The following is a 107,974-nucleotide window of genomic DNA, read 5'->3' on the forward strand; positions in this document are numbered from 1 at the left end:
GCATTACGCTTGACATCACCTGAAAATTGTGAAAAATTGTGTCTAGATATCTTTTAAAAAATACAGTAACAAAAATGTTATACCAAGTTGAATCTTCGTAACATATCTGTGCAGATCAATTCCAGCCAACTTAGATTCACAACCAGTTGCCGATCAGCAGTTTTACTTATCCTATACACGCGGCCCAAGAGGAATTTTATTCAAATTTACATCTGTCTCTCCTCTATTTACCTATGAAGAAATATTATTTGAAATTCCTACACCAATTATTTAGAATTAAGGTTTATATAATTACTACCCATGATTTTATATCATTATCAACTGAGGAATAAGTAGAAATGAGACTAATTTATTCATTTTATAAAGGGATTGACTAAATTATAAATTAAATATGTTTAAGCTCGGGTCATCAACTATTTCCAAGCCAAATTTCATCAAAATCCTCCCTGATTTCCCTTTCCCTTTTCCTAAGGTAGTAGACCTAGGGTTAGTACGAAATGTGTGGTTTACCACCGACGACCAGCCTATAATGGACACGCCTTGAGCTAAACTTAGCCCGCACATTGTTTTCACGGCGCAAAAAGTGCTTAGGTCCTGATTATTTATCCTGCTTTCTGACATCATTTAGCTATATTTATATAACTATTTATCGCTGTTTACATTTAATATAAAAATAGTACATATATGTCGAAAATTATTTGACGTTTTTGACCAGTGAAAGATATAGATTGAAAGCATTTTGTTTTTTATAAAATCATAGGCAAAAATCATACAAGTACCTAAGTACTTGAATAATTCAAGTATTTAGGTACTTGTATGATTTTTGCCTATGATTTTATGAACAGTTAGTCATAGAATTAGTAGGTACTCTGACGAAGTACTTACTAAATCCATGCAGTTAGTAAATAAATTAAAATTGTTACAATAAACAAAAGTTTCCTGAAAACAAATTCGTGATGAATCACTATTATAACGGGCCATGCGAAATTAAATACTTCTTGTACTTTTAAAAAAATCCACATTTTATTGTTATTACATTATTATATTATACAGTTAGGGTTAATTTGCTTTCAAGTATGCAGGTCAACAGAGTTGCTGGAAGTTTTCATTATTTTTAAGCTTTACAGCGATACCTGTTAAGTTAGAATACAAATTTTAATTCAACTTTTGCAAACAGTTTTTACCTCCCGTATTAGCGTACTACTCACTGGAAAATGTCGTATTGTGTCCGCAACTTCGTTTGCATAACCACCACTTTGAGTGTCGGAATTAAAGGCTTCCTGAAAGTTATATAATGTTATTAAATTACTTATGGAAATACTTATTTTGGTTCAAAATTTGTATTTGTGTAGGGAAGAATGAATGACTTTTTTCTCAAACGTAACATTGTGAGACTAAACACATATTTGTAAGCGGTTTATTTGAAAAGGAAGTGCTCTGAAAAGGGTATTTGGCTAACTTTTCCAAAACTCACCGAGAGGAAGTGACCCAAATGGGTCAGTCATAATTCTTCCCGCGGTCCTAAACCCGTCCGGCGAACAGAGCGGGCGAGACGAAGAATTGTGAGATTTCTCTTTGAACGTACAAGGAAAACATACTTTTCATTTGTTTTATTGAATCACCTTCCCATTTCACTTGCTTTTGGATCCAGACGTCGTCGCCGGACGCTCCGCCTACTTTCAACAGTTCGTGGCGACTTTGCTTTATAAAATGGTTTCTATTCAGACAATAATTACTCATGTACCAAGGTAATGTTCAAATTTTGCAACATTATTTTTTTTGTTGAAAATATTTTGCCGGTGCCCGGTCAGCCTTGATGTTTATTTACTTCATAGTGTTTGACGTATAATTTAATTGCATTTATAGGTGTGGATAAATAAATAAAACAATAAAGATTTCAAATTGTCCCACAGGATCAAGTAGCCAAGCTACAATCACATCGCAAAACAGTCCCTTTTACAATCTGAAATTATTCCCTGTTGTACATTGGACACTAGGTACGATCCCAGGAGCTATAAATAAACAAGGTTCCTGATGTGAATGGGTGGTTGAGTGTGTGATTGTGAGTTATAGGGGACGATGGTCCCATTTTGGGGTTCATTCATGATGGAACAATTGGAAACAACTTTCAGACTTCACATGTACGGAATAAAATTCGCAATTTTAATGATAAGTTTTTGTTTTACTGTCATAACCGTATGGTTTTTAAAATTAATAGCACATTGAGGTACGTAATTAAAAAGGTACTTAATTAATTGAAAAACCTCTGACATAGCCCAGAACAGAAATTACAATTTTTCATTGTTTTAATCAAATCTGTTTTGTCTGCTGCTAAATAAATACATTCCAAATGTAACATAAGGTAACATATTTTTTAAATATAAAAAAATGCCTTTTTGCTTTTATTCAGTTTGTTAACTCAATCGAACTTCGATTGTTAGGAATTTTTTACCAAGCTTTCTTAACGATAGAAGGGATTTCTCGAAGGCTTTTGTTGAGGGTTGAGGTATTCCGTCTCGGAATTTCATTTGAATATCCGTACAACGATACATTTGTACATCATTCAAAAAATATCTACTTCACTGGAATTTCAATTTATTTCACACTTAATATTAATTTTTTTAATTCATTAAACTAGCTGCGTCCCGGGGCTTCGCTCCCGTGGGAATTTTGGAATAAAAGTACCCAATGTGGATACATGTGTACCTACCAAATCTCATAACAATCCGTCCGTAAAAAATAATACATACATCCTCACAAACTTTCGCATTTGTAATATTAGTAGGATGTTTATTGGGCTAAACTACTTGTCTGCAATGTATTAAAAATAGTCCACACACAACGACTTTATGTCATGGTTTTACTATAGGCCTTCTCCATTTCACACATTAGTTGATAACCTTTTAAACACGTATTTCTTAATGTGTTTCTTAAAAATCTCCAGAGTGTAAACAAAAGCTACAACTGCATTTTATAGAAACAATGGAAAGAGCTCCTTTTCAAATGGAAATCAGTATTGCTCTAATCAATTTAGATCCATTGTACAATATTTTTATAACACATAATACTATTTTTACAAGCAGTAACTTTTCCTTTTTTACCATATTATATGTCTTGACTGTTGTGGATTATAAGTTTATCTGAATCCTATACTAATGATGAATGTGAAAACATTTTGATGGACGACTGTTCGTTACTCTCTCATTGCGACGAGATTTTAATTTTGGTTGAATAATAGATAATATTCTCTTATATCATAGTGTCCATAATACACCTATTTGAAACATTATGATAAAACAAAAACGTAGTAAAAAAAAAATAGTCACGTTTTTTTTCATTGATAAATAAGACTACACCTTTACTGTAACCCATATCTCGTAGTTGTTCAAAAGGAAACACAATAAGAAACTTTCCGAAACCTTTTATATTTGTTTAGGCGAGTTGCGCATTATCAGGCGACTCACGTTTGTCATTCGAGCGATCCGTCGCAGAATTTCACACTCTATAAATTTCCACCGATACTGGATAAGGAATCCGAAGGGCTTACTCCCAATTCCACAGGGATTTTGTCCTGAACGCGCTAAGCTATCCCTGTAAATAAATCTTACAGTTTGATTTATTATTTAAGGGATTTTTGAGGTTATGTTTTTCATAAAATATTCTACAACTATGTATTTTTTTGTTTGTTTTTACTAGCGTTGGGAAAATTGACTAAAGTTTCTCAACATAATTTTAACTAAATTTAAACAATTTTAAAAATATGTGTTCTAACTATTACGTACTATGTATTACCTAGGCATCTTAGATATTTAAGTTCAGGTTTCGTAAAAAACTAAAAGTTACACAATTTTAGTTTTTTTTTTTGTAATTTGTATATTATTCATGGCAGCCTGTTTTAACAACATACAGCTACTTAACATAATCAAGCATGTTTCAGCTTTGAGTTTTTCTGTCATTTACGTAGCTCGGAACAAAGCTAATATAATCAAAAGACGGAAATTTCCAATAACATAGTAAGTGCACCTCGATACACGGTAATTTGATAAGTCTGCAAGATAAATAAAATTATGAAAGGAAATATACTATGAAAAGACATTAGTACCACAACCTAACCCCATTATTCATAAAAAAAACAAGAATACTTTTAAGCTAAAGTACTTATGTTTTGTCACTATCGCACTTTAAAAAACTTGGTATTGACAGAAAGAGCACAAACATACTTTTTAGCTTGAAGTATGATTTATCTTTTTTATCTTATGACAAACAGGGCAAGCATATATGGGTATTTAATCTATTTTATAAGGGCTTCAAACAAAACACTGACTTTTTAAAAATATTCCACCGTAATGCAATGATAAATCTCTACTGACTGTCAGTAAAGCCGCAAGTATTTTCAGAGAAAAAATCCTCTCTAACTGGCCGAAAAGTGCCACTAACTGGCGCTGCTTGCTACGTTTACATAATCCTGAAAATGCAACACTGTGCAAAATGTTGAAAGCCCTCATGCGTCGCGCTTTACTTATTCCTATGTTAGAAATAGGGTATAGGTACATTTTAATAATAATAATAATTTAATAATAATAATTTATTTTCAAAAACTAGTTTACATAATAACTCTTTTTTGATTGATGCCTCCTTTTAAGCATTACGCCTGTGCCAGGAGACATCGCTCTTCCACAACACAATTTATATGTATTTATAAGTATATATGTAGATATAAGTATAAGTATAATTCCATAGTAAGCCATAATGTACCAAGATTTAAACAAGCCTGAAATTTATTTAACATAAACATAATTTATTATACAAGACTAAAATTTTAACAACTTAAGACAAACTTAACTAAAGTATTAAGTACTTTAAAATAATGTTAACCTCTTTTTCACCTAATTCAATAAATTTTCAATTTCCTCATAACTAAGCAGTTTCACCCATTCAACTATCCTATCCCTGCATTGATGATATGATAATGGATATATATTTAACTGTTTATTTATTTTATTATATAATACAGATGAGCGTTTCTCGTATTGTACTCTGGCAAAATATGAATTGGTAACCGGGACCTTTGCCACTATGTTTTTCCGTCTCTTAATTTGAAAATGTATATTGTAAGGTATAGACTTATGTTTTTTTAATATCAAATTAAGCAAATATAATTGTCTAACAGTCAATAAACCTGTGGTTTTATACAGTTGTTCTGTAGAGTACCTTCTTTTTTTAAAGTTAGCAACTTTTAGTAATGCTCGCTGTGCGCGTTCCACCGACAAGAATTTTGTTTTTAGAGCACCACCCCAAACGGGGATGCAGTAAATTAGTACAGATTGTACTAAAGAAATATATATTTTCGAAAGAAAATTTTTTGTTTCCAAATTACTGTCTTTCTCTGGTTTAGTAATGAGATGTCGCAGAGTTTTGAATATCCAGATTAATTTTCGTACTCTATCTGATAGTTGTTCCAAGTGCGGATACCACGATAACCTTTGGTCCACTACAACTCCAAGATATTTAGTGCACGAAACTTTATCTATTTTAGTACAGTTGCAACTATCTTCAGTTGAATCGCAGGTATGTATTTTTATTTCGAAATCATTTGTCGGTTGCGTACGGTTATTTATTGTAAAACAAATAAAATTAGTTTTAGCTATATTCAAAGTCAGTGAATTAGCATCTAGCCATTTAGTAACTCGAGACATGCCTTGCTCAGCCGTTTTTTTAATATTCAACCAAGATTCACCAGTAAAGACGATGGCAGTATCATCAGCGTATGAGAAAATGTTAGCTTGTTTTATTTTCATATTACAGAGGTCATTTAAATATATAAGGAACAATGTAGGACCCAATACGCTGCCTTGGGGTACACCGTATGACACCTCCGCGTCTTCACTGGTGATATCATCCAGCTTAACTTTTTGCTTTCTTCCAGAAAGATAATCCCTCAACAATGACAGTGCCACTCCTCTAATACCAACTTTTTCTAGTTTTTCTATAAGTATGGGGATGGAAACCGTGTCAAACGCTTTTTTGAGGTCAAGGAAAATACATAGGCACTTGTTTCCCTTATCAAGCTCGTTTGTTACTAGAGAAGTTAAGGCCATCACAGCATCTTGAGTTGATTTCCCCTGCCTGAATCCAAATTGGGAAGGCGACAGAATGCCGAACTTATTTAAGTAACTTATCAGTCTGCTGTTTAATAATTTCTCTATAATTTTTGAAATTGCAGTCAAAACAGATATTGGACGATAATTACTGGGATCGTATCTGTCCCCTCCCTTGTGTACAGGCGTAATTATGGAGCGTTTTAGTAGATCAGGAAAGATACCGTGTTTAAAACATAAGTTAGCTAAATGTGCGATAATAGGAATAATCTCATTTTTAACATGTTTTAGATATTTGGTAGTTATATTATCCCAGCCTGGGGCACTATCAGATTTCAGGCTCATTAAAATGGTATTTACTTCTTCTAGGTCGGTTTCCAGTAGAACGAATGACTGAGGTTGAGATGGTATTTCATTTATAAATGACGTTGTATAATCATTAGTGTGTAATGTGATCTTTTGGGCAAGGTCTTTCCCAATGTTAACAAAGTAATTATTAATTGCATTAGCCGCTTCTGTAGGTGTAGGTTTAATATTTAATAATTCTGTATTTCTTTGTTTATTTTTATTTGTGTACGTTATGTTTTTTATATTATTCCATAGTAGTTTATTGTTATTGGCAGATTTAGCAATTAATTCCCGTTCATAATTCCTTTTTATTTTTTTTAATAAATTATTGCAATGATTGCGATATCTTACGTAAATAATTTTATTTGTTTCATTATGTGGGTCTTTTTTATGCTCTTTTTGTAACTTATTGCGATTTTTAATACATCTTAAGATGCCAGGGGTAATCCATGGCTTCAATATTCGTTTGCTTTTTGGGATATGTTTAATGTTGGTGTTAATTTTTATGGAATTACTTAAACTTTCGATCAAAACTTGGGTCACTAGAGCTGGGTCATCACAGAAAAGTAATTCAGACAAATGTTGTTCCCGTAAGTAGTTTAGAGCCTGATCGAAATCAGTATGTGTACTGGATTTCAACACAGGTTCAGCGTGATGTTGTTTGGATAAAGTCAAGAATACTGACAGATGGTCAGTGATAGTACTATGTAAGATAGCAATGGTTGCCGAGATTCTTTTTTTATTTAGCTTTAACATTAAGTGATCCAAACAACTTGTTTCCCTAGTTGGCAACGTGTGTCCTGGTAATATGCCTAACATTGCTAACATATTAAGATATTTTATTCTGTTATTGTATTCGTGAGTTTTTTCTCTATCCTTAGCTATTAAGTTAATATTTATATCTCCCGTAACAATGATACTTTTTTGTGTTTTTAAAGACTCTAGGTGTAAATTTAGAGAATTAATAAAATTTTCAGCACATTTATTTGACGGTGAGCGATATATACATAGAACAATATTGTTTAGGATTTCTACCTGTAGACAAGATGCACCAGAGAGTTTAATTTCTCTGACTTTAGCTCCGAGTGTATTTTTCACGTATACCACAACCCCGTCGTTTTGATTTAACTGATATGTTGTTACATAAGAATGGTAGTTAGTAAGTTGAGGTACAGGCTTTTCTGGTGAAAGTCGACACTCGGTAAGAATAATAAGATCGGTAGTAAAGGGGAGAAAACTTAGGTTGGCTATGAAATCATCGAAATTGCAATATATGCTTCTTATATTTTGGGTTATTAATGTAAAATCACTTTTGTTTACGCGTATATTTTTTTCTAGATCGCAATAGTTACATTCTATATTCCTTGCTACAGTTATATTGTCTAAGTCATCTAGGGTTCGTGTCATATCATCCATTGTCTAAAGTATAAGTATAGATGCAGGGTAAAAACGCAGTTGTTATGTGAGGTAAATCGCTATTTTTTAAGGTGATTATATGGCTTGTTATATAGGATATTTTAATTATGAATGAAATTGAATATATCATTTGGTCATTGTATTCTAGAGGAAAACATATGCAGTTTAACATGTAATTACGTACTACAATTTTTTTTATATAAGAGTGAGATACAAAATCTATAAAATGACGATTGAAAAAATAACAAAAATAAAGGAAGGAGCAGAGACTAATAGTGTCTTTACGCAACTTGACGCACACTAAAACTTGACGCAACAATGTAAATAATGTAAACAAGAATAGTCATTTGTTATTCCTTAAGTCTTGAATAGCTGTTTCATTTTTTATTTGAATAATAGGCGAATTTTCATTTTTCCTGACGTAGACCTTTCCATATGCCGTCCAACAGAATTTAAACGAGTTGCTCTTGACGAGGTCCCGTGCAAGGAAGAACATGCGGGCCGCTTTCGCCGTTAGCTGCTCAGTAACAAATACCGGAGTGTCCTCGTGAGTCTTCAGACCAAGATGTTTGGCACATAATTTTGTCTTTTGCCTCACATTGAAAGCTTTGCATAACTTAAGTACATCATTTTTTATTAAAGTTGACGAGGTCTCTATGATTATGGGTGGATTTTGTATCCCTTCCTTTTTAACTCGTACTCTGAAGACGTCCTTAATGTCTTCCTTTTTGATTTGGGATCCAACAGTACGCGAGAGATTAAGGACCATATCCACCAGGTCTTCTTTTGACTCATTGGGTTTTTTTGGCACGTTTTTGATTTCCAGATTGGTCTTCCTTACATCCATCTGCATGTTTTCTATTTTGTCTTCAAGCATAGCGATGTGTTTTTTGTCTTCCTTTCTTTCTTCCTGAAGCTGTGTAATTGTTTTCTTTAACTCTTCATTTTGGGCAGTCAAGAAGGCCACAGAGTTCTCTATGTTGCTGCTTGACCGCTGAATCTCCTTAAGAGTAACTGTGTTTTTTTCAAGCTGTTTCTGCTGTGCAGACATAAGTGATTTAAAAAAGTCCTTCATTTCTTCTTTAAATTCGTCTAGGTTAGACTGCGACTCTTCATGCCTTTTCCTTTTGTTACGCAGTGAAACATAGTGTTCCCCCCCTGTTGATAAGTTTGGATCCGATTGGAATTGCGTAGCACTTAAAAGATTCGTTGCTGACGCCAATGGTGATTTCGGCGGAGTGCGCTGCATGCTTGTTTATTTATTTTACTAATCAACCAAATTGATGCGCACAGTATATCGGCCGGGGTTCTCATTCACTGGTCGTCGATCAATGGTTCTCGTAAGCTTATGCTTTCCGTCCAGTATACGTTGATCTCCAACGTACGGACAATCAAGCGGGGGTCTCGTTAACTGGACGTAGATCGATGCGTCCCATAAGCTTATGCTTTCCGTCCAGTGTAAGTGGAACCAGTTATACTTACACAGTTATCAGCTTTGCGGCGACGCACACGCACTTTGGATTTGTCACAAAGACAGAGATGAAAAATGCGGCGGTTTGCTTTCGCGGGGGTGGGCGCGGGTGGGTGCGCGGGTTGTGTCCGCTTCGATGTTCCGTGACCGCACAAAATATTTAACTAATTGAATTTTAAATAATTCAAGATGATGGAATATTGGCACTTGACTTAATAGACTTATCGCTGTTAATCGCTAGCACTTTTTTACACTTTTTAGAAAAACTTTCGGCACGTCTGCACTCTAGCAAGTTCACGGACGAAGAGGGATATATAGAAGAGGATATACGAAGAGGGACATATAGATTGCAATATAATTTTTTTTTACTAGATTTAAATTTTAGTATTCTGACACTTGACTCCGTAGTTATAATTTGGTTTTGCAATGAACCACCTTGGGAATGCCAATATTGCCTATCAGGTGCCTAGGCTGTGTCCCTTAAACACCTCGTACGACATCCACGGGAGGATATAAAGTGGTCCTATTCTAAGACGAAACAAACACGCCATCGTTTTGTTTTGTTCAGTAGCGAATCTATAAACCGCATTGGCCAGTACCGTACCAGTACCGTTGTTACCGGTACAGTAATCCGCGCCGGCTGAATGCGTCCCAATGGCTCCGAATCGACTTCCGAGCTTTTTCAATCCCTTTTGCTTTTTTCCGTAAATCCATCAACCACAGTCTATTTATCAGTATGTTTTATTTTTTATACTATTTCATAGGATTTAGCTAATTTCCACTAACGTCCTTTAAGCGTACCTGAAAAAAAGGGTCTCAAAAGACGGATAACCTTTAAGATTAACCTTGTTCCGGAACTGCGCAGGTCCTAGTGAAAGTGATCTAGCCTGTTACAGTTGGCCCGTGGCATTTTACAATGTCACCCGAATCACAAATTATATACCTAATACTTCCAGCACTCGAGAGTGTTACGCCAATATGCCAGACTAAGGGAATATTACATTAGTTGTGGTCAGGTTGACTCCACAGTTACAATACTATACATTAATAAGATGTTGCAAGCGGATTACTTAGTTGGATTGCAACATTGCAACGTAGTGTGTAGGTACCTCATTCTGTTTCTGGTGGTTCTCAAAGGTGGTTCTCGCGCTGTCTAGATATACTTAAAACTTAAATTTTCTTCATACATACACTCAACTGACAACATGTTACGACATTATTAAGGGGTTCAAAGATGTTTATTTTTTAATTACCGTAGTAATGAATTATCAATAAAATCAATGAAAATAATCCATTTGGGAATAAATATGGTCTTAAGTGTGCTATGACCTGTCAACTGCTTTAATTGTAATTGTTATTTATCTATGTATATGTATAGTATATAGGTTGTTCCCTCTAAGCACCATCGACAGTTGAGCGAATAAATTCAAAAAACCGTTTGCATGTCGCAGCGGGTTGAGGTGACGGTTTGTAAGAAATCCTTACCTACACAATTCAGCTGGCTAATCCTTTGAGAGAAATTAACACGAATGTGTTCACAAAATGGAGATTTATAAAAGTAGATATTTTTATCTGTGATAGGTACGATGCCTATCACAGATTATCTACTATTACCTATTATTTTTCTATTTTCCAACTAGTCAAATAAGATACTTAATTATATTATCAAAAACAAAAAATAAATTGTTCTTGTGTGACAGTGATGCGCTATGACGTCATGATTTTTGGAGTAAAAATGCGTTCATAACATAGGTACTGATAGTAACGTAATTAATATAAGTGATCAAGATATTTTTTGCTTTTGTCAAAACAAAAATGGTTGCTAAGGTGTTGTGTTGTGTTGTCACAATTTTGAGGTCAAAATGCATTCAAGTGTCATTTAATTATATTTAAAATCAAATATGTAATCAATTCATAAAGAAAATATTTTAAACGATTTATGAACATTTTTATTTAAATCATGAAGTAAAGTTCACATGCAACGAAACAAAGGTACCTACTTAAAAACACTTCTGTTAAACGATAAAAATATACATCACTCTGTACCTATGTACAATTAATTCTAGTACACATCAAAATGTAGTACCTAATGTCAATTCACCACAAATGAAATCTTTTATTTTTTAATGATGCTTACCTACCATTTGTGTGCTGGCCTAGTTCGTTAGTTGTTCATTAAGGTGACAAGAGAATTCTCGATTTTGTGCTTCAACAGCACTCGCCTTTTTCAGACCTGACATTTCCTAAGTTAATTTAAAAGTTGTTTATGTAATAATAATAATGTTGTTTTGTGTAACTGCAAAGCATAATTTTTCATTACGAATCAGTAACTACCACGAAACTAATTTCGTGACTTAAGTTTCATCAACAATTTCACGTGGTAGACGTATTATTGTCAAATTTTGACATGTGTGGTTTATATTCCTCGCCATGGAATTAGGAACATGGAATTAGTGTACCTACCTACTGATTCCATGTTCTTTGCATGCAAACAAAACTTGATTTCTGTAAACTTGATATCTGCATGTCAACCTACGAGATTTTATCGTCACATAATTATGAAAACTAATACTTAGAACCACATACAGAAAAAACATTACCCGGTTTCTTATCGCAAGACAAGCTTTAGGTACGTAGGTATTATACAAATTGAAATCGTACTATTTCCTAAATTAAATAAAACTAGTCTACAAATCAATAAAAATCTAGAAGATAAAATTATACACGTGTTATTTTCAATATAGATATAAGTATATGGAACCAAAGAGTATAAAACTATTTCACAAAACCATTTCTCAAAGTCTACGCACTAAATAATTGGCGCACATAATATAGGTTGGCGCAGTTTAATTAGCGCTGCAAGTTGGACGTGAACCCACAATAGCTATATTTCACTGCTTCGCTCGGAGCCCTAGGGAGCTCCAGCGATCTAACGATCCTTCGACCGAGATCACTGTTAATCACTTCGAAATTTACAATCACTTTATGGTACTGCTACACCACTGATAGCGTAATTAAACCTCTCTGATATCGCGCAAGTAATAAGGTATGTAACAAAATACATAATAAAAAAACTTACTTTAATTTTAGAAAGAAAAAAATATGTAAATACGTAATATTCGGAATCACGAGAGAAAGTGATCTTATTAACTATTCCATGTCATATTCTACCAGTGTCCAATGAGTAGATTTTGAGTGAATGAGTAACACACCAGGAGCTTGGTATTTCTATAAATAAATGAATTTGTTACCTCTAAGTATATGGTAATAAACTCATTTATTTATCTCATTTATTTATACAACAGTAATATCATAATCGTCCTTACAAATTAGTAGCATGTGTACTAACATGCTACAAATTATTGGTCATTATTTATGTTCTAAATACAAACTAGAAAATTTTATTGGGTTTTAAATTTTTTTTTCAACCAATCATGACGGTTCTTCTAAATTCAAAAGCAGCCAGCAAATAAAAACTATATGACAGTAATATCTCTTGCATATTTCACAAACTGCACATTTGAATTCAGGGCAGGAGTAATAGGGTCCTGAAATGAACATAAAAATATTCTTATGCACTGCTAGGCGCCCAACACGCACGATGAGAAACAAAGGAAATAGAATCTTATTTGTATAAGCTTTAAAATCCAATTTGGTTTGCCTGTACATGGTGGTTTATCAAATCTCTTTAGGTTTCAGGGCTGCAAAGGGAAAGAGATCCTTGGTTTGCCGCGATATTAGGGTTGCCAATCCCTGTAACTATGTAAATTTAAAATCATGTAAAACAATTTCTTAGGCTAACTATAAATAATTTGTTTTCAATTCGTCTAGCTGACTTGTTTTGAAAGTGTGTTTTAGTAAATACTAACTACTATATTTTTTCCAAGTGATAACCCTAAAAAGGCGTATGTTTAAAATTCTTTGCAGCGCCCCGCATGGGTCTACGGAACCCTGAATTTTTAATGTCGTATACATCTTCAAGATTGTAATAAGTTGAGAATAAGCCGCAGATGTTGACTAGTGTGACAAATGTAGTCCAATGCTATGCATAGTTTAGTTCAATTTCCAAAAATATCCATTGGCTTGGATTTTATTGGATCCAAATCAAATAATTTATTCAACAATGAGACACGGAAAGCCAAAGAGCTGACTGGCTAATGCTGATGTAGGTATGTATGTTTGTTGTAATCTCTGAATTATATAAAACATATTTTAAGTAAATATATTATTTTGTGTCAATATCCGACGTTTCCAAAGCCAGTAAGTCTCGCAGCATAATTCCAGAGAGATGGAACCAGAATGCAATTACACAGGATGAAGTTTTCATATCAAGTATAAAGCCGCGGTCTTGGTAGAAGATGACGCGAGCGCGGGAAGACGTATCCATACTTCCATACTAATATTATATGAATATTATAAATACGAAAGTCTGTCTATATGTCTTTTCCGTTTTCACGACTAGACCGCTAGACCGATTTTGATGAAATTTGGTATGTATGTAATTAAAAACCCCCGTTCAAACATACGACGACCCCCAAATAACTATAATGGGGGTGAAAGTTTGTATGAAAATCATATCTGCTTTCGCAGAGCCAGAAGACAAAAACTAATATTTTCTAATTTACATTTAAAACATAGTCGTTTTAAATGTAGTTTCTGAAACAAACTCGTCCACGACAAAACTCTTACATAACACAGACCATGCGAATTGATGAATGTGTGTGTCTCTTCTATCCAAAATCTACTAGACGGATTTTGATGATGAAATTTGGTACACGGGTAGAATGTTCTAGGTTACATTCTACATATGATACTTTTTATACCGATGTTCCGCTTTACGGCTGGGAACTACTTAAGAGAACTACTTAAGCTTCAGTGTCCACAACCTTAGGTGCCGTTTTTAAGCGACGAGTGACGAGCGAGTATTACTTTGCGACTGTTTTGTTTGCAACTTCATTACAGCAGCAGATAACCTTCGTTATACATTTTAATTATAAATCTTGAACACAGCCGCTTTAACCCTAAGGAACGGCTTTTAGAATACTCTGCTAGTTGAACTAATGGAAGTTTGCAAACGATTTTATAATTACTTTATTTTGCTCAAATAAATTGATTCATAAAATTATACTTGGGATATAGTGAAAATATAGTTGATAACTAGGCCGTTAATATATATGTATAGGCCGTTAATATATGTGTATTTAATATATATGTAAGCCATTTATATATACAATAAATTAAATAATATCATATAAAAAGACAATAATATTCATTTACAACGTTAGGTCTCGACTGCTCGAATGTCCGAAACGAACTGAGCGAGCGAGGCAATGGCGACATCTCCATTTTCAGAAAAGGGTGGGGATGGCTGCCCGTTTAATAATTCAAAAGAAAACTAACTTATATCCATTTTACTATTACAAATTATAATTGTATTTTAAACTATGTTTGCAACCAAGTACCAGTTTAATAAGAAATCTCAAGATAACCGGATATAACATTGGTGACAGAAGATATAGAAACCACCTAAAATTACACCTAAACTTAGGTACACTTTTATTTAGTCATAATTTTTGTTTTTAAATAAGTTATTTGTTGCTTGAATTTTATTTCAAATCAATTTCAAATCGTTAACCACATTGAATCGAAGTTTCCAACTGTTTTACCATAACGATGTATATATTAATTTGCAAATAACAATGGGTTTTAATTACATTATTAAAACACGTGCATGTAGGTACAGTGAGCCCGCAAATTGAAACTAAATATTTGCGGTTTCGATGCAAGTGAGTCCATGCATGTCAGCATTGTGATTGGAAATTCATTTTGCTTTATACTTACATATGTACTTTACTTTCATATCTGTTAATCAATAGTCCGTGTTAAATACCGCAACAAATATAAATGTATCCCTGTTCTCTGACACAACTTCAATCCATCTACAACATTTATTTAAGTAGGTACAATATTTTATTATTATTGCTGTTCTTATTGTCCTTGCCCTTTTAAATTCACACAGTAAGTACTTGGTAAGTATTTACAGAATATCTTGACAATGTAAGATTATCAAGATATTCTCATTGTGATGATTAGGATATGGTAGTAATCGCGATATATAAAATCTCATCGGGGCGTAAAATCATTTTCTGAAAGATTGAATCTTGTAACTAAAATTTTGACCTAATTCAAAAAGGGAAGTTTTGGGTAACATATAGTATTTATGTGGGTACTGATTACCTATGTCTTTCCGTTTAGATGAAATTCCGATTGCACAATAGACATTACCAACAATGGCTTATTCGGGCTTCGACCAGCGGTCAAATGCCCAAAATGCTTTTATCCACTTCCAACCCTTTACAAAGTCCCGTCCAGATTCTTATTGGAAAACTTTGACCGCTACGGCTATATTGAATTTTATTTGTTTTACCATGTTGTTCATATAAAGGTTTGTTCAATTCAATTACATGCTAGATTAGCAGCAGAGATACAGATTATTTTTACAAATATTAGTTCTTTTACTTATACTTCAAGGTTTTAGTTTTTTTTTATATGTGTCAATAATAGGTGAAATTCTTATTTAATGGCTATTTGATGGTTGCGACGATATAACACTGGTGTGCGTAATAGTTGCCATATTGCTAGTACCTATAGCATTAATATTTAGATTTAGTGCAATAGTGCATATAAGTCAAAGATTTACAAGCCATTTGGCTTTAATATTGCATCTGCGAAACAATACTAGACACGATTCCTTTTGCCAAATGAAAGCTACAAAAATTTAATTTGAATTCCTTTAAACTATGCGAAACAAAACATAAATCATTGCCAGTTGCTGCCAATAAATTGAAAACGGCAATAGAATAAATTGTTGTAGGTAATTCCTTTTCGATGTTGAGCATAACTGATTCTGGAGCGGCTAGTGGACAGAGTGGAAAATATTCCTTTTTTCTCCTCGTCTGCTGGCTGCTAACTTGGGGCTTTTTTGCACTAAACAGTGTTCGCTTACAGCCACTGAAAAGGGTTATACTCTAGATTTTATGAAGGCTTTTTTACTGTCGGACGAGTTGATGGTAATATATCTGAATTTACGAAGTCTATTTTTGGTAGAACAGTTGATGATTATCTTATTTATATTGACCTAACAGCGTCAGTGGGTAAGATTGAAACCATATTAATATTTTAAGTATACTTAATAGGATTTTATTTCTTTTCTATTAACATTACATAAAATACACTTTTTTTATATTTAGTGAATTATTTTCAGAATGATAATAAATTAAATATTAAATCATATATATGGTGTACTTGTACGTAGCAATGTCATGTCACCCATTTGTAAAATTTAAATTACAATACATGAAACAGTAAATAATGGAGCTTGTATAACAGTGCTACCTTGGGGCGTCAGAATTTTGGAGGATGTTTTAAATTTTTTTCTTAGACTTTTACAACATGATGATCAGTGTGAGCGCCACCTTATATAAGGACGCGCCAAATACCAAATGCACAAATCGCTGTAGCTCGGACGTGTTTCCGAGTACTGTTTCTGCATTCAATTGCCCTGATTCTACATCACAAAACATAAATAAGTACACGCTTCCTTGCTTGACTTTGAAAGCTTGTCTTAAATGTAACCTACGTATTAATTATATACTCAAAAACATATTCTCATACTAGGAATGTAGTGTAATTATGATGTAATTTTGTACAATCACTATCCTTCAAGGATGATAGAGAAAACGTGGAGTGGAACGTCGTATTCTAGGACACACCATAAAATACAGCTTTTCTATCAGGGATGTGAAAGAATTTTTGTCGTGTGAAATATCTCCGACCACACGCAATATCTACTCTATCGAGGATATGGACGTATTTTTCAGTGGCTTTACAAGTGTGATCGCCTTTACAGGCACTCCTCACGCAAATCCCGCACAAATCTCGCGCGCTCCACCGCTTTTCTGTTCAACACTGTGTCAGCACCATAAGCTACTAGCTCGGGCTGTAGATTTTCGATTGTCAAATAAATAAATACATGCCTTCATTCTGGCTACATTCTTTCCGTCGTTTACAGCTACTCCAATGAGAACTAGATTTTTACGATATTTCCTTATTAGCACGGAAGACACGGCACTTAGGTAAACGTTTTCTTTTTTACATAGTCGAATGTTATGTCAGTTGCCTTTAGGCGACTTGAATAAAACCTTACACCCGTATTAGCAATAACACTCGAGAAGAAAGAATAAATTGGTTGGTACATTTATATTTTGAACAAAACCTAACAATTACAAATCTCCGTTTCGCTTCTAACCAAAATACTTACGAGGTGACTTTTTGTACATTATGGTTTTCTTTTTTCTACATGCAGTCCATGATAACGCCGAAATCGTGAAGATCCTTACGTTCCATACAAATTCAAATATTCTGGCAAATATATTGATTTGGTTGGCTGGGATTGCTCCCATACGAAAAGTTGAAATCAAAATCAAATCATTTATTCAGAAATTAGGCCTTCACAGGCACTTTTTCACGTCATATTCTAAATTAAATTATGTTTACCAAAGCTACAAACTACTAGCATTTCGGAACGACCACTGGTGAGAAGAAATGCCGAAAGAAACTCATTCAAACAGTGTTGGTCCCTATTATGCCAGAAGGGCTTACCATTTTTTAAATATAAATTGATGTATAATTTTTTATCAGTAATATAACAATGTAAGTACACAATAAAGTACATGGTCAAAAGGTATACTGAAACATATTATAATTGAGATCAAGTGCTGATGAAAGGAAAATATACATATCATGAATTAACATATACCTAGACAAAAGAATTAAAATGCGAAAAAATAAAATGCGAATGTAGCACAAATATGCTATTTTATAAGTGCCTTCAGTGCCACGTTTCCCCAAAAGTGTGCCTTTCACCCCGTAAGTCGCATAGAATACCTAGTGCTGTACGTGAACCAATCAGTCTATTTCCATTATTCACTGCAAATGCATTTCTCAATTCCGATGTTTCTTTGTTACAGAATTTCCTTAGTTCTTTTTAACGGTTAGTAAATTTGAAGCAACTCGTTGAAAAAACTATTTTCGAGCTGAAATACTGAATCGAGACGCACGGGCTATGAATTCTAATTGCACAGTCAATGCAATGCACCTCGACAATGGAATCGTAACAGGACTATTGAAAACTATTTTTCTGTGGTTTTTCTAGTGGCATTGTTTTTATGATGGAAAATTTAGTGCAGTTCCCGCTGCAATTTTGGTACAGTTTGGTATATAAAGTATCTTTTAAATTCGTATTAGGTTAGTATTATTTTCCGAACTTAAAGTATAATTTAACTTTTTATGAATATGAGGGTTTATTATTAGTATAGAAATGTAGCTACTGAAGCATACTCTCGTAAATCTTCGTACGTAGCATGATATTTATCAGCCTTTAATTTTAGCATTCTTTTAAAATAAATATAATTGAAGACACAGTAAGAAAAATATAAATCCGAGTGGCCGGCAAGTTGCCAAGCGAGTTATCAGTTGATTCAAGTTGTAGTTTCGATCGAAACCAATTTGCGAGTTGGCGGGTTTTTACAGAGCCCATCGGTTGCGAGTTGCGAACTTCTTGGCGGATTCATTTAATTTACCTTCCGGGTTTTAATTACCATAGTAACTACGAGTATTGACTTTAACCTACACACCGCCAACGATTAGACAATGTGACGTACTTTGCGTTTTTCTGCGTAGGTTGACAGGTGCAACCCAATCATAACCATAAAGAAGTTAAAGCATACTTTAAGCTACAGTAAGATTTGTCTCGTTCTGTCAATGTTAAACTATTGGATAATGACAAAACATAGTTTAACTTAAAATATGCTTTAACTTTTTATAAATACCTGATGAGAAGAGAAACCAGCCCGAGGACCCGGATTCGCTTGGGTAAAATCATAATAATTTATACTCGTAAACCTTCCTCAGGTATCACACTATCTATTGGAGAAACCCACATGAAAATCCGTGCAGAAGATTTTAAGTTTATCGCGAACAGACAGACGCGGCAGAGGGCTTTGTTTTATAATATGTAAGGATAAGTCACTTGCGACTACATAAATAAAACATAATTTTTAGGGCAAAACTATCCCAATGAGTGGAAAACACCCCAACTCGCAGCGGCTAAACCGGCTTAACACCACGTAAGGCTTTGAGGGTAGGTGTGGTCACCCGATCTCGAGGCTGTGAACGTGACAAGGGATGAATTTTAGGTACATACCTAATCTACTTAAGTATCTGAAATTAAATCTACTCATTATTGGTGTTATACCATTGCATGAAAAATTTGCATGAAAAGATGGATTTTAACTTCACTTTTAATCTCCCCTCGATTTCGAAATCGCAATACCTACTTGTTTGCTTGTTATCATTATAGACGCCTATAATAATTTATCAGATGCTATCCTATATTGGTACTTATAAATATTTTACACTTTATATGATAAAACTTATAAGCCTATGTAAAATAACGACAATATTTTTCGTTCGTTCGTTGATATGACTTGAAAATGTATAAGATATACATTTTTCAAATGAAATTGCTATTGGAAATTGTTTTATTGCATGTAAAAATGTGTTTTTGCAATAAAACAATCAAAACTACCTTGTATATATTAGGTACCTACTCAAATTATAAAAATATTTTTTAATATTTAAGACATAATACAATTTATCCTTATTATTCTACAATTTAATAATAATAATATAAAACTGTGTCAAGGACTGTGCGCTCGCACGTGCAATAATGGACGCGTAATATAATCGCAAGCAAACCTCTCTGTATACAACTCCAACATTATGGAGTTCATAATGCTTGGACTGTATAGTCACGCATAAAATTAAATATACTAAGTATAAAGGCAGATTGAAGAATTTTATTAATAATATAACTATTACATACCTACGATTATTAACAACAATCGTTTCATAATAATAATTTAGATTAATTTCATATAAATACCTAGTTATTATTTAATACTATGATACCCATTTTATATTTCCTCAGCAGTCAAAGCTATTTAATAAATAAGTATTCGTTGATGACACAAATATACATATATTAATAGGTCATTGCAATTTTCCTTGACGGATTGTACATCGGTATGTACCTATACATACCGATACAAAAACTGTATTAGTATTTGCCTGCAAATTGGAATCATAGGGCGTGTGAGCACGCACTGATCGCCAACTACATAATCGACTTCAAACAAGCACACCATACAACAGGACTCACCATTATTGTCGCAACAATATCCTGCACATTTTATGTAATACTGACCCACTGTGCAGACGACAATATGCTTGCCAAAACATTAATTCTGATTCTAACATCAAAATTAATAATAGCACAGATCAATGGAGAATTCTGGTGGTTAAGTGACAATTTACCGCATGTGAAACATGTTGAAGCACCGAAAATTGAAGATATTAGTGAATTCGACACGGACGAATCAGCCAAAATCATATTTAGAGACGACGATCATGAAGCCAATACGAAAATAAGCTCAATAACTGTGGGAGATAAAACAAATCATCAAAATGAAAAATGGAAAATCGATACTCATTTCAATGAAGATAAGAGAATCATATATCCAGATGATAAAATTAATCCCAATATAGAACGTACTATATCTAAAATCAAAACTGATGAACGTCAAAAAATAGAAAACGTTGAAAAGACGAAAAATACTAAAGCAGAGAATCAAGACGAGTTTAAGTTCTATTTTCCCGAGGATTATTTATTATCGAAGAATAAAGGACCAGATAATATTAATAAAATTCCAATGCCTAATAAAAATTTACAACCCATTAAAGATAAAATGGAGTTTACAAATAAAGTGGGAACAATGACATCCGAAAATATTTGCAGTTACATGAAGAAACAGGAGTGTTATCGAAAGAACGGCGTTGTATACAAGCAAACTAACAGGTAGGTAATTTAAATTAATATTGTAATAATTTTCATAATTTTTTTTCTTACAATAAACTGAAAATAATTCAAATATTTTTAATGCTTCAAATATTTATAGAATTGATTCAGCGACGCATTTGGATGGCCAATTTATTTGTTGCATATTTCCATTGATAGAAGAAGAGTCCTCAAAATTAGTATTTCCTAGTAATAAAAGACAGAAAAGATCAAAACAAAGCGATAGCACAAACAAGCAAAGGGAAGTATTAGTGAAAAGGCGATATGGCATTTCAGCAGATAATAAAAAGGATACTACTCCCAGAATAGTTTCTCCTGATGATGGTGATGAAGACTATAATACAGACCCGTATTGGAATATAAAAAATGCCAAGATAAAGTCGACTGGACATAGTACTACAATCACAAAACATGATTGTTATGAAGATGAAGATTATGTTGTAGAATTGCCAAAACCAGGTCTTTTAGGAGTTTACTCTGATCATAGCCGGCCAGGGTGGCCAGTTAATGACAATAGGGGCCAATATGGCGGAAATTCATACGATGATGTTTACGACGATGATCTTCCTGGTTATTCTACAATAGATCCGAGAAGAGGTAGTTCAATTATCATTGAGTACTTGCCGTATAATTAAAAAATACCTAAGTAGAAAAATTACAATAATGTAAAAGTCAAGTTTTTCGATGCATGCATTAACTATCGTGAAAAACCGGGAGTAATCCCATCTACGTACGAAACTTCGGAAAGAAAGTAAGACCGCGTCAAAGTCGTGCCTCTGGATTCATAATAATAATATTTTCATCAAATTAGTAGTAACTTGCGTGGAAAAATAAAATTATGATATCAAAAGTAGGTCAAGTCTAATAACAAATTGAATTGATTTCAGACACCACTACTTCCAAATTTCCCAAACGCGGAAAGCCCTTGAAACTTTCTACTATCAGTGAGGAAAATTACGCCCCTGAAAGCCACACAATCAGCTACCAATCAAATCCGGATTTCCAAGTGCTCCAAGGCTTCAAACTCATAAATTTGTCAAGAACCAAGAACAAATTTTATTCAAATTCAAAGAGAATTAGTACTGAAAGCGTGTTCGAGGAAAACAGTAAAGAATCAGTATTCGCTGATACGAGTACGGAAAATCGCAATAAAGACTTTGTTTCAAGTAATAAACAAATTTTCAGAAATTGTGGAAAAGTTACCGGAAATTTTGTTTCAAGAAATGGTGAGCAATTTTCACTTAATTTGTTCCTTTGATCTCATCTATTTGATTCAATTATTACCAATGTAACTTTTTAAAGATTTTTCAACTATTTTATATGTATTGTATAGGCAAGCAATTAGGCAATTCTGACAACGGTTCGCATCCGTGGCTAGGTTTGGTGGTGTTATCAAAGAGAAGACAGTTCATTCTTTGCTATGCAACTATCTTGCACCCCCGCGCTGCGCTGACTGCAGCTGACTGTGTTTATGGGTAACTAACTTGAGCTTTATCAATCTTCATTTATTTTGTCATAGAATCTTCATACAATTAGTTATTTCAATAATGTAAGACATTTACTTACACTAAATAAAGTTAAAATAAAAAATCTAAACAATAATTATGTACTTCTTAATGTAATATTACGAGTACATATGAACTATTATTCAAAGGAGGCCAAGTGGAGAACTGACTTTGGTGGCTGGTCTACGAGATTTGAGGGATAGATCCAGTGCCCAATACAGAATCACAGGCATTCTTCTACACCCTCAGTACAAGCCTAACGAATTGGCACACGATTTGGCGATACTGGTAAATAACAGTTAAGGTACCTAACAGTGGAAATAGCTGTTCGGAGGCGTTTGGTTCCCGCCCTAGAACCCACTTCAAATCTTCCCGTAAATATCGTATGAGGCTACATGGATATAGTCTTGACAGTTTATAGGAAACAACAGCAGTCCCAAAGATTGTTAATGTCAGACAGGCGGCCGGTCATAAAATCGGAGCCGAATCTTCCAAATCTTCAAAAGGTTTGTTTTATAAAACAGCCGTGAATGCAATCTGATAATGTGAATTAAAGAGGTTTGGAGTGGAAATCCACGACACTTGTCTAAAAAGTATTATATATTCTGTGCCTATAGGATATCAAAAAACATAAGGTTTAGGTATGTTTTGTAATATACTTAGTTAATTTTTGTATTGTAATCAGCACTGGAACGTTCCCCTGAAGCTAACCACTAACGTGCAGCCAGCTTGTCTTGGAGAGCCGAAGGCGAACAGCGATTGCTTTATATACGGGTGGGGCGGATATGACCAAGGTACAATTTTATTTCTAATCGTAAAATAGGTACTAAAAGTTTTGACACTTGCTATTTATTGCAACATTTAAAGAAATAACTAGGTATTCTAACACCGTATTTTAACGATGAGAAACAGTTAACGTACCTACACTTAAAAAAATTGCACCTAATTGTACCAGGAAAATCCAAAATTAGTTTTTTAAATTTTCATTTGGAAAAAGTTGAAAAATTAGTCAAATCTAATACATTTTCTTATCAACAATAGAAGGAAGTAAAGGGAGGGAGTATGGGATCTATTAGGAAACGGCCGATGAAGACTATTTCATCTGTTATTTCGCCTCTATAAGCTTAATAAACATACTCCCAGTACTTACTAATGTCGAAGAATGAACTTAAAACTCTTACAATCAGCCATCAGATACCGTTCTCGCTGGCAACGAGCTACCGTACTGACACCGCAACAGTGCCAAGCTCGACTTGTCAACCAATCTACCGGCCAGCGACTGCCGAGCGGAGCCTTCTGTGCTGAGGTGCAAGCTAGAGGAACTGTGGTAAGCAGGGTTATTTAATCGAAAAGACCCGCCAAAACAGTTTGATCGATTACTTTCATTGGAAATCTTTCGATGATAGCTTGTCTGCTGTATGCTGCCACCCAAGACAATAACAATTATTGGCTACTTGACAGTTCTATGTAATGTGTTTTAAAATACGCAAAATGTGTTATTTTAGCTTACTATCATAAAAATTATAAATATTTTCCTAGTGATGAAATTTTCGTGCAAAAATCACAAAATCACGTGACAATATTCTGCGCGTGCATCTATGTAGGTCATAGACAATAGACTGTGACAATAGAGCAAGTTTGCAACCGATTTAAAAAACGGAATTTTGACAACCTACCTAGTGATTTCACAAGTACGTCTGAGCGTGTCCGTTTTTCGACCGTGGCCCATGTACGAAACACGAAGTCAAGAAATCTAATACTGCCGAATTAAATAGTTAATTCACATTATGTTGTCGTAATATCCTGTACAGACCGGCGTGGGCGGCGCCCTGATGTGCGGGCAGACGGCGGCGGGCGTGGCGGTGTGGCGCCACGCGGTGCTCGTGTTGCTGCCAGTGCAGGGCTGGCCTGCACAAGCGCTGGACACTCTTCTCGGGACCAGGTGATAGTCGTGTTAGCATCTATTGGGCTTATAAACTATCGGGAAACAACCTCTACATTAACTCAATGTAAGATTCAATGTTAGCTTTCGTGTTTGCTTTAGGAATAAATGTGTAGCGTACAAAATAAAAACATTTTACATTTTTACAAGTATAATTTATTCTCATATTTTATAATTTCGTATGCACGTTCCTGTTTTATAACGATAATTAATTTAAAAAATAATACGTAATGACTTTTATGTTAAGCAGTCGAATGACGCGGAACTAAACATGTTACCTATAGGAACTAATTCTTAAAAATACTTCTCACAAATACAATGGGAATGTAGAGATCTACAACACGAAATATGAAGTTTCCGACTTAAGATTTAGTAAATAATTGTACTTATGCAAATTATTATCTTTGGCGTCGAAACCCAACGATGAGATAGTTATGGTCATTATTTACTTATAACGAGTGAGCAAGCGAAATAAAGTAAAAAACATAACATTATAACAAGTCTTACGATTTACAGCCAGTTGGCCCTGTGTTCCACTCCCCACAATTTTTCGCCCGCGTCTTATACACTATTTACTTTTAAAAAAATATTACATTTGACAAATTAGAAAAACAATCGAAAACAGAAATATTTTGAAGCAAAAGTCATTATTTTTTTGAAAAGACTAAAATTCGTTAAGAAATTATATTTTTATGTGTATGCTACCATGTAAGCAAATAAATTGATTAGAGAAAAAAAAACACAGGAAATTACTATATAATCTATACACATACTTTTTAACGTAATAATACTGTGGGCATAGTACATGCCTACATTTCTCTTGAACGAATAAATTTATTTCTCGTTGTATTATTAAAAAAAATAACATATCATTTAACTGAGTGTTTCTATAATAACCCTTAAAAAATGTATTTCTGTAACGCATAAATGGAACTAAGATGAGATCCGACTAAAATATATGAGGGTAATGATTTTTATAATGATAATTAACCAGGGTATTTCATCTTCATATCATGTTAATAAAAATTATACCTCATTACCCTACGCGATATCGACTGACATTTTTGGCTTTTAGTTTTCGATACTTTCCATTTTAACAAAATCAAATTTATATCACGTGTAATAATGTGAAAACACTACCAAATACAACGATAAAATAAAAAGCCACAATGACAAGATCACGTTAAATTCATAAATATTTACACAGACGTAATAGGATGTACAAACTGCATAAAATAAACAGGTACCGAAGACTTGAATCGTAACGTCATTACTTTTTTTAAACATAGTTTAATTATAATCAGCCAGTGAATCCTGCACTGTCATTTAAACGATATAAAAAAAAGTAAAAATAAAAAGATTTACCTGACAAAGAAAACTTACAATGAGATTTATTTTATTTTTCTTGAACGTTCCTAATATATTAAAGAACCATTTATGAAGTTTGCATATCTTGTAGACGCCAGTGATAGAGATTTATGATAAATCACATTGTTTCAGCTCAGGCGATGACCAGCGGCTCGTCGTCTGAGAAACCTTGAATCGGCGGCACGTCGTCGTCGTCTGCAAAACAATATTTTATAATTTAGCTTTTAATATCAGAAATTGTTGAATTATATTTAGTTTCTAATAGTATTAGTAAATAATAAATTTCATTTGATCGGTATATTTTGATTTTTAGCGTGAGCTCTGTGGCGACATTAACTTTTCTAACCATAAAATGTACCAAACTATCTGTTGAATTTTCAAGCCACTAGATCAATTTTGATCAATATTTGGACAAAAATATTTACAATCTGAGAAAAATAAAAAACTATTTTTTTTCTAACTCCCCAATAATTCAGGATCAGATGTAATCCGTACTGATATAAAAAATACGGAAGTCTGTCTTTTTGTCTGTACGTCCACCCCACTACTGACCGTGGTCGGGTATGGTGGCCTGCCCCCGGCGACTGTCGTAGCGCGTGGTGTGCAGCAGCAGCGTGCGGCGCCGACGCCTGCAATACAACGCCGCGCACGCGCCCGCCGCCGTCGCCACACACACCCCGCTCACCCACCACGCCGTGGCGCTGCTGCTCGTGGGCTCTTGATCCGCGAAGTCTGACGCTAAAATTATATAACGATAATGTGTAATTATTGTATTACGGTATATAAGTAAAATGCAAAGGTGAGATCTACCTACGCATAGCCTAAACTACTCAATCGGTCAGGGTGAAATTTTCCATACATATAGCTACTACTCTGCTGTAGGCATCTGCAAAAAATCTGAAATTTCTACTTAGTAAATATAAAAATTAATTTATTACAAAAATTGAAAATATAGAAAATTCTACCCCTACCCTAATGAAGCAAATAGGGGGTGGAAGTTTGTATGAAACTTCGTCATATTTGAAATGAGGCACATACAATTTTGAATTTACGTCTATGATTAGTAGAAAATATAAATGTATTTGACTTTTGAAAATCGCACCATTAAAAGTGAAAATTATGTGACAAATATTGTATGAAACTTCTTTATATTTTAATTGAGACACCTGACATTTTAGGTTTACGTTTGTGTTTAGTAAAAACATACATATATTGGACTTTGAAAATTGTACCCCTAGGGCGAAAAATTAGTTACATTAAACTTTTTCGAATTACAGTTGTGTTTATAAGCATTTATTCGATTTTAGCAATAGCACCTCTCGAGGCAAATATAGGGGATGAAAGTTTGTATGAAACTTCCTCAAATTTAAAGTGAGAAATTTTAGGTTAACTAGGTTTCCATTTTTCATGAAGTACAACCTACCCGCTATTATCGCCGCGAAAGTTAAGATAATTACAAGTAAAATCTAAATACTTAGTAACTAATTAAAATATATTTGTAATTCAATATTTTAAACATGTATATTTACATAAGTGCCAGTCCCCGGGGCAAAGTGAACACATTTGAAAAATGTTTTAGTTACTTTGAATAAAGTAAAGAAATAAACACACGAGTTACTGATGAAAATACAACACAACACCAAAATTAAAAATGAACAGCGTGCGTTGCAGCTGTTCAAAGAAGTCATGACTTCGTTTACTCATAGTGAATAAGCTAAACACAAATTTCTGCCACAACGCAACAGACAATCAACGAATAACAATGCAAATTTTTTATTAAACCCAAAAGTACAGTACAAAACTAACCTTGCATAGGTATGGCGTGTACTTCAGTAATGTCGCTGTAGTACCCCTCAGGCGATACAGCACGCATACCCACATACAGGGGCCCGTCAATGTCGTCGGGCACGGGGACCAGCACCGGCGAGGTGTCCGACGTTATCACCGTCATATCTTCGTTCGTGTGCACCAGGTCGTCTGGGATCTCCTTTCTGGACACTATCACTTGGTATTTGAATCTGGAAATCAAGTGCAAGTATTTATTTGTGTCCTATAAAAGTGAAAGAAAATTTAAAAGATTGCTGGCTCATTTTTAGAGTTCATGAACAGAATGACAAATAATGGTTCCATTGTTCGGCACTAACTTGTTCTGGTCGGGGAGGGGAGTCCAGGCCACCACCACGTGGCCGGAGGACGGATGGAAGGCCAGCAGGCTGCGCGGCGCCGGGATGCGGACGCTGCGGGAGCTCACACATGACTTAGATGAATCTGCTACCTCCGTCTGGAATTGCACAAAATACTTTATATCTCGGCCTACATGGAACCTTTCCTATGTATAATCACAATGCCAAAACCGCCAAAAATTACTTTCGTGGTGATATAACTTAAACAATAATACTTTCGAATAAAATTATTTATCTAGTGTGGTATATGTCAAGATCATTATTTATCACTAGCTAAGAAATAAAATAAATTTATAAAAATTTGGCACTAATGTTCTACTAGAAGGGCCTCAAAACTAGCCTCATTATTAATAAAAAATATAAGCTAAAATATGTTTTGTCACTATCGCACTTTATAATATTAGCCATTGACAAAAAGAGACAAAACATACTTTAGCTTAGACAAAGCATAGTCTATTTTAAGAACAAGAACAAGAAGCTACTTACGCTAACACAGATATTATAACGTCCTCCAGGCGGCAAGTTGACGATGGTGTGTTGAAGCGAAACGTTTGAACTGGGCTGCAGCTCGTAGCGGCTCGTCTTGTGGCGCGTCTCTTCTGTTATCTCCAACTATGATGATAAAATATCTCGTCTTACTAATGGTGTATTTCAACATTTTTCTAGACTAGTATCTATAGTAGACTGAATCTATAACTTTTCTGTCAATAAATCAGACGTGAATGGCCCGTTTATTGATTAATAATACATATTAATTTTAAATATATATCCTATTATTACAAATGCGAAAGCTTGTTACACTTTCACGTAAAATCCACTGGACCGATTGTTATGAAATCTGATTAACGGGTAGAATATAACCTGGAATAACACATAGGGTACTCTTTATCCTGAAATTCCCACGGGAGCGAAGCCCCGGGGCGCATTATAATCAATATTGAAATGGGTGTGGGGTGTCATTATAGGGAATGAGTTTTGTGGAGCAATTCCAATGTCTACCGAAGTTGGTTTCAAATTATTAAAATTCCAAAAATTAAACAAACTTGTTTTGTAAATGCCAGCAACCTCGCAGAATTAAAAGGCGGACGTAAAAGCGTGTGTTCTATAAGTTTTACAAACACAGACCTTGTAAGTAATAGGTTCACGTAGCACGTCGCAGTTAGCGTCCCAGTAAATGTCCAATCTTGACTGTTCCTCGGTGAATTGTGCGCGCAGTTTCTTCACAGGAGCTCTGGAAATAAGAAACAATCTCAATGTTATTATCAAGGCTTATTATCCCTTAGTTGCCTCGTACGACATCCATCTTGTTCTGGACGCCAGACGCAAGCCGCATTATTTAATTAAACTATATTTTGCAAATTTTGCAATCGAACATGCAATAATGAGAAAGAGAAAGTCTGGCAATATCGTGAAATAAATAAATGAGGGCGCTATGTCCAAGTGGCTGGCAATACTGGGTGTTTATCAACCAATCTTGACCTTGATTTGGTATTGCAATGGGAAAAACGTAGTTTGTTAAAAATGTTCCTCTTTATTAATAGATCAATCGACTTACTTGGGGTTTTCTCTGGTGACCATCTCCACAAATTTGGACAGCGGCCCGCCGAGGATTCCCACAGCGAACACGTAGTTCTCGCACGCATTGAGCCCCTCCACTGTGGCGTTCGTCAGATTGGTTATTATTTTCTTATCTGAAAGAAATTAAGAGATTTTAGATTAGGTAGTGTATATAGAAATTACATGTCGGTATTATGTTACATAGTTTACATCAATATAGTAAATTTTAAACTACATTTAATTTACACAATTGTAGCTTATAAAGGTTATAAACTTAAATAAAATCGAATAAATCTACACTAGTAATATGAAGAGAAAGTAAGTCCGCCTTTTCATAGATAGATTTTACTCCTAGTATTTTCTCAATTTCTTCCCAAAAAGTCGGATGCCAAACCAAACTTACTTGCGTGTTTGTGCCCAACTGTTTGAGAAGAATGATAAAAAAACTTTTTTACATTTTTGTGATAAACTTAAATAAATACCAAATAAAACTTACCATTAACCAGTTCACCAGGTTTCATAGCGTTAGTGTAATGCAGTTCATACTGCAGCGTCCTATTCTTGTACCTATCCGCAGTGGGCGGTTTCCACTGCAAGTGCACAGACGTGCCTTTCTCCTTGAGCAGTATCGCGGTCAAGTTGAGTTGTTCGTCCGGAATGCCCGGCTTGCGCAGCGGGATCGTGAATGGCTCGCCGTATATCTTGTCTTTGAAGGCGCGGATGTCGATCGCCATGTCCACGCCCAGAGGAAGGTTGCTCACTGAATGCAATTAATTTTTTAACTTGTTGCAACAATATAATGACGTGAAGTACTAATTGAAATAATGTGACAAAATGGTATGACACTGTAAAGTCGTAATTTCCACCGCCTGCTTGATGTCAAGACTCTTTTTATGGATGTTGTTGTTGCCTTTTTGCTGTCAAAGTTTCATATCCTTTAGTCGCCTAGTACGAAATTCACAGGAGGATATTGAGTCGAATATCGGACAGGAACAATCGTCATATGCCTCGACTACGGCGTCTACGGCGCGACCAACATTTGACTCGAAAGAAATAAATCAAAACCAATGATCAACTTCAAATGATATTATATTATACAAAACTTACGTGTGATATTATTATATTTCGTTGTAATCTCCTCTCTCTTCGCATAGAGTAACGGCAAACGAACTTGCACAGAGTACCCCTCGACCCCCCTGATCTTGTGCCACTCCAAATAGACCGAAGATTCGTTGACGTGCGACATACTGACGTTGACCAAGTCGTCGACGTCACCGCCGTCGTCGAACGTCAGGTAGGCCACTTCGGACGATTTGGATGTGTACACGTGATTGGTCGCCGTTACCTGAAACAAACCAGCCGGACGGAAAAGTCTGATTATAATAACGTAAATTACAAGCTATTATAATATTTAGAAATTAAATACCGTTGAACCCCTAAAATTGACTCTTGACCGTAGATAATGCAACTTTAATGTACTTTCGAAACAACAGTTTGACCGATTGATTCATTGTTAATTAAATTTAAGACACATAAGTTCATAATGTATCGTTTATTATGTAAATGTTCTTCAGAATAAAAAATTAAGAAAATAAAATATATTATTTACTTTACTCACTTGTGAATGGTATTCCCGTATATATTGCTGACATTAGTTTTAATCGAATAACATAAATAATCATAAAACTTACCCAGAAAGAGTACTTCCTATCCGGCTTGAAGAATCCCCTGAGCGTCTGCGTGATGGTGTCACTATTATTAGCCATTATAATAGTTGATATCGGCGGCAGAGGCGGCGCGAAGTACAGCGTGTAGGATTGTATGATGCCGTTGGGTTCTGTCGGCTTGTCGAAGATTACTAGGACTCGACTGCCCACCAACTGGCGGACTGTTAGGTGGACCGGGGGGGAGGGCACTGAAATAAATAGTACATTGAGATATTGTAAAAAATATCAGGATTCAATATCATCAGATTTTGTTGTATTTACATGTAGGATTGAGTTTTCTTTTGACACCTTGTAAATAATATAAATGTCAAGTTTTTGAAAATAAATTGTCTTTGAAACATTTGGATATTCATCAAATTCGGAGTTAGTTCTGATGATAAAACGACAGGTGGAAAACAAAACGATGCTACGGTTACGTTTTAAGAATTTGTTTGTAAAAGTCATCAAATCAAGTTCTACCCGAGCATAAACCTCTATTTTTATACGCCATCTATCCCTGTCGTTTGCGACTTTGGTTATTTCGTCGGCCCACCTCATCGCAGGTCGTCTAAGAATTTCTTAGAAAAAATATTTTGAAAAATTTCTAAGAAGCTCAAGATTCACCAACACATTCAGTTGTTATTATATATATAGCCATAATATTTGATGTACATAAACTACATTATGATTGACTTTGAGGAAGGAAAAATGGATATATTATATCTTCTTACCTCCTTCACCAGTGGTCGTGTTGACATACTTGTTAGACGGGTAAGTGCGGTTGGACTTGCTGTCTTGTATGTAGAATGTCACGTTATAGTTTGTGTACGGCTCCAAACCCGTAAACCTGAAAAGATCAAACCACTAAATAAAATAAACTCGAAAGTGTTATATTATTCTAAGAAGATAAAGCTAGATTATATTTTTATTTTTGGTGTATCAATTATCAAATCATCGTGTACTACTCTCAATTTTTATTTTAAATAGCAGGACTCTTAATATCATAATAATAATCATCATCAATAATAATTAATATTATTAAGTCGAAAGTAAGTTTATATGTTTATTTATTTGTTTTTAGTTACCGCTTCACCTCTTATCTACTCAAACAATTTACTTGAAATTTTACATACATGTACTCTTAAATACCTTTCATCCCGGAATAATGGACGGAGCCAAGAAAAGCCCTACCTGTAGACGCTGTCGTGGGTCCAGGTCATGTTGGTCCACACGCCGTCGGAGACCTTCGCGATGGAAGGCAGGAAGCTGTACAGCACCATCTTCTGCTGCGCCATCCAGCACGAGATCAGGAAACTGGTGGCGTTGATCGATGATTGGTCCACGCCGATGCTTAGGAACTGGACACAAATTTAATTTTTAAATTATACTGAATTTTATTTTAAATATTAGAAACACAGTTGCATGTGCAACGTGCAGCACAATAAAAAGCCTTATGTCTTGTCATTTCTGAGATTTTTTAAGATGTAAATACGATATTACAAATTTCAATTCATAACCTAGCACCCAGTGTGGATATTATTAATTAACCGTAACAATGATTACTATTTCATCAATCAAATTACTAAATTATTTTTAAATGAATAATGTACTATCCTGCCTTCCATAGCAGAAATACGCGCAATACATTGCGTGTTTTCATTAAAAGACAATTTTATTGCGACTGTTTGCCTAGAGCGCTAAACCATAGCATTTATCAACTACCTCTGTATCTATATTTCTAACTCACCTGATAGGCGTGCGTAGGGTCAGTGACCGAGCTAGTACAGTTGACCTCATCAGTGCCGTCGTAACAATCCTCCCTGCCATTACAGACGTACGCACGAGCTATACATTGCGTGCCTTCATCGCATGAGAACTGGTCGTCAGCGCATTCGGTGGGAGTATGCTGTTGACAATAAATTAAGAGATTGACCATTATATATTTTGCTAAGATTTCTACATATCTATAATTTAAATGTCTATTTGTATTTCCAGGGACCTGATTGTGGGATTATTTTGGCATCATCATATCCTATTGTATGGCGTGGCGAGATCGCGCACGCAGTCTATAGTTTCTGTCGTCCTATATTCCGACGCAGCCGCGGCTATACTCACATGTACAGGCGTGCAGTGAGCCTCGTCGCTGCCGTCGGCGCAGTGCGGCACGCCGTCGCACAGCTGGTGGTCGCGCACGCAGCCGCGGCCGTCGGCGCAGGGCGCGGCGTCGGCGGCGCAGACGGCGGGCCGCGGGCGAGGCCGGCGCCGCGCGCAGCTGCTCTCGTCGCCGCCGTCCGCGCAGTCGGACATGCTGTCGCACACCCACTGCAGCGGGATGCACGTACCTGACGAATGTTGTTGACATTTTTATGTTTCGCCAGTTTTCTACATTAAATAAATTCGTTGTTGGAATTTGTATTATATAGACATTTGTGTACGAGTGGACGTTGTGAGACACCGTCGTATTTCTTTGTATTTTCATATCACTTGTATAAAACAAAGTCCTCTGCTGCGTCTGTTTGTCTGTACACGATAAACGAAAAAACTACTGCACGGATTTTCGTGCAGACTCATGAGAAAGGTTTAAGTGATTATGTAAAGTAGCTTTGGTAATATCCGACACCAGTGTTAACAATAACAACCTCGATTAAAAGAAATAGGTCGTTTCTATAAAAATAAATATTGCCTTTATGCTTAGTTTACCAATTATATATTTTATATGTACACTATTATGTTGAGTGTTAATTAGGAAATAATCCACCTTACTAGTAGATATATCCTTTAAAACAAAATAATCAAATCTGCATAATATTAGTGAATTAAAAAAACAGAATTATAAAGAAAACAATATAAAAAATAAAAACGAACCATCAGAACAAGTGAACTGACTCCGGCCACACTTCCCAGGCGCTGGTTTAGGCGCCGGTGTACTCGTAGTGGGGGTAACAAAGTCACATCCAATTTCATCCGAATGGTCGCTACAATCGCCCACCCCATCACACCGCCACCAATACGGCAGGCAGTTCCCATTGGCGCATTTGAACATCCAATCAAGACACGTTCCATTGTTCAAATGGAAGTCTAGCTTCTCTGTGGTCGGGTGCGGAAGGAGTTTCGAGTTGTTGTTTGTGCCGTTGCAACCTTTTTCGTCGGACGCCTCCGCGTCGCCGCAGTCGTTCTCGTCGTCGCATACCTAAGGAAGATTAAGTTATATGACTGTTAAGTCTTTAATTCTCTTTCTCTCATCCTGCCGTGTTCTCAGGTGCATCAGTGACCGTGACGTCTCAAATTCCGGGGTACTCATAAACAACGAAGTCTTTATTATTTTTAAGAATTGGTTGTTTTTTGACCGACTACTTGATTCTATTCGCTGTCAAGATTTTTTATGACTTAATAGTGTCGTACCAAAACCACGAGTATCGACATTGAGTGGTCCTAATGTGGGTCTGAAACCACATGAGGCTATTTATCCACTTATAATTTTATTTGTAACACTGATTACAATATTATTATGATTATTAGTCAGAGCTTCATTCCTAGGCGAGTAATTACTATATCTCACCCAAGACTTGAAGATGCACTTCCCACTAGGACATCTGAACATATACGGCGCACACGTAGAATGCTTGCATTTATCATCGACCTCGTCTTCTCCATCAGTGCAATCTCTTTCTCCATCACAAACCCAGGAGTTAGGTATGCAGATGTTGCCGCAACGGAATGTATCCGCCATGCAGTTTACACTGCCAGTGTTGAACGGTTTTGTTTCAATTGCCTGGAGACAAAGATTATTAGTTTTATACGAATTTTAATGAGAAATTGTGTATTATATATTATAGTTATTGATATGGTTTATCACGTACAGCTTCTACTCCATGCCGTGCGGAATATGCAATAGAGAGAATACATGAAACTATTCTGATGTAACCTTTTGTAGTGTATTCTGGCAAATAAACATTTCTAATTCTGAATTCGGATATAAGTTTTCTTATTTATTTCAATAGGAACATACGTACGAGGAAATGTGAGAATAAAATTAGCTTTCAAATAACTTGAGAAATAATAAAGATAATACGTTTAAAATTAGAAGTAGACAAACGAGTAGCTATCATTCACATACAAAATATACCATATTAGACCGAAAGCAGAGATTAGCTCGTTCCAAAGAAACTGCTCTGCTTTATTGATTTTCCAAGCAAAATATAGATACTCACACTGCAGTTACGTTCGTCGGAGCCATCTTTGCAATCGTTGTCGCCGTCACACATCCATTTCTTCTCGATACACTGACCGTTGTCGCATTGGAACTGATTCGCGGTGCAGTTGTGTTGAAGGCAATCTGTTAAATAATACATATGTACACAGTAAATATGATAAAAAAGTTGTTACTTCGGATAATTGTAATAAGAAAAGTCACAAAAGTATATAATATACTTTTACTTATAATTTAATCTGAATATACCTTTCTCATCGCTCATATCTTTACAGTCATAATCGCCGTCGCACTTCCAATGCGGGAAGTAACACTGGGCATCGTCACAGGCGATCATGGGAGGCGAGCAGAAGCAGCCGAGTTCATCGGACATGTCCCCACAGTCGTTGTTGCCGTCACAGCGCCACATAGATACGATGCATTGGCCGGTCTTGCACGCAAACTCATTCTGCGAAATTGCAAATTTGATTTCTTAAAGTGCTCCCATCTAGATTTTATTTGTAGATTTCAGTACAAAACTAGGAATACAAAATGGTTTCGGTTCTTAGAGATTTTTAAATCATAAGTTTTTTTACTTTGCTTACTATAAAGAAAATTGACATTCCCAATGTTACACAAATCTATTTTGGTTTTAACGAACATTCGAATATAAAAACTTTTGGTTCAATTATCGATTTCTTTTTTGTTTATTTATTTATTAACACAAATACAATTTAACTTAATTAATTGGTCCTACATTATATTTAGTATTTTAAACCATTGATATGTTTGTAAAATTTTGTGGAAAATAAATTTAGCAAAACGCAATTAAATGCTAATATTATATCAAATACAAAAAATCTTACCGGTCCACACTTATCTCCTGGTTGTTTTGGACACGTCATGTTCGCCGAAGGTTCCTCACCGAATGGACACATGCACTTTCCATTTGTCATCGTAAAGCCATCTGGGCATAGACAACTGAAAGTCCCCTTCGGACCGCCCAGGCATAGAGAATCGCAGTGATGGTCGTTACCGCTGCAAGGGTTACTACCTTGTTGCACAAAGTGAGCGAACACTTTCATATCCATCAGACCAGTGAAAGAATTGTTGATCGTATAAACATCCAAACCAACGTTTTTATCCGCACTGAAAATAGACCTCGCTTTCCAGTCGTCCCAGTACATTTTATCTTTCAGAACAGCTACAGCGAATGGATGGGAAACCCTTTCGTCGTTCCACAGAATTCTCTTGAAGTGCTGACCATCAATGTCCGCGCTGGCTATGTAGTCCTCCATCGCATCGACCCAGTAAATTCTTTCAGACATCTGATCAATGGTGATCCCATTAGGCCATTGCACTATAGGCTTAGTAAATAGTTTCTTTACATTTTTGCCGTCCAAGTTTGATCTAGATACCGAAGGATTACTTCTGTCCCAGTCGGTCCAAAACAGATAACCAGCCTTAGGGTGGACTGCTATGCCCCTCGGTTTCGACAAAGCTTTCTGATCTAAAATCGTAACTCGCATCCTACCCTCGTTAATGAGATCTGTTCTAATCGCCTCAATTTTCTTTCTCGTGCCGTCTACAAAGAACAACACATTTGATATCCAGTCTAGGGCCATTCCTTCGATGCTTGCTAAGTCCGTATCGACAATAACCTCCAAGGCAGATCCGTTGTTGAAACATTGACGGCAGATTCTATCTAAATCTATATCAGCCCAATATAAACAGTTGTTTTTCATGTCAAATTCTATGGCGACAATATTTTTTTGGTCCGTTACTGGAATGACAGTGGAATTATCCATCAAATCTATACGAGCCACTTTGTCTCTCAAAGCGACGATAAGGAATTCAGTGGGCTCAGCCATAGGGCACGGGACGTTGTCGGGAGCGTACGGAACGTAAGGAGTAGCGTAGCAAGTGTCGCCATCTATTTTTCTGTAACCTTTAGTAAGCTTGTAAGTTTTTCCGGGACGGCAATCAGCAGGGATGGCATAAGGATCAAAGTTCGAAGACTTGTTAAAGACGCATTCGACACCAGAACGCTTGAATCCGAAATCGCATTCGTAATCGCGTCTACTGCATTCGCAGACTTCCTTGCTGACCGGGCGGTTGTTATCGATCCCGTTGTAGCAATTCGAATGGACGATACGACGTTGGAACGTTTCTCTAACACCTAGTACACATGACACCGATGAATTCGCTGATGGCGTCCAGAATTTGTAATCGTCCGCGGTACAGTTACGCTCAAAAGTGTTTCTCAAGTCTATTGTTATGATTATCCACTGGTGCTGGTCGTTGGCCGATCCGAACATAGTGAATGTCGTAGTATTCTCTCCGGGCTCGGTCATCAGCCCGTATATCCGAAGGTCATCGGCGTTGAACCTACAAACAATTGCAGTCATTTGAAACACTATCAAACAGGCGATAAATTAATTATATAGGAATAATGACTCACTGATAAGAGTTCCATTCAATGCCTTCATTAGTCGAATAAAGGATTCTTCTTGTTTCGCCTCTAGATTTAAAGTATTTGACGGCCACTAATACACCGCCGTGGTCTCCGTAGTTGAAGAAATAGTAGTCTTTAAGGATCTTCTTCCAGGTAAGGCCAGCGTCCCTACTGAGGTACACCCCGGGAATCCCTTTAAGGGATTTGCCCATGACACCTGTCGCCATTATTATACCTGGCGCGGACTTTGAACTCATAATGCTGGCAGATCTGAAAAGAACAGAAGTACCTATTCTATAATTTCGGGTTCATCTATTTATATTTGATAAACATAAGTAAAGCAGATGGTTTATTAACTAAGGAAATATAGGGAAATAAATAAAACAGGGATGTCAAACACGAGTAAAATAAAGTAACTACAAAATAAAATTCAGCGAATATGTTCACCAAATTCACCTTGCCAGCAATCATTCATTATTGCCTGCATCAAGATCACACCCCTTATTTAGGTATAAACGAAACATACTATGTTTTTTTTACAAAGGCTTCACATAAAAAATATAAACATCTGCGTAAATATACCAAAACATAAGTAACTGTACGAAACTATATACGATTTTTTAGTCAATAGGTCACCTAAACATAACCTCCACCAATGATGATACACAATGTATATTGATTACATGTACTTGTTGTGTCAACACATGGATGGAGGCAATTGCATGTAGTGGCACAAATTAACAAAAATAAAATGTAAAAAAATATCACTACACTCCATGCAGAAAATAGTGCGCGATATCTGTTAGCTACAAGTTCATACATTGATACACATCGGCTATACCACGCTATATGCTAGCTACACATTATAAGAGTGTGCTTTGTGTCTTGTTACAATATTTAACACATGTTATTCGATGGCAGGACAAAAAATATACAAAAACCCAAGGTTTGGCGTGCGAACTCCGCGTTGAAATAAAAATAATTATCTACACAATAAATAAACTAAATATTTAATATACGTATATGAGAATTTCGAAATTGATGAGGCTAAAATACAAACATTTCAGATTACGACGTAGAAGGCAAGATAAATCTTTATCCAAATATAGTCAAAAGACTAATGTTTATACCGAAAGATTACATACTACATTTTCTCCATTAATCAATCAAAATTTCAATAACCTTCCTGCCCCCAAGGACAAGGAACCTTTGCCCTTGAACAGTTCTGACAAAATCTGTGTCTCTCTCCTAAACATTCTCATGTTATGTGACGACGGGAAGACCAGTCAGCATCAAATAAACTTGAAATTTTGAGTTGGCTTACACCCGGCCGCACGACGTCAACCCTTCTTGGGAATACAAACACAACACACAAAATCTTATAATGTGTAGGCGTTATAAGCAGGCATAGCGTGTTCGCGCCTAGTCTACCTCATACCTTACACCATCCGCTATCACTGTTCCAGGACTGCTGCAACAATTTACACCGTGAGCGTCACATACTACTGCATACTACTGCACTAATATAATAGAGGTAAAATCCATGGGAGAGGACACATGAAAATGGAGGCAGCTCCACAGGCTAAAAGACGTTCTTAAATGATTGATGATGTTGGGTAAATACGCGTAATAAAGCTATATAAAAAGTATTATAGATGAGGGTGATCGATGCCGTTTTGAAGGACAAATACATTTAGCTACAATTTGTCTAAGTAATTAGTACAATTAAATCAAAATTATCATTTTTATCATCCAACATCATAAGGCCAGCATTATAGAGAATAATAATATGTTTGATATATATTTTACCAATATAAAATCTCGAGTTATTTCGAAACAATAATTTTCGTTGCAGATAATAGAGAAATATGATTGATGACACAAGTAACATGAAACTTATTTTTACATTGGAATATAGATATTTAGGTCGAAATGTAAAACCGATGTAACTCTTAAAACATATAACACATGTAGCGTAAATTGATATGTTTTCTGTATTAGGCACAATGTAAACACTAGGTATGAGGAATCACATAATACAAGAGTAAATAATATCGCGTCAATTACTGAAATTCAATGAGTATGTATGTATAATTTTTACATTAGTTATGTAGCGGTTCGACCTTAGGTAGGCCGCACATGCATTTGTATAACCGTGCGTAAACCTCAACAATAAATCTATGAGCTAATATTAAAATTATTTCTGGCACTAAATAGAGCGTGAAGACGTAAAAATTTATATATATAATAAGATAATATTTTATTGTATATTTAGCCATTGTTGTATATAATTATACGATCCCATGTAAATAAATTACTTTTCCTTAAATATTGGTTGCAGGACGCATAGATTCCTGCCACCAACATAAGGAAAATATTCGTGTAGGTAAATGTCAATTTATTGTGTGAGTGCAATTAAATTTGCTGTTTTAAAAGGTGCACATCTACTGGGTAACACATTACCAAACTACAGTCAACAGTACATCAAGCTATGTAAAATCATTGCAAATCCGCCGCTATTGCCATTACATAAAGTTCTACGCAGAGGATATAGAGGTGCGGTTGACATACTATCTGTCTCGTTAATGTGAATGTTAATGTAAACGTTAATAATGAGGAAACTCAAACATTAATTTGTATTTACTTACTACACAATAGTTACCCCATACATATGTTAATTCCATTTATAGACAATAGCATAGCTTATGACAATACGTGTATAATCGATGCATAATATATCTCATATCGCTCAAAGTACAACAGCTGTATCACAATTTCGATTACAATCTTGTTCTGTAAACCATAGTAATAACGTTTGTAACATTTACGATACCATTTAAATCTGCAGGCATTATAGCCTTGCATATTTTATACTAGCGGCCCGTCCCGCCTTCGTTCGGGTAAAAACATAATAAATTATACCTAAACCTTCCTCAGGAACCACACGATCAATTGATAAAGATGTAAGGATAAAGATGTAAGGATAAAGATGTAATGATAAAGATGTAAGGATGAAGATGTAATGATAAAGATGTAAGGATGAAGATGTAATGATAAAGATGTAAGGATAAAGATGTAAGGATAAAGATGTAAGGATGAAGATGTAATGATAAAGATGTAAGGATAAAGATGTAAGGATAAAGATGTAAGGATAAAGATGTAAGGATGAAGATGTAAGGATAAAGATGTAATGATAAAGATGTAAGGATAAAGATGTAAGGATAAAGATGTAAGGATAAAGATGTAAGGATGAAGATGTAAGGATAAAGATGTAAGGATAAAGATGTAAGGATGAAGATGTATGGATAAAGATGTAAGGATAAAGATGTAAGGATGAAGATGTAATGATAAAGATGTAAGGATAAAGATGTAAGGATAAAGATGTAAGGATAAAGATGTAAGGATAAAGATGTAAGGATGAAGATGTAAGGATGAAGATGTAAGGATAAAGATGTAAGGATAAAGATGTAAGGATGAAGATGTAAGGATGAAGATGTAAGGATGAAGATGTAAGGATAAAGATGTAAGGATGAAGATGTAAGGATAAAGATGTAAGGATAAAGATGTAAGGATGAAGATGTAAGGATAAAGATGTAAGGATGAAGATGTAAGGATAAAGATGTAAGGATAAAGATGTAAGGATAAAGATGTAAGGATGAAGATGTAAGGAAGGATTTATAAATTATTTTTCCGGCGCATATAAATATTTAAAAATAGCAAAATATTAATTTTAAAATAGCCATTAATAGCGTTTCTTATCGAATTCTAGTATATCGCGATGACGATTCAACCCATATAGGTGCATTTTTTAAATAAGTACAATATTTTTAGAATTGTTGTCATGACGATGTGAGATCAGCAGGCACGCCATTTATTTCTTATCAAGTATGTTGCAACAACAACCAACTCATAGCTGCTATTGTTTCTAAACTGCCAGTTATATAAGTCGCACACCTATAGGTAATTGAACTTAGCAAACTAAAGCTACAAAACCTTGTCTTTAACTTTGTTAAATCAGTCTTATTCATTTCTTCACAATCATTTTACATCATCTAAGTATTACTCATTAAAGCAAGGCAAATCAGATATGTTACTGATTAAAGCCCTATGCCCACTGCGATATTTCACCGCGCGGAAAAAAACGAAGCACTGCATTGCATCTATCGTTATATTTCATAGCGTGGTCAGCGTTGCTCATAGTTCAATTTGCATCAAACCCTGGATATTTGCCCGCGCGATTTTTTATTCATCATTATTCCAATGCAGTGTTGTCCATTCTCGATTATTTAACAACATGACACATCAGGTCATTGTCAGATTCAAATAATAATGTTGAACCATCTCACAGTTGGCTGGACATTTGCACTAATTTTCCATTAGCGCTATCAGGTGTATAAAATCGCGCTAAAAATCGCAGTGCGGACAGGACCTAATACTTTACGTATAATCCTCACCTTGTTACTGGATACAGTTGACTGAACTTCTGGCACAAGTGTAAGCTGCATTGGTAGTTTACGTCGCAGTTCAGAGGTTTTCCTAGAAGCAAAGTTTAGTATCAGCACAGTATAAGTAGTACTAACATAAAGTACGGCCACTCTCTGGTCCCACTCTAAAATTCAGTTAACGTACGACTAAAAAAAAACATGTTTCAGATTTTTCAAGTTTGTATGGGTCATTTACCCAAAGCAAAAGTGAAACGTAATATCTTTTTATGCATCGGTAAAAACATAAACAATATTTGTCATTATCAATATTACCTTCATCTGTTGTTAAATTCTCATATAAATAATCATAACTATTTATTGTTAACTTCACGCGATAAACAAGGAATAAACAGCGGCCCCTTATTATATAGAATCGGAGTAATAATGATAAACACTTCTGTGATAATGAAGGTATTCAAAACATATTCAAAGTTATTTTAGATTGATGTTTTCCTGGGTTTGATAGGTACATATAATGCTGCACATTATTTTGCAGATAAGTACACAATTTTTTAGTAGCAGTGCGAAACGTCATCTGCGCTCTCGAGGCTTATTTAGAGATTTATAAAATAAAGTACCATATATTTTTTACAAAAGATTCTATATATAGCGCTCTCTCATTTCGGAGACCAAGATCCACTTTGAAGTCATTGAGCCAGCGGAGTAAAGTAATAGTATATATTTTCGCTTGTAGCTAAATTATCAAAACCTTGCTAATAGTTTGTGCGTTAAAAATCGACATATAGGTACCTAATTGAAAGGTCTGATCTACGCTAATCTCTAAAAAAGTCTTTGCCTACCATTTTCATCCTCAGTAGGCGGATTGATAGGTGACCACGTGACACCATGGTCAAAAGTGATCACGGAAACCAGGTGTTCAGGTCCGATGGTTCGCTCCACGTCTTTAGGGCCCACCTTGGAGGCGATGTAGATGCCTTTCAGCCCTTCCACTCGGTACAGATCGGTGAATGGATCTTCAGTGACATCTCTAAAAGGAAATCATTAGAAACTTAAGTATAATTGAAATAAAAAACTTCTTATTAAAAGTATTTTTCATCCTTGGTTTTCCGAAATAATTCAAAATTCTACATGAGCAATGAATAAACAAAGTATACGTTAACGACGATAATTAATTGTAGTGTATTTTCTTTGTCACATTTTGGAATTGTAAATTGTAGAATTCATACAGCATTTTTAAATTCTTTATTTTGATACATTATTCTAACATAGAATCCATACAGCATTTTTAAATTCTTTAAATTCCAGAATTTGGTCTATTTGTATGTATGATAAAACAAGCAACATTAACAAAGCAACATATTTTTATATGACTTGACATGACAGACACGAGACTATGACACATCCTGGCCATTTATAACTACATTAAATATTCGTAAAAAATAAAACTTACTCCAACCAGCTGTTTTTCCAATTTCCTTCTGGGAAGTAGCACAAAATCTTTTCCAAACTCAACACAAAGTTGTACTGTGTGAAATCGTTGTTTATCTCGGACACATACAGATGTGCCAGCGTGTCTGTGTGCATAACAGAGATGAATATACGTTTGTCTGTCACGTCTGCTATGTGGAACTTCCTCAGGTGGAGTTCTGTCTGGAACTCCGCTTTGTAGAATGGCCCACGCTGGTGAGATATGTACAAGTGCAGTGTATTCCGCTGTAACAAAAACTGACACTGAAATAAATGCAATATATCTTTCAATTAAGTATTTATAGAATTTACTTTACTCATTTGACAAATATTAATTAGTTCAAATTTTGAGTTCAAAATTTAAACTAATTAATATCTGTCAAATGCAAAATTGTTTATATATATATAGATAAAACAGGTACCTACATCATTTATTGACGTGAAACAACGACTTAAAACTAGTGTGTGAAAAAAAAACTTCCACCACACAACACTTTTGTTTACTTACTTGAGAATGCTGTCAACAATCAAGCTTACCAATATACACTAACTCATATCCTAAACCAGCAGAGTTCATAATTCTAAAGCTACAAGCTAATTCCTGAGTAACATAAATTAATACATTTCTCTTTTCGAATTGTTTCTCCTACATTTTCTTTGTAGTCTGACATTTGAGTGGAGAGGCCGAGTTCAATGACAAAATATATGCTTTAAAATTAGCACTTCAGATTCTAGACTTCACTTTGACCTTGCAAAAGAAATATTTTTAGATATTCGATTAGTCTCGCTAGAATGTAACTAAACTTGCTTTAGGTATATATTATCATTTTAAACATTTTTAGAATTGACAGTTGTCCAAAATTATTATTTCTACTCAAAAATTCCTTCCATTACCTATTCAAAATGCGGTTGCATAGGTTCCTGTAAAAACGACGTGAACAAGTCTGCTTAAAAAAAATAAACCGTAAATGATAAGGATGTAATTTTCTCTTCGGACATGAATACGATGTTGACAGACATTTTATCCCTTAGTCATCTCGTACAACAAATAACTAAACATTATATTAAAACATTGTACAAGCACTGACAAATTTATATATATATATATATATATATATATATATATATATATATATATATATACAAATTTATCAAAAACATGTTTGGTACAAAATAATGGATGATCAAATACTGAGTCATTAAATTTGACGCCTGACATAGTACACGACCTCTAGATAGTAACAAAACAATAGAATCTGTTACAGTGCGGCATATGTTTCATTCTCCATATCGAATTATTTAAAAAGAATTGCACTTTCGAATTTTTCCACAAGTGTATTGACCCTATTATCATATTCTACTTATCGATTGCAATTAATTCTCAGCATATAAATGAAATAATGTACATGACCAATATATGACGCATAGAAATCAACACAGCAGTTTCCAACGGAGAACAAGCAATATTATAATATATTTGTCAATATTACCTACCCGTCTATACATATTAATGTTATGCAAAGTGAATCAATGTGGAGTCTGTAAACATTTCCGACAAATAGGTACATTATCATACTGAATTCTAAGAATTGTATACCTACAGACAAGATGTGCGACACATGTGCAATTGGACAATGGTTCTTATGTACTGTACGTACATACATAACAACCATTCTAGAACTACAGTAGCTTTTAGTGTTATTAGAGAAATTTATGATCTACCAACTGTCCAAATCTGACCTCGGGTCATTAATTAAGGACCATACATATTTAAAAATTTACCAATTAAAGTGACATTTGATTATCTTGTTTCATTATGTGAATGAATTTGTACATTTTATTTTTTACACAGACAATTCCCTATCATGCAGAAAGGTTCTTTATAAGTGAACTGAGAGTTTAGAAAATAATATAAATAATTAATTAATAAATAAGAAAATAAATATTTTTTTTATAAATATATTTCTGAAATAAAATTATTGTTGTTGTTATTTTACTCCCGAGAAGCTGAAAAAGCATGTTGCTTATAGCTACCAAAATAATCATATTGTGTTAAGAATTCGATATTACCTAGTAATCATTCGGCTAAAATTACATGCTCGTGTCTAAAGGCCAAACAAAAACTGTTACAAGTTGCTGTTTAACTGTAACTGAGACCTTACCCTTCATCACCAATGAATGAACAACGGCACTTATTTCCTTCGTATAACAATAAGTAACTCATTAGTCTATATTCTGGTTGTGTTAAGTGTCTTTTATTGTATTTTTTGTTTTGTTATACTTCTTATAATTTCAACGACATTTACTCTTGTCTGAATGTTTATATATTTTTTCTACATATCGTTATTATGTTATTTACTTATTATATGTATATTGTTTTTCCCCTCTGATTAATTAATTTAATGCTATTAAGTTTATTGCACCCTCTTAGTTTCCTTCTTTCTCTTTCCACTTAAGGTTGACTGAAGGAATTGCATTTGCGAAAAGTCCGCCTTTGCGCTCATTTATGTTTGAAAACCTTGGCTCCTTTGTAAATGGTCTATTAAAGAATTCATCTATCTATCTGATATCGTATCTGTAGTTGGTCATAATACTCTCAATAATCTAACACTAAAATTATTTTCTGGAAACTACTAAACTTTAAATAGACAGTAACTTGTAATTCAAATTCATAAGCATAAACTATTATATAGTATGTAAATTCTTATTACACTGCTATGACAATAATTTCGGCTATGTACCGAAACTATTTTTGAAAATTTATATGTGTGTAAAAATGTAGTTTGTCAAGTGCATAAATAAGATAACTGAACCTTTGTTTGAAATAGTAGTTCAGAGACCTCTTATAAAGAGATAAAATCAATCACTGTCATTCAATATGACTATTGACACTGAGTCTGTCTGTCAATTAAACATATGTTATTTCAAGATATTGACATGAATGATACTGTGATAAAAAAAATCAAAACTAAGCCAAACCAGAAATCCAAAGGATTTAATTCTTATGAATCATTTTGATCACAGTTTATATACAAGCTGATCTGAACTAATCTGTGAATTTAAGTGGATGTCAGTCTGCCGTCTGCGTTTTTCATACTACTGCAACTCTTGAACATGTATCACACCACTTGCATAAATTGAATAAGTGCGAGTTGACACGAGGTCAGTAAAAGTGTCAGGTTCTTAGAAGTTAAATGTCAACAACTACCTACTTATCTTAAAGTTCAATATGTGTAATTACATAAAAAAATACCAATAAGAGCGGGGAGGATATAATATTATAACAATTATACGTAATAATTACGTAAAAAATTTTTCTTTAAGAATAATAAAATTAAAATGGCCGTCAAATGTAAAAAGTCTATAAAATAAAGATACCTATATACCTATATTATATTTATAAAAGGAGTAAAAAATACGAAAATCTGTATCACAACTTATAATTTACATGTGAAACTTACAAATAAAAAAGCGAAATAAAACATAATCGTCATGGGACATAGTATAAACTGATTCAATTATAACATTATTCATACTTAGTCACTATGACACGGATCATTCGTTGCGTGGCGGTGAGTAAGCGGGTTCGATTACCGCCCCAATGTGATCCAATTCAAACCACAATACTATTTAATTCATTGTTATTGTGTTATACATTGTTTGGATAACTCCGCATTCGAGAAAATATAGTCTTTAATAATGACGAATTCTAGTATTACAAGTATTATTTAAATGCAACATTTGATGCGAATGTTCATCGTTCTTTTTTTATGGATAGTAGGTATATAGTGGACTGGACTGAAATGGATTAAATTTGATACACAACAGAGCAAAACGAGTCAAGTCATTAAAATGCAAAACTCCAAACTAAGATGAATCATATTTTTTGCAATAGGCTAAATTATAACACTGAAAAAAGTCATTACTTAATGCTTTAAGTATTTATTTACCCCTGCTTACAAATGCTGTAATAAGAGCAAGTCGAACCACATATCCGCAATTAACAGGCGTGTTACATAAATTAAACGTGATATATTATGTAGGTCAGTCTGTAGCTAGATGAAAGTAATCTTATTACATTTATTAGCCATTAAATAAATAGCTAAGAAAAAATATTATGCTTACAGTGCTGATTTTAATTAATAGATATATGACATGACTCAGTACTGTACCGAGAAAATGGAATGTATTACAGGTATCATTTCAGTATCATATAACAACATCCAGAAATGCTAGGCTAAGCATATTAACTTGTAATGCTACACTTAGGTACCAACTAAATAATATTATTGGCAAATATAAAGAGTATTCATTACATTTTTAAATATCCATATGAGTAAGTTACTGCGCTGTGTAAATGATATCATAAATTATTTAAATTACCTATTGTGAAAACCATATCAATACTGATATAATTATTCGTAAATATTTGATTTGAGTTGCAATGATCCAAAATATGATAAGAGAAATACTTAATAATAGTAATTAAATGGGAGTTGAGGAAAACCTCAGTGTAAATCATTTGAAATCGCCCATAGTTGTAAAACATACAAATGCAATGAGAGGACGACTGAGCCTCACAATTTGTCTTGTTATTCACTTGAGAAACTTCCTTGCTGCGATTGTTATTCTCCTTCTGACAAATGGATGCTTATTGTGTTGGTATGTTTCTTTATTTCACCACAACATCTCCACTTAGAAGATTTTAAAACTCATAGACTAAATATTTGTTACATTAATGAAGTCGAATAGTTTTTTTATCTTTGTTGCTCATTTACGAAACCAGTCGCGGTAGATTACTAGCATTATTTTTTTTTCATAAATTCACAATTTAATAAGTAAAGAGAGCAATATACCTAATGTCCTTAAGTATATCTGATCGAATACATTTAGATAAGACATACTTATGTACTTATTGTCCAAAAGAACTTATCAGTAAGATACAGTACACGAACATACAGTCTTTGTTTGTATTAGATGCCAGACTTTAGGAATATAAACAAGAATATAATCAATAACCCTACGTGACTCACGTACCTATTATCATAATTTGATTTGCCACGTCACTATTTCGCAATGATAAAAATAAATTTATCTTTTTAATATTTGACATTGTGTTCATTTTGTAACGAGATGAAAGAGCTATGATTTACAATGTTATACATATACATTATGTAAAGCAATAAACAAAAAATAAATCTGATTTGCCATTTCACAGCACTCAATTATCAACTATTTTTACGTAATAGTGTTCACCTACTTTCTAGCTTAAACAATAAAGTTTAATTGTGTTATTAATTGACTACATCATCATTCTTGAGTTTTTTTTTCCAAAATAGAATCCTCATCATGTAAATGTAAGTAATTTTCTTCAGGTTACTAATTTTACAAGTAACATGACGCAAAATTCAGCGTAGATGGCAGTAATACAAAACATAACAAAACATTCGTTGCCATGGCACGCAAGTCAATATCATCTTTGGAATACTGTCTTTGTTGATAACAAATTACGCTGTTTACTTTATATTTTATTTTAGTGCTGCTCTCTGACATTATGACATCTATAGATTGTTCCCTATTATTTTTCACTAGCTTTGGACCCGCATTCACGGCCGCATAAAAAGTAGCCTTTCCTTTTCCAAGAAGTAATAACAAACAAATAAACAAACTTAATTACGCATGTATAATATTAGTTGGGTTTGAGATTGATATTAATTTTGGAGCAGATAATATCAACCTCACGTGAATTATAAAATGGCATTATTATAATATAAAAATGGGTAAATTTTACTGGTGCTGTTTTAAGACTCCCGCGTTGTTTTAATCATGTCTGTCATCGTCATAGTTTTTATTAAGTAGTATACTTTAGGTACTTATACATCACGTTCTAATACAAAAAACTGAAACTGACTGATAGATTTCATAATTTATGCAAATAATTGTTTATATACTAGCTTTTGCCGGCGGCTACGCCCGCGTGAATTACTCTACGAAAGCGGCACAGACACAATTTTCATACAAACTTTCACCCCCTTTCATTATAGTTATTTGGGGGTAAATTTTTGAAAAAAGCTAAATTTCATCGAAATCGGTACAGCGGTTTAGCCGTGAAAGCGGAACAGACAGACATTCGCATTTCAGTATAGATTTTTTTTTTAAATCAAACACACCTAAAAACAGTTTCATATGAGTAAGATAAACTAGGTTACATATGTGTCATGTTGTGTATCTTGCTGGTAACAACATAATCTATCAGCTTTTATTTTTTTCCAGTATGCTACACCTACAACCATAACATTGAATATGCGTGTACACCATTCAGGATAATTAACTATTCAAATTGCCCGTTTTGATAAAAATAAACTAATCGCGGAATTTCACAGCAGCGGTAATTTATTTAACAACAAATTATTTTTATTAGCTTTGATTATTTTTAATGCATATAGCAAAAGATGGCCCTCTGATCTGATGAAAATCTGGTGGCCTGATTGGACTCAGTTTTTTATACATACTAATATTTTAAATGCGAAAATCTGTCTGTCACGTTTTCCCGGCTAAATTGTATTAAATAAAATTTGGAATAATCAATAACCTGAGTTCAAACACCTGCTAACACAGGCATAGCCATAGGCAACAGCTTGTTGCCTAAATATAAGTTATCTACGGATAGTACATAACTGTCTGTAGCCAGGTCGCAAGTCTAAAATTTAACTAAAATAAAAGTTAAACAAAAGATTTCCTGAAAATTGCAACAAAAACTTACCTCTTTAGACTCCTTAGTGGCGAACATGAAATCTCCTTTGATTTGGAAATCCTTAGCTTCCTCGAAGAGCACATTGGCATTGCCCAAGTCAGCGGGGTCATTAGCCCGGAACACGGTGCTGGTGCCATCTGGCTTCCACCTCTCCACATAGAACACCTTCGAGAACCCTGGTCCTGATGACCAGGAGAACGACTTGACGTAGTTTTGGATCATCTTGAACGATTTCCCGCCGTCCAGCGTGAGATATAGCTACAAAAAATAGATTAAGTAAAGTGAGAAATACACATGAGAACACACAATCGTTAATCGCTAAGTTCATTGTCCACCCAACCAAGGTGGGCAACCAAGGCGTTAGTTGATTGATGATCGCACCATGGTGCGCGAGGTCGATTGAACATTAAGACATTTGGCCCAGGCATGACAGGGCCGCTAGTAAAAAGTAATCTTCAAAGTAATCAAGGAATCTGTGAAAAATACTCTCAACTGATGTAGTCAGATTACAATAATATTCTTTTTTTTTTCAAGATTTTGTGTAATCTGTAATCCTTTCCGGAGATTACAAAATTTAATTGCAATCGTTAATCTAATGTCTTTACTTACCATCCTGTTAGGGCCAACTTTATCCAGGATAACATATCGGTCTGGCAACTCCTCGTCAAAAGCCAGCTCGTTCGGGTGGAATGTTAGGTCAGTCCGATGGATGTTGCGCCCATTGTCGCTAGTGTAGTACAGCTTCTTATTCGTTGAGTCGACAAACACACACTATGAGGGAAAAATAAAAAGTTGTGATTTATTGACTACTAACTAAAGGCAAGATAAAAAGACTTGAATAAAGACAAACAGACACTTGTATTGGTTGAAGTGTGTAAAAAGATGCGTATTAAAAAAAACTTGACATCACCATAAGGAAAATAACAAGATCAAGGTAAAAAAAACTACAAACCAGAGATGTTTGTTTTTAAGGTGTTAATTTTTTATTTTAATCAAGTATTTTTAGATCTCAACTCAAAATAGAAGTCAGGTCAAGGTAAAATAAAAATTTAGATTGCAAAAACATTTATACATATAGAACTCAATGTTCCTTATTGTATTCATCACAACATGAAATTTTATGACTTTGATAGTTGGGCCATATCAGGGGGCATGCAGTGCCCTCAAGTAAAACAAAGAAAAAGCTATGGCCAAGTTGATCTATTTATTTAAAAGTAAAAGATTTTTAATGTTGATATGATAATAACTTAAGACTAAGGTCCCTTAAGTAGGGACTAAATAAATTAATCAACTTGGTAACATGGATCTTACAACTTTGGAAAAACTGAGCTGCGAGACTTGGGTTTTTTACAGCATGTTTTTGATGGCATTATGTTTTACTTGTGTTCAAAGATTTGTTACTTACAAACTCAGGATACTTGGGGTGATTGAAGAACTTATCCAGCTGGGCATATCCACTGTCAGGACTGTCTCCCAGTCGGAAGCTTTCTGTTTTGTTGGTGAAATTCTTGCCATAATCATAAGATATGAAGAGTGCTGATGGTGAGATTCCTCCCTTTGGCCTGGGCACAGAATCCCGGGCAAGACAAATGATGACATTTGACCCTTCTCCTACCCAGTGGACCATGAGCTGCTGGTGACTGTCATTAAGGTGGGTTGTCTGTTTAAAAAAAAGAATCTATTATTAATGGCATTTATTAACTTTGTAAATATTTTCTTTCTTAATGTATTCTCTTGTGTAATCAAAACTAGTTCATAACTATGTAAATAAAATTTTCATACATAGCTATGGTCAAAATTTATCTGTATAGTGTTAGCATACTTATCAAGCTAACACTAGTGTCATATGTTATTCACGTCACCTAAAAACAAAGATGTGAAATCTACTTTACAAATATAAACTTTAAAATATGTTTCTGATCTTTTAAAATGTTCAAAGACAAAATAATAATTGTCACTCCTAAATGCAGACTAGTATAAATCTCTCTCAATCATTGAAAAGCTTTTTCTGCCAGGTTTCAGAGAAACAATCATCGATGTTGATTTGCTAGGTAATTAATACCAAGGGCTTCCTTATTGGTCTAATAATAATTGGAAAAATATTTTTATATTCATACAAAGTAAAACATTTTTACTTCGTATGAATATAAATATTATGGTGGTGAGATCAGGTATTCTGTTCTGGCCCAAACACCTTATCCATCCATAGGAATGGCCAAAGGTTACATTCAAAAAACCTGATGATTAATGGTAAACAAACAAGTATTATGCAATTTTTATGAGTTAAAACATGTGTCATTTATCAATATACATTTAACAACAAAACATATGTCCAGTCCAAATGTAAACAAAAAAAGGTATCTAAAACATGAATAGAACTTAGGACTAAGTCAATAATAAAATAATGAAAATATGCAGTAAAGATACTACCTATATATAGTTAAATATAATATTCTTAAAGTAGGTAGATCAATCATGAAATACGTTAAAACATTGGAAAGTTGTCGAGCACCTGCATGACTATGCATAATATGCACCTCTAAGAAAACTTTATTTGGCACTAAAGCGTGAACTAAATTTATTCATAGAAGAAAGGCAAAATCTAGATGCGCCGTTATCAAAAATAGACCTAATAACCACCAACTAGGTGCGTGATAACGGTAAATAACAAATCTCTACATGATATGGGTGAAGTGATAAAAATAAATACAACAAAGGGGAGCGAATGAATTCTAATAAGGAAATGAATCGTTACCCATGTACTTATATTTTTCTGTGTAGCTGGAAGCGACGGGGCCGCTTCACGTTTTCTCCTTTCTATTTGTGTATTATCCACTTCACCAACTCTATTTACTATATGATATTGGTGAGTCTTTTCAGCCAAATCTTCCGCAACATATAGGGTCCCACTTGAAGTACCATAATGCCTCAAGCTAATAGCAAATGATACACAAAACACTAACGGAATTAACACCGTATAACGTCCAAACGTTAACAACATTTTGAGATCACTGCATGTCCATACACAAACATAGATACATCAAAACTAAATCGACTGACTGAATGACTGAGTCAATGACTGAGTGAAGTGAGTGAACGCGGTCGCTCCTTCCTTGTTGTTCTTATCTATTCTTTATGTTCTTGACGAATCACGGATGGACTCCATGAAGTCAGCAACGTTTGCTTGTAGTGTTGCCATTCAACTATCGATATCGTTGTGATAGACTATTTTCCCAGTTTGAGAAAAAGCAATACTATCGATAATATCGATAGCCGGTTTTGGTGCAATACTATTGATATAGAGCAATATTATTGATAGTATTGATTTGTAATAGTAGATACCAGTTGCGATTCCTGAATTAAAATGTTGAATTATTTGAACATGAAGTCTATTCGCCTAAATAAAGTTTACGAATAATAGAATGATTATTTCTTCTTATTTTGTTCAAAACTTGGTTTGGCAGCATCAACCTCGCCAACTTAGAGGAATCGCCACTGGTAGAGATACACTATTGCATATTGCAACTAACGATAGTTCTGCACCACTACTTGCTTGGTTATAGCATTTCTATTCATGATTCAGTGATAGCATGATAGTGATGCCTGTGAAGTCAATGCTGTGAAGCTAAGCCAAGTGTGTGTGAAGCCAATCGAGAGGTTACTATTGTCACTTTTGATAGTTAATAAAGGATACTATCAATACAACTCATGGAATCATTAGGTATTCCGACGGAGTATCTACTATCCATGATAGGACTATAACAATGACAGTGATAAGACTACTATCGATAGAAAACTTAACTATGAATGCTCAAAGCTCTTCTAAGTTATTCTCGATACTATCGATATTATTGCAAGTGACCATCGATAATTTTGAACACATTGATAGGTAGTGGAACTGAGTGAAACAATCACTTAGTTGTTGCACTACTGTAGTTATAACACTGAGTTTGTTGCGTCACACATTGGTACTAATATTGTTACTTTGTATTACCGATCGATATTATAGTTCACCAACGAATAGCTAACACAATAATATACCTACCAAGGCTGCCAATAATGCATGGAATTTGTGGGTATAACGAGTACCTACCTACTAATTCCATGCAATAATGTCGCTAGGACAGTCAGAATGAGGCAATAATGATCGATCAATGAATGATCGATATGTTTTTTTTAGGAGAAACTATTTTATTAACTTATTGAGGTAAATAAAGCTGTGCATTGACGATCAATTTTGCGCGTCAGTCCAGACGTAAAACTGTGGGTGGCATCACCCAAACAGGCTCACTAAAGATTTCTCCATTGTCTGGCGGGCGTCGCGTCACTCCGGCACAGAACAACAATATTTCCTTGCACTCCGGCCTCTGGCTCACAACACAGAACAGTATATGGAGCTCCGGCTCTTCAGTTTTCAATCGGCTGTGCTGTGACTGACCTTTATGTGCTTCCTAAGAAACAATGGACGAAAGAACCGGCCCGACCCGACTTCGCTCGGGTAAAATCAAAATTAATTATAAGCCTAAACGTTCCTCAAGAATCACTGTACAAAAGTCTGTACGGTAATATTTAAGTTTATCGCGAACAAACAAAAGCGGCAGAGGAAAAGACATTTAAATTTCCTCTAAATGAGTTATTTACATCCATGTTGCAAAGCTCCTACACACTTTGTAATTTAACTTACAATCTCTTTATTGGCGCTACTCTGGTAGCTTATGAAAATAAACACATGATTTTCCTTTGTTAGTTTCGAAACATATAGTTTGAAATGTTCAATAATTTATTCTTATTATAGGTATTTTCCCTAAATATTTGGAAACTAGTACCTACAAATCGCCGAGCTCGATTCAATTCTAATCAGACGGCCTTGACATGCCGCGCTAGATGTAAACGCTAATAAATTAAAAAATAATTTACATTTTTAAAGCTTTTATTAGAATTAGAGGACAATTACACTCTGCTTAGCCTGTTGTTTCGCCTTTAGGCGGACTTGAGCAGCAATTCTGTCCAGATCACGCCTGCCCTGCACTGTGAGAATACGACCACCATCTGGAACCTTCTCAACCAGTTTGAGGGCCTCTAAGGCCTGTAGAGCTTTACGAGCAATGCTTCCTGATGATCTGTAACAATTTTATTTTTTTTATTTAATTGAATGCCACATATTTATTATAATACGTATCACAATATTAAGCTTCACAATATTTATTATAATACGTCGTATAACAAAAGCATAAAATATAATGAACCCCAATAAAAAAATATAATTGCATAAAATCTAATATACCCCATAACAATACTGGTAACAAGTCAATAAAGAAGGCGTAATAATTATGTTGCATTAATAATTTTATTTTTTTAATATATCAAAATATTACATTACAATACTTCTAAGTAATGTAATTAATATTTTTGATCACGAATGAACACATACAACCAAGAGTTGGCTGTTAGGTCTTTTTAACCCATTTGTCATGAATTACTAAGAACCACCATAACATTAAAATTGGTTCACTTATTTGAAAGAAACAGGAACACACATTGATTGCCTTTCAGCTCAGAATGCCAACTTCGCGAAATGCCAACCGCTCGCAAATAGCCAACTTCTCGAAATGCCAACTTCTCGGAATGCCAACTTCGCGTAATGTCAACTTCTCGAAATGCCAACTTCGCGAAATGCCAACTTCTCGAAATGACAACTTCTCATAATGACAACTTATAACGAAATGCAGGAGCGGTGAATGCTACCACAAATAATAAAAACAAAAAAAATGCATATATACATAATCGCAAATATCTTTATTTGTTATTTATATAATAGTACACTAGGGTCGTAAATAATTGTAAAAATCAGTTATACATACACTTTGTAACATAATATAGTATATGGCAAAAATAAATCAACTCAATAAATGTCAACACAAAAATAAACAAATTATTATTTTTTATACAATGACAGTCTTAAGTAAATAACTTTTCTAAAAAAACTTGGTAAGTCCAATATATTGTTTTCCAATTGGTTTAAATATCTTTTATATTTCTTATCAAAAGTAACATCTCGAAGTCTTCTTTTATTCCGTACTTTTTTAAATAATGAATCTGAAATCCGTTGATTCCAGAATTTAGCTTCTTTTTTAAGTTTGAATAAAAAATCATACAAACTATGACTTTTTCCCATTCGCCCATTTATACGTCGGTGCCACCCTTCTAACCCATTTGTGGTCCGATGCCGTTGACCCGCACAGCTTAAAATGGACGCTGGCAACTTTGGAAACCATTGTTTCTCAAAATAGCGGCGAAAACGAGTCACTTCTTCACTGTTTGTGGCATTATCTAATATATGACGCCATGCTACGGAGATATAACTCTCAGGTAACAACGGGAACATCGCCGCCATCCTTGTAACATTTCGCCCCTCTGAAGTAGAATTTAGTTTTATTTTTTTGGAATATTTCCACACCGCGTGGTTAAAATGGTAGTAACATCCACTGATTTTGGCGTTTGGGAAAATATTAGATACAGCATTCATTTGAGCGATTTCATAATCGCATTTAAAATTCTTTATATCAATTTCAAAATTTTGCTTGATTAGTGAAAATAATCTGTTGTATGTCTGCTCAGTTTTGTTAGGCAGCAACACATATATTACAGGAATAATGTTTGTGGTTTTTTTGTCGGAATTGAGATCTAAATGAAGAACATAAAACTGGTAAAAAGGTTTCGGGGTGACTTTGAACGTACCATCAGCAAAAAATGATCCTGTAGATCTATTTATAATATTGCGAGCTGTTTTTGTTGAAAAAACAATAATTTTTTCCTGATCACCGTCTTCACACACCAAGAAATTTTTGGCCAAAACTTGTGGGATAGTTATACTTTGTGTAGTAGTGTGAGCCAATAGATCAGTATTTAAAAATCTTTTCCGTGCTCGATATAATGAATCCTTCATCGTATTGAAAGTAGGTATTAAATCGGCATCCTTTTTACTATCTTTTCTTAACTTTTTCATAACGTCTTCCACAATTTTTGGGACCGGTCCTAAATCTTCACATACAGCACGTTTTAGCTCTTCTCTTTTCTTCACAACTTCATTCACGACCATTGACGGCTCGCAAATATGGGCAGATTCTCGTAATATATTTTGATTATCCTTAGCAAGTGTAGCTGAGGCACTGCAAATACGGTTAACACACCGCCATAATGTAGTACCATTTGCATTGGTTTTATTTTTAGTATATCGATGTCCATTACCACGAATCATCAATAATCCACCTTTTTGATTCTTGATAATTTCCAGCTCACAGTTCATTTTGTTCTATGAAATAACAATTACGGTACACAATAAACTGATTTATTTCCTCATTGCAACAGCAAAACAATGATTTTAATATGTGACATATGATTATAAATGAAGACACTAAAAGACGAATACTTTATATTGTACCTGTGTATTTTTTTACAACTACCCTCACAATCTTATATAAAATTTTGCGTTTAGTTTTTACTGTCATTGTTATAAAAATACGAAAGTATAATTCTTTTTTTTTTGTTGACATTTATTGATATTAAAAATAATCACCATAATAATATCCTTAACTATAATAGGTTATATTCATAATGATCAAACAACAGTTCATGAGGCAATGTGTAGATTATAAAATAATGATTTGTCATAGTTAGGTACATGTTACAAAGAAAGATATTGCGATATTGCATAAGGTGAACATTATTCCTGTAATATATGTGTTGCTGCTTAACAAAACTGAGCAGACATAAAATAGATTAAAAAAACTAAAAAAAACTAAATTTTACCTTAGAGGGGTGAAATGTTACAAGGATGGCGGCGATGATCCCGTGATGATTGTATAATAACAAATAAAGATATTGCAATATTGTATATTTAGACTTTTTTTATTTGTGATAACGAAATGCAGGAGCGGTGAATCCTGCATTTCGTTATAAGTTGTCATTATGAAATGGGTTAGAAGGGTGGCACCGACGTATAAATGGGCGAATGGGAAAAAGTCATAGTTTGTATGATTTTTTATTCAAACTTAAAAAAGAAGCTAAATTCTGGAATCAACGGATTTCAGATTCATTATTTAAAAAAGTACGGAATAAAAGAAGACTTCGAGATGTTACTTTTGATAAGAAATATAAAAGATATTTAAACCAATTGGAAAACAATATATTGGACTTACCAAGTTTTTTTAGAAAAGTTATTTACTTAAGACTGTCATTGTATAAAAAATAATAATTTGTTTATTTTTGTGTTGACATTTATTGAGTTGATTTATTTTTGCCATATACTATATTATGTTACAAAGTGTATGTATAACTGATTTTTACAATTATTTACGACCCTAGTGTACTATTATATAAATAACAAATAAAGATATTTGCGATTATGTATATATGCATTTTTTTTGTTTTTATTATTTGTGGTAGCATTCACCGCTCCTGCATTTCGTTATAAGTTGTCATTATGAGAAGTTGTCATTTCGAGAAGTTGGCATTTCGCGAAGTTGGCATTTCGAGAAGTTGACATTACGCGAAGTTGGCATTCCGAGAAGTTGGCATTTCGAGAAGTTGGCTATTTGCGAGCGGTTGGCATTTCGCGAAGTTGGCATTCTGAGCTGAAAGGATTGATTGTAATCTGTATACAAATACATCCTATTTCCAATAATCATTTATAATGTAAAATTCATCTACAATTAAAAACAAAAAAATAAAATCAAGGGACCTCTGTCTACTTCATATGATTAAACTATCGCCGAAGCAGTGGTGAGCCCCAAATTAATAAAATTTTGAATTGATTAAAAATGATGCTATTTTATCAATTTATTTACATTATATTCAGTAATTGAGAAAAATTATTCATACACTTATTGAAAGCATGAACAAACACAATTTTTAATATTAAGATTCCAAAGGCATGTGTTACATAGCTATAGCTAAGTATAATAATGAATGCATTTGATGTGTTTTATACAGTACAACATTATAAACAGTTAACTGCATGTCAAGCTACACTTGATGATTTTTATGTGGTGGTGATAGAAGTGAATTTGCAATGAATTTGGCAAGTTGATGTGATTCCCTGTATGAAACTGGGTCCTGCCTCTAAAACCAGTAACTTCTTTTATTTCCCCATTTTAAAACTGGTGTGAAGGCCCAGTGTAAAGGTTGGTCAGTCGCGGATTTTACCTGCAGAAGTGTGAAGGTGTGACTCCATTGCGTTTACGACCTCCGAAGATCTTGGTGACGGTCTTAACTCCGACTGGGGAGCGGATGTAGATGTGGCGCAGAACTGCAGCACACCTTACGTAGAACCAGTCGGGGTCATAAGGGGCCAGCTCCTTGAAGCGAGCAGTCTTCACAAGGTCCATGTGTTCAGGTACCTTCACTTTGCCCGTCCTGAAAGGATAAATAATTTTCAATCAGAATCTGTCTTGTTCAGAATCATGTCTTCAAATTATTTAAACATTTTACTTAAGCAGTTGAAGTATGTTTTTTTTATAGGAAAAGTTTGTTTCATTAATATAGGAAAAGTAGCAACCAGTCACCATACAACTATATCAATATTATTGCATCCACATCGTACCTCACGCCACAACATATAGTGAGCAGAGACCATTTTCCTTTAATAATTTCTTGTTCCTATATTGTACTGTATTGTAGGTACTACTGATAATGTTTGAGCACATAAATTTTTTCTTTCATTTTTTATATACTATTAGCCCGAAACAACCAAATTACAAATTTTCAAGTCACTAACTTCAATGGTGTAGAATTTTCATATAACTTTTTCACCCCTTTGGGGTAGAATTTCCAAAAATCCTCTCTTAGTGTTCACCTACACTTCCCAGGGAACCTACATGCCAAATTTCAGCTTCCTACGGCCAGTAGTTTCGATTGTACATTGTCAGTCAGTCACTCGGTAACGGAAGAGTTTTATATATCTTGATTAAGAATACTATCTAATAAGAACAAAAAGAAGGCAGCCTATGAATCCCTTTCAGGGTTATATATAATGAATAACAATTTTATTTATTGATATTTTATTTTTACTTACTTCTTCAAGTGGGCGGCGACGGTCTTGACGACCTTGTCTTGTTCAACATCTTTTAGCGTGACGGAACGCATCTGAAACAAGCAGTTTCTAATACATATTCGTGTAAAATTTGAGTGTAATACTATTATTAAAAATACACTCCAATTTAATAGAATATAAAATACTTTATTTGTCACCAAAATAGCAAAAAAATCTACTAATATTATAAATGTGTAAGTTTGTGAAGATGTATGTTACTCTTTCATGCAAAATCTACTGGACATAATGTCACGAAATTTGGTAAATGGGTAGGTTGTGCAGCTAGTAGAAGAAAATAATGGGTAAACTAGGCCTCCTCTTAGCACTTGCCTTGAAGCATCAAATAGAAACTGGTCTTCTGTGGATACCATAATAATAGTAAAAATGTATTTTAATGCAACTTATATTAGAATTATACCCTGTTATTCATAAATAAGTTAATAAACATAAAGCTAAAATATGTTTCGTCACAATCGTACTTTATAATATTTGGAATAGATTAAGAGTATTTTTTAACTTTTTTATGAATAACAGGGATAGTCCATAACAACCCGGTTTAAGATATTTAATAACCTCAGAAAAACTAGAAAACCTTGATACACACAAAGTGAGGTTATAATATCAATGTTTTGAAAAGTTAACAACTTCCAATTATGGTAAGTATTCAGGATTGGTTTATAATAAAAATTTGACATATTTCTTTAACAATAACAGTACATAGAATGACCATTTCCATGCTAACAACAAGCTTCTGTCGCGGTGTACCGTCATTTTTCACTTGCGACATCATACAAATTGCCATTGCCAAATTGAGTCTAGGCCTGTATTTATGTGAATAATACACTTGATGTTACCTTGGTCACTGAAAACTGATTAATTTACACAAATTTCGGATGTTACAATAAAATTTAACAAAATCACATGTGGCATTCACCCACCTTGCCTTCAGTTGGCAGCCGGAAGAGAGAAAGAAAAAAAACGTCGCTTGTGTTGCCCACTCTATTAGGGTTGGGTGCACAGCAAGCACACCTTGCTCAGCTGTACGGCGGTTGGATAGTAGATATATTTTTTCCTCTAGCAACTTTATTGAATTTTGTCTATAGTTTGTCGATTCGCAATCTTTGTATTTTATCTATTGCAAGATTGCATACAATGTTGACAATGACAATTGTCGTTTGGTTGTCATCCATCGATTGTTGTCAAAATAAATTTTGGAAAATGGCCGCGAAAGAGAGTTCAATGGCGCAAGAAGGTATTTTTTGTATTTATTGTTAATGGAGTAACATTGATACTGATATCAAAAGTCACCAATGTGAATAAAAAGTGATTATTATAAATTAGATTACAAAGTATTTACTATTGTTGTTGTAGGACAAGCTACGTCTGACGATATTCCATTGACATCCCTGGAGGAAAGTTTACTTAGCTTGGAGAAGCTGGACCGTGCTTCACCAGAATTATGGCCCGAACAAAGTAAGTTTTAATGAACTGATTACCTCATATATCTATTATGGTATATGAAATAATTTCAATCAGTGTTCAGTACTTATTATTTTTCAAAAATGGCGCGAATTCATGTTTTCTAGTTGTCATTCTCCATGCAATGCGTACCTATTTTTATTTAGATCTGGAATTTCGGTTATAACCGTTTACATTTTAAACTACCTTTATTATTATTATGGGTGATGGAAATGATAATTTACCTAACATTGAGGAAGGATCAAAATGTTCTACCGATTCTTTCGCAGTACCAGGAGTGTCAGAGTTTGCTCCCGTACAGTCTGGTAACCAATCTCCTCCTTCGTGGAACAAGGGCCTGACCAACGCAGATTTGCATTATATGCAGCGTAAGTATACATTCTTACCGTTTTTGTGGTTTAGAACATTCAAACAGATCACATTTTTATGTAGAGTACCTATTTCTCTTTCTTCAAAAAGCTATGCTGTTGTCAGTGGAGTATTCCATATTCACCTCTGTTCTAATAAAGTAATTAAAAAATTAGATCATCATCCTGGGTAGACTGAAGTGCAGCAGGTTTCAGATATACTTAGGTCTAGCCTGATCAACCTATTGTAACTGTTTCAAAATATATACTTATAATAAATTCATATAGTATAATTAATTTAAAACTAATGTAGGTAATTGTCTGTAATTTGTCCTTTTGGAAACATGCTGAAAAGTAATGTTGTTTGAAATGTTATTATTAATCCTATTATTTTTACAGAGCTGAATACTCTATCAACAAGCGTTCTCATAATGGAAGTAAAGCAACTACATGACTTGGCTTATCAGCTGGGACTAGAAGAAGCGAAAGAAATGACAAGAGGCAAATATCTAAACATTTTCTCTTCAAGGCGGAACAAGTAACCACAATAGAAACTAAAAATAATAGGATATTATGTGATTGTGTACAAAATCACAAATGGACTGGATAAAAATATTTTTCACTACCACTCAGTGAACTTTACTTATGGATGGATTGTAGGTTATCCAATATTTTTTACTGGAATGCATGTTTTTTTTCCATAAATGTTTTTTTATCCATCTGTCATGTCTACTTGTAACAGTTTTCTGACACAATCCATCCACCTCTTTATCATATTGGTCTTATCTCCTCATTCCAAAAATTTCAAGATGTTTTAGGCTGAAAAATAACTAGATAAAACTGTTATACTGGTTTTATAATATGTAGTTTTAGCTTTGGTCTTATAGCATAAGTGTATTTCTAGATACCTATATAAAATCAAACATTGTTGTTAATTTTAAAATTTATTGTATTGTAATATAACATACTACATTTTGTCATGTATTATTTAACACAAAGTCACTTTAAAGAACACATTTTTCATGGAAACAGTAACAGTGAGAGACTTTAGATTTATATATTTTTATGACAGCATAATATACTGTCAGTAACTTTATACATACACCTTTGCTGTGCTTCAGTAAAATAACTTGCTCTCAAAATCTAAATTAAATAATTAAAACCTATCGGTAAACCTTATTTTCAACTGCCTGTTTGGTCTAGTTATGAAACTTCTTGTGGGCTGGATATCTCCATAATGATATTCAAGCTTATACTTTTGTAAAAGCTGAAAAGAAAAAGTACCAAATTAATTTATCTTACGCAGATGAATTGTATGCAAAAATTATTATGCTTCTATTCCATACACATTTATTTCAACCGCAGGCAACATCTAGTAAATATTGTTAAAACATCATAAAATTCTTATAAACATAAACATATAAATATTGTTAAAACATAAAATTCTTACTCTGATTGTTAGAAGAGACATCATTGCCTCTGCAATGTTTTGTCCCAGGCACTTTCTAGCTCCACAGCCAAATGGAATCGAAGCAAATGTATGATAATCTTTGGAATCTTCTTTTAGCCATCGATCTGGGTAGAACTTATTGGCATCGTCATAATTACTTTCTTTGAGTGCAGAGTCTTGGGTTGACATTATTATAAGTGTGCCTCTTGGGATGCTAGAATACAAATAATCTTATGTGAGAAAGATTCAACGTTTTCACTTTTTCACGCAAAATCTACTGGACCGGTTTTGAAAAAAATTGAATGACATAGAATGGCGATACATGCTTTAATAAAATTGCCCTCTAAAACAATCTAGATTACGCCTGAGTACAAATTCTGATATTCCCACAGGAGGAAACCACTCCGGGTAGCAGCGCATTTGGATTTTTTTATATCACAGATTATATAATACTATGTTAAGCAGGTATAATATTAAAATTTAATAGGTAATCTACCCATTATTGTATAAAGGGGCGACATACTATTATTTTTAGATGTAGGTATTTAACTTACTTGTATCGATCTAAAGTGACATTCTTAGATAAAATCCTAGTCAGAACCGGAATCGGAGGCGCTAATCTGAAAATGGAGAAATTAATATTTTTAATATAATAAGTGTCCAAAAATAAAAGAAAGATATTATTTTGGAGACATTTGCCCAGAAATATACCTCTATGCCTAAAAGTACAGACCTATATTTTTTTAACTAGCCAATTATGTTGAGCTACTGTTGAGCAAAAGCCTAATTAGAGATACTAGCTTCAGAAAAATAATTTTATGCATAATGCCATCTGCTTTACCTATAAAGCGCCATTGACTATTGCCAAACTCTGGAATCACGTACTTTTGCGATATAAAGCACCCTTGTGTAAAACCTAGGTACTTATTTACCTCAACACCAAATTTTGTTATTTTATTTTTGGGCGTGAACAATTAAAAACCGAAAGCTATGAGTACTTAGGTACCTATATGGTACCTAAGTACTCACAGCCTTAGGTAATAGTAGTGGGTTATATATTTTTGATTCGCGGGGTCTTTTACATAAATAATATATACTAAAACCGTATACTACTCCTACTAAATAATATGTCGTAATTATTTACCCACGTATCCTAGGAATTACTTATAATAAAACTAATCAACCACTTCTGAATATAAGTCGCACCTTAAAGTTTCCTTTATACAGGCTTGAAGATAAGGAGTATTCTCTTTCATCTTGTTTATGTCTTCTAGATTCAAATGATTACATGCTTTATTTATTTCATCAAAGAGTATCTTTTGGGATCTTCGATATTTTGCTAAATGGTAAAGCATGAATGACATCGACGTCGTTATCTAGAATTTTATATTTCATTATTAAGAATATAGTCTAATAAAATTTTCAAATGTGGTAGTGGTATGAAAAAACATCTTTTTACACAAAACCGGTAAATTACGTGGGGAACAAATGTCTGATTATCCCACTCCGGAAGGTGCTTCGTCGATGATGATATGCGTGCCAATGGTCTGACAAATAAAAAGATATCGACGTTCGTGCGATGTCGAGCCTAAATAGTAGGACTCCTGGCTCCGACGTTTAATGACTGTGGAAGAAAACGTAAAAACGCTCAGATGAGAGAGAATGTCGACTTACGGTGTTGACTCCAATAAGGAGCATATCCATAAGAACTGTTGCTATATCCTCTGCCGTCATTTTTTCATTGCTCATCAGCATTGCATGGATCAAGGAACTGCTATCTATAATGGTGTAAAATATAACATTTTGCCGTTGTAAGAATAATATTACAGACCACTGTTAATGAAATTGATCAAGTTTTGATATTACCTAAGTTTCCGGTGGAACTTTTGACATTGTAACTAATAGCATGTTCTTCTTCAATTACATGTTTCCCAATTAAACTAGAAAAAATAGCGAGAAAGACGTAAAATTAGAAATGATATATTTTTACTACATGATTTATAGCTGATGCTAATTTAGGCGGTTGATGACAAGTCGACAATTTAAGTATCGAGTCTTTCCCTCATTCCTCATTTTTAATCCACCTATTGGAAATCTGTGTTCGCAACAATGTGCCTATTATCGATGGTATACTGACGACTCACTTGTCCAAACTGTCACAATACTTGACTAGCGAGTGCCAAGCAGGGGTCCTGATAAACTTCCAAAGGTGCAGGCCCGACTCACACTTGATGATCGCCTCGGTCGCCCGCTCGAGACTGTGGTAAAGCCAAGACATGTCACATTGGCTGTACACCAGTTCAGTGTCCAACATAGTGAATTTCTTCGAAAATACTATTAAACCTGTGGAACAGTATGGAATTTCATTTAGTCCTTAAAAACTAACAATGATCGTTTTCTGTCCGCCGCGTTTACGAATTTCTACACCGCAGCATTGGAGATTGGAGCAAAGAAGCGGTGTAGATATTTTAGAGTTACTACAAGGACTAGAATTTTTTATGATGTCGGGTAAAATACTGACCCATACAATCAAAAGCCCACTTGTGCAGTTCCTTATACAGATCTTTTGGCACTTCATCCTGATGGTTCCTCATGTTGTATATCTTATGCGCGAAATTCTCGCAGATGTCGTCGATACCTTTGATGTGCTGAATGATTGAGCTGTTCAGGGGATTGTACACCACGGTCCTGTGGCGAGTCCACTCTTGGCCATGACTGTTGAAAGTGTGCAAAACTAATATAACCACAAGCATATTGTATTTATGAAAGTAGATTTGTATTCGGTTGAGTGTGATCGTAGGTTCATATATCATACTAAGTACACCGAAATATGTCTTGAAATTGAAAAACCTGTTAAAGCGACAGATAGGCCACCTTGTAACTAATGTAGTGTGTTTATACATATAATAAACATTACGGTTGTCGACTTCCTTCGCGTTTTTTACTATAAAAGCTTAAGTATTTATATTAGGTACTTCCTGTAAGTGTATGTAAGCCTACAACTTTTTTCCAAATTTCATCATAATTGGTCCAGTATATATTTTTTGTATATTAACATACATAATTTAGCATTTATTATATTAGTAAGAGATTACAAGGGTTCAATCTAATTTCGTTACCAAATACTTACGCAGCATATAGACCGCCATAAACATGATTCCTGTGCTCTGCTCTATATTTTTCCAGGCACTCCAACGTCGATCTGACAGGGCATTCACCTTCTAGAGCGTAAACTTTCTGGATATGATCTGGATTGTTAAGCAGTACAATGTCGCTACCAAGGGGACTAACGAAGCGAACCACTGGACCGTACTCGTCGAACAGCGCAGACAAGTTTTTTATTGGCTTCCTCTCATTTAAATAGGAGCCTAAATGGGAAAGTAGAAGGAACTGTTAATTTACTTTGGACATGTCATAACTAAGTACAAATAAAAAAGGGGACTGAAAAAATTATAAAGGACTGGTGTGTTAAAATAATAACTCACCAATGTTCAATCCTATTGTCAAAGCGCTAGCTGTAACTTGAGTACCAATATCAGAAAAGTATTGACGAAAGCTTGCGAAATATTTCAAGGATTTTGGTCCCGGCACTTCATCAAAAGACAAAACTACAGGTTCTTTATTTGTCAGCATCATGGGTACTACTTTTGCAGCAGGAAATATTTCACCCAGTAGCCTTTCATTTGTTGTAGATAACTCAGCGTCGGGTTTAGATTCCTTTTGGATGTCCTGTTGTAATTTTACATTTTGCTGATTTGTTCTCTCCGACTGTAACCACCTCTGTTGAAATAAACCAAAATTCACACTTCTTGGCCTGCAAACTCTGCATTTCAGCATTTTCCGTTAATTTCGTTTGTTTTGATTGAACAAATATGAAAACGTCGTTTACTGACAGGTTATGGAAGTGAACAGTTGAAGATATACCTACCCGTATTCAAAAAATGAATTGGGCGCCAAAATAATTTATGCATACGCGCGTTTGCCGAAAGAATTTCCGCCGGAAACCATAGACTTTTTTTGGTTGGAACCTTAATGAGATCTAGGTATGCAGGCTAAAGGGCCTCGCTCGTCATGACTATCCGTGTTCCGAGTTATCATCAGTTTCAGTGTTCTTGTCAGGAACGTGCCATCTGTCACCCGCATTCACACATATATCAGGGAAATCGGTGTCAGTTTATTGTGTATCAGTGTATGATATTTTTTCTCTTAGAATTCAAAAAAATGTGGATTAGAAAGATGGTAAAGTATATTATTCTGTCGAACACGTTCTATCAACCTTTCGGCGTTCATTTTGTACAGCTACTTACTTAAAAAATCGGATAGCACTGTCAGTCGTCCGTGCCTCACAACGAGCTCCGGGACACTGTCGATCCGGTCCGAATGCCCCTGACACGGAGCTGTGTGAACATGTTCATATACAGGTTATACGTAACCGATTTTTTAGTCATCCCTGACGAAACACGGCAGGGACGGGATTCCGGAATCAGGCTAAGCATAAACCATAGATTTTTTAAATATATTATTATCATAGATTTGGCACAGATATAAGATGTATTTAATGTGACATCGCGCTGATTATTATACTGCGCGCGGAGCCCTTTCTAAATATATGCTTCCTAATTAGAGATTAATAAAATCTCTGATTCCTAATCAGACATTTTTCGGTAGTTTATTTTATGGTTTATTGCACAGATATAAAAACATTTGGTTTACTGTTGTAGTCGAAGGTTGCAATAGGTATGTAATGTACATCTTAATGTACATTGGTATTTTTATGTACAGCTATACCTTTTTTTTGTTGGTTAATCTGATGGTTTTGGTTTCGTTAAGGAAAGGGATCTAAGCCCATACAGCCGTCCCACAGACCATGCTTATTGGTCTGTGGTTGATCCATATGGAATGGCAAAGAGATCTAAACCTATACAGATATAGATTCCATAACCATACAACAAATAGGTATTATGTACCTTAGAGTATAGAACATAGTATTTGTTTACGTGATTGAAAAGTTGCTTGCAATGGACTGTTGCCCTTATGTTGTCACTTTAAAAAAATCAGTAAAATTCTTGGCAATTTTTTTATCTATCTGGTTTGCATTTGTTTGCTTTGCGGCTTGCCGTCTTGGTTCCGCGGGGAGAGCGAGAGGTCGGCTGGAAGTAGGATAGCGCGCGGCAAGGCGTCAGTTTCTGTTTGTTTTCAATATAACAGTTACGCATAGAAAGAAAAGGAATAGTCCTTTTCTTCCTTTTTGGTTTTTGATTAATAATAAAAAAGCACTACAAGCCGCCGCAGCAAGAACGATGTCGTGCATAGCGAGCGATACTGAATTGCTCGTGTAGGATAGTATTGCCTAGTTAATGAAGTTGCGCCATATCGCTCAATATTGTATTGCGCAACATTGATGCTTGTTGCCGTTGCCGTAAATTTCTGGATGTAGTCGTGACGTCATAGTTGACGAGTATTGACTGGAATCGAGCAATTTTAGTTGACCGTGTAAGCGCACCTTTAGGTAGCACACCTTGACCAAAATCTTTGGTAGGTACCTACCTAAGTATGTTTTATAAAATTCTAGCAACATTTATACGAACTGTCAGTGAAAATGCGAAACGAGCGACCACTAGTGGCAGATGGCGGGAGTGATCTCGTGTGATATAACTGTGTTAGATGGTTAGATTAGTTTTTAAATTGTAGTGTATAATAAATAGAATAGTTATTAAAATGACTAGGTAAGCTCCCTGTGATATTGCACAAATTTACCTTGCAGTGTGGGATATATAGCTCACAAACAAAGACGAGCATCCACTACACTGAGCCTGTTGAATATCTCGTTAATATTGTAATAAAAAAGGCATTTTGCATTTTCAGAGCTAAAATAGAACTCGGGGACGTGACGCCGCATAATATAAAGCAACTGAAAAAGTTAAACACAGTCGTATTTCCAGTGTCTTACAATGACAAATTTTACAAAGACGTATTGGAGGCTGGTGAATTGGCGAAGTTGGCGTATTATAATGATATTGTGGTGGGAGCGGTGTGCTGCAGGATAGACACGTCGGAGAACTCTCGGAGACTGTATATAATGACTTTGGGTTGCTTGTACCCGTACAGAAGACTGGGCATTGGTACACTCATGGTGGAACATGTGCTCAAGTATGTTGAACAGGATGGAAATTTTGACAGCATTTTCTTGTAAGTTTACTACTCAATTAACAGACTTTTACTATATTATCTGTATGTTATCTGTAATATTTAGTTTTCTCTAGTGTCAATCCTTGGTTTGACTTGCAAGTAGATTTCAAGGTTAGTTCTTGTATTTGTAAAGGCAAATGGTAATAATTTCAAGGTTAATATTTCATCAAATCCTTTATAAGTTAATAAGCTTTATAAGTTTTCTGTCTAAATTGTGTCATACATGCATTAACATTAATATTGAATTCATTGTAAATTAATTAGGTGAAACAAACATTTTGTTCTGTAATAGATAGGTAGTTAACTTGTAGTAGAAATTGGAAAATGTCTAACAAGTCTTATTGTTCTTTTCATGATTTGGCTATGCATTCTGTTGATGAGAATGAAAAAAAATTTGGATAATTTATTTAGTCAACACACATAATTATCTGGCCTTTAGGTATCACTCGATAGTATAAAACAAAGTTGTGCCTGTCATTTTCTAAACTTTCTTTTAAACCACACAACTGATTTTGATGCAGTTTTCAATGTTATATAGACAATTTATTATGGAAGGTTTATACATACATACTTCATTGACCCAGTGTGAAGATGGGCCAGGTTGCTTGTATTTCAATGTATTAACTCCACCAACAAGAGCGGAAGCTCTTGTTGGTGGAGGTTCACTCTTTTACTCTATTAACTCCTTTTTCTTTTGGAGTTAATTTGATGATTATTATGAAATTCAATACAATCATAATGAAATAGGCAATTTTAAAACATAGTTACTTTCAAAGCAATGTGATTGTCTACATAATATTTTTTCACAGTACTGTTTCCTTTACTATGTAAATCTATGTAATTTTTCAGACATGTGCAAGTGAATAATGAGGGTGCAATAGATTTCTACAAAAAGTTTGGCTTTGAGATTGTAGAGACAAAAGAACATTACTATAAGAGGATAGAGCCAGCTGATGCCCATGTTTTACAGAAGACTATCAGACAACCTGAAGCTCCATTAGTCAACGGAACAGTGCCACACGCAAAAACAAATGGGCATGATTGAGCTACACAATAAACCCCACTATGTACTCATACAGAGCCTCAAAACGGTTGTAATAGTGCAACAGGCAAGTGATACAATATAATGTTAAGATAAGTCACTTGAAATATCCTTACAGATTTAAGAATTTTGCTTAGACTGTCAACTTTATGTGAGGTATGCAAGAATAGGTGGGCAACAACTAAATAAGAAAGAAACTCAGGCAAAAACATGCGAGTTTTGGTTTCATTGTGCCAAGTGGATCATCAACCGTTAGATAACCATCAGAATATCATACATAAAGTTGAAGGTCTATAAGGGACAGGTAACAGTTGTGGTTGTGTAAGTCTGAGGCCATAATAATTACTCGAAATGACTGATACTTTTCATGATTCAGGTATTTCATGTTGTACAGTACTTCCATAATAAAACTACATGAATGTTTTGTATGCATTCTCTTGTGTGTATTGATTAATCTAGTACCTACTTGTACAGAATGTGACACTAAGTTCTAATAGCTGTGAAATTTGTAAATGAACTCTTTTTATCATTTATAAGATAAGAATTATGCTAGCTCTAGGCATTCTTATAACTAATTGGATGGCATACAAAATTATATATGTCCATTTTTTACTGTTCAATCTTGTATTTAATGAAGTAGCTGTAAAGATTTCGACTTTTTTATCATTTGATGATGACCAACAAACTTACCCTTTCCCACTAACTGACTCATAAATATCATTGTAACTTCAGCAATATTTATAAGCTCTAAAAATTCAACTTCAAATTAGTTTGTAACATAAAAAAAAGCTTATTTTTTGCACCTATCTTATGAGAGTTTACTATTCTGGTGTTCAATAATTTTATAACTTTGTTGATTTGGAATAAAAAAATTGTTTATTGATGATTTTAGACATGATTGCTAATGAAGAAAAGTTATTAACTATGAATTTTATCATTTGTTGCACATTTATTTACACCACATTTGGTTAGGTATACACTACATTTTGAACCCTCGCCGTTAGGTGGTATTGCTTACATTTAGTTACTGCAAATAAAATACTCAGTTGCAATACATGCGCTGGAAGCTTTTTAAATATATTTTTTACTATACTATGAATAGAAATACCAATTAAATTGGTCCACTACATTTGATATGCTAGAGGACTTGACGAGAAATTAAATATAACATTAAAAAGTTGATTTTCTAATTTCCTGAGCAATTTTCTGTTTGATAGAATCTCCTGCAAATTATTTAAATTTGAAAGGAAATAGGATTGTTAGTTGTTCTGATGTTATGGTCTGGCCAACAGAAATATGTATATAGAACTCTCTGGGTTTAAGTATTTCATCATGTAATGCTGTCATCTACAAATCACAAGGTGTTTATTTTTGGGTGAAATTCCAGTTTCATGTGAATATGTAGCGTGAATGCAAGAGAAGTAGTGATGAACATCAGTTCATCACTACTTCTTTCGGATTAGGATCACCTAATTACATGAACCAGCTATACACACTATTTTTGGTTCATAGTTTAAGGGTGTGCTGTTATGGGCCAGTCAAAGAGGAAACTCGCTATGCATTTCATAATTATTCAGGTGTAAGGTTTGTACATAAATGAGCAACAATAATAAAGTTTTTTTTTTACCAAAAAGTCAATTATCTTTTGTCACACTCACATGATAATTTTTCTAAACCTTTCCTTTGTTAAAATATCATGTTCACCGCAACTTTAGCATTAGTAAATAAATAATAAACACAAATAAATTATATTTCGTTTTATTATCTGTCTAAAAATCCCATAATAAATTATTTCATACTCCTAGTAACAGGCATACTGTAAGGACTTACATTTTTTCCGCAAGCTTTGATGTCATCAGAGAGATGTTATGCATTCTAAGAGTGACAAAAAAAATTATATCTGTCCGTGCTGCAAACCGTTGAGGAGTTCCCACGGTGGGATCAGATCCTGGGCGCACCATCTTGTCATGCTAATTATGTATTGTCATAGAAACTGAAGCGACGTGGGAAATTTCAACTCTGTAGGGCAAACGGAAGTAGGTAGGTGAAATTAAACTTTGAATGAACAAGGTCATTTTTGTTTTTGAGTGTCAACTGGTTGCAAGAAGCTATCTAACAAGAAGGCGCACAGTCTGGGAATGCTATAATTACAAATAATGCTCTTTTTACGCACGTATATTATAATCAAATTTGAGTGTCAGAAAATCATCAAAATGGCAAGTTCTTCTGGGTACCCATGTCCGATGTGGTATAAAAATATCTAAATTACTCTCTAATCTTAGCTTATTCCTAGTTTTATTGTCGGCTGTGATGCCTGGATATATGCTGAAACTTATGCAATCCTACAGAAATCTCGATGCGGGTAAGGTATGGTTGTCTCAGAGTCGTTGGCACTCAAATCAAATCAAATCAAATCATTTATTCAGAAATTAGGCCTTCACAGGCACTTTTTCACGTCATAATCTAAATTAAATGATGTTTACCAAAGCTACAAACTACTAGCATTTCGGAACGACCACTGCTGAGAAGAAATGCCGAAAGAAACTCATTCAAACAGTGTTGGTCCCTATTATGCCAGAAGGGCTTACCATTTTTTATATATAAATTTATGTATAATAAGACTCTCATAAGACTCCTCTGCTTCCATACAAACCCTTTCAAGTTTCAGCTGGAAGACATGATCATGACATTCAAATTGGCCAGTTAGGTCTCCCATTAACTAACTTGTCAGTGTTCTGTTAAAATTGCAGTGTTGTAACACTTGGGTATGTCAGTGCCAAGTGTTTCCTTGGAGTGGTCATCCCACTCAGTTCTTCTGCCAGTGCTTTATTGGTACGTATTAATTAGGACAATGCCATATGATAGTCCTACGAAAAGTTCAGTCCTTTTTAGTGGATTATTTTGATCCTAGGTCGTCCTCGTTGCCTACGACTCCAACATGCCCTAGTACCCAGACCAGTCTTAGTCTGTTGTATTGACCCAGTCTATATGGGGATGTCACAGTTTTGGACCAGTCCAGAATTGGTCCTCCTAAGGCAGAGGTCCTATTCTAAAGCGGAAATCGCACGCCACTAAAATATACAAATTATTATTTTAAGTTTATTTATTCAACACAAGACCTTGTACAATATTGTCACAATATTAAACTTTTACCTTTTCGTAATATTTCATATGGACACTTCTTTGGTCGTGAATTCTAAATACAGACTGATTATAATAACATCAATGTAAATTCATTTCCTCTGTTAAGGCCTGACAGTGATAATATAAATTAAAAACTTTTACGATCAATTTCCATTTTCATAATTACAGATTAATATTATAATTTATCGACTTTTATTTACTCTATAAAAATATGTTTAATTACATTTTTACACATAAATTACACAACAGATATAACAACACATAATAACTATTTTACATATATTTTATGTTCGTGCATTTTAGAATACTGTGTGCCTTTAAAAAGCTTCAATTCACTATCACAGACTTTGTTTAATAATGCATTTAATAAATAAATATATACTCCACCGATTCATAGTGGCTGATATAAGTGGAAATAAATGTTTTTTGTATTTGCTATAGAAAGTGTCATTTACAGTATAGCGTCCGACAAAAGCGTCTTTAAAACAATTATCGTAAGATTGATTTTACATGGCGCTTAGAATTTTAAATAAATAAACTTTAATTGTACAATATAAAGGCCACAATGGATCAGTGTTAGTAATATCTAACATGTTCTTATGAATAAAATATATGAGCCAATATATATACAACTAATACTTTAATCTACATATTTACGTTATTTTTGTAAGGGAGTTATTTATTTTTCACCAAATTGCTAGTGTTGCCTTAATGTCGACAATTTTATAATTGATAGTTGTTCCTGTACAAGCATATCGATAATGCTGTGGAATCGAAAGTTTAGATAGTTTCTATCAATACTCTAGAATCTAGATGATTTTCAAGTAAAGTTATCGATAGCTACATTATACACTTTTTTGCAACACTAGATACATGTAATACCTCCCTAAGTCAAAATTGTACAAATTGCATACAGGTTCAATTAAAAAGTAAGCAACATTAAGTATATAATATACGTATTGCCTATGTACTGGCTACAAACAAATGCGTTACATCGTTTATACTTCGAAGTTTACCTTTCAGCTAAGTTTCTAAAATATTACAAAACAATCTATGAAGTTAATGTCAACTACACTGTAAAAGGTATCACTAAAGTTTTTCGGATTATTAAAATCAAATAAACTACTGGAAAATAACTGGTTCCTATTGAATACTGACTTAAAAAATCTAAATTTATATTATTTAATTTATTTTACAATAATATAAGAGCTGTTGACAAAATGTTTAAATATATTCTACATGTAACAAATTGCATTTACTTTAGAAAAATTAGTCAACAACTCAGTATAATTTAGGCATCAGGTAAATATAAAAAGGTTAACAAAATGTACGTAAACTCACGTAGTAGTTGATTAAAACAAATTTATCAAAAACACACAATAGCAATGGAATTGAGCACAAATTTTAGTAAGAAAAATGATGTTTCAAATATTAATTCAACTTATCACACATTGCTCTACACACCGCGCTTAGGAGAATTGCTACGGAACACCCAGAAATAAAATCTTTTTTGGTTCAAAAACAGATTAGTAAGTACTTTTGGTTTTTGGACGGAAAATCTAATAAAACCCTGTGCAGAGGGCCGCCTAAGGGGATTTTTGGAATTTTTTTTTTTTTGATAAAGCCGTCAAATAAACTAAACAAACTCTGGGAAAAATTGCGTACAACGTCCGCAACAAGGAGGTACACTTACGATGGTCACAGTTAAACGGTGTATAAGAATTTCAAGGAACAAAAACATGATGAATATAACAAATATGAGATTCAAATCCATATCATTACAACATTAATTCATGCATTCATTAATTCATTATAAAATAACTACCAATTTATTGAAAAAAAAGGTTAAAACCATAATTTTGAGTTGCTTTTTGGCATTTATCACTCGTACTAAAACTTAGACGAGTATCGATCAGATTTTATTAAAATTTGGCATTATACTTTCGAGGAACAATTTAGTTACATTTAAATGCTGTATATTTAAATAAATGAATATTTTAATTATAAAATCGTAGGTAGTGAGATTCTGATTGATATACAGTATGTCATGAAAGTGAAAAGAAATCGGATTTTTGACGAACTACATTTTTTGCAATTGCAATACCAAATAGATTGGTTGATAAATGCCCAGTGTTGCCAGCCAACGGGAAACAGCGGCCTCATTGAATTTCTTGACAGACTGTAAGAATCAATTTCTGAGTGAACATTTATAAGTTTAGAGTAGTGACTATTTTTTTATTACTAAATACCTACTAACCCTCTTATTTATATAAAAAAGTTAAAACTTACTTTAAATTAAAATATTTGAAATGTGTTTTGTTCCTATTTCACATTACTGTTGTAAAGTTTGATAAAACATGACAAAACATATTATTTTATTTTAAAGTAGGATTTAACATTTTTATGTATATGAGGGTAAATCATTTTATGTCAGAATTCTATTGTTTTTAATGAGAAATATGAATCTTGATATATCTTTATAATGAAATAAACTTACACGACACTTCAAAAATAAAAAATAATATATTGGTATATTATTAGATTAGACATGATTTATGTAATTTATGATTTACAAAATAATTAATTTGCAATGTGCAAAGATTATGATTTTTAAGGTGAATATTTAAATACATGTCCACGTCCTTTTGTTAAATACTAAACTAACGCAGCACAGTGGCACAATTTAAGAAACTAAAAGCCGCATTTTATGTCGTGATGCATCGGAACTGTATCGCTAGTATTCGCTAGTATTCGTTAGACATTCACATTTATCTGATGCGATCTGTTGTGATGCAATACCCCTCGGCAGAATGCATCACAATACGACACGTAAGACAAATATGTATGCGACCTCACGTACAAATAGAGTTCCTAATCCATCGTAACTAACACTATAAATGCGAATGTAAGTTTGCTTGTTTATTTCTTCTTAACGCTCAAATTTTTCATACATATATTTTGAAGTACGGAGAAGGAGAGGTAGATTAACTGGTACTGTTGGAAATTGATGCGGGTAGAGCCGCGGGCGAAAGTGATTACATTCTCTTTGATATCGTGTATAATTTTAGTTTAAATAAATTAACATACACATAAATGTAGCTTTTTAATCGCTTATGGATGTAACTGAGTATTACCAACCGTTTAATACTGAGATTTATGATATCACAACACATGTTTTGTTAAAATGTCATTCAGGATGCCTTTATATAAAGAAAAAAAAAACAATGGACAGTAAATTTTTAAACATATCAGCGTGTATAATGCATATTCTTTACTATGCTATAAAAATAACGATTTATATTTTGTGATGTTAAATTGTTAATACAAAAAAAAGTGATATGTAAATTAAAAAAGTAAATTACCGGCTAGATCAATTCCGTAATCACATTATTTTTAATAACAGTAGAACTTTCTAGAGAAATTATTGGAGAGAAGAGCCAGGGGTTTTTGATACCTGACGTGTGTAAAAAATTACCAAAAGAAAAAAAAAAACGTTTCAGATGATTGAAAAGCATCCTATTGGCTAATCTCCAACTAGTCAAATGAGACACTTTTTTTAAGGTCAAAAGCAAAAAAAATTGTGTGACTCGCATTTGACAGTAATGTATTGTGACGCCATGGATTTTAGAGTCAAAAAGCAATCCGAAGAGACCTAAAATAGAGTAAACGTCGTAATTAACAAAACTAATCAATTAAAGTGACATTTGGATTATCGTGTTTGATCATTTAAATACCTTCATGTATTTTATATTTTATCCGGTCAAATGGTCAAATTATCTCGGTTCGGCGTTTTTTCTGAGGAATATTGGGCAGAAATGTCTTATTCGCTGTCCATTTCCACGTGTTCGGCCGCATAGTATGGGCGCCAGGGTTGGCGGGCCATCAAGCAGTGTAGGTGTGGCAGCAGAACCCGCACATTCATAACTGGCTGTTGTCGGCGACGGGCGCGCTCTCCAGGTCGAGCAGCTGCTTTATCCTCTCCACGCATAGATTCGATCCTTCGTTCGCTTCTCTAGCCATCTGAAATAATATCAAACATCAATAAATTAAAAACTGTTGGGCAATGTGCTATTTTTGTATTTATTTTTATGATATTTGTTTTTTTTTCAAATAGATATATAAAAATAAATAAAAGTTTATTTGGCTTAGTGATCATCAGGTCCGTTCGCTATCTGAAGGTGAATAAATGAATTTATGCCAGCCAGTTATGCATGTTAGTACATAATACATTCATATTATAAATAAATAAATAAATGCAATTTATTGCAGGTAACAAAGACCCATAAAATTAACACGCGGTTTAACCCTATTTTATCGCAATCACGCAGTGTCTAGCTAGACACGGATCTGAATGAGAAGTTACCAGTGAGAAGTTGAGGAACCCGTGCGGCAGGCCCTCCAACACGTCAATACCGACGACATTCCCCAGCCGCTTCAGTTTCCTGGCGAACATCACGCAGTCGTCTAGACATGGATCTAAATGCACCGTCTGAAATCAACATTTGGTAGAATTTAGTAGGACAGATCCAAGCCTAAGTGTGGGTGAACCAGATGGACGGACGATTTGGTCAAGATTGCTGAAAGGAGACGTACGAGGAAAGCACAAGATCGAAAAGCATGACACGTATTGCTAGAGGTCTATATTTAATATTGGATAACTACGAAAACCAAGTAGGATGCTTGTTTCTACAGAAGGAACATTGCAATGACACTAATCGATTGTTAGTCATAAATATATAAGACATATATTTGTCAATTGACGTCTTTGGAGGAAATTACTGGGGTGAAGTTTGTAGTGGCGTTTCTTCTTCACCTGCGCTTTGGAAGTCGGCAGTAAAATTAGTTTTAAGTATTTTTTCGACGTCAATAAATGATGAAACTTTTGAAAAAGTTACAGCCACACCATCTAGCGGCAGTAATAGCAAACGGCATGTCACATGACGTGTTGAATTTAATCGAATGCCAGCTATACCTACATTATCGCGATACAGACAGTTCGAAAATAAGAGAAAAATGTAGTGTCGAGTAGTACACTGACCAGGATCTTGACGGGCGGGAACTTGTTGAGCAACTGGTCGTCGGCCCAGTAGGGCGACAGCAGCGGCTCACGCGGCACTGAGAATATGAACTCGTCCGACGGGCTGCGCGCGATCAGCGCGTCCAGGTTCGAGCGCACCGCCAGCCTGCGAGTTTACTGATCTCTATTTATCCAGATCAAACAGACGCGTACTATCACTTTTATAAGTTACACCGATTTACCTGCGCAGAAATCAATTTTTTGCATGGCGCGAAGATATCTGCGCCAATCATAGTGCGCCATTTGGACGCGCGAACAAAACCGTTCGCTATTGGCTAATGTGTTCGCATGTGTAACAAACAGAAATATAAATATTTTCTCTTTATAATATTAGTATGGATTAAAAAAACACTTGTAATATTTAAGAAAAATATGCACAATAGCGGATGGAAGTTTCGTGGTAAAATGTATATTTTTTTAAACAATCAGCTAAGGACGGCTTTTTTTTATTTTATATATAAAGCTTTACATTTCACAGCTGTTCAAAAACATTATCTGTTGATAAAAATAGATCGTTCGTGCTTACTCTTCCTGCGTGGGGCGGGAGATTGAGTTGGAGCCGGTGATGTAGGCGAGGCGGGACGACATCGCCGCCATTATGCCGGTCGTCGCTTCACTTATCCTGCGATTTATACAGATACATACAGATACACTTATACAGATACATGGACAAATTAAAAAAGCTACTTTTTTTAAACGGGAGCTCAGAGACCGCTTTCCTACTTTGTCTTCTCCACTTCACATGATCTTCGACATACCTAGTTGACAGTTTGTCAGTCAATTGACACGCATATCATCTTTGACGATATAGTAAATACGATATTGAACTTAGGATGACGCATCTCTTATTGAAGTAAAAAAATATCTATGTCTACCGCTGACTTCGAAATCGCTGGTGAAGAAGCAGCGCAACAAATTTCACCGCAACCTTTACTTCAAATGGTGTGCTCAAAAATATAATTTTTTTTTTCGCGGGCTAATGTAATAATATTAGTGATGTTTTTACGATTATCGAACCTCAGACTTCTACTGTCTTATCAGTCTACTGTTGTTTATGATGTCAGGTTTCTGATATTAGTTGCTGATATTTTACAATTAATTATTTATAGATGTTCTACAAATTCAGATGATCTGTTCTCTATATTACATTTAAACATTGACACCTTACTGAACCAAATATAATAATTTAAAACTCACCTGGTTTTTATTCGCTTTTTACTATCTTTATTGTCGAGGTCTTCAACCAACGGCGGTTCACCAACTAGAGTACTGGAGTTTTCAGATTCTATGTCCCTGTAAAATTAAACGTATTTTTTTTTATTTTGATAATAGATTTTTTTCTCGTTTCAGCGATTTCCTGGTTACTTCCTCTGCGTCTATGGCGACAGAGGTAAGTGTATATAAAAAATAATGTAAGAAATATTTTTACGTTTATCTACACATTCCTGTGTTTTTTTAAAGATTCGTACACGGGTGGAATATAACCTGGAAGAAATTCCCACGGAAGTGAAGCCCCGGGGCGCAGTTTGTACTTCATATATTCAAATTTACATACCATGTAAGTATACAGGGTGACTTTTTAAACGTTTAATACATATGGACACACCTATAACTGTTGGTGTCAACGGGTTTGCAGCATACGTGGCGGTTGGGCTTGATGACGGGGATGCGGCGGCCCTCGGAGTCCGTGTCGCTGTCCAGCACGTAACGCTCCAGGAAGTCCGACACGTACTGCTGGGACTTGTCCTCCGTTGGCGTCACACCTGTACACAATTATATATAATTATGTCTATTTTTGAAATAAATTATGAAAACATAAGCACTCGATCAAAATCATAATATGTTTCCGTTTATACAGTTTGAATATTTATGTAAAAAATGGTAACCCTTTCTGGCATGATAGGGACCAACACTGTTTCTTCTCAGCATTGTAGTCGTTCGAAAATGCTAGTAGTTTGCAGCTTTGGTAAATATAATTCAATTTAGAATATGACGTGAAAAAGTGCTTGTGAAATTGTAATTTCTGAATAAATTATTTGATTTCGATTAGATTTAATCTCCTTCATAATCGCATTTCTCATGGCTGATTTACGTGGAATGAAACACACGACGTCTTTTTAGCACTATTAATGGTAAACGATTAACATGTCGGTGGAGAGAAGCTATAAGTTTTCCTACCAGTTTGCGTGTGTTCGCTTTGAAGTGAGGCGGCACTGATGGTGGTGTCTGAGGATTTCCTGCGTTCGCTGCCCGACTTGTGCGCGTGGAGCTCCGCTAGGTCTGATGGGGACACTTCTTCGAATGACGATGGGCCTTCGCTGACGCCCTCTGTTCACACCAAGGAATTTTGATAAATAAAATGTTTTTTATTTTAAGCTAGCGTTTCGTCCTAACTTCGCTCGGTTAAAAGCATAATAAATTTTAAACCTAAACCTAAGGGAATCACACTATCTATTGGTAGTTTTCCAGTTTATCACTTTTTTCAGGCGGACGCGGACCCCAAGTTTATTTTTATAATATCTAAGGATTTGTATACACTACATGATTTATCAAGTTGTATGTTTAAATGTAAGCTGTTCAGATAAAGTATATCTTTATATGAAGCATTGCAAAAACCACCGCAGCCTTTTCTTCAATTCAGTCTTACTAAAATTATCCGTATTTTATATTAAAAAACCATAACCGACCTTGTGTGGGGCTAACTTTAAGGAAACCGTTGCTATCCAAAGGCGTTGTGGCGCTGGACACAACAGCATTGTTCGGATTTTCCTTAGGTTTTTCATCTTTGCTTTTCCCGGTCGTATTAGGGCTGGCGTACGCTGAAATTATATTTAATTATACAAAAATACTGAGTTTAAAACGTCAAAAACATAAGGTGCCCCCCTAGGCACTCCTGGCACTGGACCTCCAGTTCAGGACCTAAACTGATCAGCATCGCAAATTCGTACCATCAAGTTAAAGAAATAAGACAATTGAACTGACATGCATTTGAATCGTTCCGTGATAGTTTATGTTAGGTCTGCTGATGATATCTAGAGCTAACACTACTCACCCTTGAGACACCTCATCATGAAGCCGAAGGGCAGCAGCGGGTCCATGAGGCACAGCAGCCGCGCCGGGCTGGGGATGAAGCTGACCAGTAGAGGGGCATACGCCATGAACAACCCTTCGGGAGTTCGCAGCCCTGACGATAGTATCTTTAGCGTGCAGCCCGCAATGAGATTCGCCCCCGCCGAGTCGCCGGCGAACACTATCCTTTTACCTGTAAGCAATAACAGTTTTAGAGATCTTTCTATGGAAATGAACCTTTTATCATTAGTGCCTTATCCTTGCGGCGATTTCACTCGCCTTTGTCTAATTGATCTGAGTCAAGACCCAGCCTATGCTTTGGCATAGTATACGAATTTATCCATATACATAAGTCAGAGTTAAAATATTTATTTTTTCAAACATTCAAACATTTTTACAACATTTTGTAACGCACTATGTATACGTATGAACGCGCTATGTATATTTACAGAAATGGTAAAAGTTACATACCAGTAGTACCAATCTCTTTGAAATTGTTGATCATCCAGCAATACGCGTAATAGACTTCTTCCAAGGCCCTGGGGAAGGGCGCTTGCGGGGCCAAACTGTAGTCCACGGACAGTATCGGCACGTTCAGTTTGGCGGCCCACTCTCTCAGATAAGTCTCGTGGGACTTCGAGCTCTGCGCCACGAAGCCGCCGCCGTGGCAGTGGAAGATCACGCCTTCCGACGGCGGTAGGGTTGATACGCCTTCGCCAGTCTGTCATTGAAAAGTTGTGTTTCTCAAATCACAGGGCTTCGAAGATATTGGCTACAGGGATAAGGGCACCTTTTACATATTTTCATAAAGGCTTGTTCACATCGTTATTATTGTTGAGCGCAGGTGTTCAGCACTCAATCTGGACAGGCACTGATTGCCGCAAGTCCAAGTATTTCTAGTAGCATTTAACAATGGCACATACTATCTACTAATCAAAATGCGAACAGGCCTTAATATGTAATTGTACCTAATTACTCTCATTGAAATGTTACTAATGTGTATTTATTATATTACTTACCATCCCCATTCTCTTATTGACGCTGATCAGCCGCACGTTCAGCCCTTGCAAGCCTATATGTACAGTGGGCGGCAGGACAGTGGTTTCCTTCCCTTCTGTTGTCAACACTGTGATGGGTTCAGGCGGAATTGTTATGAGTTTGTTGACGGCCACTGTAGACGACATGAGGCTGGGCACTCGTTTCATAATTTCTGTAAATAAATGTATGTAATGTATTTTGTTAGTCTCTTCGTCTGTGTACAGTCTGCCACAGAGAAATCTGACCCCCTAAGAGATGGTGTTCAAATCGCGGTTGGTCAGATTTCTCTGTGGATCTCTGGGCGACGATAATAGAGGCGCATTTGCAATTAATTTGGATAGTTTGAATTGCAGACTGGTATATGTGAAAAATATCATTTTTATTTTTACTGTACTGTATTTTAGTGGAGCTCACTTCTGATATTATTTTTTCTCCTTTTTTATCTACTAAAAAATGTAAAAGAGAAAATAACTAAAAACAAATAGGCATATTCTGCCGCATCTCAAGTTACACTTCATTGAACTCTATGCGATGGCAATAGTGGCGAATTTACAATGATTTAGGTTAGCTTGATGTGATGACTGTATTTAAATTGAAATTTGTTCTTAGTGAACAAATAAGTCCGTGAAATTTAAAATATAGTCCAATTGCGTGACACAAATTCTCCGCGGATCATCTATGTCGCACGCAAAAGCACTTTTATTATTGGGGTGAATATATTTGGTTGTCGATTGGATGCCTTGGATACATTGAATTATAATGCTATTTGCTCAATGTCTGGAGAGGGTGGAACTCTATTCGAGCTACAATATTTGATTACCAATCTGATTTATGTATGATAGTTTTATTACTCCTCCTACGTTTTATTACTTGTGGTGGTGACGTGAGAGGTGACGAAAATATCGTGAGGAGTTTGAACTCAATTTTTATCAGCTAGTGTGTGTATAACAGGTAAAAATTGTTCAGAATGTGATAGTTCTCGTTGAGTTAGTAACCTAAACCAAGCCTCGAACTTACTTTGGGGCTAAATAAATCTGTGTGATTTGTCCCTATATATTTATTTACTTTGTAGTCTCTTATGAGAAGGGAGTGGAGTGGAGAAAAAATGTAGTCAAGCGGACCACGTGGCTCCGATGCTTGAAACAGCTGTGTAAGAAACAGGGAAAACGTTCAGATGAGAGAAAGAGGATACATTACTCACCATTAGGCGAAGACACAGCCCCAGCTGCAACAGCAAACTACGCAAATACGAGAGAGATGATGGACTGAGGACATTACTCACCGACTCGCTCACCAACTTAGTAGTCTCTCATGAGGACATTACTTACCACTCTCAGCCAGAAACCAGAACGCCTTGCAGAACTCCACGCTGGCCGACTGGGATATGTTGACGATCCTTCTGGCTCTCATCTCAGGGTCTATGAGGTACTGGCCGCCGGTCCAGACCGAGCTGATCAGGTTCCCGTGGCTGTAGTATGCTTCCGAGAACCCCGCCATGCATATCGATATGCCTTTTAGTATGCCGCGCATTGATGGTAGGAACTGGAATTAATTTGTTTGTTTGAAATAACTTTATTGCATAAACCATACGTACATCATTCAGAACAGTAAATGCAACGGCAGACTTATCCCATGAAGGGATCTCTTCCAGTGATTAGGCAGGAAAGGAAATACTGTTATTGTTGGTTTTATGTAGTAAATTACGAGAAAACGATGGATCAGACATTTAGTGAGTCCGTTTTATGATGAATCTGTCTACAGTGGAGCCATAATCAAATGGCAAAAGGATCAATCTGCGCGACAATGTCCAATTTGCAAACAAAAGGAAGCATTTTGCTCGTTTTTAAGATTCATGAGAAAGAAGACTCAATCTAGCCAGCAGTAATTACGCAGTACTATATTGTTAATCAAAAGAAACACTTTAAGAACTATTTTTAAACCTATTCGAGATAAAAACCAGTGACCGGCCAATTCAACCTTATTTTATCAAAAGTCAATTTCTTAATTATATACAGTAAATAACAATGAGTTTTAATTAATTCTCACTCCCACGAATGCCCCATTTTTTAAACAAAAGAAATTGGGAATGAGGCAACTTCTGATAAGACTGTGTGTGAGTATGTCTTTTCCCTTCCAATTATTTAATTTCATACGCTATTTCAGTGTTTAAGTCAAGAATCTAATGCTTGAGTCCGATGTAATATCGTCAATGATCATTCCAGTTACTAATGGCTGATAGATTTTAAAATATAGAATAATCGACACGAAATAAGGAAAACACAAACATCCGAAAAATTGACTTTCGACACATTAATTCGATTATGACTTCAACCTTGTAAATATTAAGCATTCGGCCTTGTTATATGTTAATGATATCGAGACTATATAAGAACACATTCCAGGAAATTATCGTGAAGCCACCGATTCGAGCCATAAGATTGTATTTTCAGTTTCAGTACAAATCAGGTCACGAATACGAAGAAATCGATATGGCATCGTGGCCGTGTTTACATTCGCGCGATTAAATTATTTCAAAACATGTAATGACGTACGGGTCAAGATAAGGTCAACAAACTCTATCATATGACAGGGACTCTTAAATGATAATAGAGTTAATGGGTTAATTGTAGATGCAGCTACGTACTTTAGACTCCCGAGATCCAGTCTATCATTAATTGGTATATTATGGTGGGAAAATTCTACCCTTGAAACACGCATGACATTTCATAATAAACGGATAGTACAAGCATTGTTTTTAATTCTCATTTGATTATGCCGGCTCTACACTATCCAAAGAAAAGTCAGCATGGTACTACCAACTGCTAGTAGGCATAGTGCTACGAAATCCTTAATATTTCCTAAATATTAAAATATATTAAAACCATGAGCTAACCTGAAATCCCAGACATCTGCCATAAAAACAATATTGGTTGATGGTATCAGCTTGGGCAAACAGTTCCTCTGGGGAGTGTGGTTCTGTCGGGAACAGATCCCCCGGCGGTGACCAGGACAACAGAGTGTGGAGGTGGTGGAGACAGGTGCCCAGGGATGCCAGCAACTGCCCACATGATTCAATTTCCCTAGAAATAACATTAAACAACTAAAAAAAGACAACATAAAAACCAGCATTTAGAGTTGGGCAAAATTAATCACAAAATGTTGTTAAACATCTTACCTAAAATACTGTAATGACACAAAGTAACTGTATTATATACTTAATGACTCCTTTATAATATTATCTACATAGTGAATTTTCTAATAGTAATAGAATAAATAAGTACTTATACATAAGCAAATAAAAAAAACCTAGAAATATATAAACAGGAAAATTGAAAGCTCTAAGTAAGAAAATATGTCATAAACTTACTTGACAAAATAACTTTTTCGGAAGAGAAGCGCATCTCGACCTGTGCAAACTTGCCGGCTTAGTTTCAAGCCATGTAGGACACAGGAGTCTACTACTGAAACAAAGCTGCGATACCCATTGCCTGGAGACTTGTTGTCAAAATCGTACTGTGGTGCCACCTAAAATGCAACATAACAATAATAAATCAATATCTATCTTACAATCATATTCCTGGAAATATATTCCTTATGGGTGAAGGTGATCCTTTAGACACGAGGAATAAATAACTACAACATTAACATGCTCATGGTCATATTAATATAGTGGTTACTATCACTTCCTTCCACTACTGTCATCACTAGAGTACAGATTTTCTCAGGATACTTTCCTATACTAAAAGTGATTGGTAATGAAAACTACAGACTATGTCAGATTGGTATATTGTTGATTGTTTATAGGCTTGTCTTGGACATTTGGACCAACACTATATTAAAATATTCATACACTTTACACTAATTTGGATACTCACCACGAAATATAGCTAGGATTTTGTATGTCTCTTTAACTAGTATAAAAAAAAGATAGTATGAATACATATTTACAGCTTTAAATCTTTATCAGCTTCACAGCTGTAGTTTATCAACTTTATCAACTGTCTACAATTTTAAGCATGACTAAATTATAATTCAAGGTCATATGGGCAAAGTTCAACTAACATCTGTGAACTATATACACAGCTGTAAATTGAATTGTGTAGGTTCCAAAAATAGTAATTCAATAGGTGGTCATCAATACTATAATCAATACCTACTATAAAGTAATATGATCCTCAGCATTAACAACATCATCACATTATATTTACAAATTTTGCTTAATTCAGACACCAGTCTTTCATTCACAATCATTAAATTACTCCATTTTGTCTAAGTACACAGAGAAAATATTCTTATATTTTTTACTTTTAAATGAGCAGTTTCTGATACCTACTATATTTTTACTCCATATTATTATTTTCAGAATGTAGTAATGATGTTAAATGTTAGAAACCAATAAGTTAGCATATGAATTGTTGATCTTAAGATAGTGCGGCAATTTAGTATTAAACATATAAAACCCAGAGAAATCATTAATGAAACCCCTTATTATTTCATTTAATTTGAACTTTTGAAGCACTTCTTTCCCATTACGAATAATTAAAGAAAAGTTAACGATCAAGTGGAAAACATACCTTTCTCACATGATCCACCAAAGGCCAGACAGTGTCTATATGGTCTATCAAAGTCATGAACCCTTGGTAGAGTCTCTGGCCATTTTCACTATCGTCAGGCTGAAAGTACGTGGCGTTATTTTGGCAGGAATCTTTCAATGCTTCGTACATGGCATACGTTGGCGGAGCACCCTCCGCATTCTCCTCGCAGCATAATGAAGCTTTCGCTGGAGACTCCGTGAAAGACATCTTCGGCACTTTTCGCCTAACGTACAGGAAACCACGGGTAAACAATTTAAACCTCATCTGCAAAGTCCATCAAAACATAAAAGACACTAATTTCATTTGTTATGCACTGACTGACACACGATACCAATAATAATAAAAATGGTAATTACAAAATTTGTAGCTTCTACTTTGATCTATCATTGTATCCTATTTCAGGAAACCCATTTGCAGATAAAGCTTGAACTTAAGCTAATAATTCGCCATACAAAATTTAGATAGGTAATTGAAATTCACCGAATGGAGAACACACACCACCACACCACTGAAATATTTATCAATGACAATGACAGCTGATCCACTCAAATGAAAGGAAAACAGTCATTTTTCCAAGATTTTCCGCGACGAACAACAAATAAGCGTGTTCCATTCTGTGGTATAGAGGAAAAAATGCTATTTACTCAGACATAGCTTTCCTGCAAGAAACGTACTTAGCTAGAAAGTGTAAAAATCTTGTAAATATACCAAATAGTGTCAAGAAAAGATATATTTATTTATAACTTTATGCTTTTCACACAACACAATCAATGAACCAACCAATGGGAAAAAGGTGGATATATGATTGGTGAATTCTTGAAGATGTCAAAATCAAAATAAAACTTGTCAGTGTCAATGTCATAATCACTGTTTTCCTTTCTCTTGTTTTTGCTTGCTGCGTTCGGCATGGCGTTTGTGATTACCTAGGAATTAGGTACTCAATACATTATAATGTAAAATTTGTAGTCTTGTTTTGTTATAAGTATGGGTGAAACTGATGTGGTAATTGAAACTAAAAGCTATGATAGGACTAGCGAAACGATACAAGAAAATTCGGAAACCACTAAACAGCTAGTTCAATATCCCAGTTTGTTTACTAGCAAAACATTGCTGGAGCTGTGTAGTTCCTCTTGGTCTCGGTCTTCAAAAGCTAATGAAGACGTGCAGCCCTACTTACGAGGATGCAAGTGGTCTCCAGACGGCACATGTTGCTTATCAGTTGTGAACAACGACGGTGTGCACGTAGCAGAGTTGCCTAAAAATCTTTATTTTGGTTCAGTTTCTTCTACCCGTACAATAGATGTACTAGATTCTGTGATTCATGTGAAAGAAGCTGGATTAGTATATGATTTTTGCTGGTACCCGTTCATGAACAGTGCAATACCCGAGTCTTGCTGGTAAATAACTTTTATTGAATTAATTAATTTAATTACTTGAATGACATACTTATCCATCCAATCTAGAATGCTAGCTCAATCTGTGTGATGAATACATCAGTTTTAATCTGTCTTGAATTCACTAAACTCAGGAAAATCATAAAATATATTTTCAGTTGGATAACCACAAGGCAAAATGCTCCAGTGCAGATGTGGGATGCATTTGATGGATCACTACGCTGTTCATACCGGGGCTTCAATGCTGTGGATGAAATGGAACCGGCATTGTCTATCACATTTAATAGGGAGGGTAGTAGAATCATAGCTGGTTACAAGAAAGTATTGAGGACCTTTGATGTTGAGAGGTAAGTTATAGGTAATTAGTATTAGTACTCATTCTTTGAGGCTTGTGTATGAGAGTAAATATTTTTAATTCATGTGTTTGAATTTAATATTTTTTTTTGTTGATTTTTACTCATCTAATCCTAATTATACCAGCATCAAAATGAATTTAAAATTATAGAATTTTAGCTATTTTAAACCCTATTTTAAAAATTGCAAATTAAAATGTAATAAATGATAAGGGTTGATTAATGTTCACAGGCCAGGCAGAGAGTTTGCAGAAAACAAAATATCTAGTCCGGCATCCTGTCTTGCAGTAGACAGCTACCTGCTGGCTGTTGGGTCTTGGAATACCACAATCAGTCTCTACAATATGACTGAAACTGGGACTTACAAGAGCATAGGAAAAATGCATGGTCATTCTGGTAATTTATTGTGATGATTCATGATCTATTTTTCCCTAGATTAGGACCACTCATATCCTCCCGAAAATTTTATAGCCTTAGTCACTGACAGGCATTAATATCATTTCCAAGTTGGGTTGATGTCAGGCAGATGGCGGGTTGTAAAATCATAGCAAAATCTTCAAAATTTGAACTTTTATTTTTATGCTCATCATCATATCATGCTAGTGTAATATTTGTTGATTGTGTAAGTGCTAAATAGCATGGATGATTCTAATAATATTGCTTGAGCAAACTAACAACCCTCTTACAATTATTTTTCTATGTATTCCCAGGTGGAATCACACACATGAAATTCACTCCAGATGGTTTGAAACTCGTATCTGGGGCTCGCAAAGACCACCGCCTGCTCGTATGGGACATCAGATGTTACCGGCGACCTCTCAACATACTCAGTAGAGCAGTGAACACAAATCAGAGAATATATTTTGATATATCACCATGTGGGAAATATTTAGTTACAGGGGGCACAGATGGTATCCTCAAAGTGTGGGATGTCGACCAAGCAGATTGGAGAGATAGCTTAGATTCCGGTGATATTGATAGGGATAATGTGACATATAAGGTACATCTACTAATAATACTTTAAAATTAATTGAATTGAATAAAACTTTAAAATTATATAAGTATAAAGGGTAAATAAAGGTCTTATTGAAAGTAGCTATACAACGACATGCTTTGCTTTTAGTACAATGTATTTGAATATATAATGTTTTACTTAACATACATACATTTAATGAAATGGCTTTCGTTTTTAGTTTCCTTTGCACAAGGATTGCTGCAACAGTGTCTCAATACATCCTTGTAGACCAATACTAGCTACGGGATCCGGGCAATACCACTTTGAAGATCCAGTCAAATCGATACAGGAGAGTGAAGTTCAAACAGATAGTGTGTACCGAAATGGTGAACATGATGATTTTAGTGAAGATATGAGGTACTCTTGGAAAGCTGAAAATAGTTTGATGTTTTGGTGGACAGGCGACGTACCTGATTTGACATAAAACTAGTAATTTAACAAAAAAATATTTTGTTTTATTTAAAATCTACTAACTACTTACATAGTTTTTTAAATGAATAATTTCAGTCTATAGATTTATTATTTCGGTTATGTAATAGAAATATATTTGTTATTTATATCCACGCTAGTATGGGAGCAAAACATAAACGTACAATGTGGCAACAAGTTCTCCGCGCAGATTTTAAACAAGGGCTATAAACTGGAACCGGTCATTCCCCTTATAATAATCACCGACGGGATCGCAATGGGCTAGCAACCATAATCTCAACTCCATAATCTCCATACAACTAAACCTTGCCTGCGTGGCCTTCTTTAGCAATTCTTGGCTCAGTGTACCTAGCCCTAGGAAAGGGTCGTGATACTGCATTCTATTTGTATTTAGTCACAATATCACTCTATACTGTATTCAATTGCAAGGAAATATAGTTATTTATATAGATTATATAGATACAAATAAGTTTTTTAAAATTTAGCATCGTAGATTTGTTTGTAATGATGTCTTAGACACGTAGCACGTGTCGTAGAATGTTAGCAATCTAGCATCTTAGAATCTTAGCTATTTGTAGAGTCGTAGCTTATCGTCGTAGTTGGTAGTGCTACTGCCGTCTACGATATGCCTACACGTTGACTGAATGCTAATGAAGTTTCAATTTTGCACTTTCTCACAAAGTTTTTTTTTGTCATAAATTTTTATTTTTTATTTTTCTACACGGCTATTTGCGTCAAAATATAGCATTTTTCATACAAACTTTTATCCGATATTTCGATTAGGTATACTAAAAACAAGTTTGTTTTCGGGTTTTTAACTAAATCCTAAAACACAAAAAATTGTTCCAGTATTTGAGTCGCGAAGTCTAAAATGAAACAACCCTCATTTTTATGATATCAGTGCAAAACAGGACGAAAGTGTCACAAAGCTATCACACTATTAAAAGTTACCAATATCAGCACGCGATATAAGCTCATAGCCAAGGTCAGTCCGGTTAGGAGGCTCCTAAAGCACCCCACTTTATTACCACTTGCATCCCCGCTTAGTCAGGACTCGTAAACCTTTATTGGGGGCCGGGCGACTAAATTACAGAACAGCTGTACTTGAGGTTTGTTAGTAAATAAAATACTCAGTAATATTAATTCATGAACCTTATGTCTTTATCCTTAGAAAAAGTACATCTTTTTCGCGCAGTGCACATTTCTGCAGATTATTAGCGGTTCCACTATCTTATGTTTGAAATAAGTATTGTTGTATTAAATGCAGAATTGCAGGTCCATGTACTTAACTAAATAGGTATCTACACTGATCATAAAATATGTTTTTGTGTAAAATATATTTTAATTGTCAAGTAATTAATAGGTCGTTTTATTTGAAAACAGTTTTTATATTATTTTCAACGCAGCAAGTAGACCAGGTTTTTGAAAATTGTAAGCAGATCAAATTATATAGGCAGTAAGTATTTAATATAAGTACAAAATAACTCAGGTATTTTTAAAATCCGGGATGAAGTAAAGTTTAATTTTAGGTGGATACACTTTTAAGTATGCCATTCCAAATTACCAAGTCACAAATTCAAAACTTCTACTTGGAAACTCGCTAAACGACTCCATTGTAAAGTTTCTTTTGAACGATTAGGTGCTCAAATAATAAAGTACCTAGGTGGCCAATTAATTGTTAAATCCGAAATCTGTGCCAGCTGCGCGCCTTTTCGATTGACAAAAGCATTTATTTAGACGTGTTATTTAAGCATCGAAGTTGGTAATTTACCTAAGTATAATATTTCCGAATTACAGTCAAAGTACAGAAATTCTTGAGAGAGACTATCATATTGATACCGATGAAGGAAAACAGACTTGGGGAATCTTCATCCAGCATCACTGTTTTAATACTATCCGATATTATCACATATAGGATAGCGAGTTTATTGGCCAATTTAATTTACATAATCGAGCGACAAGACACATTTATATATCAAACAATGTAAATAACGACTCGTTATTCACCTCGCCATTAGGAAAATCATCGTAAATTTAAAGCTTTCGCTTCTATTACATTTTGTAATTCTCTTAGCCTTCTGAGACTGGAATCAAACAAGCTAACTGAGTTTAGTTTAATTGCAGTGCCGGTTTTAGGTGACCTAAGCGATTGTACGGCGCCCCCTATCTTTTAAATGGGTCTTAGTGAGACGAAAAATGGAAACTAATGAATAGAGAAAATTCTAGGGCGGCCGTGTGTTGTGGTTCAACCAAAAATGTCTGGTGTAGGTATCTGAAATGAATTCTATGTCGCGACATAGGTCGACCTATATAAAAACAGATCATTCTCAAGCTCGAGACGCCCTTTTATAAACAGCGCCCTTGGGTGCCTTACCGCGCCCGCCCCTTACATAATACTGTTTAGTTTGTACCTAAAAGTAAGTCTAAAACGACGTAGCTCTTTGTGATTCAGTTTGATGCTGTGGTTCCTCCTGTAATTTCGTTAAGTAAAGTTTGCTTACGCAGTAGCTCTAGCTCGGCCCATTTTCGTTTATTTTGGTCAATAGACAATTTGATAACCCTGGTTGAATTTAAATTTTTATCTGTGTAAAAGTAGCAAGGTGTTTTTAGAGTATCAAGATATTAAAACCGCAAACCTGACAATGGCACTGGGACTGCAGGACTCAAAAACTAGGTTTCAGTTAATAAAATGAGGATTCCCTGTAAATACTCCCTAATATCCCACTCAAACACTATTTAGTGGCCCCGAGGATTTTTTTTAATACAATGTAGAGTGTATTGTAAGATTAGACCATGGAATTAGTAGGTACCTACTCTGTACGAAGTACTTACTAAATCCATGGATCAGACAGGGATTTTGTTATTGAATTATTTGCACACCTCTTCTCACTCACGTTCCTCAAATTTGAATGAAAAAAAGAAAAGGAAGCGGGAGTTTAGATTTTAAACTGTATAACATGAGCTGTAGTTTACTTGGTTACGTTGGTATATAGGGTAGGTAGATCAATAAGTTTCCAAAACATATATTCCGAATAGGTACCTATACTAAGCCAAAGTTTCCCAAACTTACTAATTACTATGTAGTTCTACTAAGTGAAAATATCTAAGTACACGTTTCCTCAAGCGTACCAAACAAATTAATACAACAGAACGTGTATTCCCGTGACTGTACACATCAACAAAACAAGATGCTGTTTCCCGTTCCGGAATTCTTGTTATTTATTACTTCCACTGATTCGAAGCTAGTTTTGGAGTTAAGATACTTCGGTCAGCAACAAACAGAACTTGTAATAGTAGGCCCACACACACAAGCTGTATTACAGTTAGCTAGTTTCGGAAAAACCCGCGTAGGAAGACTAGGTATAATGTTAATTTTTTAATTTTATTTTTTTTCGTATCCCCCAGCTGAAGAAAAAAATATTCATGTAATTCTCAAATGGCATTACATTACAAAGATATTGAAGGAAGGATAATTAGCTTTCAAAATTATATTAGAGAGGAGTCTATAAAAGTATAGTAGGTTTTTAATTAGAATTAATGAAGTTACATAATTTAGAAATCAAGGTCTTTTTTGACTGACCTCACACGAGCGGACAAACTAAGTGTATTTTACATATAGATGTAAGAACAATAATCTAATGTTATTATCTGTGATTTTGTTTTGAATGAATATTAAGTGCCAATATACAGACACGGATGATAGATGAGTAGCAAACTTACCGCTAATAAGTAGACTATTTTCATCTCTGACTTCAGATTTCGATACCTATCTTAGCCTAATTATTCTATATTTTATCAATCTCTATGATTTATTTATGCTATATTGTCTCAATTATAATATAAATATCTAATTTCTAGATTATTCATTACGTATTATTCAATATAATAATGCAAACATACTGTACAAAAATGTTGATTTTGTATTTAAAATTTTTAGTAAATAATATACCTATAAGTATTACTTAAGTATTATTTTTTATTTTTATGTCTAGTTAGAACCTAAGCCTAGCCTAGCTAAAACCTGCCTCTTATCGATTAGGTTTTGGCTGTCAGTCGCTGGTAAATTCAGCACAGAATTTATTATTGCCATAATTATTATCTTGGAGATATGAGATGTCGTTCATTCATCACAAAGCAGTCTCGTAATTACCGTCTCCTTCCAAAAACTCATTTGTTTTACCGGAAATTAATACCTTTTGAGGCTAAAAATGTTTATAATAGGGATATTTTAAATCCTTGGATGATATTACTTATCTAGCTATAGGCTATAGGTAGGTACATAACAAAATCACGCCTAATATAAATTCAATTAAATCCTTCTATTACACAAGAAATGCAAGTTCTAGTTTTTACAAGAAATTTATTTCGATGTGTTTTTATGATTGAAGTAGAAAAAATAAAGAAGATCTTCCATGCAATATTCACTATACACGTATTTTCATTAGTCTTCAGATAATTTAGATAATCCCATTCTTGTGTACATACACTTTATATGTAACCTGGGCTTATGCGGTTCGACCACGTGAGGAACCCGCGGCAGCTTTCTTGCCCGCGTCATAGCAGACAAACTCCAGGAGTATCGCCTTCGCCACTCTAGATACCTCTACTCTTATTACGCCACTTTCGCCTAATCCAGCGCAATCAAGTTATCGTGTGTGCAAACTGCTGGCATGATATCGTTAAAGTGTACAAATGGACTGACCGTACCAAGTAGGAGAAAAGTAGGATTCTATGTTTTCGAGTTTCATGTTTAGAAGCAACTTAGAAAATGCTCAGAGGCAGTTTGTGAACCTCGATGTGATCTATAAACCTGTAAAGAAAAGAGGATAGTTTCCCGAATATAACTAAAGGTAACAAAAACTTTTTACACAACCACATTATAGGTTCGATAAACAGATCGGTGTCACAGATAATAAAAACATGTTACAAACAGACATCGGGGCAAAAAGCTCCCCAGGCTCGTGAAAGCTTAATGACCTAAGTTAGTTTGCCAAAGTTAGAGCATCAAACGATTAAGGAAAGTGATTCCCTGTGAGGATTGTAAAGGGAAATTTCCCGCTTTTGGTCTGATTTAATTACTAGCTTTCTAACCGCGACTTTGCTTACATAGCCGACAGTTTGACGCTTGGTTGCTTAAACTTGTCTTTGAACTTCTTATTTTGCCTAAACTTCTTTTTGTCAATTTTATATTAAAGGGATATTTTCAAAAGCTTATTAGCAAAAACTATTGAATTTCATATGAAAGATACAAATATAATTTACTGTTTACTACAACTATACTATAGTATTAAATTTTAAACCTCGGTACAATAATATTACAGATGAATAACATTTTGGATACGCGAGTAATGTGTGGATTAGAGTCATGAAAGTGTGGATGTCAAGATGTTTGTTAATCACGCAAAATCGACTAGACTGATTTTGATAAAATATAACTTGGAATGGAATATCGCATAAGGTAGGTATCACAGGTAGAGTTTTCCCGAAACTGCTAAAGGTACCGTACCAAATACGAGTATACCTACCTACCTTTAAAATGTCATAGTTTAGTTACATACAGTTAATGTTGCTAGATTAGATTTCCCTTGATCTCAACAGCTTTCACCACGAATATTATGGATCGTATAACTAGATTTCAGTCAACAGCGCTACAAAATCTGCAGGCCTCTATGTGGAGGTAATATATTCCGAATTTGCTATAATTTGAGTAGGTAGCTAGATAGATGTGTTATTATGTCAAAGCGCTTTACTTATTAGATTGCTTAAATGTAACGTGGGAAATAGTTATGACTATGATTCCTTATTCTGATTACTGTAGAAATACTGTTTTTCAAATGTTATAAATGTGGCATATGTCACGTCCGCTTTAACTTTGAAATAGGTTAAGTAGATTCCTATAAATGAGCAGAAAATATATTATTAAATGCCTTGCCTTTTCCTTTTGTCACATATCACTTTACAAAATAAATAGTTCACGTATCCCTAACTAACGATGTAAGCATAAGCATTTTTCTTTATTTATCAAAATCGAATATTGGCTCTATTGCTTATTTGCACGTATGATATCATAATCCTAAAGATAAAATTTGATATGAACGAACGTAACAAAATATTGCTTTAGGAAGGATCGGGCCCATATTTCACGAAACCCTGTCGTATGAAGAAACGGTTCGTAATAATTTACATTGGTATCTTATATCGGATACGTCGTTTGAATAAATAGCATACACGACCAAGTGTGAATATTTTTATGCCACAAAATTCGTAGGCTTATTGCTCATAATATTCAATTCTCGTAATTGTAACTGCTTAAATTGTACATGTATTTGGTTTGGTATGTTTATATTTTAGGTACTATAGGTATACTTGCCGTGCTTGCCATGTACCAAAATTTCCTACGGAAACATTACTTTTTCCGGGATGCAATGCAGCCATGCATGCAACATGTTTTTATTTTGCATTGCCCTTGTCGGTAAAGGTACTCTCCGTATGCGTAAATCATGAAGCAACACACAACTAAATAACAAACATACTTGCGCATTTTTCATTCATTTCATATTATACTTAGGATATGTTTTCCCTATTTTATTTTTTCCATAAGGTAGACATTTTAAGTACCACTGAAATGTATCACCAGGCTAGCTAAGTGCATATGGTGTACTTATGTACCTATATTACTGGCAAATTCTTGGCATTTTACAACTGACACCATTGAATATTCTCCTCAGTTAGTCTCTAGTAATGGCAGATTGAAACACAATTTTGATGATCCTCCAAACAGCCAACAGCGTTTCAAGGGTTTATATAAAACTCGCTCTGAGGGTCGAAAATCCACTAAAATGTAAGTGTTACTGATATTAAATTCTGCTGTTATTTTAATACGACCTGGAAGCCATCAGCCGTCGTATAAACCTAATTTGGGAATGCTGTTGTTGACTATGATGTGGCGACGAGGCGACTAAGAACAAGACTTTTTCCGCGAGAGGATATAACAAGAGTAGGTACTATTCTGGGGCGGGGACCACGCCGTCAGTTTTAATATTCAGGGTACCTATACATTCCCACCTTCCAGGATTTGTATATTGAGCTAACTTTCGAACATCGATTTCGAGAACAACTGCGCTAACAATTTCGGAGAAAAAATGATTGAACGGAAAGAATATACCTACTCGTAGGTAGGTATTAAAACGTATTTATTGAATTGTATTGCCTTCGCCATTATGTCATTATCATTAGATAGAAATACTTATTTGAAATTGTAGCCTATCGAAAATATTTTTGCATTTGTTCTGCGAGTTCTTAAAAAATAGATAACCTACATTTCAACTTCAAAAAGGGAAGAGCTCAATTCGTCGCAATGATTTATTATTCTGATTAGCTGACAGACTACAATTTTGACAGATCGCGTGTGTAATAAATACATTACAATACATTAATACAGCGTTTTTCTCAATGAAAGAAATAAGCGAGTCTTTTCTTAAACCTAATGTTTTCCTGGCACGGAAATCGCCGTTTTCGCAACAAATGTAATGTAACACCTTATATTTGCTGCCTAACAAAAGGATATTTCTTTTGTACAGAAAAGTGATTTCTTAAATTCCTATACAAAAGAAAATGTTCCATTTTATTACTGTTTAGCGACAGGTATTATTGTTATCGTTTAATTTTGAGCTCGATAACTTATGTGTATGTTCCGCATTAAATTATTATTTAGTTCTTTAATTAAATTTGAACTTCGGCTTCTGTCGGCTATGTGAGCATGTTCGTGTAAATCATTACTATCACTTCATAATACAAACTAGACTTTCTTTTGTAGCAAGGAATGTCTCTCTGATCTGAGCGTTTTCCTGGTTTCTTGCTCAGTGATTGAGCGCCGGGCTTTGGGTTCCACGGCCTCCACACGGTCGTCGGCATTCCTATCATACCATTTGCACGCATATAATCCTTGGCGTAGCTAGGACTATATTAATTTTTTTTTGTAAAATAAGTGATTCTTATGAATGTTTTTCATAAACAACTGAACGGATTATAGACCTTTTGGACTTACAATCAATACCCATGTTTTTATTGGTCTCACGTTTTTTTTCATGTTTGTACCTACCTAAATATACTTCGATATTTTTTTGTAAGAAATCTAGTTTTTCAATAACAGTCCACAAACCTTTCGTTCATGACAATGTCTACCGCGTGAATTGAATTCTAAAGTGACCATGAATCTCGGAACTGCAAAAAAAGTTAAGACAGAGCTATTACATAGGATAGGATACTTGTTTGTTTCTATTGTACGAAAATAAGTAAATAAATTCAAATTAATATAAGAAATATTAATGTACAACGGCGGACTTATCAAATTAAAGAACTAAAAAATGATAAGTGGCTCTTATTGTTTTTAACCGACTTCAAAAGAGGAATACTATTCTGTTTTCTGTCAAAAATAAATAGATGGAATACAGTCTATTTATTTCATTCATTAATTTGAACAGATTCGAACCACCATTCGTTTTCGTACTGAAATAGCGTCCAGGCACGTCAATTAAATACAAATTAAATACATGTCACTCACATATCCAGGCTACAATTACTTTTGTTTCTAATGAGTAAAAAAGTGGGATTATTTCTTTCTACTAGGGACGTAATAGAAAAAGAAATCGCACTTTAATGTAATTTAATTAAATATAATTACTTATTACAATTAATACGTTTTGTTTTTTTTTTAATTAAAAAAAAAATAAAAACACAATAGCTAAATTCTATTGAAAATTTTAATTACCTTTATTTTATAGATTTACCTTTGTTCAAAAGTATGCCGATGTCGTTTTTTTTTGCTTTTGACTGCAAATCCAAAAAAACTACTCTTTCGCGCGGCTCTATGAATTCTGGAGTAAAAAATCGAGATGTCCCGCCAAAATCGCGATGTCTGGCAACACTGGACTTTATGTACGCAACAGGTAAAAAAATTTTTTTTAATTGTGAATAACTAATTGCTGTCTCCGTCTTTATTTTTGCTTTTCGTTGAATCTACGAACTTGTATCTTTCCTCTATTGACTTGTACTTTTCGATAATCCAATTCGATCTCCTTCGATACTGAGACAGGCTTATATTTATATTCCAGCAATCTCTCCGTGCCGTCTGCAAGTTTGACTGTTTGTAAAGGGATCTTTTCGGGTATTCTTTTCTTATAAAAATGAAATAGTAACGGTGTTTCATTTTTTTAGCCTATTTTGTATCTGTATCCCACTGCTGGGCAAAGGCCTTTCCTTTCTGCTTCCGCAATTATCCGGTATTAAACTGAGAAAATTGATCACAGCACATGGAATCATTTGTGTATGGAGGCTTGGCAGATTAAAAAAGTTTTATTTTATTTTTTCTAAATTTACACCCTCTAAACTATCACCGTAAACAGCGATAATAGGTTTTTAGATTGAATATAATATAACAACTACCTGATAGAGAAAAATATACTGCACATCGGACAAAAATAAGCAGCATATGAAGGATAAACATTTGATTACATATCGAATATAAGCATGTTTGCAACAGTGCATATTTATGTAATCTACTTCAGTATAAGAATAAATCAGATATATGTCACTGTAATTAAATTTATTTATCGGTAGCAAATAACCACAAATAAGATCACAGCAAAATATACGACCAATTTCCATAATGTATTGATTCTGAATCGTAAACAGGGTGGGATATAGCTCATCCGAACAAATAGCTAAGTGCCTATTTGCAAGCGTGTGAATACCACCGACAAAATATTAAGTAGATTTGTTGTGAAATATTATATAGAATTTATAACTAAGTTCACTCTCTCTTATTTTTCCCGTTTTCCCGGTTGCTTACCCAACCGTTGAGCATCGGAGCCGGGTCCGCTTTCCTACTTTTAGGTCTCCACTTGGCGTGGTCGTCGACATCTCTAGTTGTCAGACCTAATAATAAAGTTCAATAAAATTAAATAAATACAATATGATACAGTTAGACAACCATATGTATTTTTCCATTATCTTGAAATAATTGTCTATAAAGTAACTGTTGAAAAACAGTTTACTAATCAACCACACACAAAACGAAACAATGGGAAAAATCTAGACTTTATTTCGTCTATCTCTATATATATCTATGACAAACCCGAATAATTTGCCCGTTTAGGCGTGTCGTCATAATAAAATGGCCGCTATAAAGAGGTCGTCAGTTCATATCTGTCTGTGCTTGGAATGGGTTGGGAATGCGCTTTATGACGGAATTGCTCGTGTACACGCACTCCACATTACCTAAATGGGAGAGTCATATGATTTCTATGTAACATAGCCTATATACTAGGTCATCTGTATTAATTTCTTATGAAAATTTCAGGAAACATGTCATTATATACACTAACCTGTCAGAATTTAAGGTTTTATTTATAAGTTACTTTTTTCAGTTAAATGTATCAGCGAAAAATGTGGAAGAGCAAAGTCCTAGAAATGCAGTAAAATGCTGTAAAGTGTAAGAAGAACGATTAACGGAATAGATTCATGTAAATATATGTTAAACTAACAGGTACTTGAAAACCTGTGGCTCTACCAGTAAACATTTATGAACCAGTCAAGTGTTCCGGGAGCCATTCCAGAAGGAAGAAGGAAAAAAACATACAAACAAGTAGCACGTTATTAACGTCCACATGTTGTCTCTTTGTCTCATACCGTGTACGCATCGTGTAAAAAAAGAGAAAACGTGTAAATGCAATGACGTGCTGTGTTTTATGTTTCATCGTAGCCCTTTAGGTTATTTCTGGATCTGAAAAGTGATCTGAAAACTGTATCATCTAAACTCCAAACACACTTTCATATTTAATAGTAGGATTAGTAGAAGGACGACATCCCGCACTATCGTAATCATTTCGTTGAGTGACATTTAAAGTTTTAAACTGCACGACTTAAAGGAGCGGCTTGCGGTGTTAAAGGTTTAATAACGGCAGTTCCCGGTAACTGTTGTATTAAAAAACTTTGTCTCCCGCCTGTAAAGTTCTCTTGCAGCTAATCTTATTGCTGTCAAAGTACAGGTATTCTACCCCTCGTGTCGTCTTGGGTCGGATCTCGATGTATTATGTACACGATATTGTTTTTTAAGGCCCGTGAACGCCGACTGTTGTTCAGCGCTCGGTTGTATGTATGGTATTGCATGTAGTTGCAGTACACGCGTAATTTCCATAAAATGCTGTGTACGTACTGGATACCCACGCATTCGGAGTGCACGTGTCTTCATGTCATACAGGAACACACTATGTTCTCAAATATTTTTCAAGCTACATAAATATGTGGGGATTCATTGACAGAAAAATTATATATCTTTTGTGTCTGTCGGGTCTGGAAGAAATTTCGTGGATAAAAAGTATCCTATTTGATATTATTTCAGGTAAGGTTTCAGGTAGGTTATACACATAACCTGTTTTAAACATTTTATTTCAATACTATGGTTACGTATCATAGAAACGAAACAAAATGCGCAAAGACGTACAGAATGACCATACCTAATTCCGAGATGAATAATGCCGGCTGTAATTGATATAAGCAGTCATACATTTGAATTATTGAATAATATACATTTCTTACTTACGCATTTATTAATAAATTATTATGGATATTTTACATATACTACTGAATAAATGCAAATCAGTATCATCCTTTTGAAAAAATCAGTCAAAATTAAAATTATTTAGAAATTAGTTTTAGATAACTTTTGACAAACTTATATTATGTAGATACAATTCTCTCAAATTCGAATTATTTACTAAAACTAGGCCCTATATACTTATATAACTCAATATTTATTTCTATTCATCATTTAATATCTTTTATTTGTAAGGGTACATAGTCAATAGACAATATTAGTATTGGACGGATATTAAATAGAGGCAGCAAGGAACTTTTATCTTTTATCATCAAACGGGGAAAATAAAGACAAGTTTTAATAAAATGTCGGGTAGCTATCTAAAAGGGTACCATTTATAAAGTATCTTTTGAAAGATTAGGTAGATACTGGATATAGTCATTTAGACTTTTATTTAAATCTCGTAGTCCGTTTTTTTCTTCTATGGTCCTTTGAGCTGGATGAAGAGGCGTTTCTTTCATACCATAGTAACAGATTGTATAACACTTTCATAGTTGTCCAACACACCGTCATGATGTAAAATATACTTATTTTCGTTCCAAATATGCGCATGTTTTGTTAACACGAGTGAGCACTCGGGAGCTCATCTGTGCTCTATTGGTAGCAGCTGGCGGAATATAGGAAAATATTTCGTATTTTAATATTAAGAGCTGCGTACTTGGTTGGCAAGAGGTCTTAATACATAAATGAATTATAATATTATAAATGTGAAAGTCTATCTGTCAGCATGCTTTCACGGCTAAATCGCTGGGCTAATTTGGAAGGAATTTGGTAAGTATTGATTTATTTAATAACCCGAGGTCAAACATAGGCTACCGCGGACGGAGCTGCGAGCAACAGCTAGTTTATTCATACAAGCATAATGTAATGGACAGTGTTTTTAAAACATTCAAACAGCTCCACTCTAACTAATCAACAATCTTACATAAATACATATTTAATAGTCAGAAAAACGTTTAAGACTAGACAGACGCCGTAGAGATGCCGTAACGGAAAACTAAACGCATTAGCAAGAAACTGTACATTTTGCCAAAGATAAATAAAATAGACTATTTTAGGCTCATGCATAGATCTGAATTGGTACTATAGACTCAAATTTACATATAAACTTCAGAATAACATCACCACAAGGCACAAAACTTGGCAGACAATCGTCCTTAAAGTTGATAAGTCTGTTTTGAAAAGGTGAGATAGGATTTATTTCTGTTAGTTTGAAACTTGCAATCAGTCTAACTGGTACGTGTCGTCCTGACGTTAGCTGTCCCAGCGTGATGAAAGGATTCAAACGTCTGGAACAGTGCTTCTCAACCTTTTGAGTTTATTTTATCAGCATCAGCATTGTTCGGTTACAACTTATGAGATATATGCTATAAGAACTTATGTAAATATACGGATGCTAAGTATAAGAAAATCTATATAATTTATACTTGATTTGCGTCTTTTAACCTTGGTGTTTATTATTTACATATCCGAGGTTCGTCGCTGTATACGTATACCGCCCACTGTATACATACATATATTAACTACAGCTGGATCGCAGCGGAACCTCAAAGAGTGGGTTGCTCCAGTCAACTTTTCAGAAAAAGTACGCCATTTTGTCTACACGGCGGTGACGCACTGGCATGACAACGTCAAAGTTTACTGGTGCAACTTGGTACTTGGAGTACGTACTAATTCCATAGGTGCAACTCATCTTAAAATACCACATAAATCTGTGATAGGTACGCTATAGTTTTATTATACTTTATATTAAGTTTCAGCACTAGTTTAGAACAATGTTTCAGTAAACTTACGACGGAATGTCTAAGCGATAAGCAGTGATACACGGGTGCTCTAAACTTAGACTGATACGTAATGGTACTGAAAATTTGTACAATTTGCAACTTAGCACAAATGCTTACAGTTTATAAGTATTTCATTTACGTGTAAACTGTACGTTTAAATAAATGTCAGGACAGGAAATCGAAAAAAATATTTTTTCGCCTTACGTATTAAGTTATGTCAAAACAGAACAAGCGTAGTTGTATTCATATCATGACCACCTGATTGTAATTCTGTATTCTGACAAATAAATTATTTGATTTGATTTACCTATATATATAGTCCTTAGAAATGTGTTGTTTGCTCTTTATCTCTCTGTCCCTCTTCCTCAGCCGTTGCCGTCGGAGTCCAGGATCCGCTTTTCTACTTTTTTCAAGTTGCCCATTATTGCTGTTCCTACTTGGCGGTTCGCCAAACAATGTTAATGCCTAAACATATGTTATACAAGTATTTAGTTATGTTAGCTGCAACCTGCGAGAACGAGTATCCGCGTATCTCTGTACATAACAAAGTGGATTGGAAATTTCCCGTGGCTGTCGCGTATTAACTGTACCCAAATAAAATTATTCTGTAAGTATCAGCAGTGCCATATCGGACAGTATTAGGATCACAACCCATATAAATTGCAATTCCCATAATCTTCTGATTATAATGTTAGTAATAGTAATAATACTGAGAAGTTATTACATGGCCATTAGGGTGAAAAGAAATTAAGGTTACGGTCCGGTTACAGTAACCGGATAGATAACACGTCTGGCCGGAATTATGTCCGGGCCATTAATGCCCACTTCGTTATTACTCCATTTAGATGATGATAAAGCAATGGCCATTTTGAGTTTTTATAACTATAGCAGATCAGGGACCCTATTTTTACACAATCAAATTATTTTTGATGGTTTTAAGCAAATTTGTAAACGAAAAATATCTATCTATCGAATCGGAGTGTTCGCTCGAAATTTAGCGACAGTAAGTTTATTTTTTGTTAATGCAGAACTAAACGGAGAAAAGTGCTGAAGTGAACTTCGATTGCATGAAAACGGGCTTATGCCGGTTTCAGGAACGTAGATATTTAAATATTTTTTTTCTTTACACATAAGTTTAGGTACGTGCCATAGTCCGCCATGTTATACGACGGGTTCCGTGCTAGTTTAGCTGTCAACAGCTTACTTTATAGACTGAACTACATTTTAATTGTATGTGCCATTAGCATTTAAATCAATATTGTATTGTTTACTTTATTACGTTGCCTGAAATGAAGGAATTATCAATTAATGAGAATTTGATTCCTGCTCGAGTTTTTATACATAATAGATATTTTCTTCTTTAAAAGATCTATTTGTATTGATATAGATAATAAACTTTATATATATAATAAGGTTGTACATGCAAGTTAAAATATTAATAGTATTAAATAGTATGAGTAGCATGTGTTACTCATTCAAGTTTAGGTAACAGGCTAATGGAATGAAATTTGTTGGTACACGTGTAGGGTAACTTTGGATATGATGGATGTATATTCCTAATCGAGAAATTAGTACGGGTTGAAGGACAAAGGAAAATTTGTTAATGAATCATTATAATTCATATTATTTGTTAGCGTGCATTATGCCTACATTAAGCATTCTACATGACATTTGTCTGTGGAGGAAGAAGATGTTTCACTGATTTATATATCTCACTTATGAAAAAGTTTATGAAAGTAATCTGAAAGAAGTCCTTTTCTAGGATAAATGTGTTTTTGTACGCGTTTTTAACACGACCGGCCAAAAAAGGAGTGCTAAGTTTTTTTATTGTTTTTCATCGATAGTTTTTTTATATTTATGTTTTATAAATGTTTACAAACAAACATAATAGCTTTAGAGCATAACAATTTATTGTAAGTTTGATTGGCACGCCAGTTATATACGATTTCTTATACGATTTCTTCTTTTCATTCCGCGTGTGTCGCTGAAGGATGCAGGGTCACGAACTAAGCATTTTTCTTTCTTATGACATCCTTTTATTGTTTACTTTGTAAAAAGCTTCAGATAAGCAAGTGATTTATGTGACATGGCCTTACCATGAAAAATATATTTAACTAGCTGCGCCTCGTGGCTTCATTTCCATGGGAATTTTGGGTACATTATGTGCTATTCCATGTCGTATTCTACCCGTGAACCGTCTGTGAGTGATCTAAACATGTTGAGTAGATTGAATAACAAACATTATCAATATTGGCTCGTTCATTTATATTTCAAATTTTGAAATTTATTAGTAGTAAGTAGTAAGGAGGATTCGCTTTTGAGTTTAAGCTTTACACCAAGGCAAATAACAACCTTTATCTCCTTTAATAAATCAATTAAAAAATTAATGAATTTCTCTATGTTTGGTCTTTTTGTTTTTTATGGCCTGTCGCTACACAAGCCCTATGACTAGTAACTTATTATTTTGTTCTGACTAGTAACTTTATGTAAATCCGTAATAATCCGCAAAGGAAAGTGGAAAACAAATCATTGTTTACGCGGGCGAGGCCCGAACGCGATAATTAAATTTCTCACGAAGACAATATTGTAAATATTGTTCCGCTTTCGTCTTTCATGTACTTCCAAAGTACTTACATTATTTAAATACATAGGTATCGGTTGTACAAACATTATAAATCGTTCCTTTTTATACCTAGTTACCAACAGTTTTCGCCCAAGTAGATTGCCTTTTCTTTGGGATTCAGTTCTGATCATTAGATGAAACATAGTCTATTTGATTTAAAAAAATATCTAATCTCTGTGATAAATAAAATAAAAAGTAGTATTGGTCAAATTTTCGTTACTGTTATTCATATTATCAAACAGATAACGTGGCAAAATCTCAACATGTGATGATTGTAATGATTGTCAAGATCAGAATAGTGCGACCCGACAAAAAAAAA

General features: G+C 34.6%; 9 protein-coding genes across 15 annotated transcripts in view; 4 read left to right on the plus strand and 5 right to left on the minus strand.

Annotated features, from left to right (window-relative positions):
- Window positions 1-704, minus strand: part of LOC128674192 (uncharacterized) — a 1,959-nt gene extending 1,255 nt beyond the window's left edge. Inside the window, exons 1-2 of one of the 2 annotated variants that reach the window (XM_053752597.1) lie at window positions 511-704; window positions 1-19 (exon numbers count right to left, since the gene is read on the minus strand). The exon at window positions 1-19 is cut by the window's left edge and continues 152 nt beyond it. In XM_053752597.1, the coding sequence (XP_053608572.1) occupies window positions 1-19; window positions 511-624 (133 nt within the window). In that variant the 5' untranslated portion in view covers window positions 625-704. Of the gene's footprint in view, window positions 20-83; window positions 209-510 lie in introns of those variants that run through there. The other variant, XM_053752598.2, reaches the window with a different exon arrangement.
- Window positions 705-8,205: 7,501 nt separating this feature from the next.
- Window positions 8,206-9,111, minus strand: LOC128674470 (uncharacterized). Its single transcript, XM_053752991.1, has one exon. The coding sequence runs from the start codon at window positions 9,109-9,111 to the stop codon at window positions 8,206-8,208; it is 906 nt and encodes a 301-aa protein (XP_053608966.1).
- An 11,415-nt stretch (window positions 9,112-20,526) lies between these two features.
- On the plus strand, window positions 20,527-26,398 carry LOC128674373 (uncharacterized). Its single transcript, XM_053752868.2, has 9 exons — window positions 20,527-21,310; window positions 21,411-21,907; window positions 22,198-22,536; window positions 22,644-22,785; window positions 22,965-23,103; window positions 23,501-23,609; window positions 24,003-24,142; window positions 24,627-24,768; window positions 26,258-26,398. Exons 1-8 carry the CDS (start codon window positions 20,679-20,681, stop codon window positions 24,759-24,761), a joined length of 2,133 nt encoding a protein of 710 aa, XP_053608843.1. The 5' UTR covers window positions 20,527-20,678; the 3' UTR covers window positions 24,762-24,768; window positions 26,258-26,398.
- On the minus strand, window positions 24,891-62,042 carry LOC128674471 (sortilin-related receptor-like). Its single transcript, XM_053752992.1, has 32 exons — window positions 61,910-62,042; window positions 60,954-61,024; window positions 60,086-60,295; window positions 55,824-56,001; window positions 53,637-53,915; window positions 52,287-52,541; window positions 51,491-51,652; window positions 50,891-51,139; window positions 44,111-44,373; window positions 43,500-43,687; window positions 42,670-42,751; window positions 39,654-39,686; window positions 38,222-38,485; window positions 36,627-38,148; window positions 36,031-36,229; window positions 35,783-35,907; window positions 35,131-35,343; window positions 34,437-34,761; window positions 33,687-33,913; window positions 33,319-33,477; window positions 32,763-32,929; window positions 32,303-32,418; window positions 31,557-31,780; window positions 30,973-31,210; window positions 30,362-30,625; window positions 29,864-29,999; window positions 29,434-29,539; window positions 28,795-28,920; window positions 28,270-28,406; window positions 27,932-28,143; window positions 26,678-26,863; window positions 24,891-26,320 (listed from the first exon to the last, which is right to left on the minus strand). Exons 2-32 carry the CDS (start codon window positions 61,022-61,024, stop codon window positions 26,259-26,261), a joined length of 6,978 nt encoding a protein of 2,325 aa, XP_053608967.1. The 5' UTR covers window positions 61,910-62,042; the 3' UTR covers window positions 24,891-26,258.
- Window positions 62,043-62,090: 48 nt separating this feature from the next.
- On the plus strand, window positions 62,091-63,772 carry lin-52. Its single transcript, XM_053752872.1, has 4 exons — window positions 62,091-62,223; window positions 62,343-62,444; window positions 62,720-62,818; window positions 63,197-63,772. Exons 1-4 carry the CDS (start codon window positions 62,124-62,126, stop codon window positions 63,337-63,339), a joined length of 444 nt encoding a protein of 147 aa, XP_053608847.1. The 5' UTR covers window positions 62,091-62,123; the 3' UTR covers window positions 63,340-63,772.
- Window positions 63,773-63,872: 100 nt separating this feature from the next.
- On the minus strand, window positions 63,873-68,644 carry LOC128674374 (probable cytochrome P450 301a1, mitochondrial). 3 transcript variants are annotated; one of them, XM_053752870.2, is made up of 11 exons: window positions 68,555-68,644; window positions 67,733-68,027; window positions 67,378-67,615; window positions 66,769-66,962; window positions 66,392-66,590; window positions 66,114-66,187; window positions 65,922-66,025; window positions 65,454-65,623; window positions 64,802-64,867; window positions 64,248-64,461; window positions 63,873-64,064 (listed from the first exon to the last, which is right to left on the minus strand). In XM_053752870.2, exons 2-11 carry the CDS (start codon window positions 67,881-67,883, stop codon window positions 63,954-63,956), a joined length of 1,521 nt encoding a protein of 506 aa, XP_053608845.1. In that variant the 5' UTR covers window positions 67,884-68,027; window positions 68,555-68,644; the 3' UTR covers window positions 63,873-63,953. The 3 variants fall into 3 exon arrangements, with proteins under 3 accessions (XP_053608845.1, XP_053608846.1, XP_053608844.1); XM_053752871.2 differs by lacking the exon at window positions 68,555-68,644 and adding an exon at window positions 68,176-68,531; XM_053752869.2 differs by lacking the exon at window positions 68,555-68,644 and having other exon boundaries at window positions 67,733-68,169.
- A 1,192-nt stretch (window positions 68,645-69,836) lies between these two features.
- Window positions 69,837-73,224, plus strand: san (separation anxiety). The gene is made up of 3 exons (XM_053752256.2): window positions 69,837-69,973; window positions 70,113-70,436; window positions 71,286-73,224. Exons 1-3 carry the CDS (start codon window positions 69,966-69,968, stop codon window positions 71,479-71,481), a joined length of 528 nt encoding a protein of 175 aa, XP_053608231.1. The 5' UTR covers window positions 69,837-69,965; the 3' UTR covers window positions 71,482-73,224.
- Window positions 73,225-76,201: 2,977 nt separating this feature from the next.
- On the minus strand, window positions 76,202-89,162 carry Hsl (Hormone-sensitive lipase). Of its 4 annotated transcripts, XR_008405143.2 has the most exons (17): window positions 88,758-88,897; window positions 88,381-88,665; window positions 87,174-87,331; window positions 86,700-86,886; window positions 85,135-85,348; window positions 83,788-83,978; window positions 83,240-83,489; window positions 82,752-82,961; window positions 82,387-82,518; window positions 81,878-82,027; window positions 81,306-81,462; window positions 80,897-80,992; window positions 80,226-80,321; window positions 79,661-79,805; window positions 78,986-79,111; window positions 77,887-78,642; window positions 76,202-77,822 (listed from the first exon to the last, which is right to left on the minus strand). XR_008405143.2 is itself a non-coding variant. In XM_053752254.2 (16 exons), exons 2-16 carry the CDS (start codon window positions 88,663-88,665, stop codon window positions 78,541-78,543), a joined length of 2,499 nt encoding a protein of 832 aa, XP_053608229.1. In that variant the 5' UTR covers window positions 89,076-89,162; the 3' UTR covers window positions 76,202-78,540. The 4 variants fall into 4 exon arrangements, 3 of the variants coding, with proteins under 3 accessions (XP_053608229.1, XP_053608227.1, XP_053608226.1); XM_053752254.2 differs by lacking the exon at window positions 88,758-88,897 and adding an exon at window positions 89,076-89,162 and having other exon boundaries at window positions 76,202-78,642; XM_053752252.2 differs by having other exon boundaries at window positions 76,202-78,642; window positions 88,882-88,991.
- Window positions 89,163-89,273: 111 nt separating this feature from the next.
- WDR79 (WD repeat domain 79) lies at window positions 89,274-91,626 on the plus strand. The gene is made up of 5 exons (XM_053752255.2): window positions 89,274-89,798; window positions 89,954-90,142; window positions 90,381-90,544; window positions 90,859-91,148; window positions 91,342-91,626. The coding sequence occupies exons 1-5, from the start codon at window positions 89,386-89,388 to the stop codon at window positions 91,585-91,587; spliced, it is 1,302 nt and encodes a 433-aa protein (XP_053608230.1). The 5' UTR covers window positions 89,274-89,385; the 3' UTR covers window positions 91,588-91,626.
- Window positions 91,627-107,974: the final 16,348 nt, after the last annotated feature.

Source organism: Plodia interpunctella, chromosome 12 (assembly GCF_027563975.2).
Source record: "Plodia interpunctella isolate USDA-ARS_2022_Savannah chromosome 12, ilPloInte3.2, whole genome shotgun sequence".
Taxonomy (NCBI): domain Eukaryota; kingdom Metazoa; phylum Arthropoda; class Insecta; order Lepidoptera; family Pyralidae; genus Plodia; species Plodia interpunctella.

Coding starts and splice junctions, on each gene's coding strand:
- LOC128674470 (XM_053752991.1), bottom strand. CDS start 9,111: ATGCAGCGCACTCCGCCGAAATCACCATTGGCGTCAGCAACGAATCTT.
- LOC128674373 (XM_053752868.2), top strand. CDS start 20,679: ATGCTTGCCAAAACATTAATTCTGATTCTAACATCAAAATTAATAATA. Junction 21,311..21,410: donor GTATACAAGCAAACTAACAG/GTAGGTAATTTA, acceptor AAATATTTATAG/AATTGATTCAGCGACGCATT. Junction 23,104..23,500: donor CACACGATTTGGCGATACTG/GTAAATAACAGT, acceptor TATTGTAATCAG/CACTGGAACGTTCCCCTGAA.
- LOC128674471 (XM_053752992.1), bottom strand. CDS start 61,024: ATGCGTTCCGTCACGCTAAAAGATGTTGAACAAGACAAGGTCGTCAAG. Junction 42,752..43,499: donor GCCTACTGAGGATGAAAATG/GTAGGCAAAGAC, acceptor CTTTGCTTCTAG/GAAAACCTCTGAACTGCGAC. Junction 35,908..36,030: donor AGATATGAGCGATGAGAAAG/GTATATTCAGAT, acceptor ATTATTTAACAG/ATTGCCTTCAACACAACTGC.
- lin-52 (XM_053752872.1), top strand. CDS start 62,124: ATGTTGACAATGACAATTGTCGTTTGGTTGTCATCCATCGATTGTTGT. Junction 62,445..62,719: donor AGAATTATGGCCCGAACAAA/GTAAGTTTTAAT, acceptor ATTCTTTCGCAG/TACCAGGAGTGTCAGAGTTT. Junction 62,819..63,196: donor AGATTTGCATTATATGCAGC/GTAAGTATACAT, acceptor TTATTTTTACAG/AGCTGAATACTCTATCAACA.
- LOC128674374 (XM_053752869.2), bottom strand. CDS start 68,084: ATGCTGAAATGCAGAGTTTGCAGGCCAAGAAGTGTGAATTTTGGTTTA. Junction 65,624..65,921: donor TCCTTATTGGAGTCAACACC/GTAAGTCGACAT, acceptor ATAAAATTCTAG/ATAACGACGTCGATGTCATT. Junction 64,065..64,247: donor TGTCTCTTCTAACAATCAGA/GTAAGAATTTTA, acceptor TTTTCTTTTCAG/CTTTTACAAAAGTATAAGCT.
- san (XM_053752256.2), top strand. Junction 70,437..71,285: donor AATTTTGACAGCATTTTCTT/GTAAGTTTACTA, acceptor GTAATTTTTCAG/ACATGTGCAAGTGAATAATG.
- Hsl (XM_053752254.2), bottom strand. CDS start 88,665: ATGAGGTTTAAATTGTTTACCCGTGGTTTCCTGTACGTTAGGCGAAAA. Junction 80,322..80,896: donor AAAAAGCGAATAAAAACCAG/GTGAGTTTTAAA, acceptor TATAAATCGCAG/GATAAGTGAAGCGACGACCG. Junction 79,806..80,225: donor TCCCGCCCCACGCAGGAAGA/GTAAGCACGAAC, acceptor GTAAACTCGCAG/GCTGGCGGTGCGCTCGAACC.
- WDR79 (XM_053752255.2), top strand. CDS start 89,386: ATGGGTGAAACTGATGTGGTAATTGAAACTAAAAGCTATGATAGGACT. Junction 90,545..90,858: donor AAAAATGCATGGTCATTCTG/GTAATTTATTGT, acceptor ATGTATTCCCAG/GTGGAATCACACACATGAAA. Junction 91,149..91,341: donor GGGATAATGTGACATATAAG/GTACATCTACTA, acceptor TTTCGTTTTTAG/TTTCCTTTGCACAAGGATTG.